Genomic DNA, 137,891 nt, shown 5'->3' on the forward strand with positions numbered 1-137,891 from the left:
TGCTACAATGTCTCTTACTGCACCCCGCATTTCTGGCCGCCTTAATCTCCAGCTGAGCTTCACCGAACCACATTGCTCCCTATGCTTGCCATCAGCATCTCTGTATTCTTCTCCTGACCAGGATTCCACTGGGCACACAGCTTCCTTTTCTAGAGATGTTTGTTCAGGCAAGCCAGCCTTCTGCCCGGCCTGCTTGGCTTCTGGCATTTGGCAATTGCCTGCTCCTATGCCCGCCGGAGGTGACGTTTCCAAAGGGAGCAGCACTGCTGGAGCCCAGCAGGTGCAAAACTATTTTCCCTGGGGACCTTGCTTCCCATTTCCCTGAGCAGCCAGCAGTGTGCTCTCCTCATTCCCAGAGCTGAGGTTTTGCTGGCACTTTTCCTCTTGTCAGAGCCTTGAAACTCCATTTCTTTGTGGTCACTGTGGCCAAAAGGGCCGCCAATCCCCGCTTGGCTGAGGGCACCTGGGCCTCAGACCGAGGCCTGGCTCGAGGGGGCTGTGCTGGAGAGTTCTGGGCTGTGGGGGCTACCCCCTCACCGGGGAGGAGGCCCTCTGGGCAGCAACAAGGGGCTGGCATGAGCCACGAGGCCCTGTCAGAGACTGAAATAGTTCATGCCGCAAACATTGATACAAAGTTTTGCTCATTATAACAAAAAGTGTCTAAAGAAGCTACAATCAAAGAAGCCTCCCTGAAGATACCTGAAAGCAACTTTGGACTGAGTCAAACTGCTGAGATTAGATAGGGGGAAATCTATTATTCAGTCATCTCAGGCTGAGGGAAAGGTGTGCATACACAAAGGCCAAAGGCACCAGCTGCACTGAGGATCATCCCTGGCTGAGTTTGGTGTGGGGGCAGAGCACAGCTCACAGAAGCCAGGTTGACACAAACTGACCCAGCTGTGGAACCCTCAATCCTACAGGCCACATCCACGGGACTTTCACGTGAGAGGCAGCTGAGGGGGAGTCACAATGCATCAAAGATTCCCCAGAGTGCTAGGCCTTGCACCACAGGACTGCAGGTGATGCAAGCAGAATCTGCTGCTAGAGACTACCCCCTGCCCTGGGGGAACACGCCTGGACACTGCCCCTGGCCTGAGTGTATATTAACCCATGGGATCCTGTGCTTTTGGGGGCACCACCGCCACCAAGAAGACCAGCTGGAGAGGATCAACGCGGCATCGTTGGGATCCACGGATGGTGATATTTTCTTTCTCCCTCTTTCTGTCCTCCCCACCTCTTCTCCTACTTCTCTTTTCCTCTCTTTTCCTCCCTCTTTCTCTCATTTTTACAATCAAATAAAACCTATGCTATTGACTGGCATATGGTCTCCTTTGCACCTTAATTCGGGCAGAGGCATTTCCAAAGAACCTTAATAACTGGATCATACTGAATGAAAGCTACCTCAGGCTCTCCAGCTACAGGCAGTATTTAGGGAACATTACGGAGTTTAAGAAGCTCTTTGCCACCCTACTTTTTCCTATTGATAGCCGGCTCTGGACTGCAGAATCACCCATGAATATTTAAGTTTGCTGATAAGCTACAAGTAAAACTGCAGACTGAATAAAACTCAAGCAGGCATAGAGAGGTACTGAAAATTTTTAACAGAGAAATCCCTTTGGCTTCAATGGCAATTTCACCTGAACGGAAGCCTTAGATTGTGGTGCAAGTTAAATTAGGGGAAACGAATAAGAAAGGGCTCTAGCGAAATAGAAGAGCTTCTAGAGTGCTGGTTTTGTGTGGGACAATCTGTGTGACTTGAAGCTACCAGTGATGAATATGGCATGCTTAACTCCTTGGTCTAGCTAGCTAATCTAGGAGCAATCTCCTCTTCAAACTGAGTAGAGAATTCAGTCCCTCAAGAAAATTTGTACAACTCAGAGACTCTTACTACGTGGAGCCGTGTTTGTGCTGAAGTTTAATCTAGTGAATGCTAACATCTTTCATGAGTGATCTCGTTGAAGTTAATCACGTGATGGGTTATCCCGCTGCCATTAGGTCACCCGGCTCACGGGCGATGGGAGGGCAGTGCAGGTTCTGTTTCAGGATTTTAAGAGGAGTTTGGATGCTGTCCCTCACAGAATCTTTGTGGAGCAGGTGTGCAGCTGGGAGATGTGCAGGGACAGGGCGTGCTGGGGGAAGAGCTGGTCTGTGTGATGGTTTTCAATGGCATAGGATCCATTTGCTTGCCAGTAAGCGGCACAGAGCTGGCTTTGGATTCAGGGGGGGAATGTGGTGGATAGCGCAGGGAGGGTTTCATTGCTGCAGAGCAGGGCTTGCCATCCTCAAGCACTTGGAAGCGTCCCATTGGACAATCCACGTCCTGTGCTCTGCCAACGAGGAGGTGACACTGTCATCATTGCTCTCCTCATCTCTGTGTCCTACTATGCCGAGAGTCTTCCAGCCACCCTGCTCCACAGGGCCCCCAAGTGCCCACGGGAAGCCCCTTCCTCCCACTGCCGCACTGCTGAGCACCGGGCTGAGGCGGGGCTGTGACGGCACAAAGGGGCTGAGCGTTGGCACCAGGCAGGGTTGGCATGTCACAGGGCTCTGCTGGCCCGCAGCACTGTGAGGTCACAAAGCCGTGGCTAGCTATAGAAGAGGGGCCAGCAGCCGCAGCCTCCGGTGCAGTCGCCATGCAAGGCACTGGAGCCATGAGCGCCGTCGGTGTCGCCGTGTCTGCGCTTTTCCTGCTGCTGGCCGCTGTGGCACTCTGGTGGGCTGTTGGCCACCGGATGCCATGGAGGCAGCATGCAAGGAGCATCAAAAATCGTAAGCATGCCGGGACTCTGCCCAGAGGGTCACGGAGAAGCCGAGGAGCCCCTGTGGCTCCCAGGTGCTCCAGGCCTGGGGCGACCCCTCGCAAGCGGCCACGTGCTCCCGCCAGCCCCCTGGACAGCCCCTGCAGCTGCTGCGGCCCCTGCCTGCCTGTGGCCCAGGAGCTGCAGGAAATGATGCTGCTGCTGTGGGCTCGCAACGGGACACGGCAGCCGCTTGATTCAGGGATGTGGCAGGCGTTGTGGGCACAAGTGGAGAAGCTGGTGAAGCGAGGCCACCTGCCCTGCCGTGGCTTGTCCAGCTCCTCCAGGAGCCTCCATCGCTTCAAGAGGCTGCTCACACCAAGCATCTGCATCCCTGGGAGAGCTCCCACCCTTTCAAGGATTTTCTTCCATCGGAAATCCTTCATTCGTCCCAGAGCATCAGGCTGTCAGAGATCTGCCATCCTGCCGGGAGCCTCCACTGCCTCTGACAGCCTCCAGCCATGCGAGAGGCTCCAGCCCTCTGAGAACCTCCCTCCTTCCAAGGGGTTCTCTCCCGCTGAGAGCCTCTCCGTCTCGGAGAACATGCATTGCTATGAAGGGATTGACCTTCCAAGAGCTTGCGTTCTCTCTGACAGCTTGCAGCAATCTGAGAGCCTCCCTTCTTCCAAGGGGCTCTCTCCCTCGGAGAGGCTCCCCGTCTCAGAGAACGTGCATTGCTCTGAAAGTCTTGACCTTCCAAGAGCTTCCGTTCTCTCTGAAAGCTTCCAGCCCGCCGAGAGCCTCCCGGATTCCATCAGCCTACCTTCCTCGGAGAGCCTCCCGGATTCAAAGAACCTTCTTCCCTCTGAGAACCCCCTAGGCTCCCACAACCTTCTTCCCTCTGAAAGCCTCACAGCCTCCAAGAAACTTCTTACCTCTCAGAGCCTCTCCAATTCTGAGAACCTGCATTCCTCTGAGAACCTCCCTGTCATCCAGGACCTTCTTCCCTCTGAAAGCCTCCCCATCTCCGAAGACCTTCTTCCCTCTGAAAGCCTCCCCGTCTCCCAGACCCTTCTTCCTGCTGAGACCCTCCCCGTCTGCGAGAACCTGCATCCCTCTGAGAGCCTCGACCTTGCAAGAGCTTCCATGCCCTCTGACAGCTTCCAGCCCTCTGAGATCCTCCCTCCATGCGAAAGCCTCCCCGTTCATGAGAACCTTCAGCCCTGGGAAATCCAGCACCTTCAAGGAGTCTCTGTTCCCTCAGAGAGACTCACTCATCAGAGCCTCCCTCCCTCCCCGCGGCTCGGTGAGACCTGCTGGCCTGAGTACTGCGGAGACCCCATGGACAGCTCTGCCAGCTCCCTTGGAGCCAAGGACCTCAAGCACAGCAGCACATTCCTCAGCACTGAGGTGGCCAGGGAAAGGCCAGAAGGAAAAGTGGCAGCGCAGCCCGATCCTGTGCAGCATTGTCAGGAGGAGCAAGTGGTGCAGCAGCAAGTGTCCTGGAGCCCCCGGTTGTCACCCCACGGCTCCCAGGACGCTGTGCCGGCTGTGCCAACTGGGAACCCCCCGTGCTTGGTGGCAGAGACGAGCCCCAAGAGACCCAGGAGGTTCCTCCGTCTCCAGGAAGCTGCCCCAAGACGGCCACCAAACACGAGGAATGTCTACGTGGTAGCAGGTCGGATGTGAGGAGCAGAAGGTGTTCAAAAATTAGGATTTTCCCCAAGAGCTGTGTGAGCATTTGCACTGCTCTGGATTGGACTGGGATACGCTTCCTTTCTACCCAGGAAGTGGCACAGAGCTGGCTTTGGATTCAGGATGAGAATGCGGTGGATAGCACAGGGAGGCTTTGGTTGTTGCTGAGCAGGGCTTGCCCTCTTCTGGGCTCTGAAGCGTCCAATGGGTTAATCCATGTTTTTTCCTGGGAAGGGTGGTGTGAGTGTTGAAGACAGAGGCAAAGAACACATTAAATACCTGTACTGCGTCTCTGTCCCTGTCTGTGAGGTGACTCTCCACACCATGGAAGGAGCTGATGTTATTGCTACAATGACTTTGCCACTAATGCTACAATGTCTCTTACTGCACCCCATATTTCTGGCCGCCTTAATCTCCAGCTGAGTTTCACCGAACCACATTGCTCCCTACGCTTGCCATCAGCATCTCTGTATTCTTCTCCTGACCAGGATTTTAGTGGGCACACAGCTTCCTTTTGCATCTTCTTTCCTAGAGAAGATGTTTGTTCAGGCAAGCCAGCCTTCTGCCCGGCCTGCTTGGCTTCTGGCATTTGGCAATTGCCTGCTCCTATGCCCACAGGAGGTGACGTTTCCAAAGGGAGCAGCACTGCTGGAGCCCAGCAGGTGCAAAACTATTTTCCCTGGGGACCTTGCTTCCCATTTCCCTGAGCAGCCAGCAGTGTGCTCTCCTCATTCCCAGAGCTGAGGTTTTGCTGGCATTTTTCCTCTTGTCAGAGCCTTGAAACTCCATTTCTTTGTGGCCACTGTGGCCAAAAGGGCCGCCAATCCCCGCTTGGCTGAGGGCTCCTGGGCCTCAGACCGAGGCCTGGCTCAAGGGGGCTGTGCTGGAGAGTTCTGGTCTGTGGGGGCTACCCCCTCACCTGGGAGGAGGCCCTCTGGGCAGCAAGAAGGGGCCTGCATGAGCCACGAGGCCCTGTCAGAGACTGAAATAGTTCATGCCTCAATCATTGATACAAAGTTTTGCTCATTATAACAAAAAGTGTCTAAAGAAGCTACAATCAAAGAAGCCTCCCTGAAGATACCTGAAAGCAACTTTGGACTGAGTCAAACTGCTGAGATTAGATAGGGGGAAACCTATTGTTCAGTCATCTCAGGCTGAGGGAAAGGTGTGCATACACAAAGGCCAAAGGCACCAGCTGCACTGAGGATCATCCCTGGCTGAGTTTGGTGTGGGGGCAGAGCACAGCTCACAGAAGCCAGGTTGACACAAACTGACCCAGCTGTGGAACCCTCAATCCTACAGGCCACATCCACGGGACTTTCACGTGAGAGGCAGCTGAGGGGGAGTCACAATGCATCAAAGATTCCCCAGAGTGCTAGGCCTTGTACCACAGGACTGCAGGTGATGCAAGCAGAATCTGCTGCTAGAGACTGCCCCCTGCCCCGGGGGGACATGCCTGGACACTGCCCCAGGCCTGAGTGTATATTAACCCATGGGATTCTGTGCTTTCGGGGGGACCACCGCCACCAAGAAGACCAGCTGGAGAGGATCAACGCGGCATTGTTGGGATCCACGGATGGTGATATTTTCTTTCTCCCTCTTTCTGTCCCCCCCACCTCTTTTCCTACTTCTCTTTTCCTCTCTTTTCCTCCCTCTTTCTCTCATTTTTACTATCAAATAAAACCTATGCTATTGACTGGCATATGGTCTCGTTTGCATCTTAATTCGGGCAGAGGTATTTCCAAAGAACTGTAAGAATTGGATCATAACAGGCCCCTCCTAAATCTACAGAGTCATTCTATGGAGAAGTACCAGAGTTACGTAGTAGACGATCCAAAAACTGAATGAAAGCTACCTCAGGCTCCCCAGCTACAGGCAGTATTTAGGGAACATTACGGAGTTTAAGAAGCTCTTTGCCACTTTACTTTTTCCTATTGACAGCCGGCTCTGGACTGCAGAATCACCCGTGAATATTTAAGTTTGCTGATAAGCTACAAGTAAAACTGCAGACTGAATAAAACTCAAGCAGGCATAGAGAGGTACTGAAAATTTTTAACAGAGAAATCCCTTTGGCTTCAATGGCAATTTCACCTGAACGGAAGCCTTAGATTCTGGTGCAAGTGAAATTAGGGGAAACGAATAAGAAAGGGCTCTAGCGAAATAGAAGAGCTTCTAGAGTGCTGGTTTTGTGTGGGACAATCTGTGTGACTTGAAGCTACCAGTGATGAATATGGCATGCTTGACTCCTTGGTCTAGCTAGCTAATCTAGGAGTAATCTCCTCTTCAAACTGAGTAGAGAACTCAGTCCCTTACGAAAATTTGTACAACTCAGAGATTCTTATTACGTGGAGCCGTGTTTGTGCTGAAGTTTAATCTAGTGAATGCTAACATCTTTCATGAGTGATCTCGTTGAAGTTAATCACGTGATGGGTTATCCCGCTGCCATTAGGTCACCCGGCTCACGGGTGATGGGAGGGCAGTGCAGGTTCTGTTTCAGGCTTTTAAGAGGAGTTTGGATGCTGTCCCTCAGAGAATCTTTGTGGAGCAGGTGTGCAGCTGGGAGATGTGCAGGGACAGGGCGTGCTGGGGGAAGAGCTGGTCTGTGTGATGGTTTTCAATGGCATAGGATCCATTTGCTTGCCAGTAAGCGGCACAGAGCTGGGTTTGGATTCAGGGAGGGAATGTGGTGGATAGCGCAGGGAGGGTTTCATTGCTGCCGAGCAGGGCTTGCCATCCTCAAGCACTTGGAAGCGTCCCATTGGACAATCCACGTCCTGTGCTCTGCAAACGAGGAGGTGACACCGTCATCATTGCTCTCCTCATCTCTGTGCGCTACTATGCCGAGAGTCTTCCAGCCACCCTGCTCCACAGGGCCCCCAAGTGCCCACGGGAAGCCCCTTCCTCCCACTGCCGCACTGCTGAGCACCGGGCTGAGGCGGGGCTGTGACGGCACAAAGGGGCTGAGCGTTGGCACCAGGCAGGGTTGGCATGTCACAGGGCTCTGCTGGCCCGCAGCACTGTGAGGTCACAAAGCCGTGGCTAGCTATAGAAGAGGGGCCAGCAGCCGCAGCCTCCGGTGCAGTCGCCATGCAAGGCACTGGAGCCATGAGCGCCGTCGGTGTCGCCGTGTCTGCGCTTTTCCTGCTGCTGGCCGCTGTGGCACTCTGGTGGGCTGTTGGCCACCGGATGCCACGGAGGCAGCATGCAAGGAGCGTCAAAAATCTTAAGCACGCCAGGGTTCTGCCCAGAGGGTCACGGAGAAGCCGTGGAGCCCCTGTGGCTCCCAGGCGCGCCAGGCCTGGGGCGACCCCTCGCAAGCGGCCACGTGCTCCCGCCAGCCCCCTGGACAGCCCCTGCAGCTGCTGCGGCCCCTGCCTGGCTGTGGCCCAGGAGCTGCAGGAAATGATGCTGCTGCTGTGGGCTCGCAACGGGACACGGCAGCCGCTTGATTCAGGGATGTGGCAGGCGTTGTGGGCACAAGTGGAGAAGCTGGTGAAGCGAGGCCACCTGCCCTGCTGTGGCTCGCCCAGCTCCTCCAGGAGCCTCCGTCGCTTCAAGAGGCTGCTCACACCAAGCATCTGCATCCCTGGGAGAGCTCCCACCCTTTCAAGGATTTTCTTCCATCGGAGATCCTTCATCCGTCCCAGAGCATCAGGCTGTCAGAGATCTGCCATCCTGCCGGGAGCCTCCACTGCCTCTGGCAGCCTCCAGCCGTGCGAGAGGCTCCAGCCCTCTGAGAACCTCCCTCCTTCCAAGGGGTTCTCTCCCGCTGAGAGCCTCTCCGTCTCGGAGAACGTGCATTGCTATGAAGGGATTGACCTTCCAAGAGCTTGCGTTCTCTCTGACAGCTTGCAGCAATCTGAGAGCCTCCCTTCTTCCAAGGGGCTCTCTCCCTCGGAGAGGCTCCCTGTCTCAGAGAACGTGCATTGCTCTGAAAGTCTTGACCTTCCAAGAGCTTCCGTTCTCTCTGAAAGCTTCCAGCCCGCCGAGAGCCTCCCGGATTCCAATAGCCTACCTTCCTCAGAGAGCCTCCCGAATTCCAAGAACCTTCTTCCCTCTGAGAACCCCCTAGGCCGCGACAACCTTCTTCCCTCTGAAAGCCTCCCAGCCTCCAAGAACCTGCTTACCTCTCAGAGCCTCTCCAATTCTGAGAACCTGCATTCCTCTCAGAACCTCCCTGTCATCCAGGACCTTCTTCCCTCTGAAAGCCTCCCCATCTCCGAAGACCTTCTTCCCTCCAAAAGCCTCCCCGTCTCCCAGACCCTTCTTCCTGCTGAGAGCCTCCCCGTCTGCGAGAACCTGCATCCCTCTGAGAGCCTCGTCCTTGCCAGAGCTTCAATGCCCTCTGACAGCTTCCAGCCCTCTGAGATCCTCCCTCCATGTGAAAGCCTCCCCGTTCATGAGAACCTTCAGCCTTGGGAAATCCAGCACCTTCAAGAAGTCTCCGTTCCCTCAGAGAGCCTCACTCATCAGAGCCTCCCTCCCTCCCCGCGGCTCGGTGAGACCTGCTGGCCTGAGGACACCGGCGACCCCATGGACAGCTCTGCCAGCTCCCTTGGAGCCAAGGAGCTCAAGCACAGCAGCACATTCCTCAGCACTGAGGTGGCCAGGGAAAGGCCAGAAGGAGAAAGGGCAGCGCAGCCCGATCCTGTGCAGCATTGTCAGGAGGAGCAAGTGGTGCAGCAGCAAGTGTCCTGGAGCCCCCGGTTGTCACCCCACGGCTCCCAGGACGCTGTGCCGGCTGTGCCAACTGGGAACACCCCATGCTTGGTGGCAGAGACGAGCCCCAAGAGACCCAGGAGGTTCCTCCACCTCCGGGAAGCTGCCCCAAGACAGCCACCAAACACGAGGAATGTCTACGTGGTAGCAGGTCGGATGTGAGGAGCAGAAGGTGTTCAAAAATTAGGATTTTCCCCAAGAGCTGTGTGAGCATTTGCACTGGTCTGGATTGGACTGGGATACGCTTCCTTTCTACCCAGGAAGTGGCACAGAGCTGGCTTTGGATTCAGGATGAGAATGCGGTGGATAGCACAGGGAGGCTTTGGTTGTTGCTGAGCAGGGCTTGCCCTCTTCTGGGCTCTGAAGCGTCCAATGGGTTAATCCATGTTTTTTCCTGGGAAGGGTGGTGTGAGTGTTGAAGACAGAGGCAAAGAACACATTAAATACCTGTACTGCGTCTCTGTCCCTGTCTGTGAGGTGACTCTCCACACCATGGAAGGAGCTGATGTTATTGCTACAATGACTTTGCCACTAATGCTACAATGTCTCTTACTGCACCCCATATTTCTGGCCGCCTTAATCTACAGCTGAGTTTCACCGAACCACATTGCTCCCTATGCTTGCCATCAGCATCTCTGTATTCTTCTCCTGACCAGGATTCCACTGGGCACACAGCTTCCTTTTGCATCTTCTTTCCTAGAGAAGATGTTTGTTCAGGCAAGCCAGTCTTCTGCCCGGCCTGCTTGGCTTCTGGCATTTGGCAATTGCCTGCTCCTATGCCCGCCGGAGGTGACGTTTCCAAAGGCAGCAACACTGCTGGAGCCCAGCAGGTGCAAAACTATTTTCCCTGGGGACCTTGCTTCCCATTTCCCAGAGCAGCCAGCAGTGTGCTCTCCTCATTGCCAGAGCTGAGGTTTTGCTGGCACTTTTCCTCTTGTCAGTGCTTTGAAACTCCGTTTCTTTGTGGTCACTGTGGCCAAGAGGGCCGCCAATCCCCGCTTGGCTGAGGGCACCTGGGCCTCAGACTGAGGCCTGGCTCGAGGGGGCTTTGCTGGAGAGTTCTGGGCTGTGGGGGCCACGAGGCCCTGTCAGAGACTGAAATAGTTCATGCCTCAATCATTGATGGAATGGTTTTCTCATTATAACAAAAAGTGTCTAAAGAAGCTACAATCAAAGAAGCCTCCCTGAAGATACCTGAAAGCAACTTTGGACTGAGTCAAACTGCTGAGATTAGATAGAGGGAAACCTATTGTTCAGTCATCTCAGGCTGAGGGAAAGGTGTGCATACACAAAGGCCAAAGGCACCAGCTGCACTGAGGATCATCCCTGGCTGAGTTTGGTGTGGGGGCAGAGCACAGCTCACAGAAGCCAGGTTGACACAAACAGGCCCTAGCTGTGGAACCCTCAATCCTACAGGCCACATCCACGGGACTTTCACGTGAGAGGCAGCTGAGGGGGAGTCACAATGCATCAAAGATTCCCCAGAGTGCTAGGCCTTGCACCACAGGACTGCAGGTGATGCAAGCAGAATCTGCTGCTAGAGACTGCCCCCTGCCCCGGGGGGACATGCCTGGACACTGCCCCTGGCCTGAGTGTATATTAACCCATGGGATCCTGTGCTTTTGGGGGCACCACCGCCACCAAGAAGACCAGCTGGAGAGGATCAACGCGGCATCGTTGGGATCCACGGATGGTGATATTTTCTTTCTCCCTCTTTCTGTCCTCCCCACCTCTTTTCCTACTTCTCTTTTCCTCTCTTTTCCTCCCTCTTTCTCTCATTTTTACAATCAAATAAAACCTATGCTATTGACTGGCATATGGTCTCCTTTGCACCTTAATTCGGGCAGAGGTATTTCCAAAGAACCTTAATAACTGGATCATACTGAATGAAAGCTACCTCAGGCTCTCCAGCTACAGGCAGTATTTAGGGAACATTACAGAGTTTAAGAAGCTCTTTGCCACCCTACTTTTTCCTATTGATAGCCGGCTCTGGACTGCAGAATCACCCATGAATATTTAAGTTTGCTGATAAGCTACAAGTAAAACTGCAGACTGAATAAAACTCAAGCAGGCATAGAGAGGTACTGAAAATTTTTAACAGAGAAATCCCTTTGGCTTCAATGGCAATTTCACCTGAACGGAAGCCTTAGATTGTGGTGCAAGTTAAATTAGGGGAAACGAATAAGAAAGGGCTCTAGCGAAATAGAAGAGCTTCTAGAGTGCTGGTTTTGTGTGGGACAATCTGTGTGACTTGAAGCTACCAGTGATGAATATGGCATGCTTAACTCCTTGGTCTAGCTAGCTAATCTAGGAGCAATCTCCTCTTCAAACTGAGTAGAGAATTCAGTCCCTCAAGAAAATTTGTACAACTCAGAGACTCTTACTACGTGGAGCCGTGTTTGTGCTGAAGTTTAATCTAGTGAATGCTAACATCTTTCATGAGTGATCTCGTTGAAGTTAATCACGTGATGAGTTATCCCGCTGCCATTAGGTCACCCGGCTCACGGGCGATGGGAGGGCAGTGCAGGTTCTGTTTCAGGCTTTTAAGAGGAGTTTGGATGCTGTCCCTCACAGAATCTTTGTGGAGCAGGTGTGCAGCTGGGAGATGTGCAGGGACAGGGCGTGCTGGGGGAAGAGCTGGTCTGTGTGATGGTTTTCAATGGCATAGGATCCATTTGTTTGCCAGTAAGCGGCACAGAGCTGGGTTTGGATTCAGGGAGGGAATGTGGTGGATAGCGCAGGGAGGGTTTCATTGCTGCCGAGCAGGGCTTGCCATCCTCAAGCACTTGGAAGCGTCCCATTGGACAATCCACGTCCTGTGCTCTGCCAACGAGGAGGTGACACTGTCATCATTGCTCTCCTCATCTCTGTGTCCTACTATGCCGAGAGTCTTCCAGCCACCCTGCTCCACAGGGCCCCCAAGTGCCCACGGGAAGCCCCTTCCTCCCACTGCCGCACTGCTGAGCACCGGGCTGAGGCGGGGCTGTGACGGCACAAAGGGGCTGAGCGTTGGCACCAGGCAGGGTTGGCATGTCACAGGGCTCTGCTGGCCCGCAGCACTGTGAGGTCACAAAGCCGTGGCTAGCTATAGAAGAGGGGCCAGCAGCCGCAGCCTCCGGTGCAGTCGCCATGCAAGGCACTGGAGCCATGAGCGCCGTCGGTGTCGCCGTGTCTGCGCTTTTCCTGCTGCTGGCCGCCGTGGCACTCTGGTGGGCTGTTGGCCACCGGATGCCATGGAGGCAGCATGCAAGGAGCATCAAAAATCGTAAGCATGCCGGGACTCTGCCCAGAGGGTCACGGAGAAGCCGAGGAGCCCCTGTGGCTCCCAGGTGCTCCAGGCCTGGGGCGACCCCTCGCAAGCGGCCACGTGCTCCCGCCAGCCCCCTGGACAGCCCCTGCAGCTGCTGCGGCCCCTGCCTGCCTGTGGCCCAGGAGCTGCAGGAAATGATGCTGCTGCTGTGGGCTCGCAACGGGACACGGCAGCCGCTTGATTCAGGGATGTGGCAGGCGTTGTGGGCACAAGTGGAGAAGCTGGTGAAGCGAGGCCACCTGCCCTGCCGTGGCTTGTCCAGCTCCTCCAGGAGCCTCCATCGCTTCAAGAGGCTGCTCACACCAAGCATCTGCATCCCTGGGAGAGCTCCCACCCTTTCAAGGATTTTCTTCCATCGGAAATCCTTCATTCGTCCCAGAGCATCAGGCTGTCAGAGATCTGCCATCCTGCCGGGAGCCTCCACTGCCTCTGACAGCCTCCAGCCATGCGAGAGGCTCCAGCCCTCTGAGAACCTCCCTCCTTCCAAGGGGTTCTCTCCCGCTGAGAGCCTCTCCGTCTCGGAGAACATGCATTGCTATGAAGGGATTGACCTTCCAAGAGCTTGCGTTCTCTCTGACAGCTTGCAGCAATCTGAGAGCCTCCCTTCTTCCAAGGGGCTCTCTCCCTCGGAGAGGCTCCCCGTCTCAGAGAACGTGCATTGCTCTGAAAGTCTTGACCTTCCAAGAGCTTCCGTTCTCTCTGAAAGCTTCCAGCCCGCCGAGAGCCTCCCGGATTCCATCAGCCTACCTTCCTCGGAGAGCCTCCCGGATTCAAAGAACCTTCTTCCCTCTGAGAACCCCCTAGGCTCCCACAACCTTCTTCCCTCTGAAAGCCTCACAGCCTCCAAGAAACTTCTTACCTCTCAGAGCCTCTCCAATTCTGAGAACCTGCATTCCTCTGAGAACCTCCCTGTCATCCAGGACCTTCTTCCCTCTGAAAGCCTCCCCATCTCCGAAGACCTTCTTCCCTCTGAAAGCCTCCCCGTCTCCCAGACCCTTCTTCCTGCTGAGACCCTCCCCGTCTGCGAGAACCTGCATCCCTCTGAGAGCCTCGACCTTGCAAGAGCTTCAATGCCCTCTGACAGCTTCCAGCCCTCTGAGATCCTCCCTCCATGCGAAAGCCTCCCCGTTCATGAGAACCTTCAGCCCTGGGAAATCCAGCACCTTCAAGGAGTCTCTGTTCCCTCAGAGAGACTCACTCATCAGAGCCTCCCTCCCTCCCCGCGGCTCGGTGAGACCTGCTGGCCTGAGTACTGCGGAGACCCATGGACAGCTCTGCCAGCTCCCTTGGAGCCAAGGAGCTCAAGCACAGCAGCACATTCCTCAGCACTGAGGTGGCCAGGGAAAGGCCAGAAGGAGAAATGGCAGCGCAGCCCGATCCTGTGCAGCATTGTCAGGAGGAGCAAGTGGTGCAGCAGCAAGTGTCCTGGAGCCCCCGGTTGTCACCCCACGGCTCCCAGGACGCTGTGCCGGCTGTGCCAACTGGGAACCCCCCGTGCTTGGTGGCAGAGACGAGCCCCAAGAGACCCAGGAGGTTCCTCCGTCTCCAGGAAGCTGCCCCAAGACGGCCACCAAACACGAGGAATGTCTACGTGGTAGCAGGTTGGATGTGAGGAGCAGAAGGTGTTCAATGAATTAGGATTTCCCCAAGAGGTGGGTGAGCGTTTGCACTGCTCTGGATTGGACTGGGATACACTTCCTCTCTACCCAGGAAGTGGCACAGAGCTGGCTTTGGATTCAGGATGGGAATGCGGCGGATAGCACAGGGAGGCTTTGGTTGTTGCTGAGCAGGGCTTGCCCTCTTCTGGGCTCTGAAGCGTCCAATGGGTTAATCCATGTTTTTCACCGGGAAGGGTGGAGTGAGTGTTGAAGACGGAGGCAAAGAACGCATTAAACACCTGTACTGCGTCTCTGTCCCTGTCTGCGAGGTGACCCTCCACACCATGGAAGGAGCTGATGTTATTGCTACAATGACTTTGCCATTAATGCTACAATGACTTTTACTGTGCCCCACATTTCTGGCCACCTTCATCTCCAGCTGAGCTTTCACCGCATCACATTGCTCCCTATGCTTGCCATCAGCATCTCTGTATTCTTCTCCTGACCTGGATTCCAGTGGGCACACAGCTTCCTTTTCCATCTTGTTTCCTAGAGAAGATGTTTGTTCAGGCAAGCCAGTCTTCTGCCCAGCCTGCTTGGCTTCTGGCATTTGGCAATTGCCTGCTCCTATGCCCGCCGGAGGTGACGTTTCCAAAGGGAGCAGCACTGCTGGAGCCCAGCAGGTGCAAAACTATTTTCCCTGGGGACCTTGCTTCCCATTTCCCTGAGCAGCCAGCAGTGTGCTCTCCTCATTCCCAGAGCTGAGGTTTTGCTGGCACTTTTCCTCTTGTCAGAGCCTTGAAACTCCATTTCTTTGTGGTCACTGTGGCCAAAAGGGCCGCCAATCCCCGCTTGGCTGAGGGCACCTGGGCCTCAGACCGAGGCCTGGCTCAAGGGGGCTGTGCTGGAGAGTTCTGGGCTCTGGGGGCTACCCCCTCACCTGGGAGGAGGCCCTCTGGGCAGCAAGAAGGGGCCTGCATGAGCCACGAGGCCCTGTCAGAGACTGAAATAGTTCATGCCGCAATCATTGATACAAAGTTTTGCTCATTATAACAAAAAGTGTCTAAAGAAGCTACAATCAAAGAAGCCTCCCTGAAGATACCTGAGTGGGACTTTGGACTGAGTCAAACTGCTGAGATTAGATAGGGGGAAATCTATTTTTCTGTCATCTCAGGCTGAGGGAAAGGTGTGCATACACAAAGGCCAAAGGCACCAGCTGCACTGAAGATCATCCCTGGCTGAGTTTGGGGTGGGGGCAGAGCACAGCTCACAGAAGCCAGGTTGACACAAACAGGCCCTAGCTGTGGAACCCTCAATCCTACAGGCCACATCCACGGGACTTTCACGTGAGAGGCAGCTGAGGGGGAGTCACAATGCATCAAAGATTCCCCAGAGTGCTAGGCCTTGCACCACAGGACTGCAGGTGATGCAAGCAGAATCTGCTGCTAGAGACTGCCCCCTGCCCCGGGGGGACATGCCTGAACACTGCCCCTGGCCTGAGTGTATATTAACCCATGGGATTCTGTGCTTTCGGGGGGACCACCGCCACCAAGAAGACCAGCTGGAGAGGATCAACGCGACATCGTTGGGATCCACGGATGGTGATATTTTCTTTCTCCCTCTTTCTGTCCCCGCCACCTCTTTTCCTACTTCTCTTTTCCTCTCTTTTCCTCCCTCTTTCTCTCATATTTACAATCAAATAAAACCTGTACTATTGACTGGCATATGGTCTCGTTTGCATCTTAATTCGGGCAGAGGTATTTCCAAAGAACTGTAAGAATTGGATCATAACAGGCCCCTCCTAAATCTACAGAGTCATTCTATGGAGAAGTACCAGAGTTACGTAGTAGACGATCCAAAAACTGAATGAAAGCTACCTCAGGCTCTCCAGCTACAGGCAGTATTTAGGGAACATTACGGAGTTTAAGAAGCTCTTTGCCACTTTACTTTTCCCTATTGATAGCCGGCTCTGGACTGCAGAATCACCCGTGAATATTTAAGTTTGCTGATAAGCTACAAGTAAAACTGCAGACTGAATAAAACTCAAGCAGGCATAGAGAGGTACTGAAAATTTTTAACAGAGAAATCCCTTTGGCTTCAATGGCAATTTCACCTGAACGGAAGCCTTAGATTGTGGTGCAAGTTAAATTAGGGGAAACGAATAAGAAAGGGCTCTAGCGAAAAAGAAGAGCTTCTAGAGTGCTGGTTTTGTGTGGGACAATCTGTGTGACTTGAAGCTACCAGTGATGAATATGGCATGCTTAACTCCTTGGTCTAGCTAGCTAATCTAGGAGTAATCTCCTCTTCAAACTGAGGAGAGAATTCAGTCCCTCAAGAAAATTTGTACAACTCAGAGACTCTTACTACGTGGAGCCGTGTTTGTGCTGAAGTTTAATCTAGTGAATGCTAACATCTTTCATGAGTGATCTCGTTGAAGTTAATCACGTGATGAGTTATCCCGCTGCCATTAGGTCACCCGGCTCACGGGCGATGGGAGGGCAGTGCAGGTTCTGTTTCAGGCTTTTAAGAGGAGTTTGGATGCTGTCCCTCAGAGAATCTTTGTGGAGCAGGTGTGCAGCTGGGAGATGTGCAGGGACAGGGCGTGCTGGGGGAAGAGCTGGTCTGTGTGATGGTTTTCAATGGCATAGGATCCATTTGTTTGCCAGTAAGCGGCACAGAGCTGGGTTTGGATTCAGGGGGGGAATGTGGTGGATAGCGCAGGGAGGGTTTCATTGCTGCCGAGCAGGGCTTGCCATCCTCAAGCACTTGGAAGCGTCCCATTGGACAATCCACGTCCTGTGCTCTGCCAACGAGGAGGTGACACTGTCATCATTGCTCTCCTCATCTCTGTGTCCTACTATGCCGAGAGTCTTCCAGCCACCCTGCTCCACAGGGCCCCCAAGTGCCCACGGGAAGCCCCTTCCTCCCACTGCCGCACTGCTGAGCACCGGGCTGAGGCGGGGCTGTGAAGGCACAAAGGGGCTGAGCGTTGGCACCAGGCAGGGCTGGCATGTCACAGGGCTCTGCTGGCCCGCAGCACTGTGAGGTCACAAAGCCGTGGCTAGCTATAGAAGAGGGGCCAGCAGCCGCAGCCTCCGGTGCAGTCGCCATGCAAGGCACTGGAGCCATGAGCGCCGTCGGTGTCGCCGTGTCTGCGCTTTTCCTGCTGCTGGCCGCCGTGGCACTCTGGTGGGCTGTTGGCCACCGGATGCCACGGAGGCAGCATGCAAGGAGCATCAAAAATCGTAAGCATGCCGGGGCTCTGCCCAGAGGGTCACGGAGAAGCCGAGGAGCCCCTGTGGCTCCCAGGTGCGCCAGGCCTGGGGCGACCCCTCGCAAGCGGCCACGTGCTCCCGCCAGCCCCCTGCACAGCCCCTGCAGCTGCTGCGGCCCCTGCCTGCCTGTGGCCCAGGAGCTGCAGGAAATGATGCTGCTGCTGTGGGCTCGCAACGGGACACGGCAGCCGCTTGATTCAGGGATGTGGCAGGCGTTGTGGGCACAACTGGAGAAGCTGGTGAAGCGAGGCCACCTGCCCTGCCGTGGCTTGTCCAGCTCCTCCAGGAGCCTCCATCGCTTCAAGAGGCTGCTCACACCAAGCATCTGCATCCCTGGGAGAGCTCCCACCCTTTCACGGATTTTCTTCCATCAGAGATCCTTCATCCGTCCCAGAGCATCAGGCTGTCAGAGATCTGCCATCCTGCCGGGAGCCTCCACTGCCTCTGACAGCCTCCAGCCATGCGAGAGGCTCCAGCCCTCTGAGAACCTCCCTCCTTCCAAGGGGTTCTCTCCCGCTGAGAGCCTCTCCGTCTCGGAGAACATGCATTGCTATGAAGGGATTGACCTTCCAAGAGCTTGCGTTCTCTCTGACAGCTTGCAGCAATCTGAGAGCCTCCCTTCTTCCAAGGGGCTCTCTCCCTCGGAGAGGCTCCCCGTCTCAGAGAACATGCATTGCTCTGAAAGTCTTGACCTTCCAAGAGCTTCCATTCTCTCTGAAAGCTTCCAGCCCGCCGAGAGCCTCCCAGATTCCAACAGCCTACCTTCCTCGGAGAGCCTCCCGGATTCCAAGAATCTTCTTCACTCTGAGAACCCCCTAGGCTCCGACAACCTTCTTCACTCTGAAAGCCGCCCAGCCTCCAAGAACCTTCTTACCTCTCAGAGCCTCTCCAATTCTGAGAACCTGCATTCCTCTCAGAACCTCCCTGTCATCCAGGACCTTCTTCCCTCTGAAAGCCTCCCCATCCCCGAAGACCTTCTTCCCTCTGAAAGCCTCCCCGTCTCCCAGACCTTTCTTCCTGCTGAAATCCTCCCTGTCTGCGAGAACCTGCATCCCTCTGAGAGCCTCAACCTTGCAAGAGCTTCCATGCCCTCTGACAGCTTCCAGCCCTCTGAGATCCTCCCTCCATGCGAAAGCCTCCCCGTTCATGAGAGCCTTCAGCCTTGGGAAATCCAGCACCTTCAAGGAGTCTCTGTTCCCTCAGAGAGCCTCACTCATCAGAGCCTCCCTCCCTCCCCGCGGCTCGGTGAGACCTGCTGGCCTGAGGACTGCGGAGACCCCATGGACAGCTCTGCCAGCTCCCTTGGAGCCAAGGACCTCAAGCACAGCAGCACATTCCTCAGCACTGAGGTGGCCAGGGAAAGGCCAGAAGGAAAAGTGGCAGCGCAGCCCGATCCTGTGCAGCATTGTCAGGAGGAGCAAGTGGTGCAGCAGCAAGTGTCCTGGAGCCCCCAGTTGTCACCCCACGGCTCCCAGGACGCCGTGCCGGCTATGCCAACTGGGAACACCCCGTACTTGGTGGTAGAGACGAGCCCCAAGAGACCCAGGAGGTTCCTCCATCTCCAGGAAGCTGCCCCAAGACGGCCACCAAACACAAGGAATGTCTACGTGGTAGCAGGTCGGATGTGAGGAGCAGAAGGTGTTCAATGAATTAGGATTTTCCCCAAGAGGTGGGTGAGCGTTTGCACTGCTCTGGATTGGACTGGGATACGCTTCCTTTCTAACCAGGAAGTGGCTCAGAGCTGGCTTTGGATTCAGGATGAGAATGCGGTGGATAGCACAGGGAGGCTTTGGTTGTTGCTGAGCAGGGCTTGCCCTCTTCTGGGCTCTGAAGCGTCCAATGGGTTAATCCATGTTTTTCACCGGGAAGGGTGGAGTGAGTGTTGAAGACGGAGGCAAAGAACGCATTAAACACCTGTAGTGCGTCTCTGTCCCTGTCTGCGAGGTGACCCTCCACACCATGGAAGGAGCTGATGTTATTGCTACGACTTTGCCATTAATGCTACAATGTCTTTTACTGTGCCCCACATTTCTGGCCGCCTTAATCTCCAGCTGAGTTTCACCGAACCACATTGCTCCCTATGCTTGCCATCAGCATCTCTGTATTCTTCTCCTGACCAGGATTCCACTGGGCACACAGCTTCATTTTGCATCTTCTTTCCTAGAGAAGATGTTTGTTCAGGCAAGCCAGCCTTCTGCCCAGCCTGCTTGGCTTCTGGCATTTGGCAATTGCCTGCTCCTATGCCCACAGGAGGTGACGTTTCCAAAGGGAGCAGCACTGCTGGAGCCCAGCAGGTGCAAAACTATTTTCCCTGGGGACCTTGCTTCCCATTTCCCTGAGCAGCCAGCAGTGTGCTCTCCTCATTGCCAGAGCTGAGGTTTTGCTGACACTTTTCCTCTTGTCAGAGCTTTGAAACTCCGTTTCTTTGTGGTCACTGTGGCCAAGAGGGCCGCCAATCCCCGCTTGGCTGAGGGCACTCAGACGGAGGCCTGGCTCGAAGGGGCTGTGCTGGAGAGTTCTGGGCTGTGGGGGGCTACCACTCCACAGGGGAACTGTGCAGAGGAACTGAACCTCTCTAATTCAGGAAATGCTTTTTGGCCATATCTAGCATATCATTGTTTCTTTGCCATGTTTGCTGCCTTCACATTTAGTTTGGAAATTTTTTTTTTTACCAAAATAATTTTTTCTGGACTATTTCTGTCCCAGATATACTGTTGAGAAATATGTTTGCAAATATTTCCAAAAAAATAAATAAGTCACTGGATAAATTTTGCTTGTATTTTTTTATTTACTTTTTTCTTTCTTTTTTACTTGTGTGTTGACTGATCATTACGGTATATTTTCAGGTTTAATATAAAACTATCAAAGAGATTTCATTATTTCAAGATTATGAACTTTTCTCCAAAGTAGAACAAAATAAAATGGTGAAACGCGTGGCCATCCTCCAAGGTGGAAATTCTGTAGCTTTTTTCATGTTCCCTGCTGTGCTTTTGAGCTCCAAGAACCTGACTGAGATCCTACCAAAACAAATGGGAATCCTTCTTTTGAATTGAATTATTCTAGACTCAGCTTTAAGACTAAAGAATTTTCAGGGTCTGGGGTTTTTTCTTCTTTCAGTTTTGAATAGTACTGGTTCTCTCTTCTATGGAAATCCAGCTGGCAGGAGGAAATGTGTGCTTCTCCTGACTTAGCAGCCCTAGGAATTGGATCTTCTCTACCATATTGTGAACTCAGCATGGAAATTGTGACAATAGTTTTTTCATGCTCATGTGGTTTTGTTTCCTGCCTTATAAGATGATTTATAAAGAAGAAATAAGGTGGATAATTGTTTTAATAAAACCTTCTTGTCAAATTTCTGAACAGCCAAGAGACAGAAAAATCGACTTCCCATTGGAAATAACTTCTCTTTTTGTCAAACACTTGGCTTAGTAATACATTTTCACCATGCTTTCGAAAGGGAATGATGATGCAAAGCAAAAATAATTCCAGGAGTCCCTTACAAATAATTTGGTTTCTACTGCAAAATTGCTTCTTTCTTGTCACATCAACATTATGTTAATTGGAGCACTGGAGCTCCTCAGGAAGCACAAACACTTGCAGGACCATGTTTTATACACATCCCCAGCCTTTGGAGGTCAGTACAAGTTCATTCATCCAAGCAGCTTTAAGGTCTTTTATTCCTCCAGTTTTACGTGGCAAATTTTTGCTAAGCATGGAAATGATCCTTCACATCTATACCATCTTTCTAGGTAAGAAGGTCCCTGGGGACAGTGAGAAGCTAATGAATACAAAATATATGCTTAGGCAAATGTCTTGACTCCCTGCAGTGTCCCAGGAAAACACCACCTGATGTTTGTTGTTTTAGAGGTCTAACTCAGCAGTTGGCAGAGGACTGGAATGGGTTGGATAGCTATACCTAGTACTCTTCTAGATTTTGGTTGATGCTTGTGCCTCACTGAGATCTATTTGCCATTGATCCTACTGGTTACAAAGCTTAAGGTGCTAAGAGTGAGCCCAGGGCAGCTTCAGCAAAGAGCCTACACCTCCCAATGTATCATTTCAGTGCCTCATTTGAGTCCAGTATTAATGGGTCACTCTGAAAAAAATCTAAATGGTCTTCAGCTAAAGAACATACAGGTTTGAAGGCTACATTCTGTGGATTTGTAAGTGATTTTAAAATAGGTTGTATTTATTTAAAAAGACAAAAAAAGAAAAAAGCCCATGCTATAAATTGAAATCTCTGAGGAAAAAAAAGGTTCAGGAAGTTCTGAATTTATTTTCCCAAACCAGTGCTTATTTCTGTACCTTTCTACATCTGTTTCACTGAAAAATTTTCCCTAGAGGGACGTGAATAAAATTTTATTTGGATGTAGGGTGGTAGAGTGAAAGAAAGGCAGTGAATTTGGTGGTTTAACTCCCTGGTGCAGAAACAGGCTAAGAATCTCTGTTACAAATCTGGCAGGGAGTGAATTTGAACTTCTGTCTCCCACTGTGAAAATTGTCCACCAGTTACAGGATCTTCACCCTCTAGAGACAAATTGAAAAGGTAAAAAGGAAAAAAAGGCAACTAGGATGGGTCTAAGTGTTTAGGAAAAACTTGCTAAACAATTTTGGGCTTGACCCAAAAGAAATATTGAAATATAGAAAAAAAATCTATGAAATATGATTATTCATTTCCTGGACAGCAGAAATAATAATGTGAACTGCTTCTTATCTGTAACTAAGTCCTGAAAATAAAATTCAAGTGTAGAAGGTCAGTTGAAAATTAAAAATGCAATTTATTAGCTTGATTTTATTGGAAGAAACAATGAAACTCAGTCTCAGAGGATAATAAAATTACAAAATGCTGCACAGCCAGATTTACCAAGGTTTCAGGTTCAACATGGATCTCACTATATTGGTTGTTTATCTTGAAGCCTAGTTCCCACAGATATTTATCATCCCAGCTTTCGTTAAGATACCATGGTTTTGTCTTTGTGCCTGTAGAGGACCGTATGAAGGTAAAAAAGCACTGAACTGTTCCTCCATGTCATGAAAAAAAGAAAAAAAAAAGAAGAAAAGAAAAGAAAAGAAAAGAGAAAAAAAGAAAAGAAAAGAAAAAAGAAAAGAAAAGAAAAGAAAAGAAAAGAAAAGAAAAGAAAAGAAAAGAAAAGAAAAGAAAAGAAAAGAAAAGAAAAGAAAAGAAAAGAAAAGAAGAAGAAGAAGAAGAAAGAAAGAAAAGAAAAAGCTAATTTCACAAAGTCCCATTGTTCCAGGAGCTGGGGCTACGGGGAAAAAAAAACATTAGATTTTGTTAGACTATTGATAAAACAGTGCCAGTTGGAATGCTGATTGTGGGAATAGAATCCTCTCCCAGGATCTAGCTCAAATGTGAGGCCAGTAAATACATATGAAGAGAACCAGCTTTGAACTGTCTAGAAAGCCTTCACACCCCTAGTGAATGATTTGGGAAATACCAGTGTCTGATAAAATACAGATCAAACATTATCACACACGCTGTGAGATCTGAATAAAGACTAAACAAGGCAGTATCCTGACTTTTTGTTGCCACAAAAGCAGCAAAGTTGTAACTGTTAACCCAAAAGTCTTTGCTTTTTGCTGGTGTTCACTCAGAAATAATTACCTGTCTCGTACCATTAGGAGATTGCAAAATAACTTGTATTTTACTGATGGTGATGCTGAGCAACAGAGGTACACTGTGAGATCTTGAGAAGGCCATGGCAACCCTGGAAAGAAAACTCTTTCAAATCCAAACTGTGCCTACAGTTAATAAACATGATCTGAGAAATGTCATAAGGGTCAGGAATTTTTCTGTATTTTATAAACAATTATTCTCAGCCTTATCTTTACACTGTGAACAGTTGTATTAATTTGATTGGAAATGTCCAAGGATGTATGGAACTGTAGGAAATCAGGGATGTCTGCAGGAAAAGCTTTGGTGTTCTGGGAGTGACTAGTTTATTAAAAAGACTTGAGTTAAAGGTGTTCTGTGTTATTAAAAAGGTCATGGTAGTGAACAGTGGTTTGAGTTCTCGTGAAGTCCACTGACAATCCTAATTAATATTATGCGGGAAAGAGGAAATCTTTGGATTATTTCCTTGCTGTTCTATGCTGTACGAAATTTGTGATTTATCTTTAATTACACTGGTTCCTGAAGTTAATTAAAGAATTTCCCTAAGCATCATGTGGAAGGTGGGCTTGGTCTGAGACTTGTTGTGCTTGGTGTCAGGGTGGATACCTAACTATCTTATCAAGTTTCAGTAAGACAGTGAATTAAGCTAGTAAGAATACAAGCAAATATAAACTAGGCCTAGATAAACCCACATATAAATCTTAATCTGGACAGAGTGCCTGAAGTCAGCAAAGCCCTGTAGAGGCACATGTGTCATCTTAAGGAGAAGGCCATGACTCACTGCAGAATAATCACAGGAGGAATTTTTGGTTTCCTCTCTGGATTTTGTTTTTATACAGAACTGCTGACTCTGTGTGTGTGTGTCTCTGTGTGTGTGTGTCTGTGTGTCTGTGTGTGTGTGTCTGTGTGTGTGTGTTTATTCCTTTGTCTTAAACATCAAAATCTGGACCTGGGTAATTCTGAAATGCTGAACATGTTGCAAAAGTTTTACACTCTTGAGCAATTCTAGTTACATCAGAGAATTTTCCTGAGAGATCCTTTAGTCAAACTCACATCACTAATAGAGCACCAGGCTTTGGTCCAGAAGAGTGCTACACTGAGTAAAATTGTACCAATCTTGAATTTAATTATTCTAATCTTCAGTCTAATGATTGGCAGTGTCTCCTGGCCTTAGAAACATAGTGATAAAGTAATCTTCACCGTCAGAGGGCCATGGCTCAGCTGTCTCTGTTGCCAGGACCAAAAATCTTAGGAGCTACCTTGGCTGCTAGAACTGGCAAAGGTGGGAGTGTGAAGCACGGCAGGTGCTGTGGGAAGGAAGGGAGGAGCAAGGGCTTTTTCCTGCTATTTCTTTCACACAAGTACAGTTCTCCTGACAGCTCTCAAACCCTACTCCACTCCTTTCCTCTAGACACCTGTTTTTGGTGAAAACAGCCTATTAAAGCTTCCCCCACCCTGCTGGGCTGATGCTCTGTGTCCTGCACAGACTGGCAGGAGCCTGGCAGCCATGGCAAAGGGGGTGAGCTGAAGCTCTGGGCCAGGTGAAGAAGCTGGTGGAAGGCCACCAGCTCTGCCTTTGTCACAATGAGATCATGGCACTGTGGGGAGGCAGGGCTGTGCCACAGTCCAAGGGGCTGAGGTGGCACCAGGAATAGGCCAATCCCATGGATGAACATGAGCAGGGAGCCAGCTCAGGCAGTGGAAACCTTGGCAGAGCTTTTACTGCTGAGTGTTTAATTTTTGTCTATCTCAGTTGCAAGTTGTGAGTCACCTCTGTTCCATTTTTAGCAGATAAAAGGAAGAGAAGGAAACCTCCTGCAAAGAAACTGTAATGATGCAGTAACTGTATGACATCAGCTGCTGTATGCCAGCACAGTGCATGGCAGGTGAGGAAAGGAGCTGCTCCAGGTAAGAGACTGCTCCAGATGTCTGTTAGCTCCAGTGGCAGTGTTGGAGCTGAAGGACACCCAGCAGTCTCAGAGCAAGTTCTGGCTGATCCCTTAATGGCTTGAAACTTCAGCAGCATTGAAAAAGCAGCTCAGGCCCTCCATCCTGGGCCAATCTCATGTAGAAAAGGTTGCTTTGAAATCCACTGCCAGCTGGAATAGTTGCCTCCCCAGGCTAAGGGATGAATAGCTGGAGAGTGGAAGGACACCTCTCTAACAGCACTCTAAATGTCAACTCGCCTGCTCATCTCCAGTGATGTGAAATGAGCTGCTTTCTTGAATAGGGATTTATTTCAAAGGAGAACTGTAAAGACTGGAAAAATAGGAACTTTTGATTCCAATTCTTTACTGAGGCCTGACAAGCTTACCATGCATAATATTAAAATTAGGGATTACGTGGAATATGAAAACAAGTATCACAGGAAAGGAACTTTAGTTTTCCAGTGTCTTGGCATAAGAGTTAAAAGACTCTGATCATAAACATTGAGTGGGTTTAATGAAAGTCTTTTGTGACTGAAACTACTGTGTTGAATAGAACCTGCTGCTCTGGGAAACCTTCAATTGATTTTATTCTCAGGTGAAAGTACCAGCTTTGTGCTGAACTCCTGGAGTTGCAGCTCCAGAAACACAGCACAGTTTCTGCAATACCAGAGTGTGTTCCTGAAGCATCTGTAACAATTGCAGGGTGTTTCAGACTTTTGCCCTGAACCTTTTATACAAATAACTTCAAGTAAGGAATAACATTTTATTTTGTGTCAAAATGGTAAATATAAGTCTTAAACCAACTTGAAAAAACACTTGTCTCAGAACTTTGAGGAATTAAAAAAAAGTTTTGGAATAATTTTGTAATGTTGTCCTTCCCACGTTTGGCAACAATTTCTAGAATGAATTGCTCATTTCTCATTCTCCCTTTTCAGTCTCCCATGTGACATTTGGTGCCTCTTCAGAGCTCCACTGTCTACAGCAAGGCATGAAATTGAGAAAGGATTGCAGTTAAGTTTGCTTAAAACAGAATTGCAACTATTTGTGCCAAGCCATAGGGGGAGCAAAACTCTCAATAGTCAAAAGAAATTCTGCACAAGTGAAAATAGAAAAAAAAATGGATCTGACAAAGCTTTTGAAAGTTTACATTAAGTAGGTAAAGTGAACAATATTTTGGTTTCTTCTTGCAAATCTGTTTGACAGTATAGGCTAAAAATAACTAATGTCAACCACAGGAAAGTATTGTGAGGCACCTGAAAGAAAGATATTTCATTTTTATAATGCAACCCAGCTACCTTCTTTACTATCACTGGCAATAAACACAGGTTTTGGAGTTTTGTTTGGGTTCTTTTCTTTTTCAACCTGTACTTGCCTAACAGATTGGATGAACAAAACTGAAATTATTAATAAAAAAACTGTAGACAGTGACAAGAGGAAATAAGACTACAAAGAGCCCATGTATGGAGTCACATTTAACACGAAAATCTAATTCTGTGTCATGTCTTGAAATGATTTGTTCACTGGCAATGGGGAAGGCAAGTAATCTACTCTATCATGTCACTAAGTTTAGTAATGCTAATAAAAAGGTTTTGAAGCATAACTACTACTTGCATGAGGAAGGCTATTGACCTCACTGGGTCTAATTCAATGAAGTGCTTCATTCAATGAGTAAGAATTGCAAAACAGAGCCACTTGTTAGATTAAAAATGGGGTATTTTGCAATGCTACTTTTTTTTTTCTTTCCCCAACTGAGTAGCATTGCTAGTTCTCATCTGGGCTTGCATAAATCTCATCCTTTTGGAAGCACTGAAAAATTGCATTACAAGAACAATAAGAAATAACTTTTAAGTTTTGTGTTCAATCACTTCATAATTTCCTGTTCAGAGACTGACATTTCCTCATGAAGCACAGTTTAAAGCTATGTCTCTTTTGTTCAGTTTTATTAGTATTAATAATAATGAGATTTGTCTAATGAGATTTGGTTTGGTTGTCTTAATGTTCCAGATGTTCATAGCTACGAGCAACTTGTCTGAATGGATGTGGTGATGACACAGAGAAGGAACAAGTGGCACAGAGCTGCCCCTGCTCTGTTCATCATGTCCAGTGGAAACAATGACAATGCCACACTGGCTCATTGCAAATTACAGAGCTCAGCAAACCAATCAGCCTGACTGAAATCTGCCTTGGACTGCTCTAGAGGTTGCATGGCTATGGATCACACCACTGCTGAAAGAGGTCAGTAGAGAAATTTTGAGAGAGGTTTTGTCTCTGCCTGGTGCTTTTTGGCCTTTGGCTCAGCTGAGTAGCTCTATTGGCTTCAGTGGGTTTAGCTACCTAAGTTTTTTATTTGAGGAGTAAGAATTGCAGATTCAAATCCAGTTAGGAGTGTAGTAATGGCATGAGGCTTGTAATTGGAAGAAGAGACAGCAGAAATAGTGAGCCCACTTGTGTTTGCTGCTGCATTTTTGCAGCAGGCTCTTAGTTGCTGTGTGGTTATTATTTTTGTCTTGGTAGGGTTTTTGTGAATTAATGTTGGATTTGTCTGATCAAGACATTCTAGTCAGATATATTTTATTTTTGTATCATAAGACAGGGACAGAACTGCATTAGTTGTGCAATTGATGAAACCTTAATCCTTGGGAGATAAAAGTTTCAGGTGCTACAAATGTCCTCAGCTTAGCTACAGATTTCTTATTGGATTTGTATATCGTATATCAATCAGATATATGTATCAAATGGAAAATCCCAACCAGTTCTTGAGAACTCACAGCTTATTGACACCTGGGTGCAGTCAGAGAACTGGTTCTGGTAACATTGCTTAAGAAACCAGGCTGACGGCACCTTTATGTGCTTAAGGCTTTCAACCATTGTCTTGTGGTGAAGAGCAGGGAGATGCAGAGGTGTCAGAGGCAGCTGTGGCAGCCCCAGGGCTCTGCAGGGGATGCATGGCCCTGCCAGACACGGAGGAGCCCTGCCTGTCACACCTTGCCCTGCCCTGTTGCAATGCTGGTGGCATGAGTCCACCTGTGCCATGGCTCTGAGCTGCTCTGCATCATTCCCTGACCAATACCAAAGTGTTCTGTATATCTTCAAGTTGTGCAAGGACACTTGAGGGGATCTTTCAGCCCTGCTGTGCGATTTTACACCCAGGAGGGATGGCATATCCCAGCTCATTCCCACGTATGTATTGGTAGATGGGGTTTAAAGAAGCAAACATAGGTTAAGGGTTCTCCCATGCAAACATTTAGGAAATTTAGTCTCCAGCTAGTGCTGGTGAAATGTGGATAACTCTCGAAAGACACCTGTGGGGATGACTGACCAGCTGCTGGCTGGTGCTTGCTGTTGCTTTGTTGATATGGTGTCACCCTATCTTTTCATGAAGTTATCTGCATATCCAAGGCAGGAATTGCTTCTGACATCCATGTATCCACATATATCAATTATAAATTATCAATGGTACACAGAATTCATGAGATGGATTTCTGTTTTGAGAGAAATTATTGTGAGAGCAAAAAGGATTTTTTACTGTGTACTCCATTATTGGAATGCTTGGCTGCCAATTTAAACACTATTAGAATCTTGAATTTTTACAAAGGAGTAGACTTGGGTTCCCAGTTTTTCAGCTGCTCTTTGACACTGGTGTCTGCCCAATCAAAACAAGCATGAAGCAACCTGGTGTCCTTGTTTAGATCCCTATTGTTTCATGTGGTATGTAAATGTGAATCTGTCATGAACTGAAATTACCAAGATCTTCCAACTAGATGCAAGACCATTTCACAACTGTACTGTAAGTAACTGTACTCTGGGATGAGCAGGAATCCTACGAAATCTTTCTGGCTTATGACACGACAGTTTTCTGGGATGAGTTCACATGCTTTCTTGCAACATTTACATTTTTTATTAGTAGGTAACCCAGCACTGCTATTATAGATGGGGACACTGTGAACCCGGTATTGTTATTTAAAATGGGGACATTATGACCACTCCAATGACACTACGTGTCTGACTGGGCCAAAAGTCTAATGGAAGGTTAGATGGTTTTGTTCCCATTTCTTGAGTGCATCAGCAGAGTTCAGCCTTTTAACCTGTCCTATGCAACAATGGAAGTGCACACCAGAAAAGTGATTTTCTTCAAACACTGAGAGACTACTTAGGCAGAGCTCTACCCCTCCCTTTTCTCTCTGCTGTGCTGTTAAACCTCAGCTAATTAACTGCCTATACTTTACTTCACTTTTGCACCATACTGCTCAGCAATTTGTCTCAGAGCATTTAAAAAGGACTTAAACACTTTTATCCTGATTTTGATGTGAGTTAGTGATCCAATGGCATTAACAGGATGATGACAAAGCAGGTAAGGTAACTGGTAACATGATACATATGTTGAATATCTATATAGATGAGATGACTTTGTGTAAGATGGAGATCTGAAGGACAAGGTTTTTTTTTGTTTTGGTTTGGTTTGGTTTTTTTTTAACTGCAGTAGAAATACCACATTCTGTTTACAGATACTTTCTGTGTATTTGGCCAGACTCATCCCTTCTAGAAATCTTTTGCTCTGAATAGGATCAGGGCAGGAATTTTATTCAACTTCTAGTGGTATTCGTTTTGTGGGCCCTGGCTTTTAGATCACAGTTAACAGATACCTGAATGGACAGCTCTTCTATGATTTTTCTTTTAATTGCTCATTTAAACTCGTGTTAAAGTTCTATTTGTTTGTTACCTTAAATATTATAGACATTGAAAACTAAAATTAATACAACACATTTAATTCACTATTTTATTCATGCAAGGACTGCTGTTTCATGGGTTTTGAAATGGATAACAAGTGTAGACCTAGAGCTTGGAAGTAGTGACAGAATTTGCATTATCTGAACTGTTATCTAATTGGAGATTCCACCTCCCTCGTGAACCTAACTGGGGGGGAAAAAAAAAGACACATATGAGATGTTAATTATATCGCTTTGTGCCCTGGAAGGTGCTGAGCCTGTTGGGAAGAGCACCTGGCAGAGGTGTTAGCTGGGACAGGGAAGCTGGCAAGGGGAACAACACCACTCTGGTAAGTGTTCTTGTCTTTGTCACAGTGGGGGGAAGATGATCACTAACTGACCGAGCAGATGGCAAGTTTTACAGGTGTTTGATTTGCTGTGACAGCCAAGGACTAAATTCCCACATGAAGAAAGCTTCTTGATGGGAGAGACTTGCCAGGTGCAGAGAGAATGCCTTGCATTACCTTGTTCCATTGATCAGCAGCCCAGAGCTGATAGGTATGCAGGAGGAATTACCAACCATTCTTCCTGCAGGCTTAGCCTCATCCCAGTCTCCTTTTTTTTTTTGCAAATATGAACTCTTAGCCACTTAAGACCAACAATTTATTTTGCCACTATTATTGACATTATTATATTGACAATTCATTTGTCATTGAGTTATCCTCACAGATGCCCTAATGAAGCCTAAACAAGACTGATTCATACAGAAATAAGGTATTCTTACCGAGGAAAAGCACCAAAAAGATAAAACTTACAAAAGCTGGTTTCTGATGATGAATCTTGTGAAATTGTGAAGGAACACAATCTCAGTGTTTTACTGCTTGTGTGTTATTTAGTCAGTAAAGGGGTTATTTTCTTCACCCAAAATACTACTGTCTTATTAATTTAAGCTTAGATCTCTCTTAAGCAGGAACCAGAAGTTTTCCAGCACATTGAAGACATCCCACTTCAAATCACTTCAAAGAAGAAAATACATTTTAGCAATTTAAAAAGTGACTAAGATAAGTTTTCAAAACCAACACAGTGCGTTCCCCTGTGTATTTTCACAGTGGTGCAGTTAACATTTAATCTCCTGTATTCCACATACTCAAGTTCTAGGCTGCTCTTTCTGTATATAACTTACATTTCATTGCCAGGATGGCATAGCAATTTTTTCTAATTAAAACACTTCAAGTATTTTTATTCTCCCAGCCTTTTATCCAGTTTTTCAAAACTGATATTGTAATACAACTTTCCTTTTATCTGTCTCTAATTTTAATGTCACTCTAATTTTAATTATTTTGGGAGGAAGGGATTCTATGAAATGTTGCTAGAGATGCTTCTGCTTTTATGTTTTGTCACTAAAATTTGAAGCATGAGAATTTGGTTCAGCAAAAACAATGTATGTATTTCCACAATCAAAATTTTTTTCTTAAAAGAAAGGATGTATGTTAGTCCTCCTTAGTAGTTTCACATGTGATTAAAGCCTGACTTGTTTTAAAACTAAACCAACTTTATAAAACTCCATTTCTCATTTATGGCAATATCATGCCATTCATTCTGCTACTGGCCAAACTGAGTTTAAAGGGACAGTTCACTCTAGAGAATACCTGTGCATGTGTCTGTAAGACGTAGCTCTCAATAAATTTTCATTTTAGCACTGAATTGCTTTCCATTTCTTTGCAGTGGTAATGTTGTGTCTGTCATGCTACTCATATAAGAAGAAATTATTGAAATTTTTTTAAGTGTTTCCGCTTTACTCAGGGCAATACTACAGTTTTTTTCAGCTAATACGCTGTTATCAAGATGAACAACATAATTTTAAAGATTACTCCATTAAAATTTTCAGAAAGTTTTAGCAGTTTCTAGGGAGTAACGTGGCTTTACACTGAGTGTAATTCGGGGAAAAGAAACGAGGTTTCTCCCTGGGAGGTATTTAGAGGTAATATATCTTTAAGTGTCTCCGCCTCTGAATCCACCCACTTCTTGATAGCTGCAGCAGCCTTGTTGACTCACAGAAGCCGTGTTCATGCAAGAGCCAGCAATGAGCAGGATTTTTCGGAGATTTTAAGAGCACACCTCCTGCTATGTATTTCGCATTCTAGCTTGCTGGGGCTGAAGGTGTATGAAAGAAAGTTTTACGTTTCGAAGATATTGCAAAAGATAGTTCCTCCTCTCATCCTGGAAAATCCTGACGGACCAGTTGGATGCCTTTCAGGCTTTAACCAAGAACTTTATCTTCTCATCCCACTGTCTTTTTTACAGTAGAAAGACCTGAGACACCCTTAAGAACTGAGAATCTGACTAATTTAAACAGATGGCTAATCCCAGTGCTGTCTGCAATGGACATCTACATCATCATCATCATCAGAAACAGAATAACCTCTTAAAAAGTGGAATATCTAAGAAAAATGGGATCACTAAAGGAATGAAGGTAAGGTCTAATTGTTTACCCTAATTGCCTCAATATTGAAAACAAATAGGTAGTTGCAACATTACTTATTAAGCTACTTTTATGCCGGTCTTAGTGTCCATTGAACAGGTTGTATGGATTAGGCTTATGTTTTAAGTTTTGTAATCATGGGACCTAACACTACTTTCGTCTCTCCTAAACTGCAGAGAGGGTTGGGAATGCTCATGCAAATGTTGTTGGTCTCATGGACTGACTTAGCCTCTAGTTCATATCAAACACAACAAACACACGTAGGACCTTCCTCCTAAAGCTTAACCAGTAGTGGAATTGACTTTGCAATGTATTAATCACTAGTGGAAAGCTGTTTTGTCAACTTGAAGTGTGTGTGGAGTAATTTTTAAAGTGTGATTTGTCGCTGCACGAGTATAACAACAATACGTAGGCAGGGGAAGCTGTCTTTTCTTGATTTTTACATTTCTGCAAGGTTAGTTTAGCTGATCCCTGCACTTCACTGATGCCTGCTTTCCATCCTTGTACTGCTTAAAATCCAAGTCGGTTTACTCTCTATTTTCTCAAGCGGTTCTCTTTGAAGCAGCACTTCTCACATACGTGAATATTTTGTAGAACAGTTGGCACTTAACATCCTAAAGAATGAACCACAAATCTAAAAGTACATTTTCACCAGAAGAGCCCAGATGTTAAAGGCGGTCTGTCTGTGATCCCTGTTCTGACGGGGAGCTTACTGTCTGTCCTGCAGTGTCCTAACTCTGGATCTGGGTGTGATCAGCAGGAGAAAGTCTTGTAGTGGCTAGAGGAGGGCTGGCTTTCCAGCACGGTGTGGTGGTGAGAGGGGGGATGGAGAAGGCTGCTTGAGGAGCCTGAGTGCTCACTGACCAACCCTGTTGGAAGCTTTGGACAAGGACTGTGGTGAGGGCTCCGCTGTTTTACAAATAAGCTGCTATCTTCTATCTTTCTCTAAATGGGGCTCTCACACGCCTTAGTACTCTAATGAAGGCACGCCCAGTGTCATGCTTAATGGTTGTCTGGCTTTAGGTGTCTCCCCTGGAATGAGTGTTTCCCAATCGCCGGCTTGTGTTGGATGAGGAAAGCAAAAAACCTTGTGCAACGACTGGAAAAGGCCTTTCTTGGATTTGCTTCCAGAAACCTAATTGAGCATCCTTTTATATATCACATACACCACCTTGCCATCTTATACTTTAGCTGTTTGTCACAATGATGTTCTAACTCTTTGCTTTCTGTTTGTGACAAATTTCAAGGGCTAAGCTTTGCCATTCGGTTACTGTTGCCCTGCTGCAAATGAGTGATTTTGAAACCCCAGGAAGGGACTCATTTGGATTTCCTCCTTAATAAAAAGGAGAAATAAACAGCTAGAGAAGTAAAGAATAATATTAATGAGGCTGAGCAAACAAAAGAAGTAAACATTGGCCTGAAAGGGGTGGCAAAGAAATGAAGGAAATAATAGCAGATGTACCTGCTAGATTAGCAAGGTCTTACAAGCACCACATGGTTGGAGGAGAAGGTGTTTTACCCTGCTGGGTGACACCTGACAGTACCACTGAGCCACTTATAAATACCATCCATGGCTGAGGGAACTGGTGAGGAAGTGAAGACTTAGAAAGTTCAGGAAGCTTATCAGAGGCAGATTTGGTAAGTCTGGGTCGAGCACTGTGCTCCGAATTACATACCATTTCCCCTTTCTTCCTGCTCCGAACACAGATTGGGAAAGAAGGAAACAATAAGAGAGAAGAGTCCTGAATGAACCAGGAATCTCATTCCTGGCAGGAATCTCCCCATTCCTGTCTGGTCTGTTTCCCCGCCCCAGCTGCCTCACCCTGCTCAGTGCTTATGCTTGATGCTATTTTACAGGAACAGATACTGTTCCTTCCTCCCTGCGCTGCTGTGCTGTTTACAAGCTGGAGGTGTGCAACTCCACACAGTCCTCCTGCCTTTGTGTTTGCAGCTCCTGTACAAGCTGGGATCTGAAAAGCAGGGAATAGGGCAGCTGGGTGCACAGGGAAGCCTGTGCAAGAGCCAGACCCAGGTTTCTCTTCATTCCACTCATTCTCCGTTCTTCCTCTTCTGCTCATTATCTGCCTTGCCCCTGTTTCCCCTAACGCTCTGACACTCACGGTAATGTACTTTACTGCCTATGTGGTAAATTAATTGACCATTAATTGACCTTATGTAGCAGAAGTCAAGGATTCTATATCCCCTAGGATATTCAGGGGACATGACTGATTCTAGATTCATGGCTCTAGAACATGAGCCTTGTGGGAGTTCCAAAACTCTTGGGGTTAGTTACAGCCATGGTACTTTGCAGTGAGGGGAGGAGGGAGACATGATGCGGTTTGAGAGAGGCAACTGGTGCAAAGATTGCAGCAAGAGAATGGCACAATGAAGGCTTCTAAGCCAGCAATATATAGCAATAGTTTTGCACAATTTAATGACTGGAACATCAGGCTTTGCAGAAATCAGTTCAATAAGCCCTTTTTTTCTAAAGGAGCCCACAGGAAGCACTGGCTTCAGGAAATGCTGGCTTTGGAAACATTGCTTTTGAAAGCACTTGCTCAGGAACAATGTGTTTTGCATCTTAATGATGTAAGAACATTTTGTGTGTCTGTGCAAGCTTGAGAGAAATAGAGAAGTAATTCTGATACCACAAAACCCCCCGGGTTTTTAAAGAAAGGATTTTGTTTAATGGTTTGGGAAAGGTAATTAGGGATGATCAAATGTGGGGGAGCAGGGAGGCTCTCTTTGCTTCTAGCAATCTGTGGCATAAGAAGGACAGAGAGGAGGTAGCTGAGTGATAAAGAAGCAATGAAGCATCTGACCAGAAGAGAAGCTGTTGCTTTTGGGGAAGTGATAAGACTGCTTTGGGGTGGGACTGTTTGTTTTAATAGCTTAAATGATTATTTTAGTACTGACTCACTCAATTCCAGCTGATAGCACAGACTCTCATGTACTAATGGACATCAGGATTAACCACATCCCCACAGCCATGCTGCATCCTGGTATTCTTTGGAAGTTGGGCCACAGTGAGACCTAAACTTTGGGAGGTGGGTTGTGGACCATGTCTTGCACTTTGTTGGTGCTTCTAACAGAGGCAGATGCTTTGTGCTCTTCCAGAATCCATAGTCTGGACTTGCCTTTATCCAAAGCACAATTCAACAGCTAACCTCTTATTTATGTAACTGTATTGGCCAGAAGAAGGTGTTTCCCTAGTGATGGTTTCTTTGCTGTTATATTGCTGTTGATTGGCTATCAGTTACAGGGGTCATTGGATTATTAAACCAATAAATGTGTTTGTCTAGTGGAAACTTCTTTACCTATAAAACACAGGCAACAATTCCATTTCTTCAATAGATTATTTCCTTGGATGACTTGGCCTCCAAGACATTATAAAGCTATTTGCAAATTCTTTATTTTGACATTCTGCACTGAGAATGGCAGTGGCTTGGAATAAACATGTAGTTGACAGGACTATAGCCTTTTCCAGGGCTTGCAAGTTCCTTCCTGAAAGCAAAAAAGAGCCTTGGATGAGATCAAACCCAGTAACATCTGTCCCACTTATCTAATGGCCCAAAAATGAGATAGTCTCCAACGATTGGTGGCTCTAAAATTCACAAGCTCTTTATATTTAACCTCTGTCCTGTGACTTCTGAATCTCCTACTATCTGTTCTACTTAGCTGTTTGGTTCAATATTCCAGCATCCATTCTCAGCCCCTTCCATTCTCTAGGCTCCTCCAGTTTTCTTTCTCTCCGCTCTACAAGGTAATTTATTCCCTAATTAGGATCTTTAAAAAACATTGATTGTTTTGAGAGTCATGAAAGGAATATGCCATGCAACTGTTCTCATAGGAGTAAGTTTCTTGTATGTGGTAAAGGTTGCCTGTATTTTCTTTGCTCTGCTCTCTCACAAATGCAGACAGCACTTCAAGTGTTTTGCAGAATCTGGTGTAAGTGGGGTGTTTTAGATGCACACTCGATATAAATTCTGATGATTCCTCCAGGAAAAAAACCAAACAAACTTCCACAATCGGAGTCGAGCAATAAGGGAAGAGTAAGGAGAGAGGGTTAAGGCTGATCAGGCCTTTCCAAGTGTTTGCAACAGCAGTTGTGCAGCCATAATGATCTACCTACACCATATTTTTTCTGAAATATCTTCATATTTTGGTATTGGTTTGGGTAAAAACAAACTGAAAGGGAACTTCCTTGCCCCCAGCCTGTTACACTTGTGGCAGCTCAGGACTCTGGACATTTTCCATTGTGCATGTGTTCATAGAAAGTGCCATCCCCATAAGCTCTCTGGGTCTCATAGCTATAGAGACAACAGGAAAAAGAAATGAGACTTGGTTTTCAATCATATTCTCTGCCAATTGCTGTACCTGTTGCCTCATCAGCACCATGAATATGCCCTCCTCATCCTCAGCTCCTGCCTTCTTTTCTCCTTGGTTTCAAGCCTGAGAAATGTGTGGCTTTGCACCTGCACTCTCAGCTAATAATCACAGGTCTCAGATCCACACCCTTGTTTCTGTCATCTGCCCTGCTATGTGATGAGCTCAATGCATTGGAAGCAGGAAGCACTGAGGACACCTTTCTGCAGCCCAGGTGTCACCACGGTGCTGTCTCTGGCACATGTAACAGTCTCTGGCTCTTGTAGCAATGCTGTCAGTGTGTTGCATGAGGCTTTGCGTGCAAGGCTGAGATTTTTCATGTAGCTCAGTATGTAAGTTTCTGGTTGGTCTGGAGTCACTACCCTCTTAACACCTGGAGATCTCTAAATTCAAGTAATTAAATTTTGGAAGGAAGGTAAAGCCCTGATGAAAACAGCAGATAGTGATTTACTTTTGCTTGAAAGCAGCAGCATGTCAGGTCTTTAAGGTTAACCTCCTCTTAGCACAGGAACACCTCATCCTACTCATGGGAGCAAGTAAATATATTGGGAGACTGGCTTAGCTATGCACTTAGCCCATGACTGAGCTCCAGTGCAAAAATAGGCAGTATGCAAGCGATGGAAACAGGAATGGGCCATGAAAGATGAGTTTTGAAACATTCTGGGGGCATGGAAGGGATGGTAGTAGGAAAGCCAAAGATCTCCTGGAGTCACTATTTGCAAGGAACATCAAGGGAAGCAAAAAGAGCTTTTACTGCTACATTAGTAGAGGATGAATAAACAAGGAAAACGTGTCCCATTGATGAATGGGGTGGATGACTTAGTGACTGCAGATGCAGGTAAGGTGTACTCTGGACTTTCTTTGCCTTGCTTTTCACCATCAGAGTCTGCCAAACCTCCGTGTTGTCAAACTACCAGCAGTGAAAGAAGGTTGAGTCATGGATGTCTTGAGAAATCACAGCCCATACAAGTGCATGGGATCAGGAGGGAAGCTCCCATGTGTGCTGCCTGATGTCATAGTGACATCACACACTCTCAGCTTTGAAAGCTCCTGGGTGTCAAAGATCCCTGATAACTTAAGACAAATGTTCCACCTGCCTTCAAAAGAGATCATTTCTAGCAAAGGCTGCTTCTGGGAGCATAGAGAGAAAGGTGATTTGCAGCAGCAAGCATGGATGTACCAGAGATAAATTATGTTTGACTGATGGTCCTCTCTGATGAGGAGACTAGATTTGTGTCTGAGAGGTGAGTGATGGATGTCACCTACCTTGATCCTGGCCACACCACCCTCGTGTGCTGCTTGGGACATTATGGTCTCAATACAGAGCACTGTATGGGGTAATATCTGGCTGGATCATTGGGCTCAAAGGGTGGTGGTTGATGGTTCATCTGCCTGCAGGCTAGAGAGGTTTCATGTGTGGGGAGGGGGAGCAAGAATCAAGATCCTGGTAACAGCAATGGGATGTACAGAGCTTTTCAGGGTCAGCAAGGCAAAATGCTGAGCACCCTGCTGGGAATTTGGTGTTGACCTGCCTTTAAATATGAAGATAAAACAGACACCATCCAGTTAAAGCGAGTCTGTGACCTTTCAGTGCAAGGAGGCAGCATTTCTGTGATGAGTCAGCAGCAGCGATCCAAAAATGGATGGAATTGATGCAGAACCCCAGTCAAGCTTCTGTGAGTAATTACCTGGCAAGCAGCTTATTCACTCTCAATAGAGGTAATTAGTGAAAGAAAGCCATGGTGGTGGCTAGTCCCATTGCTTGCCTGCTTACATCCCTTCAGCATGAGAATTAATTACCTTTGCGAGCTGTAAGTGACAGTCTGGCTTTCCGAAGCAAGAAAGGTAAAACGTGTTTTCTGCCTGTGATGTTGGGGAGGGACGTAGCTGGCTGTGCTCCATTGCAGAAGTGAGTTCTGAGTATTATTATGCTATTATTGTGAATAATAACAACAAGCAGAATGATAAGATAATGGCTGCTTAGGGACTGTTAGGGTCTCTGTGTGAGCTGGCATACACAGGACCTGGGGATGGCCACAGAACACAGAATTAAATGAAAAGAGTAAATTTATTTCCATTACCTTGTTAAACTAGGGAGCCCCAAAGCACCACCTGAGCAGGAACACCACAGGGCTCAGCTGGTGCTTGGTCTGAGCTAGAGGATCTCTGAACCTGCTGTTTTCACATGTATTTTAGGGGTTCTCACAGGTGTAGTTTACCTCCCTGCTTGGATCTTTCCCACAGCAGGGCAGGAATGTCAACTGTGTTTGATGGAGTGCCTGTAAGTCTATCTCAGGCCTGTATTATTGAAGCACAGACATTGAACTCACCCAACACACAAAGCTAAGCAACAATTAGTATGAAATATGTGTTTTTCTACACCTCAGCTGCAGATCATTTCAGTGTGTTTATAATTCTCCTCAACAATCTTCCATTATATTCCCACAGTTTCTATAAAACCTGACTTTTCACCAGGAAAATGGTTAGCATTGTGCAGCCTCTCACAGCTTGCTCTTTGCCTGTGTGCAGTGGTGGTTCAAATCCTGGTTTATAGGCAACCATAAACCATAAACATCCTTCATTTATCATGCTATGCAGGTCTGTTTCTTCTGCCAATAGACATATGAACTCTCTCATGGATTACTGGGTTTTTACTTTCTTTTTAAAGAAAATTAACTTTTGTTGTGGCTAGGATTGTGGTATTAACCAGCAAAGCAGGAAATTAAATTTCCCTACAATGACCACTGGCTCAGCCAGAGAATTGCTGCCATTCCTGGCAGCTAATTTTTCCACAGAAAATACTTTAAGAAAGCAACCCAACCAGGAATTTTGCGAGACCATTGTCTGAGAGAGTTGTCATTGTGGGATGGATATTGAATTGGGAAGAAAAATGTCATTTAAGGAGAAGAGCAAGCAGCAGGACCAGCAGTATTGTGTGCCAAACTGAAGAGGAACTGGAATGTTTTGCACTTAAAGATGCATGAATGCAGACAGATGACCAGAACATACTGTGAGATACATTTAGTATCAAACTGCAAGGTGAAAAGCTGAACTTCCAGGGTAGATGCCATCTATGTACACCCATGTCTTCAGAATAAAGAAACATTTAACCTGTTCTGGCCAGGTGACTTTCTCCTGCCCAAAGTATTTTGAATTTCTAGGAGAACATCCAGTGTAGATGTAATACAGTAATGCCTTATCTATTCTACTGATCATTTCAGGGGATTTTTGGAAATCATTCAGCTGTATCCTTGCCTCCATTCATCTGATCAAGCACAAGCATGTGCTCTGTCATTTCCCCCTCTTCCAAAAAATCTAGTCTCTTCCATCAGTCTACCAAGAAGTGAGGATTTACTTGCCTAAAAACAGGAATATGGAAAGATAAATTTGAGGTGCAGAGCTGAGACTCATAGCCATTTCAGCTGATATAATGCTGTGCTCTGCTTCCTCCAGGAATTTCCATTTGAGTTTGTGCTTCCCTGTTGCTGCTGCTGATTCATATGGTCTGAAGAGCTGCCATGCACCTCTCTCTGTGACTCACATGTTGCTATCTGAGACTTCAGCCTGGATAATCTCACAGTCCTGGAATCACAGCAGCCAATTGGTTTGTTCTTGAGGTTTTTAGGGCTGTTCTGCAGGAGAGTGCTTTAGCCTAGCTCAGAATTTCCATTTCCTGCCAATTCCTTCTGTTTCCACAAAACTTCGTTTGTCTCTCCCCCAAAAAAATTTTGGTCGCCAGGTTGCACTTCGTGCAGGTGAAGGTAAGCTGCAGTCAGGTGGTTTTGGGCTCTGTTGTGAGGGAGATCACTAAAGATCACCAACACTGCTGCCTGGAGAGGGCAGGTCATATTTCCATCCAGTCCTAGCAGCCAAGTGTCAATGACTGTAGGGATTTACATGAGACCTTGGAGGTCAGGGAATATAACTTAAAAAATAAATTTAGGACCACCTGTGCTTGTCACAGTGTACCTCATTTTCAGCCATTCCCTGGAGGAATCCCAGCCCCATGATCTGATCAAATATATCTCCTGCTGAGCAACCACAAAGCTTCAGGTGCCACACAGATCCCAACACTAAACTACAATACAATTCAAAGCAAACAAGATTTTTTGGAAGGCATTTCATGGTCCAAGAAAGCATTTGAAAAAATCCTCTGTTTTCCCTGCTTTTTGATATCATATTCATGCAAGCTTCTCACTTTGAGCTTTTGAACTTTCAACAATCTCTTGACATCAGTCATGCTCAGAGGGAACATTTTATTTTGTCTCTGGCACACAAATGTGTGTCTGCATGTCTCTTGAAATCATCTCTTCTTTATAAAAGTCTCCTTAAAAATTGCTCTCCTGTGCAATATTTTCTTTGCATCACTGTTATATACACTTTGCTTTTTTGTTTGCATGTATGGGTGGTGAGGTTGTCTGGGAGGTTCTAGCAGATATCACTGTGTGTTAATCTAGAAGAGAAAAATCTTCTTGGTGTTTGATTGCTCTGTTTTGATCAGAAAGGAGCAAAACCCTGTTTAAACTGTTCTGATGCAATCTCCACCCCTTTTCCTCTCTTCTAATTGCAATCACCTTCTCCTGTGGGCCTCATCCTTGGTTTCTTTCCGCTTGCTTTAGGTCACAAAAGAACCCTTGGTGAAATAAGCCTTCAAGTATTGGATTGGTGCATCTGTGGGTAAATAAGTAAGGGGTGTTACAAAGCAAATTCCCATTTCTCACTGTGTACAGCTCAGTTTCACTCAGGTTAGCAAATAAGAAATTACTTCATCAAATTATCTGAGAAGAATCTCATGTGGGGGAAACTTGTGTATTACTACATTTTTGGCTCTCAATATAGGTTTTAACAGAGTCTTTTCAAGTTTAACTCAGAGCTTTTGCCTCTTAAATCTATCTTACCAATAACCAAGCAGGAAGTACAAATTCCAAACCAAAAATGTGCGTTTGCAAAAATCTGCACCTTTTAAAGAAAAAAGTTACTATTTTTATTTTTCATTCTGTGACAAGCATGCTGCTGATAATTGCTTTTTCCTAAAATCTGTTTTCAAGGGATAGAAAGTGGATCAATTCCGTAATCTATGTTTATTTTGGATGCATATAGATAGAAGTGGTATGTTGATGTGCATAGTGTGAAATGTTGGATATGCTGTGTGCACTAGCAAGACTTGGCAAAATAGTTATGAGGTTGTGTCCTGAGACAGGAGACTTGTGCTTTGGGAGCTGAGGAGGAGCTTTAATAAAATCTAGTTTCACCTCGGGTTGAACCTTTTGTCCAAGAAGAGGTGCAGTTTACCTCCTTGAGGAGAAATTAATTGGCCTCTTTGCATCTCTTGCTCACCAGTGCAAGGTAAAGAAATAAAAATTGAGCGCACAATGACTATCTTGAGCCAAAACTATTCAGGGTCGAGAAGGACTGCAGGGAAGCTGTTCTTTCTCTGTATGTCTGTAGTAAGGATGGAGAGCTGAGCAGGCCTTGGTCCTCTAGCAGAGAATTTGTTGTTACAGCAGTTTTCAGCATGAAGTATTGTCTGCAAGGTGATTCCACCTCCCTCCTGTGCAGTGTCTTACCAAGCACACAAGTTCACCTGTCCCTTTCCAGCAAGCTGTGCCCTGCACTTCATTAGCGTCTTGGCTCTAACTAGATTTCTGTTGAGATGAGAGAAATCTCTTCTCATTATTGTCTTTCTCTACAAAGGAAGCCCTGTCATCACCTCTTTGATTTGGTAAAGAAATCACTGTGGGTTTTGCATTAGAGATCCATCTCTGGAGGTTACGCAAGAGTGGCACTCAGCAGACACCCTGCTGGTGATAAACAAGGCAGCATTGCCAGGTGTGACAGATCAGAAATGGAGCTCTGTCAGCTTCCTTCTCATCCCCAATCCAAAGTATCCATTTGTTTACACTTCTGAAAATCTGGCATTAAGTTCCTTATGCTTCCACCACAGCATAATTAAATCAAGCAAGTCAGAAGGTTAAAATCAGCTTTACCTATCAGTAGGTAGAAAACATTTTAAAATTTGCAGAGATATCATTAGCAGGTTTTTGTATCTGTGATTCAGTATAACTGAAGACCTTCAGAATTCTTGCATGTGGGCTGAGAATCACATGGGTTTATATAAGTAAATTGAAGCGTGATTTTAATCTATTTATTCAGTACCATTATCAGATATTTGGGCTTTTTTGCCTGTTTCAGTGTGCACCTGCTGAGAAATAGTGTTGTAAGCCTATGACTTTGTTAGAAAGATGTTAACATCTACAGGAAGCAAAATTTCATTCAATGGCAAGTTATGCAGATTCTTAAAACCTCAGGTAGGCATGTTCGGTTTTATTCCCCACTGAACACTTTATAGGTATCCAAAATGTATGTGACTGGGGAAGGGGAATGTTGTATGAGGGGAAAAAAACACCTTCATGGTTAGTGCTTCCAGCATGGTAGCATTATAAAATCTTGGCTAGTTGCCTAAAGAAACAAAACTTATTTAGTGAAACTATGTGTCTGTCAACTCCTTAACAGTTTTAACAGATTGTGGACTCGTGAGCCATTTTCCTATCATCCACTCTTTCCTTTAAGTAGGCATTGGGACACAGGAGAAAGGCCCTGAACCTTCCCTGCTGAAATAATAGAAGCTGCAGTGTGAACTCATTCCTCTGGTGACCTGGACAGTCTGCAGCAGAAAAGAGATTTGACCTATGTTGCAAATAGGAAACAGAGTGTTCTTTTATTTGACACCAAAGTCAGCCAACATGAGCCCACATGAAAAAAATGTATTATTCCCAGAGCTCATAGTTCTTAGCTTACTTCTGCTCTAACTCATTTCTACATGTTGTTCATCTTACCATTGTATTTCTCTGGAATGTGTTTAATCCATAAACTGAGATAAAGAAATTTTGTTTTGTTCTCTTGTGAAATACTTGGTACGTATAGGATCAGAGTTTATTAAGGGTACCTTCACGGTGTTTTTTTATCAAAGTTTGTCCACTTTTTCAAACATCAATGATTTCTCATCAGCATTGTGCAAGCAGTTGCCCTGTCTCCTGTCCTAGTTGATGCTACTCAGTCAGGATGGAGAAGTGTGTCTTGGTCAACTGCCATTTCTCATGGGACATTTCTACCAGTCTGTCTGCAGATGAAACTTGAGTTCATGTTAAATGTTCATGTTTTTCCAAAATTCAGTTCTAACTCAGGCATCAGTTCTTCACCTTCAGAGCAGAGTGGTCCAAAAGGGAGCAGTTCCAAGCTCATGGCTGTCGTCTGGCTGGTGTTTATCCTGTTCACAAAGGCTCTGTGATTTCAGTTCACCACCTGTTGATCAAGTATCTCACCTGCTCAGCAGCAGCATTCTAGTTGGAGCTGTATTTCAAGACATCAGCTTAAAGACAGAAATGCAAACCTCTCACTCTGTGACAAGTAATTTGTGTGAGCTCAGGCTGGAGGCTGATGGACAGGCATTTCAGAGGGCTTTGAGTACTTCCACCTTGAGATTTACATGATCACGATGAGAAAGTTTTATTTTTCAGGGCTACACAAAGAATTACTTGAACAGTGGGGCAAGACTTTAAACATATTTTAACCAGATATTCAAGAAGGCTTGTGCCTTTAAAATACAGCCAAAAATGACTGGCAGAGGATGGTTTGAGGGTTCTTTAGTTTTATTGAGTGATTTTTTTTTTTTGCTGGAGAAGCTAATCAAAACATCTCTGCACTCTGACACTTCTCAGTAAGTAACCACCATGGTTGACTGCCAATAATTTGTTTGCACTGTTTGCTGCCTATTCCTGTATTTCTTTTTTCCAGCCCTGTACATCTTCCTGGCTTGTGGCTACATTTCAAGGCTACATTTACTCACAGCGTGTGGTATTCTCGGCTGTGCTACATCCCTACTTAGATGTGTGGCCAAAAAAAAGACATTTTCCTCAGGATTCATGCAGGGTTTGCAATGCTGTATCTCAGCAGAGGTAACAGAGATGGGCATCGATCATCTGTAGCAAATCATGTTTGCCAGCTATACCTTCTTGGAATAAGAAACAGCTTTATCTATGAGATTATGGTGATGAAAAGATTTACCAAGTCTGATGATAAATCTTCTGACACAATTTCTTGAAACTTGTGGTAATGGTAAATGAACAAGTGTTACTTTCTATGCTACTGGAAAAAAAAAAAATTTCTTAACTTGAAGCAGATGGTGGTGTCTTATTTCTTTATTAGCCTCATTTAGCCATGGTTAAAACACAAAGACACACCTGTGCTTTATCTATTCACATTTGCTGACAGATCATTGCAAAACTGAATAGGAGTTTGTGATTTTGGATGTTTTCTTCTGTCCGTTATTGTTCCACATGTAAGATTTAGCAGAGCTCATAAACACCATTGTTTTAACATTTGAGTAGGTAAGAACATTACCAGTGCATTGAAACATTCTGAGTTTTGAAAAGAGAATTAAATTGGGTGGGGGAGAGAGGAGGAATAAAAAAATGCATACACACGCAGGGCTTTGAAAGGGAAGGATGTCTCGAAAGCTGCCAGAAATAGGTCTTTATGTATGGATGCTGGTCGCTTTTGCAATGGCAAAATTAATTCTCAAGCTACCTGATGTCTAATTTACCTAATACTGGCTAGTTTCATATTAAGGGTGATCATCAGCCAGATAAAACTGTGTATGTCATAAGCCAAGCAGGTTGCAACTATAAACAAACACTTTGGTTTAGGTCCCACTTTTCCATCTGTTACAAGAAAAACATACTCGGAGACAAGACGTTGATGTCTGTGACGATTTGTAATTATCCAGGTGCTGAAACCAGGGCCAAGTTGAGCTGCTGTAATTCCATCTCACTTTCAAGCCCAGCTCAGTGAAACCTGTGCTGGTGAAGGACAAAGAGCTCTCTCCCAAGCAGCACTTGGCCAGGCTGGCTGGCAGTGAGGCAGTGAGATAGAGCAGTGGTTGGACTGGAGAGTCTGGTTGTCCCGAGCTGCTTTCAGCAGTGCTCAGCAGTGTGGTGGGTGAGGTGGAGCTGCCCCAGGCAGCAAAATGCGCTGTGAGAATTGGGTCAGGGCGGGCTGGGGGTGCTGAGTAGCCCTGGGCTACGGAGGGAAAGCCAAGAGGAGGTGAAAGGTGGATGGGTTGAGTCTGTGGCAGGTGATCTCAGCTGGGATGATGGCAGGGAACCCAAGGGAAGAAGTGGTGAGAGGAAGGCAAGATGGGGATCTGTGAGCAACTGCAGGCTTGAAGGGAGTGGATCATCTTTTTTTCTTTTTTCATAAAGAGCAAAGAAATAAGAGTGGAAAGTGGGTATCTGCAGAAACAGAGATAACTTCACAGCCAGCACGTGTGTTGACTAGCATGTAGTACTCTGAAATGAAATCCTTTGGCACTGACTGAACATTTAGTTGAAACAGAAGCAGCAGTGGCTGCTGCAGGCAGCTCTGTCCCGTGCTCCCATTAGAAAAATTCTAGCACAACCTCTTTTGTAACTGCTTGCAACACCTTCCTTCTGTTTGTCTGAGCCTGTAAGGGAGCTTTAATCCATTTTGTCATACATTAAGGATATATTTAACTTCTTTAAAATGCTCCTTCTAGCTCCAAAATTGTAGTATTTCTGGGAAAATGTGGTGTCCTCTGCAGCATGTCTCTTAAGAATACCAAAAGGACATTTGAGGGCTCTGTGGGACTGAGATGGATCTTAGGACATGGGGATAGAATTGTAGGGGTTTCTGTAGGAATGCAAGACTTCCACATTATTCTGCTGAGATTTGTAACACAGGAAAAAGTTGTTAGCACTTAACTCTAGTTCACTACAGAGATGCAGGGACATATATGGAATTTCAAAATAATTCTACTCCGCTTTGCAAACTATGTGGTCAGATTTTTGGAATGGCTCCCACAGAAAATAAAAAGTATTTCAAAATTCTGTGGTCTGTGATCTTTTGTCTTGACGGTGCAGGAATGCCTGTGTCAAATATTTTCCATTCCTGGCATGGATTTATTCCCCTGGAGGTTATGTTCTCTTTTAATATAAACAATCTACATAGTGTGATGCACCTGAGTGAAGATATTAAAGATTTGACATTCCACTTCAGTCCAGATCTACGTGATAATCTGAACCCTAAGCGCAATCATCTTTCCTTTCTATATCTTCCTAAATTAAGTATATCTTCACTTAGCACTGCACTGTCTGATCAATGCATTTTCAGTTCCCTGTGTAGGAGCCAATCTCACTCCTTGGCTGATGGAGTCCCAGTTTGGATACTCCTGCATTGGTCAGGGCTTTTTAAATTAAATTCTAATCTGTTTTGTTCATGAGCAAATAACAGAGGATGCTGGATTTTACCCCGTGCTTTGGCTTACAATGATTCTGTGAGAATCAAGCAGAAATGCATTGGTCAAGGCAGACCTTTAAGTTATCTAGTCGAGTAGAATCTATATTTTAGAATTTTTAAAATGAAATAATATAATCTCTCTACATGCTTTTCTCTGGCTCTTCCAAATTTGGCACAACTTTTTGTTCGTGCCTTTCAAGGTCTCTCAGCAAAGCTAATGCCTTTCATGGACATTTCTGTACCATTTCCATACAACAGCCATTGTTGGGACTGTCAGGTCCTCCCATACTCAAGCAATTAGCTTTGATCCATGAAAAAAAAATTAAAAATTAAAAAAAAAAAAGAGGGGAAAAAGAGACAGCAATACTATCTAGTATGAATTTGGTCCTCAGAGGGGGATATTCTTGAATTGATGGTCTGATGTCCCTCTTGCCATTCTTGATTTTGTATCAACCGATATTTTTTACACAGGCTGATGTTATTTCATAAGAGAGTTGTCAGGACAGGGACATCAAATTTCTTAATTATTATTAATTGCATATTGAATATGAGGGGTGCTTTCCCTGCACAGCTTTCCCTGTGGAGTGGGAAAGAATGTAAAATAAGGAGTTATCAGAGTATACTAATATTGTTTCAGAATTCACCATAAAGCATTAGGTCTGAAACATCTAAATATTTTCCTACAGGAGGGTCTCCTTAGACAGATTTTGAGTTTGTCATGGAACCTCAGGTAGTTTGTTGGGGTTTTTTCCCTACTGTAGCTGAACTTTATTCATTCTTTATTAACTTATTTCTACCATTGGAGATGCTAGTGGGGTCCTTATTTTGCACATGTGGACAACATTTCTCAGAAGTAAATTATATTTTCCTCTGGTAGATGGTAGTCTGTAAGTTCATCCTCTCAGGGATGTTTCTGGATGAACTGAAGTTGTCAGAACAAATTTGAGACTTCTCTTCAGTGCAGTTGAGAGAGACTCTGGCTTCTTTTGTCATTGCTCATTATTTGCCTTATTGCAGAAATACATTTATAGCAACCATTATAGAAGGGCAAAACATTTATTACCCACCAGGTTTGGGTTGGGTTTTTTTTTAATTTTTTGCAGATGTGGAAGGGTAGAGGTGAAACATGAGGTCTTCTGAAAAAGATATATTTATCTTCAGTGTGAAGTTTCTTGTTTATCATGCATAAGTTTAAACAGTAACTTCCTTTTTTTCAGAAGCAGGAGACTACTAGTATTTTAATATCTATAGCTTCTGTCTATTTGCTTGCATTTCACCCTCTGAAAATATGTATCAGTTATTTTTGCAGTTCTCAGTCACTTCTGTTCCACATCTCATGTCAGTGTGAGGTTTATGAACATCAGGTAGGTAGGAAAAAAGGCCATGAGGCTTAAAAGTATTTTGAGATGCCATCTAGTCCATTTCTGCAAGTCAGTTTTGTCCAGGGCTGGTTTTATGCTGGAATATCCTGAAGGCTATTCTGGAGCCTCTTGGCTCATAGGCTGTGCCATTGTGTTTTGGGGTTTTAAGACTGACAGCACTACTTTCTGCTATCTTCTGCTAGACAGTATTGGCTTTGACTATACATAAAATGTCCCTGGCAGAGGTTTATGTCCATCTTAAACACCTTCATTGCTCTAGCTCCATATTTAACTGGTTTTATCAGTACAAAGTTCTTTCTAATGTCTGATTTAGATCCCTTTGGCTGCAATTTAAGCATATTGATGCTTATCAGAGCACTCTCTTCCTTTTGCAGTTACCTTTTACATGTTTGAAGACCTTTAGGCTGCCAGTCACTGGGGCTTTCTATTCTCTTTAAACTAGACAATTCAAATTCGTTCATTCTTTCCTCAGAACTTACTTGACCAGACTTTATGCTTCTTTTCCCAGTAATCTCCATTTGGTTCACCTCTTCTTTGTCAAAAGCAGAGTCTGAAGCTGGATGCAGTATTTCAGCTGAGCATTGCTATGCTTTGTAGCTCTAGAGTGCTCTGTGCTTCTGCACTTAACATTGGCTTCTTAAGAGATGTCTGTGTTTTTTCTCTGACTCCTTTCACTTTTAATATTGCTTCCTACAGCAATACCTGCTGCTTCTGAGTACTGTTGTGCTCTCTTGAAATCTTTAATTCTACTGCTCTGTTTCCTGATTTTCCTAAGGTCCCTTGATTTCTGCCATTTTATGATCAGTATAAGTGAAAGTTTTGCGTTAATACACCCTAATGTCTCCTGAAATTACATCCAAAGTGCAGCAATGTTTTGAGTATTGTCTTCCAATTTGCCCCACAGCAATATGGGAAGAAATAATATTGAAGGTAAGGGAAAGACTTGTGAAATGTCCCTTAGCATTTTTTTCCCCACAAGCAGTGATTTCATGTTATTACATATCCAGTATCTTCTGCCATCCCACAACATCCCAACTTGCCTACCCCATCCTTGCTTTCCAGAGGGGCAAGAGGCACAATGTGAACATCACTGAGACCTAAATAGATGCTGGTTCATGAGTCATTATAGCTGTGCTTGTGTAATTCACTCCAGGAATGGCTAAAGAGCTGAGTTATTGCTGGCTGTCCTTCAGTTCAAGGATTTAGATCTCTTTGAACTATTGAGGTCACCTGTTCCTGAAGCTTTTAGAAAAGTTGATATGGTGAAGGCCTCATCAGATTTGATTGAAGTTGCTCTGTGAACTCAAAAGCTTTAGTAGAGGAGTGCTTGCAGACAGAGGGGTAACAGGAGGGAGTAAGCCATTGCTTTCTTAAAAAAAAAGTTAAAATTGTTCAAATCCACGGGCTACTTCAATTGACTTTTTGCTTTTTGCTATCCGTTTGAAAAGCTGTCTTCTTTTGCTAAAGCAACAAAACATACTTCAGTCACCGCTTTCCCTCAGTATTCTTGCAACTGATTTTTGTCTCTTGAACTTCTGGTGTGCTTCTTTTTCCTAATCCATGTGTTTTCAGCTGAGAGCCACAGCTCTGGCTGTTTACCCCTAGGTAGACATGGATCCACTGGTGAAAATCAGTACAGGGTGGGGTGAAGACTTTCCTTTTTGTCTATATCTAGACTGCTATAAAATCTGAGAGCAGTTATTTAAGGGTATTTCTGCAAACCTGGGTTGTTACAGAAGAATCAGATGAAAGAAACCCAGCAGTTGTCATGTTCAGTGTTATGACTTTGATAATTACTGGAACAACTTATAAAGAGCATTTTAATGTATAATGTACTTAAAAAAAAAAGAAGGACCAATTTCTTTCCAGATTCTTTTTGTTGATCTTCAGGCAACTGAAGTAGAATGAATTTTTCTTTAGCTCTGATTGAATTAGCCAATTTAATAATAATTAATATCATTACAATTAAATGGCCATTAAGAAGTCATAGAGGCCAAGATCATCTTTTCCAGTTGTACAAGGCAGAAATTGAACTTGGTGGGAAGAGGAGAGAGCCTCTTGCAGAACTGTTGTACCTGGAGAAGTCCAGCTGTGAGTTTCTCATAGGTATAGATGTGGGCACTACTTAGCCATAACAGGTTGAAATTGCCTTTTCTTCATAGTTTTCAAACAGAAGAAATAGCTAGAGAAGGATGTTACTGCTTCTGTAGATTTTTAGATTAAAAAAAAGTAATTTGTTGTCATTGGTTAAACTACGTAGCTCTTCTGCATTAGAGCACGAGTTGGTGAGTCTGGCTTACTCTAGACTGTGGTTCTCTGAGGATAATTTGATGATAGGTGGGTTGCAGCTCTAGTCATGTTTTTAAATTAAATGGACCAGTGATTTGATCACATGTGCCAGTTGTGATGCTGGCTTTGGTAAGGGCAGCTGACTCTAATTAGCCATTGCTTAATAATTGGCTGAATGAATTTGTGTCTTCTTGCTTAAAACAGCTTCTGTTGTGTTTGAAGGCGTCAAGCTATTAATTTTCTTGATGTGTTCACAGGATGGGTGTCTCCCTCATCTTCCTCGAAGTCTTCTGTCCTACAAACCTATGTCCTATGCATTAACTGAGTTGGGTTTTTTTTTTCACCCTAGTGCTCATTTTTGATGCTGAATCCTTATCCTAGCTCAGAGGTGGGCCTTGTCTACCCAGGTGGTCATCTTCCTGCTGAGTTTTTAGTCCCCCTACCTGTCAAGCTAGCAGCACAAATTTGATTACCTCTTTCTCAGCTGTTCTTGAGAAATTCTGCTTTGCCCACTAGGGTTTTTTGTTACGGAATTTATTATCTCTCTCTTTCGTCTCCTTCTATGGTATGCCAAGATATTTGTATGTAAATATTTTTTAAAGTAGTTAATTACCTTGGAGGAGGCAGCATAAATCCAGCTAATCTGATTGCATGAACAAAATGGGCAATGACTTTCTCTTTCGTCACCTTTTTGAAACAAAGTATGTTACTCCTTGCAATAAGAGCAATGTCTTGGAGGGCACAGAATTTCAACCCAGCTTGTGCATAACTCTCAGAATGATTAAATAATGTGTAAATTATCCTAAAGATGTGCAACTTTCAGGCAGGAAGTGTGAATACTGTAACATTTATTCTCCTTTAACAAGGGATGTATCATGACTTCCAGAAGTCATTACCCAAATTGGTTCTGTAATGTCAGAACCAAGGATGGCCTGAGACTGCTTCTGAAGGTTTAACACCTTCAGATTTAGGCTTGTAATGTATTTGGCATGACCCAAGATCCATGGCCACATCCATTCTGATAGGGAATGTGTGTCTCATTATTAAACTCTTCATTAAATCCATGCCAAATCCTGGCCCTGTTTGGTGCTGTTGTGCCATATGAGGGGGAAAGGTCTGGGATCCAATGGGAATTTGTTATGCTAGTTAGTGCAGACTATGAAGCATTTTCTTTACAAGGGAAATTTTTGTGGAGAGGAATTTGATGGCTAATTAAAACATCTTCTGGTGCAAAATCACTGTATAGGAAATGTATAGGAAATGGTGGCTTTCTTCATGTGGATATTAACTCAGAGTCCACACTGGGAAAAATCACTGGCAGTGTGGGTGAAATATCTCAAGAACCTTCAGTTACAGTCTTTATCCCAACAAACAGTTTCTTATCAAAAATGTACATGAGATTCATGGGATTAATTTCTAAATCCTAAATTGCTTGGAAATAAGTTTCCTGTATTAGTAGATCGTCACCAGTGGTGTGTAGAAACTGCCAGCCTTTGAAGTGGTACCACTTCACCATCATCATCTTGTTTCTTTGTTTATTTTTAAAGCTAAAGCCATGGGATTTGGATGATCAGGAGGTACTCTGATGTGGCCTGGCAGTGTGAATCCTGTAACTTACCCTAAGCTTTGGAAATCATAGCAAACCCTTGCTGCAACTTGGCACCACGAGCTCTGTCAGGATTGCTGTAACCCAGGCGTTTCATCCACTTCTCTCTGATCCCACATGCCTGGCTTTCTGCTCTGTAATTGCTGTAAGGTTAGGAAATACCTTCTGGGGTTTGTAAGAATCTCCCTGAGTAGTGAACTTCATTGTTTTGTCTCTAATAATTTGAAATTCTTAAGCTCCATCTTTGCCCTCATGCCTTCCAATTTACATCAAGTCACTTTGAAGTTTCTGGGAGCAATGGCAAAATAACAGCTGAAAAAGACAATCATATTACTTTTCTAATGTTTCTTCCTATTGCTGAAATGTACAAATGTAAAGCCATTGGGAAAAGAGTTTGCTATGCAATTTTTTTATCTCCCATATAGTGATTGATGTAAGTGCCTTAGTTACTTGGGTAGTAGCTGTTATGGTTTATATTGAAATTTCTGAACCTTGAAGTTCAGAATAGTGTTTTCTAAGATTTTTCTCTCCTTCATCAGATTGCATTTTCATGGTTTGCTACTGGCATTTGTCCTGAGTCTGTGTGCATTACTTGAAATTTCTGTGCTATGAAGATTTATATGTGGCTTTTCTTTTGACAAACACTGTAATGGGACCATTCTGCAATGTGCAGTTCTACCTGCTGGACTAAGTTCATCTGAGATAAAAACATGTCCTAATGTTTTCTGTAGGTTTTGGCAAAAATTGCACACAGTAGATGATTTACTTAATAGTTGCACTTATATGTTCATTGATGCTAGAGTACATGTTGCTTGTAGTGTGTGCAAGGCTAGAACTTCTGATATATCAGGGTAAGACACCTCTTAAATGCATATAATTATCTGAATAAAAACTTACAAAAGACAATTAAATGTGTGCTTTCTGAGTTCATATATCTTCTTGTCTGGAACTCTTAACACTGTTGAATGTTCTTCCTGAACATTATTGATGAGTAAGTCTTCTGTATCCTCCCAGCTTCCTATGTTGCACTCAAAAGTGTCAAAGTAGTGTTAGTCTGAAAATTATATAGTATAGACATTGTTTTCCTCATTACATAACAGTGTTTTCTATTTCACAGTGTATTTCTACTGTGTTTGTCATTCACATCTGTATTTTCGTAATATTATAGAGTCACAGTCAGCATTGCAGGACTTGTTTATTTGAGGCTGAAAGAACTGCTGCAAGATGAATATGTTGGGGTTTAACTTGTGTTCAGCTGAAAAGATTATGCAAATCTGGAAGGTGAAGATCCTGTCTTTTCATACCTTTGTGGTGTTTGCCTGTAGTATGCTGTCTTGAAGAGAGGCTGCAAGTTTTTAAGGCAGCAATTAGATGACAGTTGATTAACAAATCAAAAGCCATTTCCTGGTGCTTGTGAAAAGTGTGGTGAAGACCCAATCTCCAAACAAACCTGAAACAGCAGAACAAGCAACATTTAATAGTGTTTACAAGGAGCAAACTTTTCAGAGTTTCTGAATTGTTAAATCCTAAATCTCTGCCAAGTTCAAGAGTGCATGGTTTCCTAATTATTTTGAAGGTGTCTTGTATTTCCTAAGCCTTCTGGACAGTCTTGGAGATTTTACTCTAAGTCCTTATTGATTGTATTACGACCAGGTATATATTTTTTCTTGAAACTTCAGTAGAAATCATTAATCAATCTAAACAAGGATTCTGCAGACACACCAATAAGAACTAAAGTTTTTTTGGCTTGGTTGCTACTTGTAGTTTGTGTTGCAGCCTCTTGCTTGTGGCTTTGTCACATTGCAAGAGTCAGTGGCCTTCATTCTAGACCTTTTAGACTTCTACCTTTCACAACTTTTTTTAATTTAAGTCTTGTCTTTATAGCTCAGTAATCTATTTTCCTGTGTAGCCATTTTTTGGCTTATGGTGTAGAAGCTTGAGCCTGTAAGATCTGAAATGTGTTGCTGCAGAAAAGAAACCACACATTTAAAATGAAGCGTATCATTGCAGTAATTGGGGAGATTTATGAGGTAATCTATATTTGTCTCAATAGGATATTTATTATAGGGAACTTTGGATTTCATAATTTCAATTTCCTTTTTTCTTCTCCTGGGAACTGCATACAATCACCCAGATTCCCCCAGTGTCTAGTGAATTCCTAGGCGATTTTGGGCAAATGCAGTAATTGCAGCAGTCAGCCTGGTGGTTTTGCATAGAACCTGACAGTTTTATTCTTGGGGACTCAGCCCTCTGGTGACAATGATCTGCAGGGGACAGAATTGCACACTAGACAGTCCAAGTTGTGACTATCCAGTGGCAAGTTCTGAGTGGGATTCAGATGGACCATAGCCTTCTCATGGCTGAAATGGAATCCTGTAGTACCTCATCTTCAGCTTCTATTGCAGAACATTACAGGCCTCTATAGATGCTATCGCTCATTTATGTCATGTTTTATGGAGATATTTCTATTCTTCCCCATGTGGCTGTCTCACACATCCTAGGACATCTAAAATCCTCTCCATTTAGGGTCCTGTCCTGGGTGCTCTTCATCAAATGCTGGGGAGGAAACATCTGCTTAGAACCGAGCTGTGTGCAAGCAGTCAGGTGTTGCATCAGAAATTCTGTCTGTTCTCCCATCAGTTTTTTGCTGTAGGAACACACTGTCCTAATTTGCCTAAGATTTCACTCTCATCTCATAGGTCTGTCAGATATTGAGCAAACATGGCTGTCACTTAGTTCACAGTTTTCAACACCTATCTCTTCATATACATATCTGTAAGGTAAGCCTTGTGGAGATCAGTACGTTTACATTGCATTTTAATAGGCTGTGTGCAACAAATTGATACAATCTGATCCAGAAACTTACATAAAGTTTCATCCATTTCTGGATCTGATTTTATTCCTAGCAGGGAACTTACATTTAATTACTTTATTATTCTCACAGTAGTTTTGTTTCAAAGTTATATCTGTCTGCACCTACTGCTGCTCTATTGGAAGTGGCCATAATGGCAGAAAACTCATTAATTAGAGCTTGTTATCTCTGTAGAACAGACTTGCATGAAAACATGAGTTCTTGGGTCTCAGTTTCCTTGATTGATTCCAGACACATATGGGTTGACTCTTAACTTGTGCCAGCATGTGTGGTTCCCTCTTTGCAGGGACAGCACACAGGTTTGCTGCTGTGGCACTGTGTCTGTGCTGTTCCATTCTTCACCCATTTTTGCAAATCTGGCTCATGCCAAGGGCTGTAGGACCTAAATGCAATGAAAAATTATCTCCTAATTTTAAGGGTAGTGTGAGTAAATATTTAAGTATTATTCATGTGATTGCATAGATATCCTTTCTTTTTCTTTTGTTAACGCAAATGTATTTTGTAACTCTTCCTTGTAAAGCCATTGCCAGAAGTGTATTTAATAGACTTCAAGATTAGTTGACATTATTATTGTTAGAGTAAGCTATTTCTATTAACATTGTTTGTCCATTAAATTCAGTATTTCATACTGATGTCCATTCTAATAGCACGGTGAGATTTGTTGTCAGAGTTGATTGCTCCATTTGAAAAACTGAAGGCATTTTAGAAGGGAATCTTCATTAGGGGAGATTTTCAAAATGCTTTGGGTAACTACAGAATTGGGTATCACTTAAAGCTGACTTTGCTCTATTGGCATCACTCCTGTTGACTTCCTTGGCATCAACATCTGGTAACTCTGGGCTGCTGCTTACGTTGGGCTTTTTGCAAGAGACATAAGGGGTTACAAATAAATGATTTTTGGAAAGGTGACCAGTGCCATGCAAGGAATGGAGCCCCCCTCTCCCCCATGGATTGCTTCTTGGACCTTTGCTCTCACATATTTTCACCAATGGTCTGGAAAAAAGGGGTGAGGAGAAGTAGGTGACAATGCGCATTGACAATGCAGAATTCTTCAGGCTGCTGAAAAATTAGGTCTGAACAAGAAACACTGCAGAAGTTTCTTGTTGGTAGTGTGTATAATGTTGATAAAAGAGCAGACAAAATTGCAGGTCACTAAATATAAAACAAGGAATTAATTGAAGGGGAAAGTGGTCCCAAGAATGCACAAATAGCATTGTGGGCTATTTGTGCAATAGAGGGCTCTAAATTAGGTATTTTTGCAACTGAGGAAGGATGTAGGTAACAATAAGAGATGAAACTATGAACTGTGGCAAGAAGGCACAGTTCAATAATAATAATTCAAAAATAGAATATTTGAAGTCTCTGAAAAGCAACAGAAAAGAAGACCAAGCATCATTTTGCAGATGTATAAATCCATACTGTGCCCTCAAGTGCGGTATGCAATTTTAATTCACTTCCTTTGCATCTCAAAAAGGTTTTATTGAACTTTGAAGAGTGGAGAGAAATTTGAGCATTAAAATACTTTTTATTTGTTTGTTTGGTTTGTTTGTTGGCTTGGGGTTTTGGTTTGTTTGGTTGGTTTTTTGTGGGTTTAAATCCATGTAAGGACAAGGAGACTGGACTAGAATTATACAGTTTAAAATTATTCTAGCTTGGGAAGAGACAAATAAAGAGGCAGAATTTATTTAAGTACATAAAGTGATGAGTTGTGTAATTGGCTGTGTAGGAAAGCTGAACAGACAAGAACAGTCTAAGTAAACTGTCATGACACTGTCAGGTAATTTTATTATAAAAAAAGGAAACACATTTTTTACGGATGAAATTAATTATAAAAGGCCACGATCCATTTCCCCAACATTTTTAGGTTCAAAATTGATGAGCACATTCAATAGTTATCCCCTGATGACTATGAAAGGTGATGACACAATCTGAGAGTCATAAACTCTCAAAGCCACCAACTGCTGGAAGTTGGGGAATGTATATTTTTTAAGAATCTTTGCCCAATCAATTGCTACACTTGAAGGTATGAAATAGAATATGTCCTGTGTATTGCAGGTGTTATTACAGGTAATAATATCCTTGTGAGTGCACAATTCAGCAGAGCACCTGCTGTGTAATGGTGCAGCTAATGATCTCTGAACCGTTTCAGGCATTTGTAGGGAATCTGCTGTATTTCATTTCAGTGCCAGCGACACTGGAATTACATCTCCCTTCACTCTCTAGGTGCTCTAAATACAGAGTCTCCAAATCTACCTCTTTCTTCTGAGATAAAACTTCATGATAAGGTAGAAAAAGTCAACAGTAATGTAATGCAAGATGACAATTATCCATTCATTCACTGACCAACCAATTTAGACTGGCTGAAATTGCTGGACTTCCTCATGATGTTCAGTCACTCATATACCCCATGGTTGAATTAGAAGTGCTGCACAAAAACACCCCTCCTGCCACTCTACCACTCTCCAGAAGCAGCAAATCCACTTGTTTTGGTTATTCTTTCTTGAGACATTCTCTTCGCTTTTTCATGGGACTCTAGGGATGGATGAAATGCTCTTTGTTTTCCTCACTTTACTTTTTAGACAAGATGCCACTGTGTTTTTTGAATTTGTCCTCCCAGCCTTGTGCTAACTGTTTGAAGACTCTTGGGTTTTGTCCTTCCTAGCTGGAGAATGTGAGTCACATCTGACTCCACATTGTTAGTACTTCACTGCTATCATCTGTGCCCTTTACTCCCAGCTGTTTGTGTTAAGGACAGTGACAGAGTTTACCTGTTTAAATAAATGTCACAGTGACTGCATCAAAGGGCACCTCCTGCAATGGGAGTTCCACCACAGCAGAGTTTTATTGTGGATGAAGAGTGTTACAGTGCGAAAGACTGATGGGAGCTTTCCTGTTCCTTCACCAATAAGGGTTATAGCAATAAAGTGTTTCTAAACAGAATTGATAAACAGAAATGTTATTAATCTCTCCTCTGGGCTCAGATGCATTACCACATCATCACAGCTTGATGCCAATTGATTCAAGCACATCAAGCTACAATGCCACTTGAATTTCCATAGATGATCATAAATACCCTCTTAGCCCATGGCAAATGTAAGGTAATAGGACTGAGCTTAATCCTTGCTGAAAGATTTACTTTATCTTATCGCTGTGTGCACACAGCTATTGGTACTGATGTGAAATTTGACTTGACCATGCATTTAACTCATCCTCATAAATGTTTTTCATGGTAAACACATTGCCATGTGTTTCCTTCACAGCCTTTCTATTTTCTCTTGTGCCCAACAATGCTTTTCTTCTTTTCTTCGTCTTTTTTTTTTTTTTTTTTTTTTTTTTTAATATTTCCCTTTCTCCCCAAAAGCCCTTGGGAATCCAGGACTGGACAGCAACTTACAACAGAAATCTAAATCCTTTGAGGGTAAAGATATTTTAATGCAATATGAAGATCAATAACACTCTGTCCTTACAAGTACAGTGAATTGGCAATTGTCCTTAATATGAATATTCTATTTCATCTTGCTACATTACATAACTAAGTAATCTACTTTTCTTAGTTCATCCTTCCCACAGGCAGAAATGTATTCATGGTATTTCTTCATATGCCTGTAGTTTTGCTTTATAATATGTCAAAGTATATGTCTTGGGTGTTTGTTTTTTCTTTTGCTTTTTTTAACAGGGCATTATTTCTTTCTGGATTGAGGTTATTTAATTCTGAATTAGCAGACTGGCTGTTACTAGACAGTAACTGTGAAGGCCATAATGCTTTGGAGAAATAAGGGAGTTACCACTCTTCCAAAGAATAATCTGAAGAGCCTAGTGAATATAAGGTGGTTTGAGAAGATGATTGCAACTGAAAAACTTGGCTTCATTAATTTGAAAATGGAAATCTTAATATATTTTCATGATAAAATATTTTGTTCTCACACTGTCATAAATTTCTAGAATTTGCTCACAATGGGATCACTAATTCCAACAAGCAAGGCTGTGTGTCTTCTTTCTTTTTTTTTTTTCTTTTTATTCGCTCTTCTCTATCTTGTTGCTAAATACCCTTCGAATTATGGGAGAGGTCACTGAAGATATGATTAAAAGCATTTGTGAAATCAGAACAGAAATGGCAGGCTGGGATCATAACTGTTTTGGATACTTCCTCAGGTCTGGAGAACGTCATGGTAAAGCTGCCCTGTTTTAGGCAGGATTTGTTTTATATAGGTTAGTTGCTGCAATGGGTTACACAAGACTTCCAGAAGCAGTCAGGCACAGTGTAGGTGAGTTTTTAATGCTGCCCTTCCCTTTTTATAGCTCTGTCTTGCAAGACAAGAGTATTGTGGTTTCCATTTAATCACCTTTGAAATAATTGTCCAATTGCACAATAATACGTTGCCAATCCTTCATAAGTTTCACATGTTTCAAAATAGACGAGGGAGTGGTGTTGAAGACACCTGCAGTTGAGGACATGAGAGGAGAGAAAATGGAAGATACTTGTAGTGGCCAGTAGCAGCTGCAGTGTTTAAAGCCCTCCTCTTCAGCTGACACAGTGTGAGATCTAAATGTCTCTCCTAATTAGAGGAAAAGATTTTCCTTGAGGTCTAAGGTCTAAACACTGGTGGGGTGAAATGTATTAATCACAATTTTCTGTTCTGTTTTTTCAGAAGAATGGCATATCAAACGGAACTCTCTACAAAAAAACATTCATTGAGCACTTTGAACAGGCACCAATGTATGTTGCAGTTTTTACTTTCGTGGGGTTTGCAGTGGGAACAATATTTGGCTACCTGCGAGATTTTATGAGAGCCTGGGGACTAGAAAAACGTAACATTGCTGCGGAGAGAGAACAACAAAAAGTATGTATGAAAAAGGCATTATATACCCACAGCTGAGTTTTCTCCTGCTTGCAAGTGATTTACAGCAACCTGCGGAAGTAACAAGGCTGACGACTTTCATTTTAGAGAGCGTTGTAGAGGGATGAGAGGAGTGACACACCCTGCAGTGGAGTTACACATGTGTGTGCTTATGGACCTACATTTATGTCAAATCATGGTTTTTACCCAGGAACATGTTCACCTGCTTCCAAGAATGCCTTAAAAATCTCAGCAAAACAGAATCTCAGCATATTAGGTCAATCCACAGAAAAGGAAAACACAGAAATGCCTTGTTGTTAAATATATCATCTTTCCAAATCTCTTAAACCCTGATTTTCCTTTGTCCCACCTGGCTGTCTTACCTTGTCCTTCCCAGCAAGGCAGGAGTAACTCTTTTATAATTGCTGGCTTACATTTGCTGAACTGCTGGTCACAGAGCACTAAGGAGTCATGTCCCAGCACAAAGTGAGTGTAGTCTGAATTCTTGTAACTCCCAAAATTTTTTCATTTCATGTAGTTCTAAGTGAAACTTGCCCCTTAGCAAGATCACCTGCTGTCTAACTTTGTTTAGAATTTTTGGCTACTCCTTCTCCATGCAATTTGAGTCATCATTTATGGTAATACCTGGCAAGGTGAAGGAAAAACATGACTGAAAAACATGAATGGTGCTACCATTTCACTTGCAAATAAAATTCCTAAAATTATTTACTGTTTAAGCTTTCCAAAGATGCATGCATAACTTAATGAATATAATTTTCAATTCACTTCATGATCTGGCCATTTGTTGATTCCAGTTGTGCCAGTTAAATTTTTTGTCCTTGACTGTGGATTACACGTTCCTTTAATTCTCCCACATATGTTAACTGCATGCCATATTATTTTATCAGTTTATTGTATCCAGTGTCCCACATGGATATATTGCCGTTTCATATAAAACTTTGTTTAAATTTAATTTCCCAGCAAAATGCATAGGCAGCCATTAATTCCCAACCAAACAAATTGTCTTTACTGGATGTTTGCATGTCCAGGTTAGGCCAGTAGTACCCAAATCCCATATATCGAACTAGTTTTGTCTAACATATCTAGTGTTTCATGAAATGAGTTGTTTATCCCATTTTTGAAATCTGCTCCACACATAGAAAAATTTTCAATTTTAAGCAATTAGTTTCTTCAAGTCAAAGAATCTTGATTATTTTTTCATTTGCAACTTTCAATGGACCAACTTGTTGACCATTTAAAAAAAAAAAACAAAACAAACCATAATATCCCAACCAACCAACCAAAAAAAAAAAACCAAAAAGCAACCAATCTTAAACCAGAAACAAGCAGAATACTCTATCCTCTAAGAAATCCAATACTGTGTTTCAAAAGAATTACAGTAAGATATTTGCAGTTTGGAGTTGTGTGTGACACAGGAATGTGTGGCTGCTCTAACTCTCTGTTTACTGATGAATCCATTTTTCCTTGTTAATGGAAATAACTTGGGTGCAGAAGCAGATATTTTCCTAGCACCATAACCCTGTGCATGTTTTCAAACCAGGATTTTGTGCCACTTTATCAAGATTTTGAGAACTTTTACACCAGAAACCTCTATATGAGAATACGGGATAACTGGAATCGTCCCATTTGCAGTGTCCCTGGGCCACAGTTTGACCTCATGGAGAGAGTCACAGACGATTACAACTGGACATTTAGGTGAGTCACCTCACACTCTGCTGCTGTCAGCTTCATAATACCTCCTGATACCTCTGCAGAGCACAGAAAGTTGTGTCTAGATCCTTGTCTAATATCCATCAGCACGTTTCTTTCTGCAATCAGCACCATGCTGATAATCTGACCCTTTTCTTCTGAGCACTGTTTGGAAATGCAGTATGGATTTCCAACTCAATTGCAAATGGGTTTGTTTGGCTGTGTCAGCACAAGACTGATCACACTCCGTTTGTAACAATAGACCTTGACACAATATTACAACAAAACTTGTTTTATCGCTTGGTTAGGTTTTAAATCAGAATTTCTTGCATTGCATGAATGTGGCTTCTTGCCTTCATAGTGAGCCTTTGGCAGTGGGTTTTAAGCAGATTACATCTTGAAGGTTTCAATGTATCACAGCTGAATTATGCAGCTATCCAAATCCACAGCACAGACAATGCGTAGGTTGGTTGTATTTGAGCTTATTGAGAGTGTATCACAGTGTTTCCTATATTTTCACCATGTTTAAGTTCTGTGTATGTGAGAACACTGATGACTTAAGGGAAGCGGTTGACAATTTGCTTGAAAAATTAATGTCTGTAAGTTGTTCCTCAAATAAAGTCATAGGTTTGTTTGTTTATTTAAATCCATAAAAGCAGCCACTCACCTCATACCAGTATGTTGCCATCTACAGCTTGGCTTCTAGAAAGCACTCTGAGGAAGAAGCAGTACTTGGTTAGGACAAGAAAAAGGCTGGAAAAACATTTGGGCTGTTAGAGTATGAGGAATGTACATTCCCAAGTAGGAATTTGGCACTGGAACAAAATTTGGTGGGAAAATTTGGGGATTTTTTAAATTTTCATTTGGGATTGGAGGGAAAATTGCACTGTTGTTCAAAATTTGCTTTAATTGTAGGTTTACAGGAAGGACTATCAAGAATGTAATCAATATGGGTTCTTATAACTACCTCGGCTTTGCAGAAACAGATGTTAATGCTTTGAAAACTGTGACCATGGAGTTAGAGAAATACGGGACAGGAGTCTGCAGCACCAGGCAAGAAATGGGTGAGTAAACAGTGAGATGCAACTACATGCTTTTTCTCACAGATATCTAGAAGGAATCCGATAGAGAACTTTAATCACATCAGCAATTACTTGTTTCACAGTTAAATGGAATGCTGTGTTTTATTTGTTCTTACATGAGGGGTTTTTTTCAAAAGGAAAAATAACACTGACTTTTCGAACAGCAAAAGCAAATGTGTCATATACTGGCCTGGGATTTTCAATGATGGAAGTAACAGGCTTATTTTTTAAGAGAAGTGAAAAACACTTTAAGATTTAAACAATTGTTCTAGGGAAATTTCAATTGCATCACAGACTTATATCAGTTACCACACACAGAGGTTTCAGATTAGTAAAATGAGCTTTTACCTAATTTTTTTTTTAATCTCATGTTCTAAGAATGTATTGGAATGTTGTATGAGATACTATTGGCACAAACCAGAAATGCCTAGTGTGCCTTTAGGGAATAAATTCAGGGAGGCTCCATCTGACTTTTTCGGTTTATATGTCCTTTCTGATTTGTCTGCTTTGTTTGTTTGTCAGCTGCATTTAGTGTTACCCTCAACTTTACACTTTTACACAAAGCCCTTGCATTTCTAATGGTACAATCATCTTATGTTTCAGAAGGAGAAAAATCCAGTTTCAAGTCATAGAAATGCAAGGGAAGGTTTCTCTTCAGGCCTTATCTTTCTTGGGAGTTATTTAAAAAAAAACAACTCTTTTTTCTAATCCAGCGACCTGAAAAAATTACGTTTTGTATCTTCAAAGTAATCCTCTGTTCCTCCATAAATCTGATGGAAGAAATACCATATTTAATTTAGGGGTTTTTTTTAAGTCTCCATTTCAGACGAAAAAATAGTGCCAACCTTGTCACTTGCTTCTTATCTTGTTGGTGTGGTTTGTTTGCCAATATTACTATGTCAGTGACACCACTCAGAGAAGGTTTACAGATTGACCTGGTGAATCTGGTGGATGCAATATATTATTTAACCTGAATTGCATGCCTGAAAGTGGTCACCATTGCTAGTCCTTTAAGGTATTGAAGGAAGCTTTCCCTCTTTTTCTCTTGGATTCTGTTTTGTCTAAGAACATTCCAAGTTGTTTTCAGTACATCTAAGATTATGGTTGGTGTTCCTTATTCTGTAGCTTTTGCTGGATTTTTTTAATTGGAGACTTACGTAACTTTGGCTTATTCTAAAAAAAAAACCACAAAAACAACCCAACTTACTAAAAGATTGATTCTGTGTTCAAATATTAAAAATCTTATTAGGTAATTTCTTCTAGTCTATTTTGAGAGCTGATGTGTAGAAATTTCTAGGATTTCCTCTTTGCCTGAAGTCCTGTGCTGGACTCAAAGTTGTCTTGACCAATTGAGCAGGATTTTGGATTAATTCTAATTCCTCTCACAACAGTCCCATGAGCTGCATCCAGGCTATTCACAATACATGAATGGCCTACAGTTACAGAACATCCTATAAGTGTTGTGAGCATCAGCCTTTTGGAAGTGAATTTCAGAGCATAGCTTGGCCATTGACCTATTATGAAAGGAAATCAGGGTAATGGATTAATAGCTGATATTAATAGCTGATATAAAGGAGCAGTCACAGCATTTTGTCCTGGGCAGGTAACAGAGAGCTGTGCTTGTGTGCTCTGTGGAGAGAGGGCAGTTCTGAGCAGTGGTTCCTTCGTTGGTGCTGGATTTTTGGAGCTTGTCTGTCACCAAGATCTGTATAAACAGCTTGAGAAAAATAGCCTCTGATTCATAGTGGATACCCTCTTTCCTTGTTCCTTTACATTCTTGTGCTCTCATCACAATTGAACAGAAAAATTCTGAGTAAATAGATCAAAGAGAGGGATAGAGAAGGGTCTGAATGAAAAGTCTTACCTTTTTTAATTATCATTTCTCATCCTCATCTTAGATAAATACAAAGGAATGGGTTTGTTTCTGCGCAGATCGCATTTCAAAACTTCTGTTGTTATTCTGCAGAGCTCAAGTGTTTTGAAGTAAAAGTGCAGTGAGCTGCAAGAGCCAAGGCTGGAAATTGCCTGTGGGGTTCTAATCCAAGAGAGCACTTCAACATATTTATATTTTCAAGCTAATTGACTTTGAAAGTACTGTTCTGTTTGTGTGCATTTAAGTGTCTGGCACGCTTGTGTTTTACCAAGATCTCTCTCTGAGCAGTGCTAGCTCTCTTTTTGAGAAGGATCATTCCACTACTTTCAGAAGATTTCAGAGAGAGGAGAAAACAAAGAACACACAAACAAAAGTTATGTGAATGATGTTTGAAAGAATATGTGATGGTAAAACTGTCCTTTGTGGTCTTCTGCCTACATTCCTCCTCTTGTAACTGTGAAGATTGTGGAGAGAGCATACAATGCTGTCATATCAGAATGTTGTTGCAGGTAGTCTCCTCTTAGAATAAGTTTATGTGTCTATTTTAATATGGTTAAAACTTTTAAAAGCAGTGTCTGACCTTCTTAGATTTGTCCCCCATTAAAAGGGTTAAGGCTTTTCAGACCATTTTTAATTCCATGCTCTTTTTATATTACAATAATAATAAATTACTTTCTTAGTATAACAGTGCAGTTTAAGACACATTCCTGAGGCTTTTGTTGGACTTCCAGTGTGAAAGAAAAATATTTTCCTTTTTTTTCAGACCAAGCTAGCTATTATCCCTTAGGAGCAAGATCTTGGGGTTATAAGTGGTACATCCATGGAAGAATTAACTTACTCTTCTATGGTCAGAAAGCAAATCAAACGCTAGAATTTACTAGGAAGTACACAGAAAGCCAACCATAGAGCCTCAGTGTGCTACTGTGTGAAGCTGCTGTCTGCTGTTGTCTTGAGTACTCTGTGCAGTTCTCATCAAAAATATTTAGCTGAAAAGTGCTCAAGTTTCACTGTACATTGCCTCTCCAACTACAGATGTGCAGGGCATTGTTGAAGCTGGTAAAAGGTTTTCATCCAGACCTTGGAGGCTGCCAGGACCAAGGAGCTCTAGCTGCAGATGCCAAAACTTCACACTCCCTTGTGTTCCAAGGGACACTGGCCAAGCGACATGCAGAGGAGAGTTCACTGACAGTCACTAGAAATACCCAAACTGTACCTGATTCAGGGGGTCCTTATTAACTGTGTGAGATGCAATTTTTTTATTTCTTTGGCTTGTTCATTATATGTCAAGAAACTAACTGGGATGAAAAAAAAAAAAAGGAGGTTTTGGTTTTTAGCAATAAATATTGGGTCTGAGAAAATAATTCTTCAATGCTGCAGGATTTAGGTAGCCATCCAGTATCTCAAGGTGGCTACAAGAGAGCTGGAGAGGGATTTTTTACAAGGATAAGAGGTGATGGCTTCAAACTGACAGGGGGCAGGTCAGATTGGCTATCAGGGAGAGATCCTTCCCTGGGAGAGTGGTGAGGCACTGGAACAGGTTGCCCAGAGAAGCTGTGGATGCCCATTACTGGAAGTGTTCAAGGAAAGGCTGGATGGGTCTTGGAGTAACCTGGTCTAGCGCAAAATGTCTTTGTCCATGTCCTCGATGGAGAGGCTGGAATGAGATGATCTTAAAGCCCAAACCTTCCAGCACAAACCCCTCTGGGATTCATTCTATGATTCCATAAGTAACTAGGCACCAACTGTTCAATTAACTGGAATGTTTAGAACATTAGGACATTTTATGTAAACTGCCCCCCACCCCCAAAATATACTGGTTTATGTATTTTTTTGCTCTCAAAAGTGTTATCTTTTAGATTAATAAAACTGTCAGCAAATAGGAACCTTGAAACAGCAGGAATTCCCTCTATATAGTGAAAAATAGTAAAAATGACAACTTGAACATAAAGTCCACTTTTCCATGCAAATCAGTGTATTTTAATGGCTGGGGTGGGAGTTGGCTGCTGTTAGAGGCAGACTCCAAAGCCTTTTGTCTGAGCCCATCGTGTTGTTCGACGTTTATAGTCAGCCTTTTCTAAGCAATGTCACTGGGAATTATTGAGAAACATGCAAATCAGTTTCCTGCTTGCTGCTTGCGGGTGATAATAAAATCAGCAAAGTTACACTTTCTTTTTTTTAAGATAAAGCAGATCATGGTGCTCTGAGTGCACCTAGGCATAGGGCCAGTCTGGTGACAGGACTGTCACGTGGACAGCCAGTCCTCCCAATGCTCTGTTTATCTAAGTCACCATTACTCCTCACGGAGATGATACAGGTGAGTAACCGGAGCAAACGTATCATTAGTGTCTGCTAAGCAGCCAGGCAGGATTCCTGCCTTTTGAAATCCTTCTCCTGTGATTATGTCCTGCACCAAAAGACAAGATGGAGCCTGCCCAGAGCACTTGCAGGGTGATTCACTCTGCAGGGCATGTTAGGAGATTACCCTTTGACACCTAACTTGCACTCTGTTTCAGGGCTTTTGCTTTGTTTCGGGATTTTTGGCACTTGATTTTGGTCTCGTTTCTAAAAAGCAGATCTGGAAATCTGTGCCAACGTTTTAACTACAAAAGTAGCTCCATTCCATTCAACTCCTTCCATTGGGTTTTAAGGCCTAATATGGATTTCTAGCAGCATTTCAAGAAGATAAAAATTCACCATTCTTTCTTTTATACTATTTCAAAGCTTTAATTAGGGCCAGGACTCATTTTAAACTTAATACTGTACAAACATGAATAAATGTTTCATTTTTCAGTTAGGAGAAAGAGATAAAGAACTGAATTTCCCATAATTTACACTTTCCAAGTAGGACCTTGAGGAAAAATGAAGCCACAAAATGAGAGTTTGGGTGCATGTGTATATATATATATGTGTACACACATATATTTCATAATCTTAGCTTCTTTCTGATAGGGTATGGCATAAATTGGGAAATAGTTCATGCAAGGAATTCTCTTTTATCATCTCCTACTAACATCCTTTTCCTTCTTGTGCCTACCCTCTCATAACTAACTAATCCAACTTATGATCAACTTAGGATCATTGGGTCAGGTTTGTTCCTGGTATTTAACCATTGCAAAAGTATGCTTTGCAAAGCAAGATTAATAGTCTGGATAGTCCATCTTCTGGCAGATGGAATTGAAGGCATCTGTAGGAACTAGGGGTTGTGTGACTTGTTTGAAACCTAAAATATCTCCAATATATGATCTTATCTGCCTGCAAATATTTAGATACTTAAGATACTGCCATCCAGGATTTGGCATGAAGAGGCTGGATTTAAACTGGAAATTTTAAGCTTGTGTTTTCTTAAAGGAAAAAAAAAAAAAGAAAACTAAATGAGATCTGAATTAAACTGGAAGTTTTGTTAATCTACTTTTTTTCTGAGAATCAGTAAATTCCACAGGTACATTATTAGATCTCTGATGGCATCTTTGTGATATGAAAGTCCTGTCAGCCGGTAACGATGTTAAGAAAACTTGAGCATTTCCTTTCTATCAAAGGATTCTTTAAAACCCATTTATTTGGGGGCTCTTTTCTGCACATACAGTGTTAAATGAGGCAACTACACAACATTACTGTGTGCTTCTCTCTCTCTCCTGTCAATATGTCTCATTGTACAAGTTGAGGCTTTCCACTGGTAGTGGCCCTGTAGGACAGAAATATCATCTGCATCATGGACTCTGGTTACATGGTGTAAAGAAATACTACCATTTCTGCAGCTTCTGTTTCTTCATCCTTCTATTAATAACTTCTCCAATCTTGCTTTTTGTAAAAACATGTATGTATTTCAATAATACAGAATTTTTTTTCATCTCTGACAAGCATCTTACCAGAGTGAGTTTGTGACCTTAAGTTTCGAATGTGACAAGGAAGTTCAAGGTATTTTGTTCTGTTCCCCACCCTCCTAAGGATGCTGCTGACAAACCCTCATTTTCATAGAGTAATGGTTCTTATTCACCTCGGTGAGTCACATTGGGGCTGCATAGGATTCCCAGCTGTTCTTTTTTGTTTCAGGGACTTGTTGGTCATATCAGTTTATTCTTCCAGCTTTTTTTTAACTTGAGGCAAGCAGGTATTTTCCTGTCTTCTTTGGCTCTTGGAATTCCAAACATAAAATTCTATTGCAAGATACTGTCGCCAGTGTTGGCAGTTCAACCAGTCTGAGTCATTCGTGTATGAGAACCTGGAAAACTCTTTTGGGCATACTAACCAGTGGCATAAACCACCTTGTCCAAGCTGAAAATGTCAAAACTAAATAATGACTGTATGGATCGTGGGAAGTCCATTTCCCAGCTCTATCTGTTTAGTAGTCTGACAGTGACTTTCAGCCCAGCAGCATGGGTAAGTCTGTGAAAAAGCCTGTCAAAACACAGTGTACTTCATCCTCCCTGTCAGCAGAGTGCAGTGGCAAGGTACTGGAGGGAACTGGGTCATCAGATTTTGAAAAGGAGGGGATTTGCTTTGAGAAGTGTGGGAATCTGTGGAGGTGGTTCCCATTGTGAAAGTCCACTTTTGATAAGATCTTCGATCTTAATACCTATATAGTCTCAGATCACAGTAACTCCTGCTGTACTGTATTACATACAGCTGTTCAGCAGGGAAGAATAACTTTCAAAAGGATTTAATTTTGTCTCTTAAAGATGCAGGTACCTTTCCTTTTTTTTTGTCTTGAATTTTTCCTGGTGATTTGGTGTACATTACTTAGTTGTATCCTTATTTGACAGGTTAAGCCAAGCTGTAGTCACTCAGTGGGGGAAATGCTAATATCTGTTTATACGGGAAGCATAGAAGCGATCTGTGTATACAAAATGGATCTAGTATACCACTTTTCATTCATCAGATCATGACACTTGTCTTGAATCTAGCACAATGGAAAACAATCTAAGGGCCAGGATAACCTCACTTGACATCTCTAAGGTTGTATTTAATGAAGAGCTTTGTAATTACTGCCTTTCTTATGTAGTTCGAGATGTTGAGATGTTTCAGCTTGTGCCAGTTCCTTGGGATCAAATTTGCATCTGTCTGGTCGCGCTGCTTATGTTTGTTTTGGTGGTGGCTGTGACCAGCTGGGAATGGTAGTGGATAAGCTTCATCCCAGCAGAACACACCTGACCCCTTGTTTCTTCCAGTGGAGAGAGGGGATAGAAGTGATGCCATTTATACAGTGACCAAGGAGATGCTGTGTGGAGATATCTTCTGATACCATTAAATAATTGCATAATGATATGTCTTGTCAACTCTGTTCAATGCAGACAGCTGTCATGACCCTCCCACTGACAGTGCTGTGTGTTGTATTGCTTCTGCAACACCTTTCCCACCACCTACAATATTGCCACGACAATTAACATCATTCAAAACCAGGGCTCATCTTGCGAATCCTTGTCATTCAGGTTTTTGTTTTGCAAACCAATTTCAGTTGTATTCCAGGATTTGTAGGCCATAGTGATGTACAATATCATCTGCATTCACGCCTAGGAATGCAAGTAAAAAGTAAGTAGGAATCAGTCACTTTCAGAATGTCTCATTTTTCACCGTGACAAAATCAATACAAATAGGTCCAGAATGTGCTGCTCCTTTGTGGGTCATCTAATAGGAGCTTTAACAGAACAGTCTGTATTGAGTCAGGCTTTTCCTGTTTGTAAAAACAGAAAACATGTGATGCAACCCCAAAAAGCAATTTAACTCCACCCCAGTAGTGTCAGACTTATCCCTGGAAGAGTCAGGGACAATTGTGTCATGCCTTAAAGTGCCTGCCTTGCAAAGAACACACTGCTTGTTTCTCATTTATTCAAGCTGTGATCGTAGTGTGCTTGGCTTCAAGCTTCCATTGCAGAATTCATCCTCTTTTTTTGTGCTGTAACCCTCAAGTGACAAAGTAACATCTGCAGGGAACACCAAGGCAGCTGATCATGCTGGAGCTCTGAGTTGTCAATGAGTGCTGGAACCAGTGCTGGGCCCAATTTGCAAAAAATACACAACCAACCACAGAAATACATGCTGAGGCCTGCTGGGCTTACAAGTTAAGACAGATTCTCACCCACATTCCAGAGAGCAGCTCAGCTCTGAAACACTGGTTTGTGTTTCGTGGAGCTTGGCTATTAAACAGTGGCTGTGAGCAGAGCCAGCACATCTCGTCTTGGGATGTACAAATTTCAAAAATAGCCATCCTCAAAGAGCTGCATGCAGAGTCAGCTCACATCTACTGGAGGCTCTGCAGAGCCACCATTTCTGTGTCACATTGCTTAATTCTCAGAGCACAGAGACAACCCAGCTCCATGTACAAGCAGTGTTTTACAAGGAGAGCAGAGACACTCTTGAAGCTCTGCTGCAGTAGGCTTAGGTCTAAAACAACCCAGAAAGGCTCTGTGCAAAATCATAGCCCTGCTGTTCTTTACTGCCCATGTAATCCAGGTTTTTCAAGAAGCCACATGATCCCTGCTTCTTCTCTCCCTGATTGTTGGACAGTTACCTGCCTGCATGATGGATATTCTTCACATTCTATTTCCAAATGGATGTCATTCTTACTTTAGATATTTAATGAGAAAAGGTAATGAAAATGCTACTTTACTGTAAGCAACTGACTTAGTGCTGTTGCTGAAACTGTTCTCCTGCTATTCATATTTGTTTTTTAATGAGCTCTGCTCCATGATGAAGGTAAGAGCATCTCCCTGACTCATCATTCTTGTTGAGGCACTCTAGCCAAGCTTCTGCGTTCCTCCATTCATCTGCCCTTTGTCCATCACAGTGAGCACAGCTTTCTTGTTCCATCCCTTGCAATTCACTTTATATTATTGTGACACCAATTTGTACAGTGCAAGTCAGGTAACACATTCACTTGCCTAATGTTTTCCTTCCGTTCTGATTGCAGCCTTATTCATAGGGGAAATGCTCTGTCAGAATCCACAGACCACTCTCTTTTCTCCCCCACACATCATCCTGTAAAGAGTTCCTTCTGCCTTGGTCCCTGCAATGCACAGCCAGGCAACCAAAGACTAGAGAGCTGGCAAGTTGAGATGATTCCTTACCGTTCAAAGCTATTTGTTATCTCAGTCTCTTGACACCACTCTTTTGTTCTTTAGCCTTTTGTATTTTGTCATCCTACACTGTGAGTTGGACAGGAAAGATACTGCTTTTGTTGGATAGTTAGAGCACCCTACTCATTTGGAGACTTCAGGCACTAATATTAGATAATTAACATTCAATAAAGAAGGCTTTCTAGTGTGGCATTATCCTTTCTGTTTGCTGTTCAGAGGAAGGAAGATGGAGAGGTATCATCAGTTATGGGGAGTGGAATGGCTTTTACTTTCCAAAGCAGAAAAATACAGAGAATACTTTTGTTTGTCTATCCATGTAAAATCCTAATTAAGAATTTTGTACACATATATAGGCATGCAATAAAAAAAGGAAGAATTTTATTGTCACTCATTTTTGATTTCACATCTGGAGAGAACTCAAGGATGCCTAAAATGTTTGTCTCACACTTGCTGCAACAAGGAGGTATTTTTGTCCTCATTGCAGGGGAAGGAAAAAGGACAAAACTTAATCTTCAGAATAAACTATGTAAGAAGTTACAATGGGAAAAGGAAGCTTTTTCCCACAGCAACTGCTTCACTACCTTAACAGCAGCAGTATTTGTTAGCATTAGCCACAGCTGGTTTGCACCTCTTGCATTAGCCCACTTGCACAGGATACAAATGGAAAACCTTCATTAGAACTCAATGTCATATAGCTTAATGACACACTTGTAGCCTGTTCTTTTGTGTATTTTGTGTCTTAATAACTTTCACAGCTTAATGAGATTTAATATTCCCTGTACTTATTTCTGCAGGCACCCTAGACAAACATGTAGAACTAGAGAAACTTGTGGCCAAGTTCCTTGGTGTGGAGGATGCCATGGTGTTTGGCATGGGCTTTGCAACTAACTCGATGAATATTCCAGCCCTTGTTGGAAAGGTGAGTGTTTCCTTCAGGAAGGCACAGAGCAATTGTTTATTAATTGTTTTAACTGCTGCTGCAGTGTTCTGGGCACTCAGTAAGTGGAAAGGCCTGATCGAGGAACAAAGCTTGGTATCAGGAATGTGTGACTCACAAAGCTGATGACCTTTTGACTTTAAATGTGGCTCATATCATTGGTGCTAGCGCTGAGCATTGCTATCACACTTGCCTAACATCTGTTTAGGGATCAGTGAGCTGTTTAGCTCCTCTTCAGGAAGTTGCTTCTCCCAAAAGGTACACAAATGTTGAATCCCATGTCCAGGTGTTGTGGGATGAAGTATTTGGGCTACTTGCAGAGATTTTGCCCAGCTGCCTGTGATGAAAGATGATGATTAGCATGGTTTTTACAACACTTTGAGAAAATGAAAGGCTTTTCTTTTGGTATTCAAGCTTCTGTCAGAGGTGGGATATTTAGCTATAAGTGGCACAAATAAAGATATTTGACAATTCAGTATATATTATCATACAGTGTTATTATATATTATATATATTACAAATATTATTCAACTACCCTATGTTTGAGAGATTTACTCCTATATTTTTCTCTATAATTAAGCCTGGCAACTACATTTTCTTGCCAAGATGCATGCACACTTACTGCTAGTTCTGCATACCAGTCTCTAAGGAGATTGTGTGAGTATCTCTCAACCTGGGCCTAATCCATGATTCCAAAATAAGCATTCACTAATTGTTGTGTTGCCCTTTGGCTGAGGAAACACAGCACAACACGTTTAATAGAAAGCAGAGCTAAACAGAGGTTCAAGCTTGAATTTCAACTTTGAGTCCTGTCCCCTGTTAATATAATACACAATTTTACTTCTCCCTCATTTCTATACTTGTTTCTAAAAAGAAAATGAGTTTTCTAGTGAGTTAACTAATAAAAAGTATACTACAGGTCAACTCTATATGCTTATATCAGACTCTGTCTGGTTCACTCACGTCTTAATGGCAGTGGGACTTACAAGGCATCAGTGTCTCTTGATCTCATTTCTGCAGTTGGAAGTGCTGATGTCAGCCCAGCCTCAGTATTACTCCTCCTTACACACCATCATACAGTCTTTATGTATGGGGTGGTGGCTGCATTTTCCTGTCAACTCAAAATGGGCTGTAGACAGGTGATGGAGGAAACAACATCACCTGATTTTACTACAAAGTAGAGTGTATCTTTAGCAGGGTTATTTGCTGCTTTCCAGTTACAGGAAATACTTGACCCCTGTGCACCACCTGGGGATGCCTGAGAATCTGATCCCACTATTTCTGCCTGCCTTTGCAGTGCACCTTCAGGAAAGAGGCAGAAAATCCATTTTGTGTTCAATCCTTCCAGTTTAATTGGTGCAATGCAGATGCTCACTGTACTCCTTCTCCACAGGGCTGCCTCATTTTGAGTGATGAGTTGAACCACACTTCTCTCGTTCTTGGTGCGAGGCTTTCAGGTGCCACTATTAGAATCTTCAAGCATAATAGTGAGTATTGAAGTTGGAAAAACTTAGAGACAGAGTTGTTCACACCTCAAAGGCAAGAATGCTTCCCCTCATTTTGCTGTCAGTTCACAGATAATACTTTTTTCCAGGCAGGAGGATCAACTGTTTAATGTTATGAGTGGTTTCTGATGGGAAAAATTAATAGCGCAATTCTATAATTGCTATTGTGTCTTTTTGTCTTGCTGAATGACTGTGTGCTGTCATTAAGCTTTTATTGTTATTGTCATTGAAGCCCAGATAGTAGAAACGTACTTGCAAAAACATGCCTTTGTTTCCAGCAGGTTCAGTGAAACCAGAATTGCATTAACATGGCATTCCTTTGAAGAGGTTACTCTGAATTCTCAGGGATTTAATACCAAAGATGCAGATGGTTATACCAAGAGCATCATCCCAAATATTCTTTGAAGTAGAATTTTATTATAGAAATCACACATTAACTTTGCAATTGTATAGTTATCTTCCAAAATGCTCATGCTCTTTAACTTTTATTTAGTAAATGTTGTTACTGACAGAGATATTGGGACTGCCTTTGATGACAAGAGCTTGTTCTTTTCCCTTATTCCCCATTGCAATTCTCCTTTCCATCCTCACTGCTGCCACCAGGCAGTGATTGCAAGAGAGGTTTAGAAGCAAGAGAAGTGGTGAGGAATTAGAAGAGAGGTACCTTTCTTAATAGCTAATACAATACCTTCTCTTTATTAAGTGTTGTGTTCAGCCCCAAGGGGAGCTAAAATGAATTATGCATATGCTGTAGAAGGCCTAAGGATGAGTTGGAATGAAAAGCACACTATAATTATAATATAAGATGTTGTTACAATTAATATGTATTCATAATTTGGGCAAGAAGCAATTTCTGAGAATCATTCAAGAATTAAAGACCATCTGAACACGAATCTTTTTACAGAATTAATTATTTATAGATTAACCTTTAGCATCCCCTCGAGTTGGTTCACTTCCCCAAATCTGGATATACTAAGCATGGTTGTCATACCAGTCTTTTCTCAACTTTTCCTTACTTTTTCAAAACCTTATCCCATTCAATAAGGTTTACATCACATCTTGCAGAATGACCTCTTACTACCCAAATCTAAATGTTCTCAGCCTCTCCACCCACCTGTGGTGCATGCAGTCCAGCTGGCTTGTGTCACTTCCCACATAATTTCAAATAACATTCCAGTCTGAGGAGTGGATTACTCTCATCTGTGAAGACATCACCTGGAGCTGTCATGCTCACTTTAAGGAATTTGGTCTCTAACCATCCCTCAGTATTTCATTCCACTCCCCAGAATCTGATACCTAAACAGTTTCTGTTGCACTGATGATAAACTAAAGCTGATGCTCTTCTGAGTAATGGGTGAACCTAAAAATAATAGTGAGCTACCCAAACTGCACTAATCCAGCACTGGAAAATGCAGAGAGTTCCTTTAAGGATCTTGGCAAACCTCAGTGGCAGGCCATCCAAGCTGCTTTGGAAAAACTCATTGGTTTCTAGATTGGAGATTTTATTTGCCAAAGACAGTCTTATATGCCATTGCTGAGACATCACCTGAACTTATTTCCAAAATTAAACTATGGAAACTTCTGCAAATACTGTCAGGAATGAGTGACAGCTTTTGTTGTCACAATTTTGTAGTCTTGAGCCTAAGCTGCATTTAGAGAGCACTTCATGTGAAGGAGCTTCACGTGCTCATTCTTTCTCTTGGCCCACTGTAAGCCTCTCAGCTTATTTATTCTATGGTTAGAAAGTTCTGTCTTTTAATATTTCCTTAATCATACCCTTGAGTTACACATCACTAACAACTAAAATCACACATGCAGAGATGTATGTCTGTGCCTTTTGCTTAGGAGGAAATGGGATGTGTACTGGGGGAGATGGCAGTGAAAAGTGTAATCCAGCAGTCCTGCCTTTGCAGGATGCATGGTTTCACCCAAAATGAAGCAGACAGCCTTGTTCTCTCTGGATCCATCAGGGAGCAGTGTAGTGCAAGTCAGTGGAGTAAATTAACCAAGGACCAAAACTGTTAAGTAACCAAAACTTCCAGCTTGGGTTGGGAGGATTCTTTTCAGTTAGGCAGATGCTTGTTCTGGTAGATCAGAGCTGTGTTGCTTATGCTCCCAGATTCTTGCTAATGTGTGTGTATGTGACATACACAGGAATCCCCAAATTATCACTGTGCTAATGGTGTCAGTGTCCTGCTGAGGAACAGGGGAACTGAGCCATGCTCCATGTCGCAGTGTTTGATGTGAAAGCAAGGTTCCTTGGGCTGTATTGGCCCTGTGTATGAACAGAAAACTTTGAACTTTAAGTTGCTGCTTTAAGATCTTTAATAAGCATTAATTTTGCCATCAGGTAATAACGTGTTTTGCTTTGCTTTTGGAAACCCTCCCCTTTGTTCTACTCAAAAAAGGCAGTACCCTTCACCTCCTCTTTGCAATGACAGGGGGTGGATGGATGGATGGATGGATGGATGGATGGATGGATGGATGGATGTCACTTCATACACAAAAATCAATGACCCTTTAAAGAACCTGGCCCTTGGGCATCAGCTGGAGGATGTTACTGTGTCAAAGGCACGGCTGGGCCCTTTGAGGAGCAGTTGACACAATCCTCCAGCAAGGTGCAGAAACACTCATACTCCCTCTGTTTACCCTAAACTAAAGACAAAGGACGAGATGCCAGCTGGAACCACCACTAGTGCCTGAGATATGCTTTCTGTGCAGGAGAATCAAAGTAAATTCAAATCAGGCAGCAGATTTGGAAGTTCCCCTATGGCTTTTAAACCACCACTTGGGAAGTCAGACTTTATTCCATGCTCCCTGTTGCCTCCTGAAATGCTGTGTAATATGCTTGATAAGACTGCCTGGCATATATTTTCTTTGGCTTCCACATCCTTGGTTGCGTAGGTGTAGAAGAGACATTGGGAGAGGGTGAGGTGTGAATGTTTGATGCAGTTATTATAAATGGTTATCAAAACGAGGAGGAATAACTCTGTAGCAATTTAGTGAGGCAATGATAGATTTTCTGATCTAGCTGCTTCCTGAATATTACATCAAAACCACCTGCAAAGGTGTGTGCTTCACCCGGCTCTAACAAGCATATAATTCTCTCTCCTCTTTCCTTTGCCCTCTCTGTTATGGAAAAACTATTTGTCAAAGAAAAATTATACAAAACTTTGTTCGATGATAAAAATATTTCCCAGAAAAGAGAGTAAAAACATTTCATTTCAAACTTGCTATGAAGCACCTTTTTCTTTCAAAGGCTGTGCTATAGCTAATTCTGTAAAACTGTGTTAATTTATTTCAAAGCGTGAAATCTGTAACATTGGATTGATTTTTCATCTTTCAAAAGTAAATAATAACTTCTATTATTGATAGATAATTATTTCATTTGTAAGACAAGAAAGAATCTCTATTACCTTAATTATGTATCATGTAATTCTTATTCTTACAAAACTTAATGAAGTTCTATTTCAAGAAGTGAGTAGCTCTCTTAGACATTACACTTTCCATAAAAAACTTCAATAGTTTTTCTAGAACAGAAAAAATTCTTAGACCTCTATGCTTTTCCTAGGTGAAAAAAAAGGCATCTGGATGTCTTTCCTTTTTGACAAAAAACATTGCACAGGTGTACAAGAAGGTTTTCAAGCCTTAAGGTGAATAATAGAACAAAAATGTGCTGTGGACCTATAAGTCTGTTTTTATTTGGACATAGGAATGTGCCCTGCATCCTACCTGCCAGTGAACAATCCCTTCCTTGTAAACAGACGGGAATTTACAGACCTGGGCTGAGAGAAGTGGACAGGCACACACCTACAGATCATCTATATGAGAGAAATGTGAGAGAATATTCCATCCTAGGTCCATAACTAAAAACTGCTGAGCAGGGCCTTCCCTTCCTGTGGGCTCTCATTAGCACTGTGACCTGCCAAGGTCACACCAGTATTGGCACAGGGCTTTTGGCCTTTAAGGGAGTTTTTTTTGGCAGGCATTTGTGACTTTTTGTGGATGCAAGCAGCAGAGTTCAGCTCCCTGGAGCCCCTGTTCTGAGGAACAAGTCTAGGGGATTTTAATTTTTTTTTCAATTTTATTTTAGGGTCTAAGCAGTCCTAAATGTAAGCAGTAATGTTTTAGTGGTCTAAAATCATTCTGACCTGCCCATAAAGCACCTGCCTTTGTTTCCCCTGCTGTGGTGTGGATGTCATTCAGGTTACCATTTCCCCAGAGTGATTTGTTTGGGAAGACAGGAAAGAGCTGCATTGCTGCACTGGGAATGCAGGCAGCAGCACAGTCCAAAAACCAGTGTGCTGTGGGAGAAGGTGGGAGGCTAAAACATCTCCCCACCTCTGGGGCAGTAGTGGCCTGGCCTTGGTTAGTTGTGCCAGGAGCTGTCTGATGTTCCTTCACCCACCTTGGGCTCCAGGGAGTTTCTCCCACCTTCCCCAAGTGACAGGCATGGGGGTCCTTTGAATATGTGGGAGCTAAAGTCTGATGGTTTTAATTCCTGGCTCAGGGAGAGATTGACTTATCACCTTGGTGATTGACTTGATTGATTTATCACGTTGGTTTTTTGGCTTTTTTTAATTTCTAAGGCAATCTTTTAAGAATGCCATACATTTAAAAAGCCCTTTTTCAGGATCTCTGACCTTTATCTTGGTTAAATATTAGCCAAAATCCCTTGACCCTTCCAATAAAACATGAAAAGCAAAACCAAATATTTAACCATTTATCAGCCTGATTTTATCAGGGGGTTTCCTCTTACTGCAGTTCTGGGTCTTATACTGGTATCAGGTGCTCTCTCAGTGAACAGATGGGGTGTTACAGAATAATTACATCCAAGTGAGTTCTGTTCTTATCAGCCTGTAAAAAAAGTCACCATAGAAGGCTTAGGATTTGTTTAATATTTCTAATTCTACTACATTTTTCCCATATAGCAACAAGCAACTCAATTGCAGTCCCATTTTCAGTTTTGGATTTGCAATTGTGTGAACAGTCAGTGGGAAAGTTGTGACAAGGTACAGAAATCAGGACGTGGGGGGAAATTATTTCCAGTTCTCTTCATTGCAAGGGCACTTCACTGAGCAATCAGAACAAGTGATCCTACGAGGAGGGCAGGCAATTGCAAAACACAACCAAGCAACTTGGTTTGGTGAAAATCCAGCCTCTAATCTGGTGCTTGAATCCACATCTGAAATGGGAATCAGCTCCTCCTAGCTCCTCCTCATGCACCTTTTCAGTGTTGTGAAAGAAGTAGGGGATTTTTTAGTTTCTCACAGATCAAGTGGTTGATGACAAGTGTGTGATGCAGGTGTGAGCTGTCCAGGTTTCCATATAAAATATAGTTTTCAACTCGGACAACAAATGTGAATTTATGTTAATACAGCTCTGGCATTTCTCAGTCTACTCAGTCAAATTACTGCTTTGGGGTTCAGATGCAAGTGCTATGAGGACACCTTAAAGAGAAACCACAGCTACCTGGAGAAGTTGGAGTTAACACTGAAGGAGCTTCTAGGTGGCAGAAAGTCTTCACCCTTCGGTGCAAATATATTCTCTAGCTAAAAAGAATGATAGAAAAGGAAAAGTGAAAAACTAAGTACATCTAATCAAGTTGGCAAATAAAATACGGGGGAAATGAAAGAGATAAATAAACAGGTAAAAATTAGAAAGAGATCTCTTCGGTTGCAAAACCCAAAGAGTTTGTGGTGCCTTAGTACAGGACAGTTCCTTAATTTTTAAATTTTTTTCCCCAGTGTGTCGGTAGCCCTTGAATTTCAGCAGGGAGGGCAGCATTGTAGCTATTACAGAGCAGGATGAAAGTCACATTACCCACTAAGGTTTTGTGCTCCTGGAAGCCTCTGGCCACTATCAGAGACAAGATGATTGCCCAGATAGGTGGACTGCAGCCTAATGCACTGGGTGTGTTTCCCCTGTGACACATCCAGACGCTGCCACAGCGAGGAGACTGGTCCGGCCTGCTCCCTGCACGCTGCGTCTGCTGGGACACAGCCACGGCTGATCTGCCCGGTGGCAACAGCGAGCTTTCCTGAGCCAGATTGCTCTTTTCAGAGAGATCTGTATTTATTGAGGGCAGGTAGGGGAGTCTCAGGCTCTTCCTGTGGCTGCAGGGACCACCAGTGCCATGTTTCAAACAAAGATATTTGCGTGTAGCCACAGGATCTGCACGAACTTGATGAGAGAGCAAAAGGGGAGAAAGCGAAAATCAGAGTTCGAAGCGCAAAGGGAAAAGAAGAACGTGACAGGAGTAGTAGCAGCCTGTTTATTTTGATTAGGCAGGATTCAGCTGACATGACACAGGAGGTTTCCAGCCCACGCAGAGCAGTGGTGATGACATGCCCAGCACTGCAGCGTGAGGGTGAGAGGTGGAGACGCCGAGTCTCCCTGAGCGTGCTGTGCCGCCTCAGGAGCTTGCCGTGCCGCCTCAGGAGCCTGCCGTGCTGCCTCAGGAGCTTGCCGTGCCGCCTCAGGAGCCTGCCGTGCTCCCTCAGGAGCTTGCCGTGCCGCCTCAGGAGCCTGCCGTGTTCCCTCAGGAGCCTGCCGTGCCGCCTCAGGAGCCTGCCGTGCTCCCTCAGGAGCCTGCCGTGCTCCCTCAGGAGCCTGCCGTGCTCCCTCAAGAGCTTGCCGTGCTGCCTCAGGAGCCTGCCGTGCTCCCTCAGGAGCCTGCTGTCCCACCTGCACTGCAGGCAGCATGACACACTGCCTGCCCACGTCCAGACTCACTCCAGCCCACTGGCACTTTGTGTTCTTCATAGTTCTCTTGAAGTAACAATGAAAGGTCCCAGACAAGGGTTATGCAAGTCCACTGACCCAGTGATAGATCCACTGTCCCCTCTTAGGACATTTTATCCTCCATATGTAGATGATGTGTTATAAGGAGAAGGTGGAAAGTGAAACATGGATAGATTTGAGTGTGCTTTGACTAATTAATCAAGTCAAATTCATAACAGCACCTCCTGGGCTGCTGAGCAGTTGTTGGCCACTGCCACTGAGAACGCTGGGCTGATGATGGTCAAACAAGGAAGGACTGCTATTTTCCCTGTAACTGGTTATTCAAGATGGAATAACTCATCATCTTAATGTCCTAATGTCTCTCAATCTAACTATATTTAATGGGAAAATAATTTGATATCTGAAAGTCACCTGGGGTTGCATTGTTGTTTTACCTGCCATTCAGAATATCCCACTTCCTGAAAAGCCTGAGCACAAGCACATAGAGTACTTTGTCTTCACTTTGAGGAACAGAAGTGGCCTTTTATGGGGAAATATTAAAGGCTACAGATTTTTCTTCCTACCTATTTCTCCTTTCCAAATGAGGCACTAAAAGCACATAGGTGATAGGTCAGTTAAATTCATTTGCATCTGAACAAATTATGTGTTCACTATTACAGGCTTCAGAAAGAGTCACACATGCATATTTTTCAGAATGAGACATCAAAAAGAAAGCAAGATAGCCCTGATCCTGCAAACAGGCATGTTTCAACCTGTACTCCAACAGGACTATATTATGTGTAAAATGAGGGAAGTTCACCCCTCAGAGAGGTTCTCCCCAGTCTGTGGTCTCATGTTCAACAGTAGTGTGGACAGAGGACCTATTCACAGACAAGTATTTTTTGAAACAGAATTATATACATTTCCCTTCATATCTTTTCTTTTTCTTTTTCTTTTTCCATGTGAATGTGTGCTAAGACAACTGAAACTTCAAGCCATGCTTTTAGCTCAGAGGCAAAATGACTTTCCTGAAGTCTAGAGCCAATCTGGACTCACATGAAGACAGAACACTGAATTGAAAAACCCTGTGTGATTGAGAAGAGGGTTTCAAAGGTCCCAGGAGGATTTAGATGACACTGACATCAGTAGAAAATAATTCAGTGGAGAAAAGGGGGTGTCCAAATTTTATTGTGAGCTTTCTGTCATCCTGAGGGAGTCCTTTAAGAGGAGTTCTAAATATTATCTACTCGAAACAAAAGAGAACGTGAGGAAATGCTCAGCTTGGCTATAACTTTCCCTTACAAAGCACCAAAGAACTTTCATTTCCTTGATTGCCATCTAGTGGAAACTGGGCTGCCTGCATTGCATCATTCCCAGCAGCATTTCCACCTCGGAGCTCATCGGGCTGTGCAGGTGATTGCACCACTGAAATAAGGGGCAACTGATATTGATCATGTGTGGTTTGTGCTTTGTAAAGTACAGCAAGGACTTGCTAGGTCAGGTGCAGAGTGGCAGAGGTGTTGCTGAGAACTTTACCTTTCATCCACATCACTAAACGTTGCTAGGAAGAGGTGAGGGCTCAGGACAGGGAAGGGTTTGGGTCACAGCCTGGCCTTCTCTCAGGGCACAGGTTACTCGTGATGGGCAGTTAATGTGCAAATGGTCCCATTCCCCCGGGCAGAAACCAAACTATAGCTCAATATTAATATTCTTTGCTTGGAGCACGTTAGCTTTGTGCTGTTGTAGAAGGTTGTATCAACTGTGTTGGGTTGCTGAAGCAAATGGGGTAATATTGTGAAAAATACCATTGATTTTCCCAGCCCACAGTTTGAGCTGCTCTGTAGCGTTCCTTGGCGTATTATGAGACTCTGTAGGATGTTCTTGGAAATAATTTTGAAATGTCAATCCAGATTCCTGAGAAGTACCAGAGTAATTCATTTGGCAGTGTCTGGTATCGTTGGAGATACCAGAATGCTTGTGCACTGAGAGCCATATTTGGTCTGACCCTGATTTCTGTGGCGCTTTTTCTTGCTGCTTCCATGTTTTTCAAAATGGCTTTCCTTCAGGAATTTTATTAGATGACCCACCTTCAGCCCTTAAGAAAGCAGCTAAGGGTGCATAACATTGTTCCAGGCCTCTTTATAGAAGTCCCACCTGTGCCAAGCATTTAGGCACCAGATTATTGTATGCATGCTGAGTGCTTGTATCCACTTGTCTATTCCTCTCTCATCAGCAACGTTCCCCTTGCTTTCCTTCTTGAGAAGGACAAGACATTTCCTGCTGCCCTCCTGATGTGCTTGATGCAGCCTTGTCAAAACCTCTGCTGACACAATGCTTGTTTTTCATGAGCTTGTGATTGGAATGCAACCAAAAACTCACTACTGAAGCCTCGAGAAACTCTGAGTATCAACAACCCCTATAGAGAAGTGCTGGAAATTAGCCTCAGTACTTAAGTAAAGTGACTCCCTTTTGCCTTTAAATAAAAATGTATGCCAGAGATTTGTGGAAGTTTCCCAGATCAGGTGCATAACTGGAAGCTTTTTATAACCTTTTCGTCACTAGACTGCATTCACGCCAATTAAATGAATTGTAGGGTCTTGCCTACTAATAAAGGAAGTTTATCTCAAGGACACTTTTTTTTTTAATGTTGTGTTTTTTCTGTATAAGAAAAATAGCACCCAGGAGAAAAAGCAAAAGTTTCTTTAGAAAAATCTTTGTTAATGCTTTTCCTTCCTCCTTCTTCTTATTTTTAAATAAAGATATGCAGAGCCTTGAAAAATTGCTGAGGGATGCAATAATATATGGACAGCCTCGCACCCACAGAGCATGGAGAAAAATTATCATCCTCGTGGAGGGCATTTACAGGTATGTTTGTGTTTCAGAAAGATAAGTATTCTATCATTTCTGAGGACAGAATGATGAATTGAGTGGAGCAAACTTTGACTCTAGATATCTAGGGAAAATCTTAATGAGTGGAAGTTACAGTAACATTCTGTGATCTCATCAATATGTTGATTTCCATTATGTCAGCCTGAACCCTGGATGCTGTAGCTCCAATTAGATGCTGTACATTGTTCTGAATGTTGATTCAGCAAATCACAGCAGAGTGGGAGATGTGCTATGAGAGCAGGACAGATCAGCTGGTGTGTGTTGTGACAGATGTGGTAAAATTCATGGAGCTGTAGTGAGCAAGCTGAGCTTTCTAGAGTTGTTTGTTGTACATGGGCAGATCAAAAGACTACTACACAGAATTAATTAAGCTCTGCATGCCCAGTTCTTGCCCAGCTATTGGAATCTTAAATCTCAAGCTAAACTTAGGCTAGGTGATATCTTCACCTTTCTAGTAACTAGTGCTGTATCTAATAGACTCACACTTTAACCGGAAAATAATCAAAAGCCTGGCTTTCAAAGAATTATATAGTGGTATTTATGTAGCCCTAGTCCCTGGAGGAATTCAAATGAGGGAAGTGCCTTTGAGAATCCATCCAATAATACCAGCATCAATAATGCAGTGTAATTACAGAGCATCCCAGTCAGATAGCACAGTTCACTTGTGTGGTGCAGCTTACACCCAACCAGAAAGGGAAGCAGTCACTGCAGTTGGGCAGCACAGCAGTGGCACCAGCCAGGCTCACCATCCTGGGCTTCATCCTGGCAACTGCTCCAGTCTGGCAGTCTGGAGAAGGTCATTGGGAAGGCAGCCAGGGGGCCATGGAGGGGATGGGGGATGGATGGGAGATGGAGAAGGGAAAGGCAGGAAGGGCTGAAGAAGCAGGGGTTTGGACAGTAAGAGGGCTTGCAGGGATCTAGGCAAGGTGATGGCAGGAGATGGGGGAGCAGGACAAGGTAGTCTGGGGAGCAGCAACACCTGCCCCAACAAGAAGGGAACCAGAGCCACTCATTCACAGGACATGGCATGGTTTATAAAAGTGGCATTAAACTTTATGTGTAGGGATCATATCATGTGTTGCTGAAATACAGCCAGTCTGGATGGGCAGTCACTCCTGCCATTTTACTGCAAAATGCTGGCACAGCTGAACCAATTAGCTTTTCTTTGTAAGGAATCTTTTATAATCTCATGTCATCAAAGCTTCACAGTTGTCAGTGCTTTCTTTTTGGCTAACATTTTCCATCTGCCAAGAGAGCAAATCGGTCCTTATCTAAACACCTGTCACTCAGAGGTGAAGCAGGTCGGCAGCAGATCAGCTGATCCAAAGCAGGCTGAACATGTCCTTTCAACCAGGATAAACAGAGCCAAACTGCAAATAAACATCGCTTGGCACTACTAAAAGAAAGCTCAGATGTAAGGACTTTGATCATGCAGATATTAAGTGGACCACCAACATTTTACTGACAAATGTTCCTGTTGGTCACATGGCTGGCAGAAAAGGCTCCAGCTGCTGGGCTTTGTTCACTTTTAAATCCTTTACCCTGAATATTGACCACTAGGGAACAAGAAGGTAGACTGGTAACACAGAGGCATAGATCAGTGCAAGCAGTGGGACAAACCCTCTGTCAGCCATTGAACTATATTCACTTATAACTGTATTTCCAGATTTATGTTTGATGTAGAGTTTTCTTTTCCTCTAGTTTTGCAGTTCATTCTCAAATGAGATTTAGTTTTCTGAAATTCAAAGAACCTTCTGTTGGAATGCAAAATAAAAGCATAATAAACCTCCGAGTACCTACTAAAAAGGAACCATAAAGTTCCTTCAGCTCCATAAAGGCTAAGTGAGGCTAAGACCACTCATGCCATGAGTGTCTATGCTTCTGAAATGCATAAAGTAGAGGAAAAACAAAGCTCAGCTCTCCAATAGCTAAGAACATTTCATATGCAAAAAAAAAAAAAAGCTGGAGACGGACAGAGTAGAAATACTCTTACTCTTTTCATGTGCATGTTCTTTCCTTTCTTGGCCCAGGATTTTTGAAAGACTAAAACTTTCCAGCCCCATATTGGCTAATGTTAGTTTTCTTGATGGTTTGCCAAATGCCAAATGAGCATTCATCAAGAAGGTTTAAGAGGAGGTAGAGTGTAGTTAATATATTCTTCTTACAATAGTTAATAATGCTTTTTATTTTTTCCTTAAGTTATGCTTCAGGGACAGCTAATATAGAATTTTAATAACTTGGTCAGAGCCATTCTCCAAGTTAAAATATCTTGATTTGCAAGTTTGGCTTGGCAAATTTCTACAGAAATGCTTTTTCCAGAGATGTAAAAGAAAACACTAAGCTTTCCTCCTTTAAAAAAATACTTGCATGGGACACCATAGTCTTAGTATGGTGAAGTTTATGGTATGGAAAGAAATTTGCCTTCTGCTTCCATTAGGAGTATCTTAAAGTGTTTACACTGTGCATAAGCCTGGACTTACCAGCTGACAAAATCTGAAAAGGGTCATTGTTAACCAACAGGAGCATTTCTGGAAATCAGACTTGTGTTTGAAACCATAAACCACAGATTTTGCTTGGTTACAACTGAAGGCAGAATTGGCCCCTCGACTTGGGAAGCAGTCAAGCTACATGTCAAATAAATAGCAATAAGTATATGGGTTTTTTGCTTTTTAATGTCTCTATTATCTTAAAAAGAAAAAAATCATCAAAAGTAAATGTAACTACTAGTGACAGCTGGTTCTTAACTTGGACCAGCCTAGGAGCAAATATATTCCATTTGTGTTCCAAACTGAGGGAGACCATCTAGCCATCAATCTTGACTCCAAAAAGCTTGAACAAGTTTTGGCAGTGACCAGGGCACAAGTTAAACTGACTTGCTAAATCATATTTTTTATTATTTGAATTCCAGCTAATGTTTTCCTTGGCCCCTACCATTTCCAGTTCAGGATTAATCAGTTACTGTGTTCTTACATGGTTTGTGGGAGGCTTCTGCTCTCTTCCATGCATATTTACTTAGGAGTTTGATAGGCCAAGGCCCAGGGCAGGAGTTATGGAGCGTCAGAAACTGATCGAAACAGATTGGTTTTCATTTGTTTTTTCCCCGCTTTTAATTTAATTTGGGTATTTTCCCTTCTGGCTAAGAAAATAGCTCTGATCAGTTAGATATTGTTCAATGCCTTTTCATGTGCATTAGAAGTTCCTCGGGATTCAATGCCAACAGCATAGGAAATTTATCAGGGTTATTTTTTATTTCCTGGGATTACATGACTGGACTTCCGGAAATAAATGAGGTAACATTCAATGTCTTTGGCCAAGGACCAGCATTAAAGGTTAACATTTCTATCATTTCAGCGTTGAAATGGAGTTGTATTTGAGGGCAGAGTTGGAATATTTCCTTAAAATTATTGCTCTAAACTACAAAACAGAGCTTGTTGTATGAATGTACAAGGCTTGTTTTGAGAAAACAGTACCTAAAGTAACTGTTGAAGTGGAATGTATATATCTTGGGAGTAGCAGGCCAGGAAAGGAGGGATTTTCCCAATTATAAACTAGCCTGAAAGGGGAACAGATAAACTTTTCAAATGTTGAAAAGATAGTGGTACTCTAGAGCATGTTTAGAGATGCTGAGTGATGCAGTTATGAAGTAGATAACGGGTGGAATAACCTCTTTTCACAAGAAGTTTTAAAATAAACTGGGAAAAAACCATCTGTATCGTGTCAAGGGCAAGCCAGTGTTCCAAGTGAAGTGATCAGCACAAGCATACACCTCCTGCCTCTCAAAGCACCTGGGCCCACAGTTCATCATCTCCATCAGGAGGAATGTCAGTGGTTTGATTGGATCAAGTTTCCAGATTGAGTGTTCTCAAAACTTGGGATTCTCTCCTCACGTCTGGAGGCAGCTCAAACTGAGGATGTACTAACTCGATTTTTTGACTGTCCACCAAACAAGGGTGAGGGTCAGCTGCAATCTAGAAGCTTTCCATCCCTACCACCAAGCTAAGAATTTGTGCTACAAGATAGGATGTCAAACCACAGAATGAGAATGCCAGGCCTGAGCAGAGCCAGCTTTAGTTCATCTGCATCTGGGGGTTTTTACATGCCCTGTGCACTTGAGTAGATTGGAAACAGATCAATAGGTTTGTACACAATAGGGGTTTGTACACAAAGCTAAGTGGCACAGCCAGAGTGAGACAGAACCATTAGAGTTCACTTCTGGCTCTGGTTTAAGCTCACTTGACATCAACATTTACTGAAGGATTTGGTAAACTTTCCATTTGGGCTACCCAAGGGGGTTGTGTGAAGTGAGCTTTGTCTTGGAGCAATTCTATCCAGAGTGGTGTGTGTATTACTGACCATCTCCCAGTGTCAAAAGAGAGACCAAAACCAGAGCAGGTAGCAGCTCTCCTCTCTGCCATCAGGATGGCTGAGACCTGTGTGAGTGGCAGCACAGAATATGGACATGACTCCAGCAGCGCTTTATCTATTCCATGGACACTTCAAGGCCATGTTGGGCCACCTCTCTCTACTATTAAAACATTTGTTACTGCTTTCAAGAGCAGTAAATCAAAACTGGGACTGAGTGCAAGTGCCTTGTTTTCCTAAACAGCCTAGAGTTCCAAGAGAAATCTTCTTACTCATATGAGTAAGAAAAATTTTCATTAAATCTTCTAAATGGTTAAATCTTGCATCAGCCATGTACCAGCTCTGTGTATTCTGGGATCCAGCACAACTTTACTTCCATTACACAAATATGCAGCATTTTTAATTTGCCATTTTTACTCCTGTCTTTTTGAAGTTGAATGCTGCCTCTCCTGCTCGAATCTCCATGAGCCACCAAGCCTGGTGATGTCCATATAAATGTGGAAAAACTGTTATTGTCCTTCTCTGCCTAGCTGGTGTGGCCAAGCATTGCTGGAAGGTGGAGGGTGAGATGGCACTTTGCTTCCCTGTGCAGAGGAGCTGCTTGGCTCTCCCTGCAGACCCAGCAGACACAGCTGAGAGCTGCCAAGCCCAGCATGTAGGACACTGCATGTCCAAGCACACCCAGCAGCTCAGTGTCATTTTAGCTGACTAATGCTTTGACTCTGGGCTGTGTGAGGACTGTGGGATCTGCCCTTGTATTCACTAGGAAAATAGCTGTGGTGGTTCAAGTTGCTTGTCCCCCAGCTGCCAAGTGCCATTTGGGAAAAGTGACAAAGCCCAGCCCTCAGGAGCTTGCAGGACAAGCCCACCCTTCTTTGCTGCAAGGGCCGTGGTGCCAACATACAGTCCCACAGCTGTCTCTTTTAGGGCTGGGCAAGACAGAAGGGCAAGATTTGCCAGCAGTCACCAACAGCCAAAAATATGCCTCCAGGCACACACAGCCAGGCTCTCTGAACCTCCCAGTGTGAGCAGCACAGACAACCCTTGTCCATGGCTACTCCCCTGTGCTGTTACACAAATGGAGACTTGCCTGCAGGCAGGTCTCCTTCAAAACTGGAGACCAAACAGTTTCCAAGCTTACTCAGAGAATGCAGGATGAAGGACTAAACTTGGCAAAAATTTCCCGAGTGCTGAAAGCACATCCTGCTCCTTTTGTGATGCCAAACTTCCAGCTGCACAGTGCAAGCAGAGTGGCAACAAAGCAGCCTGTGAAAGCCACTGGTGCAAGATCTAAAAATTTCCAAGACACCGTTGATTGCATTGCTCTTTTGTACTTGCTGTTTGGGACCAAACTCCATGTTTCCACTCACCTGAAACTCGTTGCATTTGCAAGTGGATACACCTTAGCCATGGGCCTTAACCACAGAGCCCTGCTTTTCCTGGCACGTGGCACACAGGTTTTGTGTTTGATAGGAAGTGTTTAAAGACCTGCTTGCTAGAGCTAGTGGAAGAGAACACACAACTCCTTATGAAATGAGCATCTGAGCATGTCCAAGCATAGCTATAGTCATCTCACAAAGGTTTTCAAGACTCAAGTCTTCACGGCAATACTGTGGATGTGTCGTATTGATGGGATCAGAGAACATTTCTTATTCATTTCCCTGGGCTTTCATTTTGCTGGACACCTTCTCTGTGTCTTCTCATTTACTGACATGACTGCCAACAATGCAAAAGATCTACCATCTTTTCTCATTTCTATAAATCTCAATTCACCATTAATCACAGAATCATGGAATAGTTTGGGTTGGAAGGGACGTGAAAGCTCATCTTATTCCAACCCCCACCCGTGGGCAGGAACACCTTCCACCAGACCAGGCTGCTCAGAGCCCCATCCAACCTGGCCTAGAACTCTGCCAGGTATGGGACATCCACAGCTTCTCTGGGCAACCTGTGCCAGTTCAGAATATTTTCTTTTTCTGCATGGCTGAAAGAAAATGAAAAGGAATGGAAACTTTTTTCCTTTTGATTACTAGGTAGCGGGCAAGATTTCCTAAAAAGTACATATCGAGAGCAAAAATTGGCAAGGCTGGATTTCAGCTGCCTGTTTTAATCCCTGATTCTCTGAAGACTGGGATTGCTTAGAGTTTATGGCACCAGCTGTGGGTTTCACATGGCCCATCTCCTGTGTATGTTGGACCCAACTCCTCTGCACCAGATGAATTTGCTCCAGAGCTGGTATGCCCAAATCTTGCCACAGTAGCTGATGATGAAGTAAGCAAGGAGCAGACTGAATTACAGCAGTTATTTATAATATTTGTTTTGTAGAGATGAACTGTAATGTGCTGCTTTGGGTAAGTATCTCCCCCTTGCTTTACAACTTGCCTTCTCTCCTCTGGCATGTCAACAATTTACAAAGGTTCAAAGACTTTTTGACTGGTTTTGATTGTTTGAATTCTAAAACCGCTTGACTGTTTTATACTCACCTGCAAGTGGGAAAGTGTTACGAGTTTTCTTTGACTTGTAAGTAAAAACTGAGATTCCGCAAGAACTTTGGTGGAATAAGGCAACTAATGACTATATTTTCTGCCGGTGTGGGAAAGAGTGAAGGGCTTGTTGCTCATCCCTGGTTGTCTCCATGTGCAGCATGGAAGGATCCATCGTGCGCCTGCCAGAGATCGTCTCCTTGAAGAAGAAATACAAAGCCTACCTCTACTTGGACGAAGCTCACAGCATCGGTGCCGTGGGAGCAACGGGCCGAGGAGTTGTGGAATACTTCGGGATGAGTCCCGACGATGTTGACGTGTTAATGGGAACGTTCACAAAGAGCTTTGGAGCAGCTGGAGGATACATAGCTGGCAAAAAGGTAAAAGGAAATCACATGCAATTTCACATCAAGCCTTTGTATAATGTGTGATATATTTCAGTATTTTTTTGCATGGACTGCCTAACATGACCACTATTCTAAAGTTAGCATCATTTTTGCCTGGATCTCAAATGCACATCAAACAGTCAGACTTCTTATTTTTGTCTCGTATTCATATTATGTAATTTGCTTGAGTTGGATTATTTCTGTGCCACCCTGATGATTGTTGTTTGTCTTGGAAATGTTTGGACATGTTGTGGTTGGCTAAATATACTTCCCTACTTTAATTTGCATGTAGATTGCTTATTACTTTCTTTCGCATTTGTAAACAGTGTGTGGAGCAATACTGAAAGATTAAAACCACAGCTTCATCCACTGATAATAAAATTCCTAAAGAGTTGTGGATTGACACAGTTGCATTTTTTAGGAGAATGGAGAAAGAGGTTACTGGGGGCCTTTTGCAATAGTAAATTCTGTGTCCTCAGTTGCTCCGCATACATTAACAAAACAATCTCTTGCCAACAACAGATGTCAACAGAAAGTAGAGCTGAGCTTGCTTTAACTGGGGGTGTAGAAGAGAAAGCATAATCAGCACCATTGTGAAATGTCATTGGTTTTGTTGTTTGACAGAGAGATCAAATGGTTGCTGATTATTTGCTCTTTTCATACCCAGCTGAATGTATTTTTTAAGCAGTCTGCTGAATGAGTGGGAAGCCTGTTTAGACAGCCCATATGGTTGTTGTCAGGATAACATTAATAAGGGAGCCTTACAGTAGAATAGAAGGGCTATAAGAAAGTATAAACTGTGTATTTCTTACTGTCTCTTTTGGGTTTGCCCCTGGAGATCTTAAAACCAAGTGTCATAATACATCAAGAGTCAATTTGCTTTGTTTCCTTGGCTTCCTGAATTTGTATCTGTGCATTTATTCCTTACCCAAGACAATGTGGCTAATGTAAAGTATAGAAAGATTAGACCTGTGAAAAGTAGTCTGATGTAATTTCTCCCCTAATCCTTGGAAGTTTTTTAAGGTAAAAACAGGTCGCTCTTTTCATGCCTGTGTGTATCACTAAGCTTTGCCTCAGGCTTCTCAGCCTTGGAAGGTTGCTCACCCATTCACCCATTTACATTCATTTCTGCAGCCAAAAACTCCCAGTGGCTCTGTTTTTTCTGCATCAGCTGGAGCCCAGAAGCCTTCTTGGCTTTTGACCTAACCCTTAGGAATACAATTGCAATAAAGCTATGCATAACCTGTGTAAGGCTGGGTAAATCTTTATCCTCAGCACTGGAGTTACTGCATAGACTCATACAGTGTTTTGGTAGTAATGTGAGGGGTTTTTTCTGATCATATATTTTTTTATCAAAGCCAGTTTTCAGGCAGGCTCATCCCTTTCTCACTAACATGCATTTAGCTTTTAGTGTGGTAACTGTTACTCTGATACTTTGCGCTGCGAGATGTAAGTTGTTGTAACAATGATGGTCTTAATAAGATCTGAATTCTTACAGCATGCCTGTATTCAGGAGGGTTGCTGGTGCTTTAGACATGCCTACAGTGTAGTGGTTTTTCTAAGAGCACGGATTGTGCTCTTAGTTATACCAGGAAATGTTAAAGCAATTATCCCAGCTGTCCCTGCCACACTGATTGAAAGTTTTGATTGAAAATTTATGTGCATATAGACAAAGATAGATACCAGTAAGGTTGCTTTTCCTGGGCTAGGTCGTGTGGCAGAGGAACTATCCTGATCTCATGCAGCCTTTGGTTCATTACCAGGGAGGAACTGAACAGCATTATTTTAAGGGCTGCTGTTCATTGGTCTTGAAATTATTTTGGCTCCTTTATAAGTCTTAGACAGAAGTAAATATTATTCTATTCCAGACTTTTGTTTCAGCTATAATTGCCCCACTTTTATGGTAAAGTATTTGCACCTGCCTGATGTTTCTTAAGGCCATATATTAACACTGGCAGCCAAAAAAAGCAAAAACCAGTAGCTGGTGAAATGTCCTCTTCCTTTTGCATGTTCCCACTCCTGCAGTAGTTAAGAGGGAGATCTGCTCTGCTGTTTGGCCAGCTCCAAGCTCATTCATGCTTTGTTTTGCTTGTGACAGGGCCTTGTGGACTTTTTACGAACTCATTCTCACAGTGCTGTGTACGCCACATCCATGTGTCCCCCCGTGGCAGAGCAAATCATCAGGGCAATGAAATGTCTCATGGGACTGGACGGGACAGCACAAGGTAAGCCTCCTTCCTTCCTTCCTTCCTTCCTTCCTTCCTTCCTTCCTTCCTTCCTTCCTTCCTTCCTTCCTTCCTTCCTTCCTTCCTTCCTTCCTTCCTTCCTTCCTTCCTTCCTTCCTTCCTTCCTGTCATCCAGCAGCAAACAAGTGTGGCAATGGCAGTACAAAAGAAATCCTTCGTGTTATAAAATTAGTAGCCAAATTGTCATACTTCTAAGTGCTTTCAACTCTATTTCTTTCTCCATGCTCATCCACATGCAGCAGGGATGGAAATACTTGGGGGTTCTATCTGTGTAGTTGCCAGCAAATCCTCTTTGCAGAAACAAATGGAAATACATGGATTTCCCTTGGAGTACGTTGTCTGACTTTGTTGGAGGGTTCACAAGGACATGCCTTCATTTATGGGCTAGGTGCTGTCAGTTTAGGTCCTTTGTAAGTGTGAACCTTCAAAATGGCAAGCAACTCAAGCATGGTGCAGCATTTAAGAGCACGTATTGTATGTTAAGTATGAGGGGATTATTATAATAATTCCTAGCTCACTCAGGCATCAATTATGATGTCCTGAACATGGTTTTGTACTACATATTATCCCAGAAGAATTGACTACTTGGTGTCTTTATGGAAAATTAGGTGTATTTCTATTCCTCTCTTGAAGTTGCAGATGCAGCTATGTCCAATCCTCTGACATGTTTTATCCTCTGTGGGATGTTTTATCCTCTGTGTAAAATGCTTTCTGTACAACAAGCAACAAAATAAATACATGGCATATCTTATCTGTTACTGTTTCAAAGGGATGCTGATATGCATTTGGTGTTCTAGAACTTAAATCCCAAGATGGAAAAAAACTGATTGAATTTGTGTAACTTTTTTGGGGAATGCCTGAAAGTCGTGATACTCTTTAACATGCAGGTGAAGATACAGATTCTGCTCCAAATTGCAATCACATATACTGGTCCAGCAGTGCCATTTCCTCTTACTTTGTCTAAGACTAACAGAAATAATTCTGTATTAGTCCTCCTTGATAGATATGACCAGGATGAGCTGGGAATGGAAGAGAAAAAGGGTAGATGAGAGCAGGAAAGATACTGCTCTGCACTATTCTGTTGCAGTGCCCTAGAGGGTTGTTTCAAACCATGATAGACACTGAGCTATTAAGACATTTATCACAGCACTTCAGTGAGGCCAGAATTTACAAGACCCCAGAGTACAGAAGGAGGGATAGAGAATCCAGTTCCAGTACCAGATTCTGCTGAGTGCAAGGACAAAGCTCAGCCAAACTCCGTCGCGATGTGCAGACGGTGGGGAAGCGATGCTTTTGTCATTTTGGCAGGGAAGCCAGGGCGTAAAAACTGCTTCCAGCTTGAAATGTGGAAGGTCACAGTCCCATGTGCTGATGCCTACAAGTGTTCAGTATAAGAGAGCATCTCTGGCATGTTCCCCCTGCCCCAGCCCTTGCCGTGAGAGGGCAGTCTGACACTGAGCCTTCCCGGCGCTCACAGATGCAAAACATGAAACACTCACAGCATTTCCAGGCCTTCAAAGCCTGCTAAAAATGCTCTTCAGCTAGCGTGAGCCTGCATGTAGTTTGGTGCAGGATAAGAGGAGAGCTGTGTTTGAGACAGAGCCTTTTAAGATGTGCGTGTTTGTCTTAGGGCTAAGAGCTTGAAGCATTTTCTCTTCCATCAGCGGTGCTGTTTAATGACACAATGTTTGTCTTTCTGCACAAAATAAGGGCTTATTAAGTCTTCTGCAAATCCGTTGTGAAATAAATTAGTGTTTTGTCAGTTTTTCAAAAAGTGCCTTGTAATATGAAATGCAAATGAGTAGAAAAACAAATGAATAAATCATATATCACAACTTAGAGCATTGCACAAAGGCTAGCAAGCTGGCTATGATGTGTAAAAATGTTTCTTGTCCTTCTGAGCCAGACTCATTATTTTAGTCTTTTGGGTTTTCTTTCATGTGGGCCTCTGTTCATTAGGCTGTCTTGTGGACTACAAAAAAACCCCACAACACAAAATACAGGAAAAAAATGCTATGCTGGACCACACTACAATGTGTTGTTTTGGCATCAGAGAGAGGAAGGTGGTGACATAGAAAGCAGCAGGGAAAAGGAGGGAGAAAGCACTGTCCCTCCTTAGACATTTTTGATTCCAAGGACAACAATGACCTTGGCAGAGTTCTTTTGGTCCACTGTCATAGAAAATGGTGAATCTTGCACGTGAGCCATTCTTGTGAGAGCATGAGCTGTGGAGCAGGGAAGTTTCAAGTGAACCAAAGTTGCCACAGGATTGTATCGACCATGTGTTCTCTGGAAGCCTCTGGGATCCATAGAATGAGTTTATTTTGCAGTTTAATTCAAATGGCATTCTCTTCCCACTGGATGATTTGGGGAATCCTTTACAAGGAGATGTCCACCAATGGCTTGTCCTCCAGAGGTCATTTCTCTAAGGAGTGAGCCTTGCAAAAATTACTGGGAATGTTTTAGAAAATAATGGAATTAGAGTTTGCTAGAAAGTTCCATATGAACTGGAGGGTGCTTGTTGAAAAGAGGATGAAATAAGGGGACAACAAATGTGTTAACTCATCATCTCCTTACATCTGAACTTCATGACTGACTCCTCAGCAGATTAACAGAAAACTAAGACGATGACTGATTTCGTCATTTAGGTTCCTGCTAGGAAAATCCATATTTTTAAATCTCTTTTCTTTTCCCATGTATAAGACTATTACATTCCCTTCAATTTCTTGCTTGTAATTCTCCACTAATTTATTATGCAGCTGATCTAGAAAAGAGTAGAAGAGATGAAATGATATATTAGGTAATGCCAGAGCTCAGAAATGCAGCAGTACTGCTTGTGTATCCATTTGATTGGTCTTCCACATTCCAGCATTTCTTGAGTTACTTATATCAAAAGAATCAGAAATCAGCTACCAAAAATGCAAATCTGAAATCAAATTTTTATTGGAGTAAGAGTCATGTTTTCCTCAGCACCATGTTTTACAGAACTCTGAAAATGGATGTCTTGTAGAACAAGACACATTTGTTCTTAGTACCATAACATCATAGATACTTTCATAGTTCCTGTAATAGAGCTGTTCAACAGTGTATGAACTTCTGGCAGCTGTATTTCCCCTAGTAATGTCATAGGGCAGTAAGTTCTGCAGTTCAGCTCATGTAGTCTATTAAAAAAAAAAAAAAAGGAATAGTTTTATCCCTCTTAAGACTCTGTGGCCTTTTCATCTCAAATGTGTCTCTGCTCATTTATTAGGAAATATAGGAAGCAGACGTTCCCATGGCATTTACTCTTTATAATTCATAATATAGATATTCTTTATGTGTTCTCCTTGTGGCTTCTCATTATACCACTGGAGATACCTCAGGAAACTCAGCAGCTGCCTTAGTGGTTTTATCCCCATAATGAGACTGGAGTTGACTCAGAGTGTTTGGACCTTGCACACATTTGCAAGCACACTCACTTGCATGCAACACAGCCCCTCCAGCTGTGACTTCAGACCTTTTCTTCCTCCCCCCCTTTCTGCATGAGAACACCAAAAGCATATTTTTACACTTAAATTTGATCGGTATAAAATAGAACCACTAAGCAGACGGAGTTAAGACTGCTGGGAAATCCAAAGCATTTTTTTGATTACTAATAATAGATTATACTGGTGTAAAAGGCAAATTTTAGCATTTGCAAAGGCAACATGTTTCTGTTTAATGCATGGCAAACAATAATTCACCAACAGCACTAGGCATTTCTCATGTTTTTATGGGATGCTGAAATATTTAAAAGCCTGTCCTCTGTAATCTACTATTAAAAGATGTTTTGTCAAAAGATAATTCCTGAAGTTATTTAGATCATAAATGTATCTTTAAAATGTTCATTTACTCTGTCATTTGTGCTGATCGGTTTATCTTTTTTTCAACTGCTAGTTTTCATTTGTGTCTTTAGAAAATTCTTGAGTTCCTGCTTTTGAGCTCATTCAGATTGTGAGAAGTGGCAGAATGCTGCTTTCTGTTTTGGCTTGGTATTAAAGAGATTGTTTTTTAAAGGTTCCTTTTAAAGATATTTCCATTGGCCTCAGATTTTTTGTATAACTGGAGGAACAGCTCCTTAAAATCAATTTCCAACATTTTTCTCTGGTGTCCTCAACAGTCTTTTGAAAACTTTAGCTCTGCTTTGTCAGGATCCTCTGTAAATTCAGAAACCTTAGTTCCATATGGCTGCAACCTGGCATAAACCAGCACTGGTGCAAGGAAGGGCAGTCTTGTCCTCAGTTTCTCCTTCCCCCCCTGCCTATCCCCTTTCTTGTGCCTTTTCTCCCTGCAGTGTGGGTGTTTGTGCAGCCATGCAATGAACTGAATCAGAGCACTGATGCAGCTGAAGAATAACCAACCCTCCCACAAATGGCTAGCCTGCACCCAAACTGGTTCCCAGAGCCAATCTGCCATATGGCTCCATGAGCCCCCCTTCCAGGACTTGAGCAGCTGGAGCTGACAGGAGCAATCCCTTTTGCAGCAAAATAAATCTGTGCCCAACTGGACTGATCATGAAACTGTTGCTGGGAGCTTTTAATCTGCAAGTGACTTAGCAATGGAGCCCTTGGACCTGCTCAAAACAGCTTGCACAGTCAGTCAGGCTAAAGTCTATCTTTTTCCAATTCTCATTTTGCTGCTGCATTCTGAAGGGATTGCCTCTCTCAGGTCCTTAGCAAGCAGAATGCTTGAACCTTGGCTTAATTTTAATATTCCCAGTAAGTATGTGGTTACATTTCAAGCCCTCAGGCACGTTTATTCCCTGTTTGCACAGCACTGGCTCCATGACTAGGGGTCCCAGTCACGACAACAGTGAAGATATTAATGATGATAATATGCTGCCACAATTATTATTTGTCTAAGCTGAACATCACAGGTGTTCTCCCAGCAGTGGATGATGAAACAGCTAAATGCTGACATCTTTACTCACAATGAGTGAGATATGCTGTTCCAGTGGACCCACCTGCCATGTGATCCACCTGCCACAGGACATCAGATGTATCCATGGAGGATCAGTTGGTCGGAACAAGCAGGGCATTTGGACTAATGTGTTTGCAGCGACTTGCAGGATCGCTGAGGATTAATCAAATTCCACCTCATTTGCCGTCACTTTTTCCATATTCAAAGTCAAACCAGTGCTGTAGTCCTCCAGCAGATCCTACTCATGGCGAGGTGTTCCCTGTATCCTGAAACAAGCATCACCTGCAGGCAGAGGAGGGATGCCACACTTGGATGTGACCTGTAGCCTGCTGCCCAGGGACAGCAGCAGGCAACCCAGTCCCCTTTTTGGGTGTCTTTGCTGTCAGGAGAGAGTGAGGATTCCTCCTCTGCTCCAGGTGCTGCGGGCTCTGTGGTGCCCAAGGAGCACAAAGCAGGCAAGTGCTGTTTCCAGAGGCACTGGGATCACTGGCGCTCCAGAAACACCTAATGGGATGCAGACAGAGCGTGCTGTGCTCTGGCTGTTTCACCCTCTTTGTGATGAATCACCTGTGCTGTGAGCAAACAGGGCTCAGCCAAGGCTGCCTGCTCTGGCCCTGCATTGTGGATCTGCATTGAGATAAGGGGCTGGGTAGGCAGAGCTGACCCATTCGAGAAATAAGGTAAAAATGACCTAATCTTTGCAATTGTTCTCCTTCCTGCTTCAAAGAAAATTGCCATTTTTCTTCCCTTAATCTGCTCTGGAAAGTGTTTTGCAGCAGTTTGCAGTTAAAATAAGTCCTTCAGGGCTTATTTAGGAGCTGAATTAAGTTGAAATTACTAGGTTTCTAGTTAGCATTAGATTGTAGAAGTAAATGTCTTCACTTCTCCCCAGTTCATAGCAAAGTTATTTTTTATTAAGATTGTTTTATCTGAAAACATATTTCCTTTAGGCACCCCAGTTTTATAGCATTCTATGTGTGATTTAATGCACATGGAGGTACATGTGTGTTACTCTTCTAATGGAGCCAGAGGGAAAAAATGAAAATCTGTCCATCTGCAATAGTTTAGTGGGAAAGAGCTATTGTTTTCCAAATTTTTTTTCAGCCCATGGAAGTTTGCTTTTTCCTATCTAGCTGTTAGTAGAGGAAGGCAGGGAGTTGAGCTCTCCATCCAAGGAACACTGACACTGGTATGTAAAAGTTCAATTGTGTAACTAATTATCTAGAAAGATGCTATGAAACAACAGCTGGAGAAGATTAAAGCAGGTGGATTTGTGTCTTGAAGAGTCAACTGCATGCCAAAAACCAGTACGGTGTGGGGTTATCTTTCCTGGAATGGGTTCAGGAGAAAGAGCTCTCCTTCACCTCTTACACCTGAGATCTTGATACAAAAGGCTACAGGTTGCTTGTTCCTGTTTTCAATAGACTGAGTCACAACTTCCAAGGGTAGAAGCCCACAGGAAGAGTTCAAGGGTGGAATGTTTGTGCAGGAATTGAATGCAGGCAGCTTCTCTGTTCGTGAACACTTTGCGGGAGGCAAAAGCAGACATCTCTGGAAGGGGAAAACAAAGTTTTGTTTCAGAGAGCTGATGGTTTTACTGCCTCTATCACTGCCAGGATGAGGTCCTCAGCTGGCATAAACAGCAAAGTGCTGTTGAAGTGCATGGAGATGTGCCAGGCAAAGCCAGCCTGAGATCAGCCCTCAGAGATGTAGTCAGGATGCCTTCCTGATGTCAGGTGCCCTGAAAGTGTGTGGCAAAGCTCCTACCAAGCCTGTGGCTCCAAGTGAGTCTCTTAAAATCTTGTTGCTTCAAAGAAATTATGAGCAAGCGACTACATTTTATCATTTCCTTCTCTCCTGCCTTCTTTTTGTGTTTTTCTTTCAACTAAACCATATTAATTTTGAGCTGTAAAGCTTTCTAAAAGCCTGCAGAAATTAATGGGCTAAAGCCAGCAGTATGCAGCGATGTGTGTCAAATAAAAATATAATCAGCATTTTTCCCAGAATTGCCGACACCTTAGAACTTTGCAGTAAACCAAATATTTTGAAAGTGGTGCAACCAAATGAAAACTCTAAATTTGCGAGTAGAAGGTGGATTGCTGATGCAGTAAATCTGCTTTTCTTGTACCATCCAGGCAATTAATCCTGTATTTCAGAAAAATCCCCATAAACCAGCTGTGTATGTTCCCAGCAGCGTGAAGATAAATTGTGAAATTTGAGAATTGTTTGTCTTTCACTATTCTCTCTTTCTGTGCCTTAATTCAGCCAATAAGAAGATGTAGAGCTCTTAATAAGGTCGTTCTCAGCCTCAGCTGAAAACTGGAGTACTAGTGGGCTTAGTTTTAAATAGAGGAGAGTTGGCTTTCCCTGTCCAGACTGTTTTCTCCAAACATATGCTGTGTTGTGGTTCACATATTTTATGGAATATAACTCTCTGGATATGCTGCATGCTGTGCTATAAGCTCTGTGCAGAGACCTTAAATCCTCAAGGGTTTTGCAAAGTAAGAATTGTGTAACACATACATTTACTGTCTAGGGACCCTGATCCTCTAATTAATGCCATACAGGTAAATCCTTACACCTAGATAGATGCAGCTGTATTCTTTTAGTTCAAGGGTCTGCTTTGCAGATTTTCACTCAATAAATACTAAAGGACGCAAGATCACAGCCTCAGGAGTCAAAGAAAATACTTTTTAAATGTGGTGGTTTTGGTTAAACATACCACAGTGAATTTGGGCTAAGACCTGATTCTAAACTGAGTTCATCGCTCTTAATCTGCAGTGTAGGGGCAAAATCAGTCTAATGAGACAAAAATAAACATTTTGCTCAGATCTGCCTCCTTATCTGACGTTGGAAGGTCCCATAAAGGAATGAGAAACAGTGTTGAAATATAGCTACAAACTTGAAGGTTTTTATTGCTCTTACTGGGACAGCATATAAGCAGCCCGTGTATATGATGTGTGTCTGTGGTCTTTTACCACAAAACTTAACATGAGAAAGGAAAGTGTTGACACTTGGTAAAGAAATAGGTTCCTCCCAGCCACCCACCCAGAAATACAGTGTGTGTAGCAATCGTCTCCTAATGTGCTTTTTTCCCCCTCCAGATATATGTGAGTGCTCTGATCTTTTATTTGGCTCTTTAATGCATCTCTGCAAATGAAATTAGTATTCTGGGATGTTGCTAAAACATTCAAGTGGCTCTTTTGCATCAGCACTGGCTGCCTTGAAATGAGCTCCATAGGGAGTCCTGAAAGGAGATCTCTCACATCACAAACTGGTTGAGGATATAGAATCGGGAGGGAAAAGATAGAAAAGGAAGAGGTGTTTGACTTTTGGGGGGGTTGCCTGAACCTCCTCTTTCAGCTCCAAAGTTTCCTCAGCTGGATCCCCACTCTTTGGAGTCTAAATTTCCAGCACCAAAACTAAGTAGAGACAAACTGATGGACTCTGGGCCCTCCACATATGGTTTGATAAATAGTGAGCAGAACAGCCTGGAATCTTGCATGGCTCACACTGTTTCCAGCTCTGTGGTAAACACATGAATAGAAAGGAGAAGGCAGCAAGTCTTAACTGCACTCGCCAAGAGCATCTGCATTTATGAGAACTTTCCCTAATTGAAAATCTAGTAGTTTCAAATGCTCTCCAACTGAGAGGCTGGAAACTAGCTCAGGGGCTGCTAAGATAGCAAGAAACAGCAGTGGCTTTGAGTCCCCAGTTCAGGTTACTCCCCACACTCCTCCTTGTAACTTGGACATTGAGGAGGTGTTAATAACATCTTTACAAATTCTGACAAGGGGAAAAGTCTCTCTTTAGACTTTAGCCAGATGATTCTTCAGTTCTCTAACTCCCTTTCCTTACCATCATCTCTTCTCCCCTCCTCCTCCTCAATATTTCCTCCTGTTTCTTTGAGATCTACTACACCAAAAATATTTTTGGAAATACCACAGACTATTGTTTTTATTAGTGACTGGAAAGCTTTGTAGTAGGATGCTTTTGTGTTTCATTTGTTTTCCTTGCTCTGGCACAGCTGTTTTTGCTTTAGCAGCATTAGAGAGATGGTTAAACTATTTGTGGCCTTCTCTAACCCAGCAGATCTCTTCCACTGAGTGCTTTAAACTGAGTGACTGAGACTGTAAGTAACAGGTTGTCTGCGTGGGCAGTTTTGTGCATAAAGTTACAAATGTACTGTTTTTATGAGATCTTTTAATTTGTTCAAGCAAAACACCGATCACTGTGAAGGGAGTCCCAGTTTCCCTATAAATTTCCCAGCCAGAACACTGACAGAACCTTGACTCAGGAGGATACAGGACAGATGAAGTAGCAGATCTTGTTCAAACCTACACATGTTCAGAGATATTGATGGAAAAGGGGTTCATGTAGGTGTGGTGATCCCCACTTCAGCCAAGAGGGAAAAGGAAGAAAAGCCAGAGCAGATGGTGGGGCAGAATGTGGTCTGAGGACAAATCTGCCAAAGGTATCATGTAGCAGCTACAAATGCCTTGCTGGCCACTGTGGTTACACAGAGCAAGATGGGGAATTAGGGAACAGGAGCCCAGTCAGAGAATGGCGACAGCAGAAAGCAGCAAATGAAGAATGAAGCGAACGAAATGTAAACTAAAATGAAAACGTACATGGAGAGTGAAAACATAACACATCTGTGAAAAGGCAAAGGGAGAAGCAAAGGGAGAAGAGGAAATTAGTTGTACTGGAGGTTTCAGTGTTCATGTCTGGTGACATAATGTAAGTGATATTGAAAGTATGGGCTGATGAACAGCAGGAAAATGAAAGCTAAGCGTGTAACTGTGTCCTGCTGAAGCCCAGTATTACCACACATTCTCACCACCTCTGCTGGGCAGACATGAGCTGCTGAGCAGCAATTAACTTTAGAGACTCAATCTGTGTCTTGGCAGCTTTGTTTCTGGCCAGGTCAGGCAGATGACAGACCTGGCTCCATTTGCTGTGTGAGCTTGGACTGGCACTGGGCATGGGGGTGTGGAGGAGGTGGCACCATCCCTGTCAGCACCTCACAGTGGTGCAAAAGCAGCACATAGATCAGCTCACTGATTAAATATAGTGCAGGTGGAGTGGTGAAAGGACATCTTATATCTCCTTCTACAGTAATGTAGAGCATGGCTCTTTCCTCTTTATGCAGTGGGTTGGGAGGCAATTGCAGTTGTCAGAAACCACTGCAAAAGAAGTGGGTGAAATGTCTTTTCAAGCACATTTTTTCTCTTCTGTTTTTTGTCTTTTTTCCTTCATTAAAAATAATTGTTTTCAACTCTCCTGTCAGTTTTCCTGGGGGTCACTCTGTGGATCCATGGCTGATGGAGGTCAGGGACAATGATGTTGAGAAAGAACATGCTCTATTTACATGTCCTGTCTGCATGACTTCTCTATAGGTGTGTGTCATCTAGGAGGCTTTATTCAGCACAACAAAGTCCAAGGAATTGTTCACATGTCTATCCCCAGGCAGGACAGGGAAACAGGGAGTGTTTCTGCCAGTGGGAAGGCACCTCACAAGTACAGGAATATCAGTCCTGTACTTCCGTCCTGTACTTCCATCCCAAAATGTCATAATAACTAATGTAGTTACATTTCGCTCATTCCATGTTTTTCTTCTCAATCAAATAGCAACACTTGCATTTTAGCCAAACGGTTACCCCCAGCCCTGGTTCCTGCCTGTGACCAGACTCCAGTTCTGATCTTTGCACTGACTGTTCTCCTGCTTGGCTCATTTCAGGGCTTCAAAGAGTGCGTCAGCTGGAGAAAAACACAAGATACTTCAGGCGAAAATTGCATGAAATGGGCTTCATCATTTATGGCAATGATGATTCTCCTGTTGTACCCTTGCTCCTTTATATGCCTGGTAAGATAGGGTAAGTACTGAAAAAAAACCTGCTGGCAAAACAAACATTATTCAAGTTCATAGGTTATTTGGTATACACTGCAGATGTTCTGTGTGGTAGATGCTTCCCAGGAGAAACATACATGTTAGCTGAATTCATAATTTCACTCTGTTTTCTCTTAAAATTGCCCCTAGATTTAACTTTAAGTTGTTCCAGAATTCAGAATGTTAAAATTTTTCTCTTTTCCTTTTTTAACAGGGTCTGCAATAATACTTTTGATAACATTTTTAATTTGATTTTTTTTTCAATTTGTAATCATTAAAAGAGGCACATTGCCTTTGATGTATGAATTGGTTTAGATGGATGCCTTTTCTTCCCCATCTGATCTTTGAATGGTCTTTGCATGTTTTACCATTCAGTTCCTCTCAGGCAGTTCCTGTGCACTGACTTGGGCACACAGACCAGAAGTCAGACATAGGGTTGAGCTGTAGGGAGTATTTGCAGGTAGCTTAGGGTGGCTGTGTGCTCTAGGTCTCATACACATCACACAAACCTTTCCACCTGGCAGAGTGATTGTGAGAGGAAATAAACCCTCACACAGATTGGTTTATTCTTGTTGGTGTTCAGGAGCCAAGCATTCATACCTTCCACAAGCCCAACCTCTTCCATGCTTAGGGACTGTGAATGCCCATGTGTTCTGATTTGTACTCAAAGATTTCCATTGACATAAACAAATCCTGTCTATCCTGCTGTGCCCCCTCTGCCATCACATTTCTAGTGTTTGACACCCACTTGGCTTTGTGAGCCACTAAGCAGCAAAGAATCTCAGTCCTGCCCGTAAAATTCTGGCTTTTATGGAAAGTAGTGAGATTATTCAATCAATTGAATACAGGATTTTACCTATTGTTGCATTATATGTGAATGTTTTCTCTCTGCACTCAGTTTGAGATAATTTATTTTGATTTTTTTCTTCTTCTTCTATTTCTTCTCTCCTCAGGGCTTTTGCAAGACGCATGTTAGAAAGAAATATCGGGGTGGTTGTGGTTGGGTTTCCAGCTACTCCTATCACAGAATCCAGGGCTCGGTTTTGTGTGTCAGCTGCACATACACGGGAGATGTTAGACAAGGTAAGCACAGCAGATGTCCTGCCCAAATTAACTTTGTTAACAGAAGCTGTGCCTCTGTTGCTTTGAATCTCAATAGATTATTTTTACTTTTGTTTCTCTGGCCTTATCACTTCATCTTGAAAGGCATTCAAGCCTTACACATTTTCGTTTTTAAAATAAATTATGGGACAGTTAACTTCTTATGTTCTTCTGTTTCTAACAGTGACCAAATCCGTCATCACTAATTGAAACCTATATGAAGAACACAGCAAAAAAGAAGTTAAATGCTAGGTCAAAACTATCAGAGTAGGAAATCTGAAATGGATATGGAAATAATTGAAAATCAAGTTTTCCATACCGATATTTCCATTCCATATTTCCACATGTTCCTTGAATTGCAGAAGTATATGGGACAGCCTTGGGGGTACAGGTGGAAATTGCAAACAGGATTTGGAACTGTTTGAACCTAATTAAGTTTAATTGGTGCTGTCTGGCCAATCTTAGTTCTGTATCTTTCTCTGATATCAGAAATACCATTAAGAGTATGTTGAGACTTCCATCATAAACCTCCGTTCCAACTCAGTCAGAAATGTGTTTAACATAAACTCCTTGAAACTTTCCATCTCCCTTTCTTGCCGAAGGTGTTTTTGGCCTGGCTTGAGATGTGTTCTTTCATTCTCAGAATGAGCCAACATAGAGGCATGAAACACAGAGGCTTAAGAATCAATTTCAGGCTTTGTTTTTACTCTCTTTACACGAGTGTGATGGTCAAAGCAAAAAATCCATGAACGTGGGAAGGCGTTTGAGGTAAATATGCCTCTGGTTCAGGCAGACAACCCCTTGTGGCTGCAGAGAGCTCCTGGCTCTCTCTCCCTTTGCCCCCTGAGATGCACACGGGTGTGGAGGCCAGAGCCCTGCCATGCTGACCAGCTCCCACAGCAGTGCAGATTGCTTTCAAACAACAGCAAAAACCTGCTTTGGGTGTGTGCAGAGTCAAACTGCTGCTTCTTCTAAAGGTGCAGTAGTTATTAACAAGGTACAATGCCATAAAGATAGGGTTTTGTAGCACAGGGCAGAGCTGAGTTCTTGTGTTTGCCATTGCCAGCTCTTGCTGTTGCTGTGGATTTTGGCTCATTTGGTAACAGGCAATGCAGTTGATCTGAAGATTAATCTCCTGAGGTTGCTGCTTTGATTTCCTTCCTTTCCCCCTGGCCCCAAATGCCAAGAGCACCACATTTTTGGGCCATCATTTTATGTTCACTCCCTGCACACTGCAGCTTCCAGGGAAGGTCTGACACGCCCTGCAGTCATCACTGAACGTGCTGTGCTTTTGCCACAGTGCTCGTGGCACTCTGAGCTGTTGGGGAATGGAAATGCCCTGAGTTTAATTACTTGCAGATGGAAAGCTTTTAGGACAAAATGCTTGGTGACTGTGCCTAAACCCAGGGTAACAACAGGTAACAAGCACAATGAAAAGGTTTCCCTTTGGCAAAATTTGTTTTGTATCTCAGCCTGGAACTAAAGTGAAAAGAGCCATGAAAGGGCAAGCTCCCAAGAGCAACTTCCTTAATGACCTGGAAGCTATCTCGCTGCATAAACCATTACTAAATTACTTCTTTTTGTTCGAATTTACTTCTCTTTGTTCACAAGCTTGTTTTAGCGGTTGAACAGAAACAGGCTCAAAATCAAAATTGCTGTTTTCTTCTTTGATGCCAAAAAGTTGGCTGCCCTTGAATGTGGGTCAGATGCTGCAAAACACTGAGCTGCTTCTCTGTGGTACAGAGTTCCCTGGCTACTTTTTGAATCTACTGAGAGCTCGGTGCTCAGCTCAGCAAATTGCATTACAGTAGTAATGAACAAAAATTATTTGTTCCTGTGATATTAATATAAGATAATGGCATTCACTAAAATTACCTTAAATTATTCAGATTATTTATGCTGGCTGCTCAGCACTGTGGGCTGAGTGCTACCTAAGGAAATGCATTGGCAACTCCACTCTTTGGGAGCTATGGAGAAATACTGAAGTATAGCCTTACATGTTTCTTTTGCACAAGCAAAGATAACTTTTTATGGGGATTGTTAGCTCCCTGTGCTTTTAGAAAATGTAATCTTTTTCATCTGTGCTCAATTAATGTGTTTACTAATAAACCATAACCTGCTGAAGGAGTATATTCCTTTCTCATAGATGCTATTGTACATCTATGACTGCATTGGTGTTCACTATAGTAAAATGACTGCAAAATGTTCCCATTTGTCCATTAAACTTCATTGCATTGATATCTTTTACAATCTTCTTGTTCTGCGGTAAAGTTGAAGTTACTAGAACTGCATTTCTTTCCCCAGAAAACTGACAAAGTATAATGGTCTTACAGGTTTTGAATGCTCTGGATGAATTGGGTGATTTTCTACATCTGAAATATTCCCGGTATTCCAAGTCATCTCATCCTGAACTGTATGAAGAATCTAGCCTTGAACTTGAAGATTAAGTTTTCCACCCATGAAGAGAACATTATGATGCTATGAAAGGGCGGAAAACCCAAAAACTAAACACTACAAATGCATTTCTTCCCTTCTAAGGACAATTTTTATTTCTCAGTTAATTGAAAGGAGGGGAAGCTCGGGTGTTGCATCACGTTGTATCAAATTTCTGTATTCAAGAGACTGAAATATTGATACAGATTTGCCTCCCCAGGAGATCTGTCCTTCTTAGGGTATTTTTGATGCAGAATGACTGCATCCATTGATCCAGTTGCTAACGTACAGCTTTTGATATGGCCCCTTCTTATGAAGAGGCTTCAGATAGTCTTAATTGTGACTGAAATAATAAAGTTCAAAAAGTTAATAGATTCCAGTGTAATATAGCTGAGCTTCATCAGTGAGCCTGACTTTTTAACTGTTAAAGAGTATAAATCAAGACACCGGTGTGGATTGCTACAAGGGAATGAGCAGAGAGTGACCTCTTTAAGTAAGTTGCACTATCATGCATTTCTCCAAGGACAGAAAATGTTAGAAAAGGGCTAATGCTGAGAACAAGAAAAGTAGCCTGATCAGATTGTGTATTTCTGGCAGCAGGTTATGGGAAAGGGAAAATTCCTCCTCCCTCCACAGACCTTTTCTCAGCCACTTAAATGCACTCTAAGCTTCGAATTGTACAAAAATTTGGGCTTAGACATAAACAGAAATGCTTTTCTGCCAATGCATTTGACCTACAACCTATCACATCTTATCACTACCTAAGTTCTCCAGCAGGCTTGCTCCCTTTTTGTGGAGCAGCAGTAAATAATTTTAATAACCGTTTAACTTTCCTGTAAAAACCTTGATCAAAACAGTCAGATACTTGCAGTTCACAAACTGCAGATGACATTTATGGTCCCATTCCTAAGTTTCTTGAACTACTTATGGGTCTAATAAATTCACTAACAAGTACACAATGCTGAAGCTGTTAGTTATACAGAATGTGAAGTTCAAGATACCACAAGCAGTTTTGCCACCTGTTAAATAGAAAACTTCACCATTTCTATACAAGCTACAGTCATCCATGTAATAACATTTCTCAAAATATTTTTGTCTGTTTTATGCATGTCAGGGGTTGTTCTGTCCAGGGTTTTGGGTTTTTTTTTTTTAAGTCATTTGTTTTTCAAATAATAACTGTATCATCTGAAGAGGAAGATGTCCTTATCCCCTTGTCCACAAGTGAGTGACAAATGCTCAAAGGTACCTAAAGGAATTGTTCCAGCCAGCAGATTTTCCACAATGCCAGCAGCATTACCGTCAGGCTTGTGTGGGCTGAGTTGCTGGAAGGAGATTGGAGGCTTTTTTCCCCTTTTTTTTTTTTTTCAGTGTTGAAAAGCAGTTCTGCAGCTTTAAGAATGAGCTCCAAACAATTCCACGCTATCAAATGTCATTGTAAACACATCAGATGAGAGATGTTTAGCTTTCTGTTGCACAGATGTACCACACTTTCATGTTCTCTTGAAAGCTGTGGCGTAAACTTAACCCACAGCTGCAATATTAGATTTAAGAACAGAACAATTAAATTGCGGAGTACCAATTACACTATATTACTCCCTGCTTGTTAAAGCAGCTTTCAGGATATAACAAGGCTGACTGATTATGAGGGCCCATTTTTTGTTGGATTTTTGTTGTTGTTGTTGTGCAAGTTAATAAAAATCCAGTGGTGCTATAACTTTAAGAATTGATTACAAAACATTCCATAATATCAAATGTCGGCTTTAGGAAACATATATCAAGGGCTGGGGGAGGACTTAGGGGTGTGCCATGTGATTCTTCACTGTGCTAGATGGACTTGAAAAGCACTGCAGAGACTCAAAGGAGCTGTGTTTGTGGATAAGAGCAAACTCACTTTATAAATACTTGAATACTCAAGCACAGGACAAGGAGAAATTAGGAAACATGAACTTTGTCTTTGAGTAACCTGGCAGTTTGTGGTGCATGGCTTTGTTACACGCAGGGTGAGTGCCCTTGCTCTGAAGGGAGATGGGTTGAAACATTTCTGCAACCTGTTCCTTGAGGAAAAGTACTGCATTTGATGCACTGCTTTTTGATCTCTGCTGCTGAACATCTGCGGCCAGATCCTCAGTTGACTTCTGACCTTCCATCTTGGGGTACACAGCCGTAGTTTATATTCAGCAAACATTATTACACGTGCTGGTGCAGGCAACACGCTATTTCTCTCAAAGTGAGGCCTGAGATTGATTAAACTACAGAGTGACCACTTTCTGTACCCCAATAGGGGAATGTTTTCAGTCTAAAGCCAAATTCTTCCTGCCCTCAGAACATTACTCTCACTCATATTAAGGAGACAGGACAGCTATTTTTTAAGAGACTGTCAGTTGATTTATTATGTGCTCTCTTCTGATTTCTTCCATCCCTTACACACTGGAGAAAGTACAGACCAGCTACCCCTGTGCTTGGGGAACAGTTAGGGAGAAATCCCTGCTCCACTGCTGCAATAATAAAACTCCCAGGAACTTCAGTCTTCAAGATTTTCCCCGTGAGGCTTAGTTACAGTCTGGCACTTGCTTTTCCACCAGTGTGTTTTTCCTGGTTTACATCAATTTTAATAGATTTAGAGCTGATCAGCTTTTGAAGACTCTATTTTAGCTAGTGTAAGAAAAAAGCTGATAGAGTACCTATTAAAGAATTTGCAGCTCTAGCATGGGATCACATATTTCCTAGAATGTGCTCCATCTTCAGGCATGCATGTTCTTGGGAAATACAGTTCTCTGTAAATGCTTTAGAAGGTTTTGAATAATTGCCTTCAATAAATTAAAGAAATGCTCAAGTTGTCATATTTTAATCCAGTGGAAACATAAGTATAATTACAGTAACCTTTCATGGGCAAGCTGCATCCTGTTATCTTGCATAAAATCTTGATTGACCTTTATGGTATGGGAAGACTCAAGAGTTTCTGTTTGACAGAGAATCTGAATTGTTTGCCCTTTCCTGCCCCTTTATCCCACCTCATCTTTTAGATAGCTTTACATTTCCTGAGCTTATCAAACTTGTCAAGGTGGTTTCCCCCCTCCACTTATCCTGTCTTTTTCTATTGTTCTCTCTGTTCTGCTGTTTTCTCTTGGGGAAAAGCACACGGGAAGCTGCAGTGGACCTGAGTGCAACAGTTGGCTTTTTGGGCATTGCCTCACTGCCTGCTTCTCCTGGTATCCTCATCAGCCCCTGCAGACTTTAATCTTTCCTTTTCAAATACATTTTTCTGCGGATGGTGCTAAATTTCTGTGCTGAAGCAAATCCGAACTGCCCAAGCTGTTGAACCAGGAATGGGCTTGTTCTGTCATTTGTGCAAATGTAGATCAGGTTAAGTCTTGCTTTGAAGTCAATACTGTTGGTTTGAAACAAGTTCAACCGTGAGAGGAACCTGTCAATGTGAGGTGAGCTGCCTGCATTTATTTCAGAGGAGTTTGAGCACTGCTGTCTCTGGACTGTTTCACAGCAGCTGCTCTTCACAGGGGACCAAGATACGGAATGGATCTATTTAAGGTAGGATTTCTGCTGGGTTTTAATTTCTTTTTTTTCTAAAATGTGTTTGGTTGAAGGTGCATTGCATATTTCCCTGTCCTGCTGAGACAGGGAATAAAGTACTGATGTAAGAAAAACAGTCTGTACTAAAGGTGTTTATGTACTTTCTAGCCTGCTTCGAAATCCAATAGAGATTCTCTAATATATGATCTGCTTTTTATTTGTGCGTAAAGTTTAATTGTTCTTCAATTTAAAACACAGATCAGGAACACATTTTAAAGAAACCACACCACCAGCTGAGGAATGGCAGATGTCATGCCATTATTGGCAGCTGAACATTAGAGCCTCCAGATGCCTTCAAAAGCAGCATCTAGGTGTTTCCCTCATTTACTCACACATCCAGGGTGGTTTGTGCTCCCTGCAGATCAGTCACAAGATAATGAGTCCTCACATTATCTGTTTGGGAGGCAGGGCTTCAGACCTGTCAGGATGATCCCAAAACCACCACTCACCTGACCACACAAAATAATAGTTCAGCACCATTGGAACTGGAGTCAGGCTGGTTTGCTCAGCACTTACTGAAGAGGGGAGTGAGTGTGTTTCCACATATGTAACATGTCACTGACAAGTGACATAAGGAAGCAAGGATAAATCCATTTAGATCACGTGCTAATCAAGTGGAAAGCGTAATTGTAGTGGCACAGGATCTGGAGAGATGTGGTAGACCTGGAGACTTGGTCTGATCCAGCTGTGTACAGAGACTTTTTGTGCAAGAGTTACAGGAGTTGTTAAATCTTTTTAACCAGCTCAGTGGAAAAGTGGCAGATGTGCTCTTTAATATCAAAACAGTGACTTCGAAGGAGGCAGAGAGAGACATCACACCCCTGTATTACTCCAGTTTGTTTATGAAGAGAAGGATGGGAAGAGAGGGTGACACAGCAGGTGACCCTGATGTGTGGTACTCTATTCATAGAACCTTTTTGGAGAGTCACTTCTGCCAGATGCTGTGCTGAGGCCCAAAACTGTTGTTCTCAATATACCAGAATTCCACAGCTTGCTTCAGCCACCAGCTGTAATGAGTTGTGCTGATGCTGGAAATTACTCAGAGATTGCTTTAACAGCAAGAGCACACAGAATCACTGATGGTTGGGATGACTTTATTGGGCATCACTGCTGGGATTCCACTGCTGGGGCTGGCTGTGCTGCTCTGCCAGGCATACCTTATGTGGCTCCAGGACAGGCATGAAAGTCTGTCCTCTTCTTTGCAGCTCCAGAAGGACTTGGGCTGCAGGTCAGTCCAGCAGATGAGCTTCTTTCTGGCAATTCAGCTCAGGTAGAAGATGTAGCCAGGTCTGTAGGAAGTCTAGAAAACCAATTGTCACAAGTAAGTCAAGTACTTGCTGTAACAGAGAAATGCTGATGTGTGTGACCTGGAGCAATGGTGCTCTCCTATCACTTCCATTGAGCTTGTCTCAAGGAATTTGCTAGGGACATGAGCCCATGGGTCCAGCATGACCCGACATGGTCTGTGACACAGCAGTGAGTAAGTGTTTCTTGGCACAGGCTGGCTTTGGTGTGCTGAGATAGCTCCGTCTGAAGTGGGTTCCTTGTCTGTTTACCTCTCAAGCAGCTGTTCTGGAGCGCACAGAAGTGATGAAATCCGTGGGGACATTTCAAAAGCAGAGCTTCTCCTGAGTGTTTCCTGGAGCCTGCTCTGACACAAGGATTGTGTCCTCTCGTGTCCTACTCTCCCCTTGCTCTTACCACACAAACCTCGTGATGTCTTGGCTCTCTGCTCTGTGGAGAAGCTGTTCCATGCATTGCTGGGGTTCCTACTTTCATGTGGGAGCTGCTTTTCCAACAACCCAGAGTGGCCAGAAGAGGCAGGATATTTTTTACAGTTCCAGGACAATCTATTTACACTTTTTGGCATTCCCTGGTGTGCTGAACATCCTGATACAAACTCTCTGACTCCCACTGCACACTCCAATGCCCATATTTTAAAAACTGCCCAGTGAACCACTGAAACCTAAGGATTAGAGGTCTAAACTGGGTACAGGAGACCCAGTTCTGATCTGCCTCTGTTCTGCTAAACAATTGCAGATGAGACACATTAGTGTTCCTTGCCTCATTTTGATCTCTCTGTAGAACTTCTGATAGCAGTCCTAATTTGTTTGTAAAACAATAAGTTGAACTGCTGAGAAGAGCTACAAGAGTGAAGTGTTGCTATTATCTGAGTGATCTTTTAATTTCTACATCTCACAATGTGTCCATTAATCCTGTAAAAGTCACGAGTGCGCTGTTTACCAGACCTCGTGTATGAGACAGTACAATGATGAAGACTAATTATAAATCAAAGAAAAAAAATTCTGGAAAACAGATTCCTTTAACATTTCAGCTCTTTGTCAGTGTTTTACTACAATGATGCCAGTTGGATTAGAAAGATTTTTAAAATGGGAATCTATCTTTTCAAAGGTTTGTAGCCAAGCCTTTCCAGTTTGTTAAAATGTAATTAGTGTCTGCTTGTTAATATAATGTTAATTGATTTTTAAAGTACACAGACTTCAAAGCTAGAAATAAATAAATAAAAAGAGAGATAATTCAAACCAGAGTGGAACAGCTCGGACAGTTTTACTCTTTTGCCAGGATCCCAAAGCTGTTGTGTTCAAACAATGCCACAGTTTGAGTGGAAATGTGAAGATTAAATCCAAACCCTGCGTGTCAGCTTTTTTTGCAAATGACTATCCAGGATTTCAATAAAATGTCCAACCACAACAGATTATGTTGCAGGGATTTTTAGTGCTTACCAGCTTGTGATAGTCTCCTGTTTCTCTAGTATGTATTATAAACCAATGCACCTAGCAAGAATGCGTGGAATTTCAGTGCCTAATTCAGTTAGACTCTTCTGAAGAATACTTTGAAAGGAACAAAGGAGGAAAGGGTTCATGAGATGATGGATGGTTGCAGAATCTCCCAGCTGTGCATCAGTGTGGTGTGGCACAGGATGGAAAGTACATGAGAATGGAACATAATTTTACCACACTCATGGACTCAATGATGCCAGTGCTAAAGAGACAAGTGGAGATAACTTGAAATTCATACAGGAATTCAAAGATGTGATCGAGGAACACCCTGAGGAGAGAGCAGGAGCAACACTAGTGCACAACTCCTCAAGAAGAAGGTGGCCTAGAGAACAGCAAGATGGAAAGGGATATCCATGGGACAGCCCTACCCAAGGGCAGGAGAGAGGATGAAACGAGCCAATGCGGGAGAGATGAAGCTGAGCAAAAAATTTATTCAACTGGAGAAGGAAGACAAAGAAGAAAGGCAAAGAAGAAAGGAAGGGAAACTACCCCCCAAAGACCAAATGACAAGACAGTGGAGACAGTCAGGACTGAGGCTCCGTGGGGGAGTATGCAGGGGGAAATAAAAGACAGACTGATTTTCACACAAGAAGGAGAGGACATCCCACCACACCAGTGTGACAGGGCTGCCCATGGCAGCAGACAGGTTCCTTGATGATTTAGAGCAAGGGAGGAACAATGTGAAGCCAAAAAGCAGAGAGATGCCTTGTTCTTTCACAAGTAGGAATGTTAGATGTGAACCAAGGGCAAAGAAAATAAGGAAAACTGGTGGAATCAAGGATTGTCTTCTATTCAGGACAAGTGATGCTGTGGAAACAGATGAGGAACAACCCCAACAGAGAGAGGACAATGCTCTAAGTTACAGATACTCTGGGTTTTTTTCTCCACAGAACTCTTCCAGTCCCAATGCAAAATGATAAGCTAATAAAAATGATATATTTCCTCCAAACCAGCTCTGTGAAGGGAGCTGCTGAGAGGCCAGCAGCTAAAGCAGATTCTCCTCTGAGGGCAGTCTGCATTTGGCCACTTGTGACACTTGCCTTCCAGGACTGAAAACTGCAGTGACTGAAGCCAGCTTTCAAGTGTAAAACAGTCAGAAATGGGCATTATAGCCCTGTCTGATTTTCATGCTGGGTTTTAACAGATGGGAAAAGGAATATCCTGGTGGTGAATATAACAAAGGACAATGGACCCCAAAAGAAGAAAGGAACACTGACAACGAAGTATTCATTCTGTCCTGGTCCCAATACATGAAGAGGTTCTTGGTTTTTTCTCTAGGTTTTGGAATTGCCATTTGCAGCAGTGCAGGACACACGTTACAACAGCCATTCACTTTATAATTGCAGATTGGCTGTGTGATGCCATCCATGGTGAGCACAGAAGGAGGTCAGCTGTGTGATAACATCTGAATACAATGTAAGTGTTCTGGTCTCTATATGATCTTTAAAAATTAAGAAGCCACATAAGTCTTGAAATGGCTGCATAGTCATGCCAGACGGTGCTGAACAGGAGATGGAGTCAGTGAAAAGACTTTACCAAGTGGTAAAAAAGAAAGTACAAAAGGAGGAGGGGGAATCATTGAGTTTGGGATTGCTTCAAAAAAAGCTGTTTGTTACAGTCTCCTGGTCTGAGTCTCGTGGAGTCATCCCATGGGGCTGCAGACATGGTTTGGCTTAAGCCATTTCAATAATAAGTCTCAATTACCTTGGTTCGTTTGACTGAACCAAGCTATAGATAAAAGGATCTCTGTAGGCTGACAGGAGAGAGAAGGTCGTTAAATTGCTGCAAAGTTTAGGTGATGGTAACTTTCAAAACAGGGATGATGCTGATGACCACGAGGGAGCAGCAACTGCTTTCTCTGATCCTTCTGAAGCCAGCAGGAACATTTTTCCATAGAGTTGCCCATGGATGCAGCACACTGAGTACGTTTCTCATCTAAGTTTAAATCACCAGCAGCCAAACCACCACTCACTGAAGAGTGGAGAGCTCAGGAGTTTTGAATGTGGAGTCAGGGTCTTCTCTAAGTAAAATTTTGTTTTAAAGATCAACTTACGGATTTGCATCTTGATGATGTCACTGCAGGGAGTCCTGAGGAAGAGGAGTGGACAGGGAGAATCCTCTTGACCCCATGAGTCACATCATCCTCCCAGTCTGGGATAAGAAGTAAGCTCAGATCTTGTTGGCACAGGACAAGTGGCAAAGCAATGATGTGGTAAGGAAGCACCAAGTGAGAGCTCTGAAACATCAGCCTGAGAGAAATGGTGCAAATGAAATGAAAGAAAATGGCAGTGTGTCTGCTAGCTGTAAAAAGAGAAGCAGAGCATTGAGTCATGGTTTAGTGAAGTTGGGGATTTACTGTGTGAGGCAGCAGCAAAATAAAGTCAAAGATTTGACCATGAATGTGCCCTGAGGAGCCCAACAGGGTGGCAGAGGGGTGATGAAACAGAACCTGCAGCACTGAGATGTACAGAGCTAATGGGTGAGAAACTAAGGAAAGCAAAAGAACTAAAAATAATTAGGGGAGGGGAGATAGCCTGGATCCAAACACCCTAAAACTCGTTTATGCAGGGAAACTGAAGACCTAGAGGAGCAATCAAGAGCTTGCTGAGGCAACACACAATGGAAATTTGCCCATGGAAGAGAAGTTGTAGGGTGGGTCACAATCAGTCAGCAGAGGATTAGATAACGCACTCCAGGGAATGAGGCAGGGATAAAGTGATGCTAGGTGTGCAGGGTTGGATTTGAGGACCCACAAGGCCCTGTCCAGCTTAATCATCTACGATTCCATGGAGACAGCAATGAAAGACCTGCATTGTCTCCCTGAGAACTAATTTCGCCAGGTATGGGCTTAGGTCACGTATTACAAATAGGTCTCTTTTATGTAGGATTCTAGTTTGGAGTTTGCAGTGATGGATGGATTCATTAAAACGTCATCACTGCAAGGGACAAGAATTTTCTGTTTAAAAATAAATAAATGACGACAGAAGCAGCAAAAGAGCCTTCTGCTTTTTTTCTGATTCTCCCTGCAGCTTAACGTGCTTCAGGAGGCTACTTGGTGGGAGAGAGGAGACAGCATAAGAAAGGATTAGCAAGGGATATCAGCATTTCACTTAGATCTTGGGCTACCTGGTCTCTCTTCAATTCTACCTCCCAGGATCTTGTTGTTATGAATATCACATAAGCATTGTTTTGGTGCTGAATAATACCTTATATTGTGGTCTCCCATTTGGTCTGGAAAAGGCACTTGGCCAAATTCTCAGGTGGTTATAACTGAACTTTATTGTACAAATGTAAGCAGAGTTGCATTTGAAGATCCAGCCCAGTGGATTACTGCTTGTAGAGCTGTGCTGTCTGTCTTAAGCCCAATTAATCAGTATAGAAAGATTTTCTCCACAGAATCTGGCTGTCATCCTTGTGACAGTATGTTATATTTTCAAGTAGATCCCATGGGCCAAATTAATTGTGGTGCTCTACTGATGTCAGTCATGTTACCCCAAGTGTGAATTTGGCCCCATTGTTCTAAGGCTAATAGACATTTTTTATTTCCTTTTTTTTTTTTTTTTTTTAATGAAAGTGGATCATAAAATATTCTCAGATTTTCATCTGGTTTTGCTTATAATAATTATCCTTTCCCGGAGCTGAGTAGTAAAGAAAATATTCATACTCTCCAATGTCTGGTATAAATTGCAGTTCTTGTTTGCTGCAGCCCAAGACATGGGCTAAAGACAGAAATTCATGCATTTGCCCATGTCTGCATGGTGAGGCCTTTTAAAGCTCTCTGGGCTATGTCAGAGAAACACATTGATTTTTGGTGGCTTTTTATACTTTAGAAGACTCTTCTGGCAGCAAATGCAACAAGATAACATTGAATTCTGCCCTTTGTTATTAATGGAGAAAAAAGACATGTTCTTTTTAACAGGTTTCCATCTTTTTGAAATAATATCTGCATGGCTTACAGAGTTAATACTGCAGTAGAGAGCCAGCATAGTTTTGCTGACAGCTTGCACCCAGTTAGGTCAGAGAAGATGTGGGGTGTGACTCCAGTAAAATTAGCTGAACCAGACAGTGATTACAGGTGGTTCCTACTGCTGATCTACTAGCATACCTGAGAGAAAGTGCTGTTGGGACTCCACTGCTGTCATTGTGGAGAGAGAGGCTGGCTCTCCCTGCCTGGCCACTGCTGGATTGCACTTGCTCTGTGTCATTCCTGGTGCTCCCAAATCCCTGTTGTCTGAAGTCTTTGCTGAAATGTCAAGAATCAGAGTGGTCAGGTTGAATTATTGCATCACTGTTTAGTCCAGTTCTGAGGAACATCCATGAAAAAGTTTAAGTGGATACAGGATATGTCCTGAAATGCCATATAAGGATTAGAAGGAACTTTGCAGGGCATACATTTATTTCTAGCAAATCTGAACAGCTGGAGCACTCCGTCCATCTCTGAACCCCTGGGATGCCTCACAAACTCTTGTTCACCAAAGCTTTTGGTCAGTTCAATATTGCAATGGATAATCACTAAACAGGAGTGCTCCTGATTTACAGAAAAGCATCAGTCAAAGACCTTGACCTCCTGAATATATCTTTAAAGAAATAGGTGTGAAAATGAAGCATGTGGGGCTGGCACTGCCTCTCAAGCTTAGGAATCTGTCTCTGTATGTCCATTTGGAGCTTCACCTGGGGCAAGCAACCTTCAGAGTCCACAAGAACTGCAAGTTCAAAAGGAGCTCTTTCTGAGCTCAGCTTCCTCTACCCTAACACACTCCTGCAGGGCATCTGGCCCTCTGGGTGTTTAATGAAGAATCAAGACCAGTTCTACCTCTGTGGTGCTGAGAGTGGGAGTTATTATTGAAAGAGCATTGCTGATATTGGATCAGCCCTAAAAGTAGTGGTGAAAGCTCTTCTGTGATTATGCAATTTTCTTTTCTTTCTGTTGTGAGTAGTATTGGAAGAAAATGCACAGAGATTGACCCTGTGCCCGTGTAAACAGTGTATCTGTGAAAGCCATACTTCTTGATGAAAGGAAAATAATATCCTGAGCAAACAGATAGGAGGTACCCCAACAAAAAGAAAACAGAAGAAAAGACAAGAGGGATACCTAACTCTTAGAGAAGTATTTTTTCACCCCCCTCAACCCCAAGAATGAGCTAAAGCAGCTGAATCTATGTATTTTCTGAAAGTCTATGGGGAGTCTCTTAAAGATGGATCATAAGCCAAAAAGCTTTCTCCTGCTGGATTTGTCCTAATTTGACATAAATGTTTAAGTACCCCTTTTCCTACAGAGTTTAGGATTTTATTTCAGATGATTTTAATGTCAATGACAGGCTCCATTTTCAGTAGAATAAATTTCTCTCTGACGTTTATGGAAGAAATGTCAGCTGGGCATATCTGCATGTATTGCAGGGCAGGCTTCATGCTGTTCCTCAGAGCTGTAGCTACTGACTGCTGCTCCTCGCTGCCCAGGAACTCACTTTTTTGCCATCTGCGTATCAGCCAGGCCTTCAGAGGCACTCTGGGACTTCAGTGCCACTCTACTGTCCCATTAAAATGGTTCCATGTATGCACAGCCTTAAAATACACAAGTGTGAAACAGGAGACAACAACTTTTCTGTGGCAGGGAAAAGACTTTGCTGAGCCTTTGAGACTAGGTTGGCGAGAAGTTAGAAAAACATGTCTGCTGTCAAAGACTGTCTCCTGGTGATATCTCCATGCAGTGGTGTTCTCCTGAAGGATGGATCATTGTCTTCAGTTTTAACAGGTACTCTTAAAAATGCTTGAAGCTGGAGCAAAGCTTCCCTCATGAAACTCAAAACCAGGTAGAACTGCCTGCTTTAGGAGGTCTCATAAAATCCTGCAATTCAGGTCTGTCGTGCTGCTGTTTGCAAGCTGGGGCACAGTTTAGTGGAAATGCAGGAAATTTACTGCAACAGGTGGAAACCAGGCAGTGCTTGGCAATCCAGCCACATCATGCTGCTGCTGGAGCCAGCAGCACTCACTAACACTCCATTTGACACTGGAGGTTTTAGATGGACATAAATTGCAGAAAGTGGGTGAACCTTCAAGGCAGCTGAGTACATCAGAATCCAAACCAGGACAGATTACTAATCCCCAGAAACAAGTATCATCCATTTCCATCCTGATCTGGTTGAAACCAAGTGTTGCAACATGGTGTCCAAGCCTCAAGGGTGAGATTTTTGTCTCTTGTTTATGGCACTCTCTAATTTATATCAATGTCTCTTGGGGACCCTCTTACCTCATAAAGTATCAGGGAAATTCCAGAGAACTAGAGCTGAGCAAATGTTTCATTATTTTAGGAGGATGAAGGAGGATTCTCCCAGCCTCCCCAAGGAAATACAAGCCAGTGAACCTGATGTCAGTTCTGAGACAGCTGTGAGAAAATCAGGTGCACAAAGGAGCTAACATAAAATTCAAGAGATGGTGACATAAATGACACCAGTGAGTATAGTTTTGATGATAAAAGTGGTGGTACAAAATAATTTTTAAATGTCACTGCCCAACATGTAGCACTTACCAAGTGAGTAAATTGTTCTAACAGAAAGGTATCAGGAGGGTATTTTTATCAAGATCCTGCAATGATTTGTTCCTGTCCCTAGGCTATTCATTATTGTTATCAAGAATTTGAAAGAAAAAAAATAAATTGGCTGCTGGAAAAGCTGCAGACATGCCATAGCAGTAAATAAACAAAACGGGCCAAGCCTGAGAGGCAAACTGCAACACTTGGCAAAGTGAACTCCTCTGAAATGTGTTTAAAATGTGTTTAAACCAGCAGAATGCAAGGTCACACATTAGAGAACAAAGAGTGCAGTTTACATCCTGGATGCAGGGACTGTGAATGTCTTGGCCCAGATACAGTCTGAGGGCTTTGTCAATGCATACACAAGAGCAGATTAAACCCGATCTCAGACATCCAAAAATCTGTTGGTATGAAATCTCTATAATCAGTTGTTCTCATTAGCCAGACCACTCTGTTCCCAGCCACTGTGTAGACTTCAGTGAAAATCTGCCTGCTTAGGAAAATTTCTTCCCCATTTCCCTCAAGCTGGAAAAAGGCAGAAGTATCTGATTTTGAACTTGAAACTTATTCTCCCCTCTGCAATGTCTTATCACCTGTAGCAAATATCCTGAACATTGCCAGTTATCACACCAACTACCTGACAAGGGACCAAGTTTTAGGGCAGCTCTGCCAATTTTAAGAGAAGAAACAAGGCCCTTTGGAAATCAGAGTTCAAAACATTGCTAAAGATCTGCTGGATAAATGGCAATGTTTGATTGGAAAGGGTCACTCTTGCATTCTTGAAGCTCATAAGCACTTCGAGACTGAGCAGTTCTTATCATTCCTCCTTTCAGGTAAGAAAGTTTTGTCAGGTATTCAAATGGTAAGAAATGCCAAGATTAAGTTATCTGTGCAAACTAACGTAATTTTCATTAAGATAACTTCTCATCACATGATTGCTTTTGATTTTTCCACAGGTCCTCTACCTTAATGACTTGCTATTTGCATTACTAATTAATGCAGGCTCCCAAGTTCTGTGGGACTTCTGAAAATGCAACACAAGCTGTAAATCACTGGGGTGCTCTTGGAAAACATCCCACTGAGTCATCACTGAGCAGGTCAGCTGCCAAAAATGAGCATCAGCCAGCCCCACAGGTGGGGATATAGGACAGGCAGGGGGTCAGAGGGATTTCCTTACCCTCTTGGACTTCTCCAGAAGCACATTAACCGCAGGAGAAACTGCAACACTGCACTAATGGCAATCCAGCCATCTCTATGGAGGTTCTTTCTTGCTGGTACAAATACTGGAAAGAGGTATTGTTAAGCTCTAGAAAGAGGTACTGTGCACTTCCACACTTGCCCATGTTCCTCTTGCTAGGAACGCTCCAAGATTGTTTTAATGGGAATGTCTGGATGATGGATGGTAAAGCAGACAGCCCCATACCCACAGCAGGGCTTCAGTCTTTGCATTAATCACTGGAAGTGGCATATTTTCCTCTCTGGAAAAGGCTTGTGGTTGAGGATTTACAGCCTTTGCCAGACCATCCTTGTTAAAGGCTCCTGTCTTTCCAGCCCTGGTGAATAGCACCCCTTTTCTGAGCTTTTTGGTGAAGCTGGGATCCCCCTGTAACCCTAATGCTCCACATTCCTAGTTTCTGTGAGCTACAGCCTTCCTTCTGGCCTGATCAGCACAGGTCAGCTCAGACCTGAATGAAGGCACTGTGTTTCTACTGAAGGGACCTCCAAGATCAACCAAACCTCTCCTAGCTCCTGTGGGTGACAGCAAAGTGAAAGCAGAGGCACTGGCAGAGCAGTATTGGTTACAAAGCTCTGCACCAGAGCACAGTGCTCAGAGTTTGTGGTGGTGACACATCCTTTTTTGGTTGGTTGGTTGGTTGGTTGGTTGTTTTTCTGTCTGTTTTGGTGTGTTTGGATTAACTGCAGCACCAGGGACTCTGACAGAAGGGGGAATGTCACAGAGCCTGACTGCTCCTGCCTCTTCCCTGTTCTTCCAATTGCAACTTTCTAGGAGATCCAAGCTGTCCTGTTCTAAGCAGTGTCCAAGGGTTAGAAGTGAATGGGTTTTTTAAACCAAAATCCCTCAATGTCTTCATTTCCCAAGCAAGTGGATTTGGCTTTCTAACGAAAGATGGGGATTGTGAGAGCCCTCCCTGCAAGGACATTTTTCTTTTCCTGTCTTCCAAGCTGCTTTGCCCTGCTAGGATTCTTGTCTTGCAAAGGCAGGAAGGCTCCTGGATTTCCTGTCTTTACTCAATGAACATCACTTAGCATCCAGCCAGAAGGCTTGGTCTGGATGAAAACAATATTGAATTTTTCAGGTCTCATTTATTTAAGAGAGTAAAACGTCTTTCTTCTCAAAGTGCTTCTCTTTAGCTTTCATTTCCTGTGCACAAAGTAGCTTTGTCTCGAGTACAATAATTAAGTTGTTGACCTTCCTTAGAGGTCAAACATAGCTTCCCTTTAGAGAAAGATAAAAACAAGCAATAATAGATACTTTGACTGGTTCAAGATACTTGGTCTACATATCTGTGATGTTGCTGTAATTTCTGGTGGATATTTTTCTCAAGATAATTCAGGGTGATGTGCTGTTGATCCACTTATTTTGGTAGGAACATAGTATTTACTGGAGTTGCATTTTCTCCATTCTTTAGGGGGAAAAAATTCTATTGTAACTTCAAAGAGCATGAGGTAGCATGCACGTGGTCTAATGAGAATGTTTCATGGGATTTTAAAATGGCATTTTTACTCTATATTTACAATTTTTTCCCCCCTAATCATCTGAGAATGTTTTTTCAAGATCAAAAATAAGAATGGAGAAGCCCAGACATCCTCATGCGTTATACAAGGCAAATTGCCATTCTTTTCATACTGGTCCTTTTTCTTGTATTTATATTTTTCTCCTTTTAAAATTGCACATTTCTATTTTTATGGTTTTCTTTCATTCTTGTTTACTTGTTTTTAAATATGACTGCCATTTTATATTAATGTTCCTAATGGTCTGATGTTACATTCCACATGGGATATGAGGTGATGCCAGCAATTCAATTCCCAGGAGCTGAGCCTGTGTGCCTAAGAGAGGCACTGGGATCATCTGATCGATCTGAATAAGTATTATTAGCAGCAAGTTTGACTTCTTTTGTGCAGAAATGTGAGATCTTGTCCATGGCATGGAAACTGGGGGGTCGGATTATGCTTTACAAGCTGGGCAAGAAATAGAAATGACGGCAGGTGGAAGAAATGGGTGAATTGCAGTGATAGGAGGTTCTGTTGTTCATTTGTGCAAATGGCAATAGATGCTGGAATTGTATCGCATGTGGGAGGAAGGAAAAGCAAACAGGCATCAACCCCCACTGCTGGAGCAGGATGGGGCAGCCTTCATACTTCTGAATTATGAAACCTTCTATTCTAAACCCTCATATTCTAAACCTTCTTATTCCTTCCAGAAGCCTTCTTTGGACTCCTAGATTTCTTTTCCTTGCGCAGGCAGTAGAATGAAGTCTGAAAGTGCAAAGTGTGGAGCCCAAATGTACATTTTGCAAGCAAGAGAACTAAGTCCCATCACAGCTGAGACAGAAATTCACTCCATTTCTTGCTATTGCTCCACTTCATAGCCATTAATACATGATCAATCCCCTCCTCATTCACCAAAACCCTTAAGCTCATCACACTGTCCCATCGTGGTAAATTAAAGTCAAATATGCCTTAATGACAGGGGGATGAAGTGGAAAAAAAGTCAGGCCTAAGCAAAGCATCATTTTTGTTTCAGAAGCAAAAGAGCAAAGCTGGTATCTAATTTTGGGCCCCAGGGAAATGCCTTGGTACTGAAGTGGTCAGCACCACGTAGACACTGAGTGAGAGTATTCCCCAGTGCCAGCAGTCCCTCAGACGTGTGTGGGCACCCCTAAAAGCCCTAAGTAGAAGCTATGGTTGCAGCTCTTTCAGCTGTTTTAGGGCTTTGTAGGTATATGTGGTCCAGCAGCATCAAAAGGCAGCTCTGTTTCTAATAAAGATTAAAAAATATTTTTGAATGACCTTCCTTGTTCCTTTACTATTATACGGTATTAAAATATAAGAGCGCGGCCAAAGAGAATAGAAAACAAAGAGAAAAGCCTTTAAAAAAATTCCACATTTTTATATCCTTTCCCTACTAACCCACCACAGAATTCAAGGGTGGGGGATTCGAGGGCTGAAAGAATCTTCATATGGTGCCAAAAATTCCCCACAGATCTCTCTGGTCCCTCATCATTTGGCTATTTAAAGCAAACACATTGTGTTTTAGATGCTAGTTTAGATCCATTTTCCATATGAGGAGGTGGGATGTAATTAATTAGCTGTTCTTTTGATTTCTAAGTATCACATGTACATTTCATAAGGGCATGTACTTTTGACAGAGGCTGGAAAAAGGAAATAAAATACAAGTTGCACCAGTTAAGTATTCTGGGTACAAATGATGGATCAGCAGGGGATTATCATGTGTATTTTATTGCTACCAATGCTGATTGAGTCACATGAGTGTTAATACAAACCTAGGGAAAAAAAATCTGGATGAAATCACGGAGTTTAAAGTGTTTATTTTAGTCATAATTGCACTGTTTTTACATAATGTCTTTGATCTGTAGGTTGAAAAGAGACAAAGCCAGTAGTCCACAGTAGAAGGAACCAAAGGTAAACTTCTCTGTACAGTTTAAGAGAAGGAAGTCCCTAGTCAGAGATACACACACGAATGTATAGAGCAGGGAGGTGAAACCCAGGTTCAGCATGCCAAAAACTACAGTTCATTGCCATTTCAGCTAATGGGGTCCCTTTTTCTGGATTTCTGCATTTACTTTAACCTGTATGGAGATCATGTGCCAGAGGCAATCCAACGTCACAACGCAGTCATGAAAAAATGAGGGAAAAACCTTTCCACCTCCTCCCCAGCATGACAAAAAAAAATAATAAAGCCACAAAACTGGATCAGACAGCTAAGTCCTCCAGGCTCCATCAGCACAGAGGTCCAGCTGCTCTAGCTCCATGACCCTGCTGGCCATGGATGGTCCTGGAGGCCCCTCAGAGTGTCACCTCCAGACTGGGAGCCAAATTCACCATGACAACAGCAATTTGGTGTCTATGGGGACTTAACAAAACAACCAAAATGCCTCTTTCTTGCAGAAGCAGCCAAGTCCTGTGTGTCTGCTCTCCTAGCAGGACTGAATTTGCTCATCAACCTTCAGACCTAGGGAGCTGCAGCACCAAAGCAACTGGCCTGTGACCTCTTGGGTCAGGGGATGAACCAGAATAAACAAGCCTCTTAGTCCCATTTATCCCTCTCTTTTATTTTTTGCTTCTTTATTTTGTTTTCTAAAGCTAAGGAGCATCCCCTGACTGAAATGCTTGCAGACTGAGGACATAATGATACTCTTTAATTGCACAAGTCCTTTGTCATCTTTATCTCTACCCAGAGGAGAGGAGCTTTGTCAAGGAGCTATGGCCTTTATGTGAGACCTGCTGATGTAGCTGGGAAAACAGACAAGATCTCTGTTGCACAAGTCCTTTCTCTTGGAACTGCTCTCTTCTGCTGGAAGACCAAAAGTGTCTAGGGCATTCAGTGAGTCCCTCCCTGTATATCTGGTAAAAATGTCTGGGCATTACTTTGTGACTGTTGTCTTCTGCACTTTTTTTGCTCGTGTGCAGTTTTCCAAAGCGATGCCTGGAGGGTTTCATGCAGGCTGAGTCTCCCAAATCCCTCTCTGCAAGAGCAGAGGAAAAGGCAGGTTCCCTTTGGAGCCAGAGCCTACCACAGCTGCACCAAAATTCAAACCCTCCCATGCACTGCTGGTTTGTGAATGCATGTTATTGCAAAAGTGAATCACCCTTTAATGACAAATGCTTCAAAAACAAAGCCATAAAATTCTTGACTCAGTTATTAAACTTTAAATGAATTGTTTAGGTTGTTTCCTTCCGCACACCCCACCCCCATTAACTTATTCTTGAGGGGAATGTATTTATGGAGCCATGTGCTTCTCACATGGTTGAGGCTAAAAATAGCTTTAGAAACTCATTCCAGCTAAAACTTAATTTAAAATCCAGTTTGTCAGCCTAACACATTGGTCTCTCAGCCTGGTTTCTTTATTTGTAATGATAGCCTTGACCAGTCTTTCGAGTGCTGATTATTTCCGGATTTCCTTTACTGTTCCTCTATTTAATAATATATAAATAAACATATTCTTGAGCCAAAGGAAACCCCCAAATTACATGCAAAATTTATTTTCTCTGTATGGCCTGGACTTCCACTTGGGCAACAAGCAAGCTTGTTCCCATACACATGTAGGCTGTGGAGACAGGCAGAATCAGCCCAGGTTTCTTGCCTGGTTTGGGTTTTTGTGGGGAGAGAGAGGCTTATCAATCATTGCAAGTATATTGTCTAAGTACTGAACTGCTTTTCCCATGCTCTTCTGGTCAGTGATCAGCAAATTAGATGCTTCAAAATGTCTGAACCCTCATGGGTCAAATCCTTCTCCTGTTTATTTCAATATGAGATTTGTCACTCATTTTAAAGCAGAGGCTGTAGCCCATAATAGACAATTATGCAATTCCTGGATGAAAGGGATGTTTTCTCCTTGCCCTAGATAATTAAGTCCAATGCAGAATCTTTCCATTCCCATTACCAGTTCTTTTTTTTTAATTGGTCTTGAGATGACCGTGTCCTGAGCTCCAAGGGTTGAAATGCTTTGGAAAGGAGATTTTCAGTTTATGAATCTGTGGGGCAGCAATAGGCAGCTGAGGAAAGCAGAAGTAATGTCAGAAGGCTCAGGAACTGCACAGGGATCCATGAGAAAGAAATGCAGCATTCCACATTTAAAACCAGATGGAACACCACTGATTTTGCTAATATGATGTTGTACAGGGGAGAGATTTTGGTCTCATAAGAATGCTTAGATTTGCAGAGAAATTTTTTGTTCTTCTGGTTTCAGCAGTTTTCTGTCTGAATCCCACTACTCATTTCTACAGTGCTAGGCATTATTTATTTAAAAGCATGGTCCTTTTTTCTTCCAACAGTCATGTCAATTAATGATGCTGCATTCTCTCTGTCCAGTAGGATGGAAGAGGTCATTTCCCTTTGTGCAAACCAGTTGCTGTTTCACTAGAACTTTTTCAGGCCACTTGTATGTCTGCTCCCTTCCTTCATTTTGGTCTTTCCCTCCTCACATGGGAAAGATCCTACTTGGCTTCAGCTTTGTTTAGCTTTATCAGTTTGGGGTTACCTGCTAAATGTAGCAATCACTTCTCAGCTTTATCTACATATGCGTGTGAATTTTTCTAATTAATCTACTTTTTTAATATTTACTGTTTAAATAACTTTCAGTCAGCGGCAGAATTTTACTCTTGCAGCCCTAATTGTTCAGTTCATTTCATCAGCTCTAGCAGGAGTCTTTCTGCAAGGCCAGGTAAGCTTTGTCTGGTATTTTGCTGAAACCATCCAAGAATGTCAGTGGACTGGAGAGGTATCAAATCTCTTTTCATGTTATTCTTGCAAGTCCTCTATTTCTTTAAGGATTGTATCAACTATTTGACTTGGTTCTGGTTTCTGCAGCGAGTAGATGCCATTGCAGAGATAACCACTGCACTACTCAAACCCAAACTGGTTGTAGTCCTACTGCTTCCAAGAGGATTACTAGAGACAGAATTCAAGTTGCCATACTTAACTCATTTGTAAAGGTACTATGGGCTTGATAATCCCAAGAAAGAGACAAACCAGAGCAATTTAAACATCTACAGGTTCATTTTTTCCCCCAAGATGGTGTCCAGTTTAAAGCAGTTTATCAGGCAGTCATCTAACATAAATGAGTTTGGTTGGGATTCTTGGGGCAAGCTTTGGGTTCAGCACCTTGAACCATTGCTAATTTTTAATCTAAGGAATCTACAATCAGCAGCTTGAATTTCACACACATGCAACTGATATCTTCAGACCTGAAGTCTCTAATTGCATTATTAAGCAGGAACGACCATGCCTTCCAGTCCTTTCATATCCTATACCTGGTTTACACATACATTTCCTACCTATTTCAGTCAGGACCTGTGGTTTATTTTAGTTGAAAGTGTTAAATTAGTGAAAGCCCTAACGAAGGTGAGGTTAATAGCAAAAGGTGCTTTATACTGATATAGATTATTCCTGCAGATTGGAACACACTTTGTTTTTATCATCTGCACCTGCAGAGAGGTGCAGGGAGGTATAACATGCAGTATTTAAGTTATACCAGTTTCAAACTGGAAGAGTCAAACTGATGTAAAACCCCAGTGTCTCTCAGGCTCGAGGAACAATCGGGAGTCAAAAGGACAGAAATCAGATTTCAAGCTTGTAAGCAAAGGCATGCTAAAAGCTAGCATTTAACACAAAATTATTTCTTAATGGCATTTTAACGTGGTTGGAAGGGGCACAATCCCCGCTACAAAAGGCAGGAAATTCAGAGTTAGCACCTGTGCACCTGTATCACCTCGTGTGTGCTGCAGCTGCTGCACTGTGACACCACAAGCCATGGGTTTGGCTGCTCCTCAGCTGTCTTCACAGTCCAGTTTCTTCATCTTCCCCTGATGGCCTCCAAGCTCTGGGTGCTCTGCAGCAGCAAATGCCACCATGGGTGAGACTCCCAAATTCACCTTTCAGGCCTCTTTGAGGATAGAGTGCTCAGAGCTCAGGAGATGCGAGTTAAAATCTGCAGCTACCAGTGTTTGCCTTCTGCTTTCGAGCCTCTTTGACTCCATTTTTTCCTCTCTACATGTCATCATTAGCAGTGCCAGTTTAAAAAATATCCCACTAATTCAGTACACTTAAGTAACGTGACGTTCAAAGGCTTTAAGGAAATAAAAGTGCTGGTGAGATTCACAGTGAGGGCAGAACAGCAGGTAACAGCCCAGGCTCTAACCACCACAGTGATTAAATACTGGATCAAATAGTCCCCCCAGTGATTAAACACACAGCCAAAAGCTCGAGGGTGAACCACACTAGGCACAGCTCCAGGGGATTTGAGGCAGGTAGGTATGTGAGGACAAACTCTGCTTGGCAGGGATGGGGATTTGGAAACCCAGGCCACTGCCACATGCATGAAAATCAAAGGACAGAGTTCTGTTCTCTTTGAAACAAGGAGTTGCCAAAATGTTAATATCAGGGATTTTTTTTTTCTCTTGCTTTGGGCAGACAGAGCTGCTCAGGAGCTCAGCCACACCCAGGGACCAAAACAGAAAGTGCAGAGACAGGCACAAGTTTAGGGGAGCTCTGTAAACACAACCCCTGCACACAAACTGTTAAGTGTGCTCATGATTTGGAGTTTTTCCTTTGGCATCTCATTATGTCCTTTAATGAAACTACTGGCAATGAGGTAGTCATTTTTTTTTCCTTTGGTTTGAATTTCTAAAAAGCATAATTTCAGCAATTTTTCTCTGTTCTTACACACATACACAGATTGCTTTAGACAGGAAGAAATTGCTTTAGACAGGAAGAATTATCTAAATTGAGTTAGACTTGAATCAAATAATTGAAAACCTATTTTTAAAAAGCACTGTGGTACTTCACATTCTTAAAAAAATTCTTGTATTCCCAATTGTTTTTCAGTAAACTTTCATCGGTCTGTTTAAAGTTCTGCAAGTGTGAATATTCATATTTCAAACATCTGGCTTGAAAATCGAGCGTTTCAGAAGTACTATATCCCTGCTTACTACAGAATTTCACTAAAACTTCAGCAACAACCATTTCGTTTCTTCGCCAAGGGCCTGGCTCTGCCTTATTTACACAAATAGGCTTTTTTTTTTCCCCATTGACTGGAATGGGAGCAGAATCCACCCTGAAATAGTGGCCCCCCTGGTTTAATCCATGACAAGAGACAAACAAATAGACCCTTTGAAATGAGTTTCATCTTTTGTGTCCCATTTGTTCTCTGAAGCAGGTGTCAATTGGATCTTTTCCTGTCTGTCTGCGGTTGAAAAGCAACATGTTGTAGTTAAACCCACTTGTAAATTGTAGGATTTTACAGAAGAACTCCCCTGGGGATCTACTAAAAAGCTACTTGAGGTTAAGAATCAGAAGTCAAAAAAGGGTTAACTTGCTTTCCCACCCCCCTTCTCTCCATTTCTCATTCTGTTTCAAGTTGTTTCTTGTTTAAAAAAGATCTCTCTACTGTCTCCAAATACAGTAAAAAGATTCTTCATACACAGAGTCTGATCCTGCCTGCACTGACGTTCATTTATTTGTAAATCATGGAAAAGAATTTCCTTTTATAGTGGGCCCAGCCACAAATTTCCTATTTTCTTGAGCCAACAATCTTATCAACCACCTGCTTTGTGAACCTAGGGCTAGAAACTGCCTCAGAGTTTTTAATCTTGTGAAAAGGCAACTCTGGAACTAAAACTGCAAGAAGCTGGCCCAACTGCCCTGCCAGCTGGTCAGATTGGTTGGCTACCCAGAAAAAAAACACCAGCAGCTTCAATAGCAACCATAAGCCCACACATCTGACATTTTGAAAGAATTATGTTGTGTATAAGAAAATGCACTGGAAATGTATAAACTGTAATGTGATGGAACTGCATAGACCAGTGATGTGCCTTTTTTGGACCAGTCTTTCTAAACCCTCCCATGAGGACCTGTGTAGGATTGCACCCCCTCCTGAAGCCAACTCCAGCTGCACAGGGATGTTACGAATAAATAGAGAAGAAAAGTCTTAGTTGTTCATCATCAGCAAGTAACTGTCTGGGGCAGCAAGGTGGAACTGCAGGTATTGCCTTTTCCTGAATAAACACGTGCTGTGATCCTTGGTGATTTCCTCAGTCGCAGGTACCAAAGTGCTGCACATTCGAACACTTCTCCCTCCTCCTTCTCTCTCTCCCAACCACAGCACTTTGCCCAAAACTTCAGCTTCTGGCAGGACCAGGAGAGGTGTTTGTGGGATTCCCCCGGAGGCTGGTGGGTGTCTGTACTCCCTCCCTGCCATTCACTGGCATGCACAGGTCAGTTTTCTGCTAAGGCTCTCTGGAGACCTCACTGGAGCTTCTCTCTGTGCTCTGACCATCTCATTCAGACCTGCTCAGACTTCCACCATCCCACCATGGACAGTAGGTGAAGCTGTTGCCATCCAAACTGTGCCTGAGAGCACCAGCAATGTGCACATTTGTTTGCCAGACAGCACGCTGGAAGCTGGGTAGCAGAGAGCAGTTTTCTTAGAATTAAATACTTTAGATGAGAAGTCCCAGGTTCTCTGTTTTCTTTCTCCTCCGCCTTAATTGACATAAAGTCATCTTCCTTTAAAGGCACATTTCAGGTTATTCCTGTCCTTTCCCAGCTGGGGCACTGCCCAGGGAGTCCCTCACTCTTTGGTGTTGTGATTATTATTGTGTCACAGACATGGGCACTGCTCTGAGAAGCACAGCAGTAAGGGGGTACAGAAAAAACAGCCTGCACTTCAACAACAGCTGGAAGGAGCATCTAATCCAACTGCCCATCCTTAGGCCAGGAGAAACTCATTTGACACCTCAGCAACTTAATAAAAAGCATTAAACATATTTGCTAGTTTAAATTATTTCTGCACTTGCTGTGGTAACTCCCAGCCTATTCGTGCTGCTTCCTTGCAGCAAAATGCCTTTGCTGAGCACATTGTCACAATCCCTACAGAACAAAGATTTGCTTCCCATAAGAGCTTTCTCCTTGCATCTCAGAAAAATGTACGTTTTAAAAGACCTGTTATGCATCCTTCAGGTGTCTCTGCAGGAAATGTAGCATTTGTTCAGATTTGGGGTACCAGTGGCACTCAGAGAAAGAGGCAAATGGCAGGGAAAGAATCTGCCCTCAGTCTTCATGTTTCTGCCACCTTTGTTGAGCAAAGGCCTTCTTTAGGAACAGGATTGTGGCATTTTTCCTCTTACATCAGCTGGTGGTGTCCAGTGTTTATCTGGAAACATTTGCTTTATAGGAGAGAATGCTTATCATTAGTACTATTTGGTTCCTAAAGCACTGGCTCAAAACTGAGCTGAGAAACTTTAGTGTAAATTCAGCAGTTGAGTATTCACTTACTGCAGTATTATAATATGCAGGTTTCAAAACCAAACGTTTCACTGATGAGACATAATTTTGACTTGACAAAGCACTGCACAAATGTATTAGGAAATACAAAGAGTCAGCTATCGAGCAGAGGAACTGACTGAGCAAAACCAATAAAATAAAGCCCCTTAATCCCCTTTCCAGGAGGTATAACTAGACTAGGCAGATCCTTACCTGTGCCAGTGCAGCAACTGACTAACAGGAGTTCAAGTCACTTTGCAGAGGCTGTGCTCCCGCTGTGTTAAATCACCCAAGTGAAGCCAGGTGACACCTAAAACCTGAAGCCATCAAGAAATGAGCTCTACTTTCTTCACCTCTGGGAATGAAGGCCTCCCTGCAGTTGAGACAGTTGAACTTTTCTTTTTGGAGACAGGCCTTCATCTCACCCACCATCACAGGATTTGCTGTGAAATCCTCCTTTCCCTTTCCTGCTGCACAACTGTCCTTCAGCCTCAATGAGCCTTCTAGTTCCTTTTTTATAAGTATTATTATTATTCATTTAAGTTTCTGATCTCCAAAGTCACAGAATCAGTCTTAAAAGAAAAGCCAGTTGCAAGCCAATAATGTGATATTTTCCCTAGAGAAGTGAAGAGTTGGAAACCATAGGTGCAGAAGGTGCAAACTGCTCTCTTTTTTTCTTTTCTTTTTTTAACACTCAAAAATGCTGGCTGCTACACTGCTGAACATAGGACAAGACCTGTCAGAAGTGATCAGGAAACTCAAGCCTCAGTCAAACAATGCCTTAGGGTAATTTACAGCTTTTTCAGCCATCAGCTGTGCCAGGATCACCTCCTTCCTGTGCTCTTAGCACCTGTTCAGGTACATCCCTGCACCTGCAGGCAGCCTGTGTACACATATCTGTGTGAGCTGCCATGTTGTTATCACACGTAATAATTTAAATTTAGTGATAAATTTGGCTGAGTCACTTGGGGGATGAGCCAATCTAATGGCACACTGCTGCCAAAAGAGCAGAGGGGGACAGCTCTGCCACATGGCTGCCACCACTGCCAGAAAACCATCTGGAACCAAGGGAACTCAGTCAGGAGTTTTTACTCCATTTGTAGCACTCAGCTCCACTGCACCAACTCAGGCACTTCTGCAGTGCTAAAACTCTCTACAGAGAAAAGGCATCTTCTGGTTTCACTGTATTTCTCCAAAGAGGCAAAAATTGCCTTGTGGCAAGTTCTTGTGAAAGTCAGCAGAATTTAGAGTCTTTGGGCACTTCTGAAAAGCCTTGCCCAGCATGCTGGTTCCCACAGTCCCGCACTGCCACGGCTCAGCAAATGCTCCACTGCAGTTGCACATCACCAGAACAAAAATGTGCAGCATATTGAAAAGTGAAAATGTGGCAGAGTGTCAAATAAACAGAATTTGGGATTAAAAAACCCAGCCTAACATCTGGGAAACTGGGCTGTTTTCTCTATTTCCATATTCCATAATTCAGACTCATTATACGTTTCTGGTTTGGCTTCAAGTTTGCAAAAAGTGGCTGCTGAATTTCCAGCCTGCTACACAGGCACTGCAGAATTCAGAAATCTTGACCCTAGCTGGTAGCAAAATATGTAGGTGGGAATTAAAACACCAGTCTGGAAGAAGCAGGAAAATGGAGAACTCTAAGCTAATCAGTTCTTTCAAAAAGAGGGTGGTTAGCTATTCAAGTTGTAATTTATTGAGATAAAGGAACCACGTGTCACAGAAAGACTTAGGTTGCCTGCAGGGGAATGTTATTCTTTTTTCCCTTTTTTTTTAAAATTAAATTTTATTTTATTATATTTTTATTTTATTTTTTATTATTTTTATTTTTATTAAGAGAAGACATTTGCATGTGTGCATTTGCAGCTTGTAGCTAAGAGTTTGGAGCTAGAAGCTTATCAGCCATTCTGTCTCCTATCTGCTGATCTGCTGGCTTTGGGGGAAGGGGAATGTGGGCAAACAGGCATTAAATTCCACCGACAGGCGACGGGAAGGTATTCCTTGATAAGCAGCATCCAAGATGATGAGCTGTAAAGCAAAGCCCCTGTGAGGGAGCAGGGGAAGAGGTAGGGAAAGCTTTAACCATCTGTCTCAACCCAGCCTTGCTCAATGCTTGCCAGAGCAGAGGTCACCACCAACAATAATAACCCTCGAGAAGCCAGACGTATGCTTTCCATTCACCAATAATCTACAAAGCGTCTTAGGGTGAAATCCTGGCTCCTCTGAAGTCAACGGGAGCTTTGCCAACAACTTCAGTGGAGCCAGGTTTTCATCCCTGATAAATTTAAAGCAACCCCCAGGCTTAAAGATGAAATGACGGCATCCTGGGAGTGGGTGCAGGCTGAGGACCAGCAATGCTTCTCTGAAAAGCTGTCAGACCTTACAGACAGGATGCCTCCACAGCCCTGGAGCAATACCAGCATGGACAGTAAAAGGGTAAATGGACAATCAGGCAAACACCAATAATTTTTAACTGCTGGGACTACTTCAGCATAGCACCCCAGTGAGTCAGGATACTGTGACATAAAACCCAGTGGTCCTTCTCACTTCTGAGATAAAGCATATAAAGTGAGTTATGCTGTTTCATTTTATATCACACAGATTTTTTTTTCACCTCTCCCCTCCTTACCCAGCTATTCTCATGCTGGCCTTGAAGGTTGTCACCTGGTGGCACTCATCCAAAATGAGGACTTTTCACACTAGACAAGATGCAATCGATCTACTGTTCATTTCAGTCACTAGGACCACCCAGCCTCCTCAATGGGCTGTGTCTGAGTTAGGCAATACTTTGTTTTTCAGGACTCAACACCAAGTGCAGGTGCCTGCACAGTGATGGAGAGGGGTTGGCCCTGGGCAGTGTGGTGAACACTACGTGGGGTGATCAGCTGTGATGGCCACAGCAGGAGACAGAAGCACCACCAGCAGGACACACCAGCAAGGACACTACAAATTCAGCCCTGCAGAGTTTCTTGGCCTGGAGCACTGAAGGTAGCATTTTTGTTGGCAGGCTGATCAAAGGGAGACCATGGGGCAATGGTCATGGTTGTAGCCAACAGGCTCCCCAAACACCTCCCTGGGACAGATCCCTCACCATGCAGTGGAAGCCCAACACAGACAGCCCTAACCCCCTCTTGAGGCTGTGCAATGAGGCACAGGAGATCTGAGAGGTGTGGGAGAGGCAGCACATCACAGGAGCTCCCACAGCTTACTGCCTGCTCTCATGTGAGCTGAGCTACACCAGCTGATGGGCGCTGTGGTGGTCAGCTTGGGCTCAGGGGATATTCCCTGGCACTGGTGAGGAGCTGGGAGTGCACTGGAGCTGGGTCTGCCTTTATCACTGAAGGGAAGAGAAATGGAAGGTAAAAGCTAAGGTGGAGGGGTGAGGTGTGAGCTGTGAACCTTCACAGGGAAGAAGCTATTAAAGGAACACACCTCCCTTACCCTAGCACCACTGTCAGACCCACTTGCTGATCCACCTCCCTTGCTGAGTGCCTATAACCCATATCCCAGGAACAGCATCCCCCTCAGTCTAGCATTGGATTTCCTCCTCCTTGTGAGCCCTGTCTTCATTTTCCAGGGACTAAATGATAGCTGCTGGAGCAAGCACCCATCCAGCCAGGAGAAGAGAACTTTTCCCTTTGCTTTTAAACCCATCTCCCCTCCAGGTCGTGATTCAGCCGTCTGGATTCATCGATTAAGTCACCTACTGCTAGAACAGTGTTTGTGAACATAAATGGGCACCTCCAGGGCAGGGGTGTGTCCCCTCTGCTGCCTGACCCCCCAGACAGCCACACAGGCAGCAGTGCCATACCCAAGAGCCACTTTTACACCAACTTTTTCCAGTGGGAGGAGGCTCTGGTTCCTCTCTGCCATCCACTCGCAGCTGAGAGCAGCACAGCTCTGTCCCTCCCTAGCTTTGCACAACAGCCCAAGGCATTAATCTGCCACGAGGAGATGTGCACCAGTACGGGCTCATCTCATCTGGATTAAAGATGTCTTTGGTGCAGTTTCATAAGGCAAGGGAGAACTTGCATTACCCAGAGCTCGGCAGCAGATCCATGTGTGTGTTTTTCACCAGACTGTCACTCAGACTGTTTCGCGTTACAGGCCTTCAGTCTTGCTCTGGCTGTCAATTTGTACCATTAAGCTCTGAAATACAGAACTCATGAGCCAAGTTTCCACGTTTCTTCAACAGCCAGGATCCCCTGACAGCCACTAGGTATGGTCAGACTTTGGCAAAGCCGGAGGACACTTGTGCCTCTTGGCACCTGGTGTCTGGCACCAGGATCACAGCAGTGGTGGCAGCAGGACAGCCCAGGCCGAGCGACGACAGCCAAAGTACATCAGTGCTTGTATCTTCTCAATATTTTGAGCCCAAGGAATGTTTGGGTTAAAAAAAAAAAAAAAAAAGGCACCACATTTTTTAAAAGCCACGTGACAGTCCCACAGGCTGTTATGACTTTATGCAGCATCAAATAGCTCTGTATGATCAGCTGCATCACCGAGAGCGTCGGTGCCACACCGGGGATTTACCAACAAGTGGTTTCACGGGGTGGGAGCTGCACCTCTGACGCACTCAGGGCAGACCCATGGGAGTCCCTACCCTGCACAATCATCTGTGCTGGTCGTTCTTACCGCACTGCTAACATGGAACATGTTTGTGGCTTTGAAAAGCCTTAAATCTGAAGGTTTGGGGTTTGTGGCTTTTGGTCAGATCTTTAATGATACCCCAGTGCAATTATTTTAACCATATTCTTGCCTGATTCCTGCGCAATCGTTGACAGTGGTTATCACTGGAAGGGTACGAGACATCATTGTGACTCACTCATGACCACAGCCTTCAGATGCACCAAGACCTGCAAGAAACCTCCCACGAGCTCTGATTCTCCTCATGCCTCAAATGGGCACACTGGGCTGAGGCTCCCATGATGTGCCTCGGTGCTAGCTGGCACTGCATGCTAGAACATCTCACCCTTACTTTGCAGGAACCCTGAGGAGGTCACTGGTCTCCGGGTAAAAATGTTTTGGATTGGGGGATGCTTTTACCCCAGTTTGCCCATTTAGACAGTTTGGAACCAATTCTACCTTCCAGCTGTCACACACTCACAGAGGCCCCGATTGTTAGCATCCTCATTTTTACACAGAACATTCCCAACTGTGTAAGAACCACAACAAAGATTCCAAAACTCCTTTTTTTTTTGGGTTTGGTTTTTTTTGTTAGGTGGCTTTATTTATGCTTCAAGTTGATGAGAGCTGTGTTTGCTCTTGCTACACTGAGCTGCACCTTGAGCACTCACAAAGAGGTCCAGCTCCCTCAGACCAGACGCTGAGATATTGACTTAGAGCAAGTGATAATCCAACCCTCATTTTCACATATTTTCAAGTCCACATTACTTTTAAATTTGAGGGCCTCCCATCTGAGAGAGAGAAAGCTTTTCTCACTGTACTGACACAGTCAGCAACCAGGAGGAAGAGTAAGGAGTGTCAAACCCCAGTGAAGTCCCACGAGGGACGCACAGGCCAGCTGCAAGGGACGTG

The 137,891-nt window shown here is 43.2% G+C and overlaps 1 protein-coding gene across 4 annotated transcripts; it reads left to right on the plus strand.

The window, feature by feature from the left end:
* Positions 1-27,017: 27,017 nt before the first annotated feature.
* Positions 27,018-107,772, plus strand: SPTLC3 (serine palmitoyltransferase long chain base subunit 3). Of its 4 annotated transcripts, XM_085054028.1 has the most exons (14): positions 27,018-27,130; positions 29,871-29,951; positions 31,906-32,074; positions 59,582-59,773; positions 61,332-61,486; positions 62,396-62,544; positions 72,300-72,424; positions 73,836-73,929; positions 83,430-83,535; positions 90,565-90,784; positions 92,889-93,015; positions 103,715-103,850; positions 104,818-104,947; positions 107,299-107,772. In XM_085054028.1, the coding sequence occupies exons 3-14, from the start codon at positions 31,958-31,960 to the stop codon at positions 107,410-107,412; spliced, it is 1,665 nt and encodes a 554-aa protein (XP_084910154.1). In that variant the 5' UTR covers positions 27,018-27,130; positions 29,871-29,951; positions 31,906-31,957; the 3' UTR covers positions 107,413-107,772. The 4 variants fall into 4 exon arrangements, with proteins under 4 accessions (XP_084910154.1, XP_084910153.1, XP_084910155.1 ...); XM_085054027.1 differs by lacking the exons at positions 27,018-27,130; positions 29,871-29,951 and having other exon boundaries at positions 31,629-32,074; XM_085054029.1 differs by lacking the exons at positions 27,018-27,130; positions 29,871-29,951 and having other exon boundaries at positions 31,629-32,074; positions 59,585-59,773.
* The last annotated feature ends 30,119 nt before the right edge of the window (positions 107,773-137,891 follow it).

Source organism: Lichenostomus cassidix, chromosome 3 (assembly GCF_008360975.1).
Source record: "Lichenostomus cassidix isolate B80296 chromosome 3, HeHo_3.0, whole genome shotgun sequence".
Lineage (NCBI taxonomy): Eukaryota > Metazoa > Chordata > Aves > Passeriformes > Meliphagidae > Lichenostomus > Lichenostomus cassidix.

What these genes read in the sequence shown, in the direction of transcription:
- SPTLC3 (XM_085054028.1), top strand. Translation starts at nt 31,958, where the DNA reads ATGGCTAATCCCAGTGCTGTCTGCAATGGACATCTACATCATCATCAT. An exon ending in TTCCAGCCCTTGTTGGAAAG is followed by an intron (nt 72,425 to 73,835) that starts GTGAGTGTTTCC and finishes CCTTCTCCACAG; the next exon opens with GGCTGCCTCATTTTGAGTGA. An exon ending in ACTGGACGGGACAGCACAAG is followed by an intron (nt 93,016 to 103,714) that starts GTAAGCCTCCTT and finishes GGCTCATTTCAG; the next exon opens with GGCTTCAAAGAGTGCGTCAG.